Genomic DNA, 121,896 nt, shown 5'->3' on the forward strand with positions numbered 1-121,896 from the left:
ATTAACCAACAGCAGCATGTAAACACATGCTAGCCGGAGTCTTTAACCATTGCACACGCATGTCACGTCCTTTGCGACGTCTCGCGCATGACACGGCATTTGGATTTGGAAAAGAAAGACAAAACTGATGGGAGTCACTCCGGTGGAGAACAGTGACTGCATCTAACACCTTCAGATGACACACATCTCTGTCGCAGTAAGTTACCGAAAGCGAAACCACACACAAAACACCTTAGCAGAGCGGCTCTCTCGCACTGTATGACGTGACAGACAGGTTGTCCAGTGCAGTTCCGTTCACATGGCACAAATATTCAGAGAATGCGGTTGTTGATTTACGGGCGTGAGTTCGGTTATAGAATGCGGTTGTCACTCCCGTAAATAACCGTACTATGTGTGAACGTAACTGTATTAAGGACTCAAATACAAGACTGACAACTGTATTCTGCTGCTGTGTGAACGTGGCCTATGATTATATATTCAGTGGCATAAAGTTTATCACAGTTATTTCTGGAACAATATATTGCACAACAAAAAGTAGTTATCGTGACAGGCCTACTTCCACAGAGATTCTGGAGTGCGCATTTATTGAACTGGTTGAGTTAATGATTTGTTGACTCACTAATAAAGTGTCACCACCTACTGGCTCATCAATGTAACAGAATTACGGGCTGTGTCCGAAATCGCCCCCTGTACCCTCTCATTTACTATTCCCTACATTAGTCCACTAATAGTTCATTTGAGGGAGTGAATGAAAATGAGTGAGTGAGGGGAGCACAGAGCTAAAGGGGCGGCGCGCTGAAAAAAATCACTGTATAGTTAATGATGCCCCAAAATAGGCAGTTAAAAAAATTAATTAAAAAAAATCTATGGGCTATTTTGATCTGAAACTTCACAGACACATTCAGGAGACACCTTAGACTTATATTATATCTTGTGAAAAAGCATTCTTGGGCACCTTTAATTAAACAATTTAATAATCAAGGAATTTATACCTGTATCATATTACGCTATGTAGCTACATTGGACCAGCGGTTTGGAAAATGGATTGATGGATGGATGAATCAGCTGCAGGTGCCATCTTCTGGTCAGACTCTCACAGTGCATTATGGGTATTCTCTAGCAAGCTAGTGAGCGTACATCATGTTCTTGCATCCTCTTCTGTGTTAGTTCCAGTTTCTTCCAAACACTTGCTGTCTAATTCACTGATAATTATTCTTTAATAAATAATGAATAATGAAGTTTCACAGAAGTTCTTAACATATATTGGTGTGACAAAGTTGTAAACTATAGTTCAATGCATAAAAAATATATATATAAATAAATAAATAAACTTGGTCTCAAAATTTGGTTTCATGTAACAACTTGTAGTCAGGAATGAGATTGATAACTTTATTCAGCTGCTGTGTAAATGTAGCCACAGTGGAAGCGAACGCTTCGTACATTTACATGTGTGCTGTGGAAAACTGTCTTCATCTTTTATACGTCTTTTTCTTTCAGATGTCTGTTCTACAAACTTGCCTCATTTCATTGCTTGGAAATATTTTATAAAAGATTTTTTTATTTGGGTTTCCTTATGACTGGTTCAGAACTTCACTCCAGTCTTCAGTAGCATGACTGAAGTTGACAGGATGTTTCTGGGAGCAGTAAAGGCCCAGAGTTTCATTAGCATGTCTTCTTTAAGTTGCGACATGGCAAAGAGGTGACATGTACGTAGAGATGTGAGTCAGCTCCTGTTGAGCTGAAGTAAATATGTCCCACCAGCTGTCACTGACAGATAACTGCATACATCATAACATCAAAACAACACAGTGGACAAACACAAAAATACATCTCTGACAGAGAGAGAGAATAATGAAAACAAAACTTGCAGGGAAGCTGAGTTGAATTCATAAGTGCAGAATAGACATTTAAAGTCACCATGAAATCAAAACGGACAGTTCTTTTTATGGAATACTGCAGTATTTATTGTATCAGTGTCAGTGCACATCATTTTTTTATTTTTATATATTTTTTTTATTAATTTATATACCACATAATCTTTTATCAAACTCATTCATGGCCCCTTACCCTAGCAGTAACATCTCTTCTCTGATGTACACTGGCACTTCGTTTCATGATTGATGAATTTTGCAACATCGACACTGTTATTGGGCTGAATTGAATCAACATTGAATTAAATCGCTGCTTTTTAGCTGAATTGAACTCATTTCATAATTGATGAAATTTACATAGTTATTAAACTGAGCTGAATCAACACTGAACTGACTTGAACTGAATGACACTATTGCCTATTTTAGAGCTGCTTTACAGCAGAATTTAATTATTTTTGTATCACTAATCTTTTTTTTTTTCTGTTTATCACTGTAAATCAGTTTTGAAACAATCTGTATTGCATAAAGTGCTTTATATAAATAAAGATAAGGTCTTGACTGGCACACGGGCTGGGTAATAAACAAATAAGCAAACAACAATAATCCAACGAGCCAATCAATTCCAGATGGAAAAAATTAAGTCCAGCCCTACTTTTTTTCTCATTTGAGAAGCCCTTTCACTTGGATATACGTCACCATGGGAGAAAATTCACAATTTGCAATTTCTAGTTCTTTAACTGTTTGTAGGTAGTAGCATAACTTCTTAATTAAAATATATGTACAAAAAGACAGATTTAGATGCTTAAAATATGATTCCTATGCAAATTGTAGATTAGAAATTGTAGATTAGAAATATCTGACAGCCATGACTTAACTTTCCCCATAGTCACCACATCTGTCTTTAAGACATAGCATCATTAGCAAATGCTTTTTAATGATTTTGTGAGTCATTACCCTAGCAGTTCACATAAATAATGACAAACCATAAGATAATTAAAGACAAAGACTGTTTTTGTGCTTCATAATTCTGTGATTAAAAAGGTCAATGAGGATGAACGTAACCTAACATAATTTTGATGGTGTTGTTTTTCCCCCACATACATGCTGTTAGGTCCAATTTATCCATTAATTACTGTCTTTTTCTCTTCAAAAGCACAAATGACAAACATGTTGTACTTTGCTTTTGAAATTATTTTACTTTTTTTAATTAATTAGGTCTTTGTGGAGTCCTTTTCAAATGTGAGTCATCCTACGGCCTTGGTGCTGCCCATGATGCAATGAAATCTCACGATGTAATTCTGCTGTTTAATGATCCAGTGTTTGAAGGCCTCACGACCACTAGGGCCCTTTATGAATGAAGTTTCTTGATGAATTATACCGTTTTACCACATTGAGATGTACTTAACAGAAATGCGACTAGTATCCACTTCTGTTTGGGATGTGTTTGACCCCAGCAAAACCACATTGCAGAAAAAAGACAATAAAACAAATTGATGTAAACGATGGACAGGAAAGTGCGTATAACGGTCAGAGAATGTTGTTTTGTGAAAGTTCATTGCATTTATTCATGTAATGTAACATTTGTCATGGAGGACTTGTGATAAACGTCATAATCAGTTCTCATATATGATTTTGAATAGTAATTAGGACTCAACCTGAAACTTAAATGTAAAGTATATTATTCAAGCCATTGAAACGGCTTTAGAATTCAAATAGAATTCTGAGGTTGAGCACTTGTACATGTACACTATCGTTCAAAAGTTTGAGGTCATTAGGATTTTTTTTTAATCATGTTTTCATCAACCTTATATCTCCTGACTAACAGGGGAAAAAAGTTTTGTGAATTTAGTCATTTTTATATGCCATTGCATTGTTTAGAGCATAAGAATAAATGGAAAAATACATTTTTTGAAAAATGATATTTTATTCATATGTTATGCTGTCCTCTTTAGTGGACACTAGGACTACATTAAAAATGTTGGTAACACTTTACAATAAAGTTTATTAGTTGAACATTAGTTAATGTATTAACTATCATGAACTACCATGAGCAATACATTTGTTACTGTATTTACAAATTTTTGTTAACGTTAGTTTAATGAAAATACAGTTGTTCATTGTTTGTTCATGTTACTTCACAGTGCATTAACTAATGTTAACAAGATTTTAATAATGTATTAGTAAATGTTGAAATTAACATTAGAAAAGATTAATAAATGCTGTATAAGTGCAGTTCATTATTAGTTCATGTTAACTAATGTAGTTAACTAATGTTAACTAATGAACCTTATTGTAAAGTGTTACCAATAAAATAAGACATGAATAGACATGAAAAGACAAAAGTGATGTTTTTTTTGTTTTTTTAATCACCAATCAATTTTTAGGTTTCAGGATTTTTTTATACCAAACTGAATGATTTTATATACCATTTTGCTTTATGCAATATGTGTGTAAAATGGCCATATATATATATATATATATATATATATATATATATATATATATATATATATATATATATATATATATATATATATATATATATATATATATATATATATATATATTTTTTTTTTTTTTTTTTTTTTTTTTTTTTCCCATTACATACAATGTATTTACACGCTGTATGTCATTTGCATATTAATGTGTCCTTGGAACAACATGTAATGAAAAAAGAAGTGTAATATGGGAGTAATAATTGGCAAGATTTTGATAATAATATCTAATATTTCACAGGAATATTGAAATACTTGTTGTGTCTCCCAAAATGCCTGATAAACATGATTTAAGTCCTGTTGCCCTCTACAGTGAACATCAGCTCTTTAGTTACCCACATTCTTCAAAATATCTTATTTTGTGTTCAGCAGAAGAAAGAAATTAATACAGGTTTGGAACAATATGAGAGTGAGTAAATAATGACAGAATTTTTCATTTTTCCGTGAACTATCCCTTTAAGGACAAGGGCAGCATGTTTACTATTAGGCAGCTGTTACTTTAAAGCGGAACTCAGTAAGATTTGCGAAGCTCCCCCTACAGGTTCCTTCAGTGAATCACACTGTCGTAAATACTCCAAGCGCAGCTCTGGACTACAAGGACTACAACGCTCACCAGCGGAGTAGTTTTGCAAATACAGTACAAGAAATCTCGATGGAGGTGGGTAATTTTCGAAATTGTCTTAAAAAGTCATAATATCAGGGGCGCCGTTGGCACGGGGGACAGGGGGGGTCAGGACCCCCGCAGTTTTGAAAAGATAGAAGTCGACCCCCGCACTTTTGATAAGGGCTGCTTCAATTAGTCACACTATATCATCTTTTAGCTTAGGATATTTTCTTTCAAATGAGACCATTTTCACGTTTCTGTAAGCGATCCGTTCGTAAATAATCAGCTGTTTTGTCGCGATGTGAACAGGAAATGCGCTCTCGAACGGAGAAACACGCGATCTCCAAACCATCGATCAAAGCATGCTAACGTTTTAGGACAGGTCGATGGTATATAAGTCATGCCCGAACGTTAGCGTCTGTCAATCAAGCCAAACCGTCCATTCAGAAACCGAGAAATTTGATACTTTAAAGGATTAGTTCACTTTTAAATAAACTTTTGCTGATAATTTACTCACCCCCATGTCATCCAAGATGTCCATGTCTTTCTTTCTTCAGTCGAAAAGAAATTAAGGTTTTTGATGTAAACATTCTAGGATTTTTCTCCATATCATTCATTTCAATGGGCACCAAACGGTTGAAGGTCCAAATGGCAGCTTCAGTGCAGCTTCAAAGGGCTTTAAACGACACCAGACGATGAATAAGGGTCTTATCTAGCGAAACGATCTGTCTTTTTTTTTTTTTTTTTAAATAAAAAGTTTAAGTTTTATAAGCACAAATGCTGGCTTTGCTCTTTTCTCCGATGCGCGTTCGTGACGTCACGTAATACGCAATTACGTTGAAAAGGTCACGGTTGACGTAGGCGTAGCAACCAGTTTCATTCGCTCAGGATTGTGTATAGGAAATCTCTGAAAAGTCACAAATTTCTGTCCTGACAAAAATTTTCTTTTAGGCTTTCTAATATTAAAACACCCAGGATAGGCACACCTTTCAAGCGTGAGTTTAAAATATTCTAACTGACCGCCAGAGTGAGTTTTTTTAAGGCGACCCTTATTTTAGAACGTTTGCCCTTATTGTTTCCATGGCGACGCGTGCGTGTCACGAGCGCTGAGAGATGGATCACTTATTATTTTGTTTTTCCTTTTTTATTTAAAATATTCGCAAACTGTATAAAATACATGTCTTCAACTATATGATATTCCGATTCTCAAATATGTGTGAGTGAGTGTGTTTTGTCGTTTAAAAACCTTTATAAATGATCTTTATCTTGATCTAAAATGCGAGATGGGCGCCGCCATCTTAGTTTGCACTGCAGTTCACAGAGTTCTGTCAGTCTGATTTACAGCAGGTGAATACTCAGTTTCTCCTGAAATATATGCAAGTAAGTGGCTGGTGAACTGGAAGAATAAGAGAGTAAACTTTATAGTTACTTAGACCCATTATGTGTGTCTGATATGAATAAATGTCGGCAAATTATATTTGAATTCACTGTTTATTGATGCTTCCACTGACGTCTGACATCAGTGTGTATTTTATAAACTCCAAATGTATTGTTTAATGGTGCTTATGCGTATTTAAATGTCTGAAACCTTAAAAGAAACATTATGTGGCTGAAAACACTGCATAGCTGTGATGACAAGAGAGCGCGCGTCCGTCTCGCAGCCAGAGCGCGAAAGCACAGTTTGAATCTAGCAGTTATGTGACGTCGCTGAACATTCTAAATCCCATATGTGGAACCGTACGCCCAGGGGCACAGAAATAAACATGCCATATGTGGGAACGTACCGCTCAAAGGGTTAAACAATAAACGGACACAAAGACATCTGAATATGTGTATATGATCCTCCTTCCACACATTTGTAATGTAAACACTGACTCGATACTTCCGCCTACGTCAACCGTGACCTTTTCAACGTAATTGCGTATTACGTGACGTCACGAATGCGCATCGGATAAAAGAGCAAGGCCAGCATTTGTGCTTATAAAACTTAAACTTTTTTATTTATTTTTTTTAAATGACCAATCGTTTCGCTAGATAAGACCCTTATTCATCGTCTGGTATCGTCTGGTGTCGTTTAAAGCCCTTTGAAGCTGCACTGAAACTGCCATTTGGACCTTCAACCGTTTGGTGCCCATTGACAAGAATGATATGGAGAAAAATCCTAGAATGTTTACATCAAAAACCTTCATTTCTTTTCGACTGAAGAAAGAAAGACATGGACATCTTGGATGACATAGGGGTGAGTAAATTATCAGCAAAAGTTTATTTAAAAGTGGCGTAATCCTTTAAGGCTGATCTCTCTTGGCGAGCTGGCTTGACTGAAGTTTTCGTGAGGATTTATAGTTTATGGACTGTTTTGATTTGGTAATTACATCTTGAAAGGCAAAAGCATTGATGGCATCTATAAAAGAGATATCTGAAATAGAAACTAAAGTGATATTGCCTCATCCAGTGGAGGACGCACGAGAGGAGATCTGTGCGTTTAACTGGTATGTGTATACTGTAATACTTAATTTACAATGCTTATCAGTGGCGTGCACTTTGATCGTGAAAGTGCCTTTTGCGGTCGCATCCCCGTGTTCCTGATGTGAACGTGAGCTCCAGTCCATTATAATTTAGAGCGCCCGTTGTCATAACAACCCCCCCGGAAAGCAGTTTGGTCCCCCTCACTTTGAAAATGTCTCCTGCGCCCCTGCATAATATATACATTGTTTTTGAATTACCGTAAAGCATTTTGTCACTCTCGCGTGAACATGAGGCGAGATTGTGTCGGGTCGGCGCAGCTCAACTTGCAAGTGCTGTTTTCTGGCGTAGACGTGCCAGAGGGGGTTAGTGCACGCCTCAAACACACCACTACAAGTCAATTAACCCTCGTAAGGAATTTTTATGAACTATTTATGAAGGTAAAAAAAGTTACTTAGTTCTGCTTTAAGATCTACACACATCTAAAATACAATGCAGTTACGAGGTTTTGTCACAAGCTCTTTAAAATCCTTTTCTTTCGTCAAATATTTGTATTATTATTATTCAGGCATAAAGGGTGACCAATAGCATTGGGTGTGTCTCAATCAGCTCCCTAGTTCAGTAGGCTAGTCAGGGCACTGATCAGGGAGTCAGCCGTTCATGTGCGCTGGTTCCTTTCGTTTGGTTTTCGTGTTTAGCTGCGAACAGAGCCCGCCCACACGTTATGATTGGCTGTGAATTATGATTGATCTTGTCATCTTGTGGCTTTGTCACGTCTGGTTAGGACCAGAGCAAACCGCCTCTTCACTGCACACGACATTAGGATACGACTGTCGCATTTCACCCCCTAGTGGCAGTCACACAGAATTTTCAAATTGGTCGTGCGTAGCAGTTACCGTCGTTTATTCACCATGGTAGAATAAATAAATATGAATAAATTAATATATGCACATTGGATAATCTACCAACATCTGAAGGAAAAATATTATGGGTTTTCCAGGACTTAATTGATGATTATTAAATAATTATTTCATACTTAAATAATCATTGCCATTTTACAGAAATAGACTAGTGTCAAACAGTCTGCAAAAACTAAATGTGAAGAAATAAAAAGACTGAATGATGAACTTGATGACAAACAGAAAATCCTCTAGAGCAGTGGTTCCCAAACTGGGGGTACGTGAGGTGACAAAAGGGGGTACGCGAACAAAATGCTGAGTAGTTCATTTAATTCTACCTTAAAATAATATTAAAAACGAGCATCTATTTCTAACTGCCAAAATGTCATATATCCAGTACATTTAATAAAATTACCTCATCATTTGCAGTGAAAAATGACTGTATCCTCACAAGCAGCATGCATATGATAGATTGCGTGCAGAATCTGCTGCCTTAAATCGCGCTAAATTACTGTCGTTCTCGACAATGCACATTTGTAAAAGTGGGGATTTAGAACAAAAAACAAATATAGACACAGATAATGGATTAATTTCGATTTAAGACTCAAACTTTCTCCGATACAAAAACATACCTTGTGTGAGTTCTTGTATTTAATGATGATAACGAGCAAGAACGCAATTGTTCCCAAATATCCACATGACTGCAAACGTGACATTATTATAAAACAGGTCAAAAAATAAAATGTACATTTTAAACACAGTACTGTATTTACTCTATTTTGCAATGAAATAATAGTTCTAACGAAAACCATAGCAGAACTACAACACACGTCTGTGTTACTGAATGAATGACTCGATGACTCACTAAAAAAAACAGTGACTTGCTGCCACCTACTGGTGGTTTTAGTTTAATATTTAAAAGTTTTACTTCGTTTTACCATCATTGCATATTTCTCTATTCAACATTTTTTTATTTAAAACATTATTTATTTTATAAAGTTATGCATAAAGGTAAAAAAATGCACTGAAAAATCAATTTATTGTCGCTTAATGGTAAAGTTGTGACTGCAGTCGAAGTGGAAGAGAGGGGGTACGCAGAAGGATGGTAATCCCTTCAGGGGGTACTCCACACTAAAAAACTCTAGAGCAGTGGTTTTCAACCTGTGGGGCACGGCCCACTAGGGGTCCTTTGTGATCCTCCAGGTGGGCCGCGAGATAACTTAAAATTAATTTAAATATATTAATATAATTTATTAATTTAATTATTAATACGTTACATTAAAAAAAGATAAATTCAGTTTATTAAAAAATACATTTAAAACAAGGCACCACCTCTCTCGTACGTATTCTGTGATTGTTTCGGTTCAGCCCAGGCCGTTTCTCATCGTGCTGCTGTGAAATACAGACTGAACGGTGGCTCAAAACGAACAGTGGCTCAAAACGCAAACTCTCTCAGTTGGAAAAAGAAAACCAGTGTCGCTAAAAAGGTTTTGAAAGATGACGATAGTAATGAAGGTAAAGACGATTACAGTGACATACAGGAGTCGTTAAGGCGTGCGCGAGTTCGTTAATACGCGCAAACAAACCGCACACTTGCGCTCTCGACTCACTGGTGGCTATAACATCGTATTTCTGCATGAACACAGTTCAATATATTTGCAGTATTGATTCGGAGAGGAGGGGTGCCTTGGTGTAAAAAAGGTTGGGAACCACTGCGCAATCCCTGAAAGAATAAAAACTATAAATTAAAGGGTTAGTTAAACCAAAAATTTAAATAATGTCATTTATTACTCACCATGCCGTTCCACACCAGTAAGACCTTCGTTAATCTTCGGAAAGCAAATTGAGATATTTTTGTTGAAATCTGATGACTCAGTGAGGCCTCCATAGCCAGCACTGACATTTCCTCTCTCAAGATCCATTAAAGTAAGCGTGAACCGGAAGTTGCAAACGACTTTTCTCCAGTGCTGTGACGTATTTCCAAGTGAAACGGAATATTGAATAGAGGGCAGGGTTTTACTTTAGCGCTCCTCCTCTCCATCTCTCGCTCATAGCAGACTAACGGTTGCAGGGGAGTGGTTTAAGCATTTTCAACCCAAGCCGTCAAACTGATGTCATCAGAGAAGGGGCACCGTTGCAGAGGGGAGGAGCATTTTAAGATTTTAATTAAATATTACGAAGCCAAACAATTTTTTTGTGTGGATTGACTGGCACGGATGAATTGTTCACCACAAAACTAGCAGTTTGAGCTAACAGAATAAATAAGGTCAATTTTGATTTCATGTGTACTTTAATGCAGTGTTTCTCAAACTGGGGTACGTGAGGTGACAAAAGGGGGTACGCGAACAAAATGCGGAGTAGTTAATTTAACTCTACCATACCTTAAAATAATATTTAAACCGAGCATGTATTTCTAACTGGCAAAATGCCGTAAATCAATTACATTTAATCAAATTACCTCATGTTTTGCAGTCTAAAATGACTGCATCCACACAAGCAGCATGCATATGATAGATTGCGTGCCGAATCTGCTGCCTTAAATCGCGCTAAATTACTGCTCGACAATGCACCTTTGTAAAAGTGGGGATTTAGCACTTGCATGAAGAACAAATATAGACACAGATAGTGGATTTATATCAATTTAAGACTCAAACTTTCTTCGATACAAAAACATACCTTGTGTGAGTTCTTGTAGGCCTATTTAATGTTGATAACAAGGAAGAATGCAATTGTACCCAAATATACACATGACTGCAAACGTGCATTATTATACAACAAGTCAAAAAACAAAACGTACATTTTAAACACAGTGCTGTCAGTATTTACTCTATTTTGCAACGAAAAAATATTCTAACGAAAACCAGAGCAGAACTACAACACACGAATGCGGCTTTGAACGTATCGTGAGAGTCAATGATTCAATGATTCATTCACAGCCACTTGCTTCGTTACTGAATGAATGACTCGATGACTCACTCATAAAAATAGTGACTTGCTGCCACCTACTGGCAGTTTTAGTTTAATATTTAAAAGTATCACTTCGTTTTACCATCATTGCATATTTCTCTATTAAACATTTTTTTATTTAAAACATTATATAAAAATTACAAATGTTATTCATAAACGTAAAAATATGCACTGGAAAATCAATTTAGGGGGCAAATATTGTCCCTTAATGGAAAAGGTGTGACTGCAGTCGAAGTGGAAGAGAGGGGGGTACGCAGAAGGATGGGAATCTCTTCAGGGGGTACTCCACGCTAAAAAGTTTGAGAACCACTGCTTTAATGTACTAAAAACAGTGGTTTAATATTAATATTATAAAGTGTCGAGAATATTTTTGGTGCGCCAAAAAAAAATAAAAAATAACGACTTATTTAGTGATGGCCGATTTCAAAACACTGTCAAAGACACGTGATTTCAGCAGGTTGGCGGTTTGACACGCGATCCGAATCATGATTCGATACACTGATTCATAACACTCCGAAGCTTCATGAAGCATTGTTTTGAAATCGGCCATCACTAAACAAGTCGTTATTTTTTATTTTTTTTGATTCTCATCACATTATAATATTAATATTGAACCACTGTACTCACATGAACAGATTTATATGTTTTTAGTACATTAATGGATCTTGAGAGAGGAAGGGTCATTGCTGGCTATGCAGGCCTCACTGAGCCATCGGATTTCAACAAAAACATCTTAATTTTTGTTCAGAAGATTGACGAAGGTCTTACTGGTGTGGAACGGCATGAGGGTGAGTAATAAATTACATTATTTTCATTTTTGGGTGAACTAACCCTTTAATTTATGTAGAAAAAGTACAGAATAATATCAAAGTGCATTTAATGGTTAAAAGCACACAAAAAAGTAGAGTGTTTAACTTAGTTTTGTACTAAAAACGTCTGTGAACAAGTAAATAAAGCTTGCAAATGGATGGATTTAAAATACTATCTGTCGCTGATTTTTGTCTGCTCAACAGCGGCCTGTATTTCCATTAATTATTGGTCATGGAAATTCAGCTTTTTAGTCAGTGAAAGTCAGGGAATTTGACATTTGGCTCAGAGAGGGAACCCTGGATAATGTGTGATGTGAACACAAACAAGGAAAGCCATATCTGCATTTAACATCTAAAATGAATTTACAAATAATACAGCACAGATCAAAGCTGCACCATGTAGAGAGATGGCATAAATTATTTTGGAAAAAAAAAATAGTATGATGTTTGTCAGTTAATCTCAAATCCTCTGCCTTCTCTGTGTGCGTGTGGGAGTTTGTGAACACTTGTGTGCGAGTGTGCCCATGTCTGTGCATCTGCATATGTCTGTGTGATATCCCAGAGCTTGTGCAGGCAATTGTCTCTGAATGTTATCCAAGTTTGGAATGAGCCACTCCACCGCAAGCATACACATCAGTGATAATTACACAGAATAGCTCACTGCCTCTTCAAATATGGCAGCCAATGCCATTTGGAGATGCTCCAACGAGGGCCATGGAAATTAAGCTGACAGAGAAGCCTTGATGAAGACACATAGTCACTTGCAGGCTAATCACTGTCTATATTGAAAAAGTCTTTGATTATTAGTTTACAAGGAAATTATAACGATTACAATTCAGCACTCTCCACCTCTTTCATGTGACAACATGCTCGGATATGGGCTGCAGAATCGCGTTTGTCCACAAGATGGTGATACAGAGCTATAAAAGCTCACGGGAATCTCAGACATTCAGCTTTGTGATTCCTTTAAAGGTCTGTAATACCCGGAGAAAGTTATCAGTCACATTTATCTATAAAGCGCTTTATACAACACAGACCGTTTCAAAGCAGCTTCTCAGTAATATGTAAGACAGCGTTAATGTTCCAAAACATTCAAACTTCAATTACAGCTGTAAAAGAGCTATAGGCTACTGTGGACAATAGTGTAGTTTTTCGCAGTTGCTGGCACAAGATTCTTAGAAGTAGCGATTTGAAACTTGTCAGTCCATCAGAGTAATAATAATGAAAATATTTATTTTATAAAGCAGCTTCTCAAAGAACTGTACACAATATAAGCAATACAACTGATAAACTTAGAGATGATGCAAGTTAAAATGAAAAATAATAATAAACATTAACAAGCAAATGCAAGTTTAAAAAAAAAAATACTTGTCTTTAGTTTAACTTTAAAAATATCATAAGTCTGAACTTCCCTAAGTTCAAGAGGCAGAGAATTCCAAAGGAGTACATGGCTGCTTCGGAATGACTGGCAGTGGATAAAGTTACTTTTTGAAACCAGATGGTGTAGTCACGACATCTACCAGCAGGGGCTAACAAGGCCATGCTAACCAGCCAAATCTTGACCCTTTGATTCTTTGACATGAGTCATCTGTTAGTCATCAGATAAACAAGAAAAAAGAAAAAAACAGATAAACATCCTATTTGGTGTCGAAGAACACTAAAAGTTATAACACTGCGTGTCACAAATATTTAAAAAACTACTGTAGGCTATATTATTATTGGTGTTGTATATTTATTATAGTATAGCCTATAATATAATCCAATCCAAAATTTGGGAATGCTTAAAATGCTTAATTTAGTGTATTGTAGGCCTATTGTACAGTATACCATAACCTATATATGTTTTAATATTATTGTTGTTGTTGCACATTTTGATGCTGATTTCGATTTTTTTCTAAATACATAATATTTAGGGTAGGATGCTGGCCAATGTGAGGGTATGTATAGTTATTTTAAAGAGTCAGTTGTTCACCCAAAAAGGAAATTTCTGTCATTTATTACTCACCCTCATGTCGTTTCAAACCTGCAAGACCTTCATTCATCTTCGGAACACAAATTAAGGTATTTTTGATGAAATCCAAGAGGGTTTATTTATCTCCCATAGAAAGCAAAAACTTAAGTAAATTAAGTAATAAATATCAAATTAGTCTAATGTCAATTCTACTTAATATACTTTAGAATATTTTCTGATCTTACTTGAGATTTAATAGTAAGATTACTGGAGGAATTCCATTTAAAGAGGGGTATAATGCTATTTCTACAGTTGCTATTTGAATACAGTTGTTGTCAGAATTATTGGCACCCTTGGTAAATATGATCAAAGATGACTGTAAAAATAAATCTGCATTGTTTATCCTTTTGATCTTCAATTCATAAAATTAGCAAAAATATAACCTTTCATTGAAATAAAAGAATTGAAAGTGGGGGGAAAATCACATTATGAAATAAATGTTTTTCTCCAAAACACGTTGGCCACAATTATTGGCACCCTTTTATTCAATACTTTTTGCAACCTGCTTTTGCCAAGAAACAGCTCTGACTCTTCTTCTATAATGCCTGATGAGTTTGGAGAACACCTGACAAGAGATCAGAGACCATTCCTTCATGCAGAATCTCTCCAGATCCTTAAGATTCCCAGCTCCATGTTGGTGCTTCTTCTCTTAAGTTCATTCCACTCATTTTCTTTAGGGTTCAGGTCAGGGGACCATGGCAGAAGCTTCATTTTGTGCTCAGTGACACATTTTTGTGTTGGTTTTGATGTTTGTTTTGGATCATTGTCCTGATGGAAGATCCAACCATGGCCAATTATTGGATTTCTAGCAGAAGCGGTCAGTTTTTGATTTTTTTATCTGTTGGTATTTGATAGAATCCATGATACCATGTATCTGAACAAGATGTCCAGGACCTCCAGTAGAAAAAACAGGCCCACAACATTAAAGATCCAGCAGTATATTTAACCGTGGGCATGGGGTACTTTTTATCCATGTGTGCACCAAACCCATCTGGTGGGTTTGCTGCCAAAAAGCTCTCTTTTTTTTTTTTTTTTTTAGTTTCATCTGACCATAGAAGCCTGTCCCTTTTGAAGTTCCAGTCTTGTCTGAATATGCTGGAGATTGTTTCTGCATGAGAGCAGAGGATTTTTCTTGAAACCCTCACAAACAACTTGTGGGGATGTAGGTGCTGTTCGATATTTTTTTTTTTTTTTTTAGGCTTTCTGAGACCCAAGAATTAACTAATATCTGCAATTCTCCAGCTGTGATCCTTGGAGAGTCTTTGGCCACTCAAACTCTCCTCCTCACCGCGCATTAGGATGATTTAGACATGTCCTCTTCCAGGCAGATTTGTACCATCTTAGTTGATTGGAACATCTTAATTATTGCCCCGATGGTGGAAATGGGGATTTTCAATGCTTTAGCTATTTTCTTACAGTCATTTTCTATTTTGTGAAGCTCAACAATCTTTTGCTGCACATCAGAACTATATTCTTTGGTTTTACTCATTGTGATGAATGATTAAGGGAATTTGGCCTTTGTGTTTCCTCATGTTTATACTCATGTGGAACAGGAAGTCATGGCTGGACAATTTCATGTTCATGATCACCCTGGTGTGCTAAATAAAATGTAAATATGAATGGGAATATACTTCAGAGATATTTTACTCATAAAAAATTCTAGGGGTGTCAATAATTGTGGCCAACATGTTTTTGAAAAAAAAAAAAAAATTCATAATGTAAATTCACACCTTGAAAGATGGAGTGGCCACAGCGATAATGATACCGGTCATGAGTCGGAAGCGCAGGTGGTGAGTAAAACTGCTTCAAATGTCTGATTTGTTGGCAATAGGCGCCCAAGTGCATATAATGTAAACAATACGAACGTAGTGAATTCAGAAATTCATTATTCATCATTCATTATACGCTATATTCAGTATAGTGATTCAAAAGTTATCCATGGATAATGCGATGGTGTATTGTGTGTGTTTAAATACATTTGTTTAGCTGACCATTGATAGCTTGCAGACGATCGCTACGCAAAAGCTGCGCCTGCTCGTCACTCCTTAACTCCGCTCGCACGGCACGCCTCCAGGAGCTCGGCTGTTTTCGGAAAGACTCGGTACAGCGTATGTATCTTTTATAAATATGATAAAACTAAAGACTTTTTGGCGATATGAAGGATGCTATACTATTCTATAGGTACTCAAAATTAACATGAGATTATTCTCAACATGGTTTTAATCTGCCATTTTAAGCTATGGAGACTTAAAAAACTGTGCGGTTTTTTTTAAGTAAAGTGAAAGAGGTATAGTATGTTGTACTGACAAAAGCTTTGTTAGTATAGTTCACTTACACAAGAGCTCTAGTAACTAAAAAAAAAGAAAATGTAATTGTTACCATTGTTGTTGTTTGCATACTGAATGTTGAAATTTCTGTGTGATTCAAGTGCTTTCAGCTGCAAAATATTCCAAATACCCAATTAAAGGTTTCACAAGATGTTCATAATATCAGCATGAAAATTTTAAAACATTATTGAATATGAAAATTAAACAGATCACCTTTTAAAAGCGACTTCTTACTTATTATTTCCTTTAAAACCACAAACTATAATTTTTTGATGCACAGCTGCACCAAAAAAAAAAATAGAAATACAAAAACGTAAACAAAATTCCAAGTGCCCAACCAAAGGGAACATGAATCACCATAATGGTAAGTAAAAAAAAAAACTTTTTAGGAAAAGCAACATCAATTTATGAAGTCAGCTTATGCAATGTTCTCTCAAATTATTCAGCTGTATTGACAATTAAAAATTACAGATGACTTACAGATGGAAAAGAGTGAATGCAACTGCAGACCTGAAGGAAATGGGTGAAAAGTCTATTAAGATTTGCCCCGCCCACCTTTTTTCTTTTTTTTTTTTTGGCTTGACAAAATGGCACTCAAACCAATCAATTAATCTTAACTTGGGTTTTCTGAGTAAACAAGCCATTAATAAACAGCAATAATAGGTTTTTACCTTGATTTTACCTAAGTAGATCCACTCTGCAAACATAACGTTGAATCTTCAGTCCATGTGCTTTTGCGCTTTGTGGGGGGAGGGGGAATTGTCATCCAGTACGCATGTGTAACAGCATGTCTTGAACTTTTTTTTTTTTTTTTGTAATTTTACTCCAATTAAGTTAGTTAACTATCTGTTCTAATATTTCAGCAACAATTAAACATTTGTAGTAAAGTGAACATTTTGGTTAAAATCAAGTAAACATACTAGTGTTTTATAGTAAGGAATACTATTTGAATTTACAATGTAAAATAATGGCAAATAAGTGAGAACAAGAGAATTATTTTCTGTTATGATATGGGGGAGGAGGGATAGAACAAAAATAAGGCATGACTGGATTCTCGAAGCAGCAGTTTAATCAGATCCTCTGAATGGGATTAGGGCCTCTCTTAATCTAGACTAAAAGCTGGTTGTAAGGTGTGTACTCTGCCAAGTGAGGGGAAGTGGCTTTGGTGAAGCAATCAAGAGATGAAAAAGATAAAGGGATTAGATTTTTAACCTTGATAATCTCGCACTTTGCATTGCCATGTGAATGCATTTGTTTTTCTGTTCTGATTTGTTTTGACTTCTCCACAATCCCTTTTTCTCCAGCAGTTTGGCTTACCATCATTAAGAAGGGATAGGAACGTCTAACGTCACACCTGGGGCTAGTTGCACCAGCTATGCGTAAGTTACAACTTAACCTACGTAAATAGGCAATAATAAGTTACAACTTGCACGCTCCTAAATATCGTGTTGTACCGTTACACTTAGTATTTCTATATGTAGCTCTACGCATAAACTAAATATCTAAATATCCGATCAGGAGAAATGGTTGGAATAAAATAGCAGACTGACTGAACTGCATCAAAAACAGACTTCAGTTCTTTAGATTTACAGCATAATGCGGAAATATGCACTCGCCTCCATCTTAAGAGGATCGCCCTCTACTACTGACACTGAAATGGATACAGATATCTGCACCTTTTGTTTTGTTTTTGCCTTTAAATGAAATATTCACATTCACCATGGTATCATTTGCAGGGAAGATAAGCTCTTTTAATGCATTGCATGATAATTTGATGTTTTCACTATAGTTTTGCATTCTGTTCTCATTGTATCTGGTTACCATGAAAACAGTGTCACATGCTGGGTGCTCGCTGCTGCTTCAGCCGTCACATGGGAGAAATGTCCAAATAAAAATGTGTGTCAACAAGATGAAAGAAGTTGATCCATTTCTGTGTTGGAAATGTTTAAATGTAACTGCAGTTTTACAACCAACATCAAATCCCTTGAAGCTTGTGAACAGTTTTGTTGTGGCTGCCTGCAAGTTCTGCTAATTCACAAGATGATAAACTGTGAGAGTTATACTCACAAAGGTAATGTTAAACCAGACAAAAAAACTTTCAAAAACTCTGCAATGTGATTATTTTATTGAGTGATAGGCGGTGAGTTTAATCACTCCCTTAACCTGCTTCCCTTAGTGTTTTTACACATAGAAAAGGCGAAAAAATATAGCAATTTTCATTGCAGCATGAATGACTTACAATGGTACATTTTGCAGTCACAACAGAAAATCAAAACTGCCTTAAACTCACTAGCAGAAAGGCAGTGCGATCCTCCTAATATGGCGTCTAGACAAGACAGTTCATGTTGCGGCCCCTTTAAATGCTCACATTCCCCACCCACGAAGCTCGCGCTTGCCTTAAACAGTGCATAAACAAAGTTTACACTGCTAATATAACCCTCAAAATGGATCTTTACAAAGTGTTCGTCATGCATACTGCATGCATGCGTCGGATTATGTGAGTATTGTATTTATTTGAATGTATTACATTTGATTCTGAATGAATTTGAGTCTGTGATCCGTGGCTAACGGCTAATGCTACACTGTTGGAGAGATTTATAAAGAATGAAGTTGTGTTTATGAATTATACAGACTGCAAGTGTTTAATAATGAAAACAACGACGGCTCTTGTCTCCGTGAATACAGTAAGAAACGATGGTAACTTTAACCACATTTAACAGTACATTAGCAACATGCTAACGAAACATTTAGAAAGACAGTTTACAAACATCACTAAAAATATCATGTCAGTTATTATCACTCCATCTGCCATTTTTCGCTATTGTTCTTGCTTGCTTACCTAGTCTGATGATTCAGCTGTGCACAGATCCAGACATTTTGCCCTTGTCTAATGCTTTGAACATGAGCTGGCATATGCAAATATTGGGGGCGTACACCCCGACTGTCACGTAACAGTCGGTGTTATGTTGAGATTCGCCTGTTCTTCAGAGGTCTTTTAAATAAATTAGATTTATATAAGAAGGAGGAAACAATGGAGTTTGAGACTCACTGTATGTCATTTCCATGTACTGAACTCTTGTTATTTAACAATGCCAATATAAATTCAATTCTAGGGCACCTTTAAGCCATCCTAGGTGTAATGTATTTCTTCTTTCAGACAAACACAATTGAAGATATATTTAAAAAATATCCTGGTTTTCCCAAGTTTTATAATGGCAGTGAATAGAGGATGAGATTTTGAAGCACAAAAAAGTGCAACCATTCATAACAAAAGCAATCCACATGGCTCCCGGGGGTTAATAAAGGCCTTCTGAAGCAAAGCGATGCATTTGTGTAAGAAAAATATCCATATATAAAACTTAAATCCATATATAAAACTAAAATAACTAGCTTCTGTCAGACAGCTGTACGCATTGATTTACAGCGAAAGAGTGAACTCTGACCAGACGCATGGTGCATTGTCAAACGCGGAAGCTCAGAAGAAAACAATCAAAACACCAGTCATGAATTAGAAGTCTAAAACGAGAATTTTTAAAGAGAAATGTCAGAGGATTTCGATAAAAGAGAAGAGGAGCTTGAGAATGTTTTGTTTTTTTTGAGGGCCAGACATTAAGGACACAGACATGCTGAAAGTGTTTAATTTTATTTCTATGTTTGGCGTGCATCATTTATGAGTTTTTGTTTTGCATAGCTGTAACTTCATGGTGAATGGATAAACGGACTGGAGTGCTACACCCTTATTTCCCTCACATACAACACACACACATACTCCTTTTGTCTCTCAGTCTTACTTGCAAGACCCACATTCGAAATCAGGATGAAAATTTAAAACAAATACATATATTTATATTATTTACACATAAAATAATATTAATAATACAATATATCATTCAAACATTTTTGAAAATTGTCTCTTATGCTCACCAAGGCTGCATTTATTTGATCAAAAATATAGTAAAACAGTAATATTTGTTGAAATATTATTATTTTTTTAAACATTTCTTTTCTATTTGAATATATTTTATAATGTAATTTATTCCTGTAATAGTAAAGCTGAATTTTCAGCATTGTTTCTCCAGTCTTCAGTGTCACATGATCCTTCAGAAATCATTCTGATATGCTGATTTGATGCTCAAGAAACATTTCCTATTATTATCAATGTTAAAAACAGTTGCGTTTCTTTGATGAATAGAAAGTTCAAAAGCATTTATTGAAAATATATATTTTTGTAATATTATAAATGACTTTTAAAAGTGTGACGCTGAATAAAGGTATCAGTTTTTTACAAAAACAAAATGAAAATCTTAGTGACCTCAAACTTTTGAATAATTCCATAAAAAAATGGGAAACATAATAACTTAATAACTTGCGTGTAATCTATTGATAAGGTCTCCTATTGTTCTCATCAAAGCACGACTGAAATGTTTACACTGTTTTTCAAAAAGACAACTAAACATATGAGCTAATGACAGTCAGTCTCAATGTAATGTACGGAACAAATTAGCAAAATTTATTTAGAGATTATCCATAATATGTGGGAGTGAACTTTATTCATTAATTAAGACTTAGCCTGCAGCGGTATAACGAATCGTACCTCTTATTCTGGGTACAACAGCATAGTTACAGGAATAGCTCTTGTGCCACTGTTTGCCCACTCATGTCATTTGTATGTGTGACTAAAAGACTTAGTCCTTAAAATGGATGATTTAGATAATTAACTCCATTAGAGACAATGTTTAGCTAATTTAAATGACCAAAGTGAAGTCTAATTCCCGAAGAAGACCAAACGCCTGGACCAGCTTACGACAGAAGTCCTGGGAAAATGTAATAATGTGCCTGATAATATCACAAAAGAGAATGCAAATCGCTAAGAAGGTGTGGGAAGGGGGGTGGCTTTCAAATCTCACTAAACTCAAAATCTCCCTGATATCGTTTAATAGATCCCCCTCTCTCCTCTAATAACAGGCTTAGAAAGTCTTTACTAATGGATATCTGGGCTGATCCCGTCCATCTCTTATAAGGCAAGGCGCTTCAACCAAATTACGCTCCCTCAGATATCAACCAGCTGCCAGCAAGTGACTCAGGGTTACAGAGGCTTTCAGAGCAATATTGCTGTCTCTCGCTGGATTGCACTGACTCAGTTCACGGTATAGCGGCAAATGGGGCCCTTCAGCAAAAGCTTCCTCAAAATGTTGCCTGAGAACATTTTCAGGAAATGGTGTCATGTGAAGTGTGTACTCTCAGGTCCCATTTTCAACCGGGTCGTTCACCTTATGAACATCAGAAATCACCAGTGACTTTTTTCTAAACGGGGATTAAAAGAACAACTATGTAGATAAAATATCAGTCTGTAAGGTTTGCTATTTTGAGCCCCAGCTGATATTCTGCTGTCTTTGTTATCCTCCGTATAACAGCAGAAGATCTGAGAATATTATGACAACTTTGTCGTTTTTAACAACAAAATCAGTTGCTTTACACAGAAAGAAAAATACAAAGAGTGCAGATTTGCGTTGGCAAGGGGGTGGAGTGTTGTCCGACAACATGACCCCCGATCACCCTTCGCCCAGATGGAAGTTCCTAAACACTGTGTTTTCAATGACTGAAATTGGTTCTTAAGACTAAAGATTATACCAAAGCTACCAGTGAAAGCATAAGCAGATAAACAGGGCATACAGGAGATAAAAAAAAGAAAGAAGGCAGAAGAGAAAGAAAAGAAGAATCATTTGTCTATAATCTCACATCTATTAAATTGGATAACTATTAAAAGAATATTTTGGGTTCAATGCAAGTTAAACTCAATCACCAACACTTGTGGCATAATGTTGATGACAACAATTTGTTTGAATTTGTTCATTTCAAGTTGAAATGAATTTTTGTTGTCATCAAGTGCTTGATAGCCATGACAACATAACACCATAAAAATGATTAGAAAAATTTTACAGCTCAAATAAAACACAACATTTTACAGAAGAATTAATGGAAGTATTTTTTTTCTTCATAAAACTATAAGCTTTATATTTCTGCTTTTAAGTCCTTCAAAAATGGGCCCCATTCATTTCTATTATAAGTGCTTCACTGTAACCTTGAGGAAAAGGAGGAACAAATCAAAATGATAAAACATTATGACCGTACGTAGTGTTGATTGAGCTTAACTTGTATTGAACCTGGAATATTCTTTTATTACATAAGGGATAATCTATGTTTTGTGTGCAAAAAAAAAAACGAACCACTCAACGTGAAGCGTATTTAAGGTTGATTGATTCTTGGAACTGAGACTAACTGAACACGTAAAAATACAACACCTCTTTTAATCTGATATTTCTGTAAGATTGCTTGTTTAAAAACACTGATTGAAATGAAATCTGCTGACTTTAAGGAATTCTAGGTGCAAAAAAAAAAAAAAAAAAGCCTAGACAGAGCTCAAAGTCCAATTGTGTTTCTCTTCAGGCTAAGGAATGCTTCATTCATCCTCAGGTCAATCCACTTCCTTCTATTGAAACAGTAGCAACATCCCTATTTAAACCTCTAACCTTACTTCCTGTTGACAGAATGGAAATCCCATGGATCAAACACAGCTGGCCAGTTGAGAACGTTTGCTTCTGCTCACACTGAGATGATTGCACTCAGGAGACTTGACAAAATGAGTCTCTGTGTGAGAGATGTGTGCTACAAGTCCAAATAGCATTAGCCTCTTAGCGAAGAAGTGTTTTATGAAATAATAATTAAAAAAACGTTCACAATCCTAATTGTTTTTCATCATTGTCCCCGATTACCAGCCATGAACAACAATGTGACCAAGATGTGCTTTCAATTGCGACATCCCTGCCCTTTAACAGCATGTTTCAGCATGTGTGTGTAATTGGTTAGCAAAGTACAAATCTGTGCAGTGATTTAAAGTTCAGGGGTGCTGGTCCAAGCATCTGCAGCTATGTTTCTGAAGGTTCAAACACAGGACATGAGTCGAAGATTAGTTTGGGTCTGGGAGGAAGCCGGGGCTGACTTTACGGAAATTACTGCAGGGCTGGAGCTGCTTGATTAGGACTGAAGTGATGGGATTAGCAGACCTCTCCGTTTTGGAAAGGTGTAGGAGGGGAGAACAGACTTTGAAGCTGGCATTACTAATCACAGTGGGCGTGATACTTTGTATACCATACATGGGGTTGTGACATCAGAGATAAAAAATGTAACGCGATTCATTCCGCGTGACTAATTCTGGTAGCGTGTCACTGATGTCGTGCTCAACAGCCCTCCCTTTGCGAATCTCGCACCCCTACTCAGTCACAGGGGAACGGAAGTGCTCGATCTTTCACCTCATTTCTTACATTTTGATTCTGATGGTACAAAGTACAATTAACATTTTGTGATATTTTGTTTTATATATATATAATATTTGCGAAATCGCATGTTTTTTTTTTCTTTTCTTTTCTTTTTTTCTGGCTACCCGCTATGAGGCAATCCCGCTGCTGTGATTACCCACCCTTGAATATGCTTCCCCCATTTGTTATTGAAAAAAGGTATGAAGGGCAAGTAGGCCCATGATGAAACTCTCTGGCAATTTTAACTCTCTCAAGTGCTTAAACCTGAAGGGAATATGTTCTGGGAATTAATGAATTCAACATGTGAGTGCAAGGAAAGTGACATGAAAGTATCGCCCGGGTCTGTTTTCTCTTACAACTGCGGCTGCATTCTTATTTTGTAGCTCTCTGCTCCGGGTCGTCTCTTCACACATCTTAACATCAAAAATAATGCACTAACTGGCTGTTGGAAGCTGCATTGCCAGTGCTGGCTCTGTTAGTCTAGCTGCCTCTTTGAATGGGGTGATAAAATTAGAATTAATATGCTTCCTGAAAAGTAAATTAGCAAGCGGCTTTGATATGTCTATGTATTTATTTCTTTGTTATTGCATTAGGCAAAATGTTTCAAATCTCTAAAACCAATACTTATTACTACAATATGGATTGCATCCAAAGAAATCAAAAGCTGTTTTTAAACTTCAGACGCCATCCAAAAGCGAAAACAATTTTAACTTGAATGAGTTTTTATGCTATTGTGTTCTTCATACTGCATAATTTAGCTGAAGTCTCGCAAACAGCAGGATGCATTCGATTCATAATCCTCAGGCACTTCTCATTAGCTTTTGAAGGGCTTCTTTGTGTTTCATTATTTAAACAAATTTTCACTGGTATTACCGTAACACAATTATTCTGAGAAATGTTGCCAAAGCTAAAAATTTCAGACTTTAACGCTTTCATTGCTTCATCCCCATTGTGGCACCAAATCATTTGCACTCAGTATGAAAGTCTGATTTCTTTAAAGGGGTCCATTTTCAGCTGAAGGAGGACGATTCATGCACATGCTATTCCATCCAAACTATGCCCCAGGGTGAATTTAGGATCACGTTAAGTGAACATTAATGTCTCGTTAAGATCAGTCCAAACGCCTCAAACTTGCTGTACATCAGCTTTCTCGGAGGGCCTCCATGCGCTTGGCTGCTCACCCAGGGCAAATGAGAGACGACAAGAACCATGCTATTTTTAAAGCACACACTTCACAAGGCATCCACTCCCTCATGCAGTCTTGTGGGTGATGGTGCAAAGAATGTCTGCTGGACAGCGGCAGGGTTAAACACCACAGCTGTGCCTGTAGAAGGCATAAGGAAAGGTCTCAGATGACAATGAGGAACATAAAGTTAGTAATCTCGATCTGGATGCATGCGTCGTGGTGCAATCTTGAACACGCATTGGAGATTAATATTTTGTATATAAAGTGGTGAATTATCTTTTTCTGCGCAAACAAAGCACTCAAGTCGCTTTAAAAAAATGAGGTTAAATAACTGGAGTCACACAGACTTTTATGATGTCTTTACTACCTTTCTGGGGCTTGAAAGTGGTAGTTGTATAGCTGTCAATGGAGGGACAGAAAGCTCTCAGATTTCCTTAAAAAGATCTTCATTTGTGTTCCGAAGGTAAATGAAAGTCTTACGGGTTTGAAACGACATGAGGGTGAGTAATTAATGACAGAATTTTTTATTTTGGGGTGAACTAACCCTTTAAATGTTCACAGAGGTGCTTTTTTCCTGTGTAGGGTTAAGGAGTGCTGGAGCATCCTGGACATGTGGCCATTCCATCACTAGGGTAATTATTATTGAATAATTATAATTGAATAATTAAATTCAGGAAATAATTGCTCCATTTAATTTGAGGATGTATTACTTGTTGAGAAATACACCTGACACCTGAGCAATTTACTGAATAGCACTATATGTCTACGGTGACAACAATACTGCAAACAAAAAAAAAATAGCTTCAATTTTACAAGCAAGGTATGTGGAGAGAGTTGACCTTGACCATTTCTTTAAGACATTCACTAAGCATAAAATTCTTGCCTCATTCTCTGAACAATCATCTAACCTTTTATAAGTTTTACATTTCAAGGTACCATCTGATTAGACAGGTATCATAGAATGAAGTGTTTCCTAAGTCACATTAGCTAAAGAACACTAGACGTTATCCACTTCATGCCATTTTGAATTTTGAAACCGATTTGTTACAAGACTATGGAATGAAACTCATTATTATAATCAAAATAGTGTTCATGCTTTACTTTGTTACGTTTAAAAAAAACAAAAAAAACAAGGTCAAGATGTTTTCTTCAAAGAAAGAAAGCAAATTTGAAGTCAACCAAATTTGAACAAAAGTTCTGCAGGGCGGCCTGAGCGAGGGCTAAAAAGGATCAAAGGTCAGACAGACTTTTTCACCAGAGGCCTGTCATGGTGGAGTCTGTCAGCCATGTCTTCCAAAGTGAAGGCCAATAGACATATTCGAAGAAATAAGAATATCCTCACAAAAGCCAAGGAGCAGACAAACAAACAAAAGCAAATGTCAAGCAGGGCTGCACTTCAGCAATTGCCTCTCTCTCTAAGTACCCAGGGGTATTTATCTTAGGTCCCCTGTCAAAACGGCTCGGCCATTCCGTGCAACTAATCCTACTAAACTGACTCTCTCCACTTGGATCAATGGGGCACAACGCTAAGCACATCTGACAGACACATACATCCGCAGCAAGTCCCAGTCCCTAAACTCAACCCTCCTCTGAACGCACGAGTAGACCCCCCCCTCAGCCCTCCACCCCTTTCTCACTTACTAGTTTATACAAGATCACAGATTCAGATATGATGATCACGGCCTCTGAAAAATTTAATACCACTCTGAGGAAAATCTCCCAGGATTACTTTAACTCCGTTAACCTGTTTATCATGCTCTTTATTCTATAAGTTTGAATAATAAATCAGTTTTGCTTTCCTCTCATCTTTCAAGGAGCGAGCTGGAACTTAATGATCTCCCACCTCCAGCCCCCTCGGTCTCTTTCTCTGCACTCGCTCCCTGTCTCTTTCGCTCTCGCTCTCTCTCTCTCTCTCGTTCAGTGGCGAAATGCACCGTTTGCCTCACAGAGCTACTGGTGGTCAGGGGGCTGCAAATGTTATCTGATTTTCCAGAGAGGGGTTTGGAGCTTGACTAAAGAGGCAGGGACAATAACAGGAAGCTGCCAGAGGAACGGCTGGGTTGGGCTGATCACTTTTGCCACTGGAGTGGCCTGATTGTCCAGCGAGCAGCCCTGTGGGAGCTCAGACAGGTTCACATGCAGCTGGAAACAGACACCACTGACCTGAAACTGAGGAGGATATAACTCGACTCATTCACTCTAGGGATTTTCGAATCAAGAAAGACAGTTGAAGGGAACAAAACTCTGGTAGGTGATTTTAAATATGTTATATAAATTTATATATTTGTTTTTCTAGTGATACATTTCAAGTCAAAGCCATGAAGGTCAGTCAAAATTGTCACGTATTTTAATAACTGTATAATATATACTGTATGTGGGTGTGATTTATATTAAATTATATTAAGTATTATTTCTAATATTTATCTTTGCTTAAAAAAAAAATTAACTCTGATTTGAATGATGTTTCCTGGACTAACAGGAAGGAAATTCCCAAGGAACACTGATTACCCATGGGAAGACATTGAACTTATCTGGATGTAACATTTTACTTAGGGACAGAGAAACGATAATAAATCCTTAGACCATCTGTCCTGCTTTTTCTTGAAACAGCACAGCAGTTACAAGTTATTCTTAATGTCTCACCCCAGATGCCACTGTAGGAATAATGTTTTAAGAGATGCAGAAATCAGTTCTATCTCATTATACAGACAATGAAAGCTGATGATACTATCATGAAAGGTCATGTAAAACAGCACAGTTCAGTCTGTAAATAATATAAAACATGCCAGATGTAAGCTTAACATTATGCGACATAGACTGTAAATGAAGAAAGGTGTACCAGATGAGTCAGTGGTGAGAACAGGTGTAATGCACACACTTAGACAGTGACGCCTTTAACAGGTTTCTGGAACTTGTGACATGGAAGATAAGTGATCGAGTGAAGGGTAGAGTTGATGCATGTCAGGCTGAATTTCTTAGAGGAGAGAGTAGGCAGACTGCAGATTGCTGGAAGCTGCTCCATGATTAAACATATTTTAATCTAAAGCCCACACATAGACACACACACACACACACACACACACAGAGAGAGAGAGAAAGACATTCAAATGACTGGTTTACACAACAATTGCTGTGGAAATGGTGTGCTCTTCAATAATATCAAATGTTAAGAACAATTTTTGTATTAAACATGCTTCAGTGTCAATGTACTGAGATTATAATGAGTCTCAGCTAAAGCTGTTGATAGCACTGCGTTAAATTAAAAAAAGAAATCTTTGTGCTGAAAGAGGTGGGTGGGAATAAGAAGAAAAAATATGTGATGGTTAATTTTAGACTTGTTTGAATGAAAATTATCTACTCTGTTTCCTTTAAAAAATAGAATAGAAATTAAGGATGAGAGGGTGTTAGAACTAAACTGCAGTTTTTAATATTGCGATATAATACAACCAGAAGTGCTTCTGACTGAATATGGGCCAAAGACACAAGCCTGTCGATAGTTTATACACTCTAAAAAATGCTGGGTTAAAAACAACCAAGTTGGGTTGAAAATGGACAAACCCAGCAATTGAGTTGTTTTAACCCATCGGTAGGGTTAAATGTTTGCCCAACCTGCTGGGTAGTTTTATTTAACTCAACTATTGTTTAAAAATTACTGTATTGCTTAATTAAAATTAACCCAAAGTATGTTGGAAATTAACATTTATTAATGTTCAATGAATAATTATTAAACAATAAACATTTATGAAATTGCTTATTAATAAATTTATATTAATAAACTATTAAACTATTAAATTTATATTAATAAAATATTAAAGCTTATTAATAAACATTCACCTTTTGTCTATTATTGTTGCCTCTAATTGCATCTGGTTTTTAATTTCCCAACTATTTTGGGTTCATTTTAAGCTAGTCATATAGCAAATTTTAAACAATAGTTGGTTTAAATAAAACTACCCAGCAGGTTGGGCAAACATTTAACCCAACCGCTGGGTTAAAACAACCCAATCGCTGGGTTTGTCCATTTTCAACCCAACTTGGGTTGTTTTTAACCCAGCATTTAAACAAGAAGTTACAATCGAGTAACCAACGTTTAGAAAACAATATGGCTGTTTTTGTACCAGTGAAACCAACCGAAAAAAAACCAAAGCAGAATCAGGAGTTGGAATTCAGTAGAGCTAACACAGACAAGTGAGGTGGTGCTGTTCCGTCCAGTGATATTTTATTTCATGGAACACTTGTCCAATAAAAGTGTACTCTTAGAAGAAAAGCTTCTATATAGAACTTTAAAGAGTTCTGTCAGGCACTTCATATAGAACCTTTTATGGATTTATGGATTTAGTTTGAGCTCATATTATTATTATTTTTTTTTTTTTGAATAAACAGCTAAAACATGCTTCATCAGTATAAAAAACTGAAATAACATGAAAGTATTATTTTATTTATACTTATTTAATTTATACATTTCTCTTATATATATATTGGCGTAAAGGGTTCTTCAAAACTGAGTCAAGAGGGCATTTTATACCTTATGTGAAAGTAATAATTTTGAGTGGAAGAGTCTATGAGGCCCTCAAGCAAAGATTTAGCAATTTGGGAACACTTAAGAAGCGTAATCCACCTCATCTTAATATCGTCATCTAAATGAGTCTAACATAAGAATGGTCCATCAAGCTAAAGTGTGTTATCTGGGATGGGAATAGCCTCTGAATTTTCAGGCATATATTAGGCTAGATAATGTATTAGTAGGCTTTTACAATGTCACACAGTTACAGTGTGCTGTTTCCCATGATTCAGAAGCATACAGTCGAAAGATTGTGTGACAGGAGGAACCCTAATGAGACAGACAATTTAATGAAGGGATTTCATAGTCAGAGATAAAGGATTTCTTTCTTTCTTTCTTTCTTTCTTTCTTTCTTTCTTTCTTTCGGTCACTTTATATTAGGTGTTTTTAACATCAAAAAAAAGTTATTCGATGTACTTATTGTGTTCATGTATTGCAAAACACGTTTGCTGCTATTAAGGTGGATTTGCTTAGTTAGGGATAGGTTTGGTGGTATGGGTTTAAGGGTGGGTTAAGGTGTAAGGGAAGAGTCAACAGTTTTATAGATGTATATTACATAAATTAATTATAGCTGTAATTACATGGAGGTATTTTTTATATATAAGTAGCCTACAATGTAAAAACATCTATGTACACAATAATTGTGTTGTATCAAATGATTAATTTAAATGTTAGTACATAGTAAAGATCTTTCTTTCTTTCTTTCTTTCTTTCTTTCTTTCTTTCTTTCTTTCTTTCTTTCTTTCTTTCTTTCTTTCTTTCTTTCTTTCTTAACAAGTAACCATGTTTGAAAGACATGAATTCATGTATATATTTTTGTTCTGATGTTCCATTCACATGGTCTACAGATGATGAAACTGTCTGCCTGGAGGCAGATGACTGAGCCTGGATGCTGGGCAGGTATCCTGGTCGTTTTATGTACCCTCAGCATGGGAGCTGATGTCCAGAAAGCTCTGAAAAAACCATCCATGCCGAGCACAGTACTCCAAAGACATAAGAGGGATTGGAAATGGGATAAACTTTATGCATTTGAGGAAACACCTCCAAAAACCCCACCTGAAAAAATTGGAAAGGTAAAGTGTCCAAACCATGATGAATGAAATGATTTATATAGTGATAGTTTGAATATTACACTAAATCTACTACTTTTTCAAATGTACTTCAAAGATTAATTGAAGAGCCTTCTGAGTTGTTAGTATAGGCCTATATAAATACTATATATAGATATAACGTTAACGCTTTACATTAAGGTTCCCTATGTAAAGGGTTTATAAAGGTGTTTGTTAATGAACAAGCCTAATTATGATAGTCAATATTTGCTGCATCATGAAATAAACCATGAATCTTGTTTTGAGTTAAATAAGTGTGAATAAATACATTTATTAAGCATTTATAACATGAGTTAAAAGCGGCTCACTATTTGGCAGGTATTGCGTTAAAGCCGCCCTTTTTATCCATGCAGTTATAACTGTTTATTAATGATTTATAATGTATTTGTAAATGACTTATTACTCATTAACAAACACCTTTATAAACCCTTTACAAAGGGAGCCTTAATGTAAAGTGTTACCGATATAACATAATCTTTGTCATCTTTGTTTGTCATAATGCTTGCTTTTTTATATCCATCTGTTCCTTTTCTTTCTCTTTTTAGCTAGAGAATACACATTTCTCTAAGTCCTCAAGATATATTCTTAAAGGAGAAGGTGCTAATGACATTTTTACTGTAAACGACAATGGGGATATTTTGGTCAATGCAAAGCTGGATCGGGAGAAGAAAAGTGAATACAGACTCTCAGCTTCAATAATCAGCATTGATAACGGAAGGCAGGAGGACAAAGATGATTCATTTGTAATAGTGGTCTTGGATATTAATGACAATAGCCCTGTTTTTCCACCTAACCTCTCTGGATCTATCAACGAGTCCTCTACAGCAGGTAAACAAAGTAACATAAGTATTTTTTTTTTCAAGGTGGCCATATATGTGGACAAATTCACAAATGGAAATCAAGACAGATGATATAGTACAACTTGAAACCATGGATTTATGAAATGTGGATGTTGCAGTACTCTAAAACAGCCAGCAAAGCATTAAATAAAAATTAGTATATTTCTCACATTTATCTATATCAAAAGTATTATGTTACACTAAGAAAAACTTCCTTGGAACTAATATGATTTTTATGTTTGTTTTTATGTTTATAGGATCGATAGTAATGACAGTAACTGCAACTGATGCTGATGATCCCACTACTCAAAATGGAGAAATTGAGTACAAACTGCTAAATGGGACAGACCTCTTCAACATCAACAATAAAGGTTTATATATTTACATTATATACACATACACAGACCAGCATTCAAAAGATTTGGGTCAGTAGGATTTTGTAAAGTTTTTGAAAGAAGTCTTTTATATGGTGGCCGAGAGAGCTCAACGTGCTTCAAATGTAGAAAACATATGCAAACAGAAAAAACACCAGCAAATAAAGAAAACATCTTCATTAGTTTGACAACACATGCGCTGCAAAAGTCCACAACACATACAAGCTCTCTCGGCAACTGTACTTTTATGCTCATCATGGCTACATTTATTTGATCAAAATATAGCAACAGTAATATTGTGAAATATTTTTACAGTTTAAACTAACTGTTTACAATTTAAAAAATCTGTTTTAAAGGTGCTAAAGAGGATGTTTTGTTTTATACATTTTTGCAATATTACTTGAAACTGTCTTTACTAACTGATAAGAAACTATTTATTAGGTGCACTGAAAGGAATAATATTAATATACGTCATCTGTGCACGAGGCAGGGCCTTAAAAACATCAGCCAATCGTTTATGCGATCATCGCTTAAACGATTGGCCCTCTGGCTTGTCAATCACTGCCGTGACGTTCCTTGTGAGAGACGAGCGCGGCTGCGCGCTCCAGTAACTTTCCACACTCCACAGGCGCCGCATGCAATGTTTTTGTCAGGAGACAGGAGTAACAACTGCGGTGAGTCCGACATAATGAATCCACTAACACGACACAGCGAATGCCGGTGGTAAACAAACACTCGTGTTCCAATACTTGTGCACGAGTTTTGGGAGGCGTTCCCTTGAGCTGTGAAGGAGGGGGGTTGTTCTTACGCATGCGCTCATTTCAAAAATTCAGTAACAGTCTTTGGTTTCTCAGTCGATGAAAAGATCCTCTTTAGCACCTTTAATATATTTAAAATGTAATATTGTAACCTAACCTATATACATGTATGTTCTTTTTCATTGTGTTTCCCTTTGACCTAGTTGCTAGTTTGTTCTTTTGATCATTGTATTCAGTTCACCTGGTGTTTTTTATTTAACTTATTAGCTCCCTTTTTTTGCTCTGTCTATTTAAGCCCTGAGTTATCTCCCATTCTCTGTCCGTCTTCATGAGCTATATGCAAGTGGTTATTTCCTCAGTTTATGTTATTAAAATGTGTGCCTTTGAGGTATTCCTAGTCATGAGAAGTTTATATACAACCATTATGTGACATGAGGGCATTCAGGAAATTTTCAGCATCATTACTCCAGTCTTCAGTGTCACATGATCCTTCTGAAATCATTCTAACATGCTGATTTAGTGCTCAAGAAACATTTCTTGTTATTATCCATGTTTAATACAGTTGTGCTGCTTAATATTTTATTGGAAACTATTATGCATTTTTTCAGTATTTTTATTTTTATTTAAATTTTTTTTTTTTTTTTTTTGATGAACAAAGTTCAAAAGCAACAGCGTTTACTAAGTTTATGAAATATTATGAAATAGTAATCTTTTTGTAACATTATAAATGTCTTTGTTTTTATAGGTGAAATCCGTACATCGAAAAGCGACCTTGACCGTGAGAAACAGAGTCAGTACCTAATTGCTATACAAGCCAAAGATCTGCCAGGAATTTTGTCTGGGAATTCTGCTGCTACTGTTGTGACCATCAACATTAATGATATAAATGACAATATTGCCACCTTCAAGACAGGTAAGTCAACTTAAAAACTGTAACTGAATATTTTGTAAAGACACACTGAGTGCTGGACTAGAGTACCAACAGAACGTCACTTTCTCCTGCAGGAAAATATCAATTTGATGTGAAAGAAGACAGCAAACCCGGATTTGAAATTGGCATTTTAGGGGTGGAGGACAAAGACGAGATACAAAACAAAGATCCAAGTTTCACTGTATTTGACTATGATAAAGTGTTTGGCATCAAACGAAGTAATGAGAAAGATGGAATTCTTAGCCTCAAAGTGGTAAGTACATCAAGCTTTATTATATAAACTAGTTATGAACCAACTTGACTTTTTAGAATGCTGTTTCTTCCTTAATACATCACAAAAAAAAGTCTAGCACAAAGTATTTTTTGCAACAATACAATGTGAAAAAATATACTGCTGTTCTTAATGTAATCTGCATATAAAAATATAGAAATTATTACTGGAAAAAACATCATGCCTTAAATGAGTTCTACTGCATGACTGGTGCATCATATTTCTGAACATGCATGAAGATTAATCTATGATGTACCTTAGTTTCATCAAATAAAATAAAAAGTAAAAAAAAATTATCACAGCATGTTCTATTATACAGTATAAGAATGTAAAGTAACAAAGATGGATACATAGATCTGAACAGGGTTTTCGCAAAAGTAAGGCAGAAACTTAATCCTCTACTTCAAAAAAAGCTTATAAAGGGGGACCGCACTTCCACATAGACTCTATTGCTCTTTCTTGCTATAGTAGCTATGTTTTCCATTGCCATGTGGTCTATAGTAAATTTAACTAATGACTGATGTTTAATAATTGGTTTTTCTTTCCAGTTTTGAAGAATAGCTTTCTTGGCCAGCATTAGAGCAATATAAACTGGTTTTAAGTAATGTGATGCAGAGTTAAGCTCTGAAAGATGTCCTAATAAAAAGAGGAAAGGGGATTTGATTTAAAGGGTTAGTTCACCCTAAAATGAAAATTATGTCATTAATTACTCACCCTCATGTCGTTCCACACCTGTAAGACTTTCGTTCATCTTCGGAAGACAAATTAAGCTATTTTTGATGACAGAATGCTGTCAGATTTCCTTCCATAGACTGCCTCTGCAACTACCACTTTGAGATCGGATAAAGAGATCGGAAAAATAATCCATATGAATCGAGCGGTTTAGTCTAAATTTTCTTAAGGCTTTTATTTGCATGTAAAAATTGATCAGCAAACATAAGCAGAAACTCAACCAAACCTCACAAGAACAAACCTCTTCCGGAAGCTCAAACGTGCTGCAAAACCAATGAGGTTCGTTCTCTTGTGTTACACATTACGTTTGAGCTTCTGGAAGAGGTTAGTTCTTGTGCGTTATTCAGGTTCAGTTGAGCTTCTGCTAATGTTCACTGATCAGTGTTTACATGCGAGTAAAAGCCTAAATTAAATCTGTTCATCATCGATTCAGCGATCGATTCTCTTCAGAAAATTTGGACTTAACCACTCAATTCATATGGAACAAAAGTCTTACAGGTTTGAAACGACATGAGGGTGAGTAATTAATGACAGAATTTTCATTTTGGGGTGAACTAACCATTTAAGACTAAGCAGTGCTGTTCATGAGTTGAATCAAAGTTGAAATGTATAAGCTCTTGTGCCTTTATTGTTATTTTTCTATTTTTTCTTTCTTTCCAATCCCTCACAGCCTCTCGACTATGAAACAAAAAACAAATACATTTTTAGTGTAAATGTGGATGAGCACACAGTGTCTAAATCACCAGATAACCAAGGACCAGCCCTGCTGAAGAGAGCCCAAGTTTCCATCAATGTAATTGATGTTGACGAACCACCTGTTTTCAGCCAAACTGAATACCAGTTTATCATCTACGAGGGCCCCTTCAAGACCCCGGTCATTGGAGCGGTTTCAGCAAAGGATCCAGATAAAACCAGACACAAAATACGGTATAAACTGAAATGTATTTTTATTCAGGTATCAAAAAAGACGAAAGGTTTTCTGTGTTCTGCTGTACTGTCATAAAGGTTATAGTGTAAACAGATGGAAATAAGACAGATTTAATCTAATGATCCCTCTAGGTACTCTATTGAAGACCCAAACTGTCCTGTAGCTGTGGATTCTGTACAAGGACATCTATCCTTGAAGAGGCAACTGGACAGAGAGCAAAAATCCTCATACACATTCAATGTTACAGCACATGAGGATATACAAAATGGTAGGATATAAACACGCTTTCACAACTTACCCATGTGCACTGCCAATCAATAGTCTGCACACACCTTCATTTTTATATATATATATTCCTACCTATTCCACATGTTAGAAAAATAGTGAAAAATAAACAATGTGAAATAACACAAATTCCAGTATGGGAATAATTTTAAGTTGGGCTTTTTATATTAGTAGTAGTAGTAGTAGTAGTAGTAAATGAATTGAGATGTTCAATTCATGCATAAGGAAAATTTATATTTGTAATAATAGTTTAAGAATTTTAGCATAAGCCTTTCAATTAACATATATTTACTAACATTAGTGGAACATTAATTCATATAAGTGTGTCCAAAAATTTAGTATTTGTGTTTCCAAAATATAAACTGTCTTGGGCTATTTCAGTTTTATTTATATACTGTAGAGATCACAAGCTCGCTGAATTAGCTCTGGCTAAATTATCTAATTGTGAATTTGTTTTAAGAAAATCCAACAGAATGGAACTTCTGCACTCAAAAATGTTGGGTCGTTTCAACCCATGTTTGGGTAAAATATGGACAAACCCAGCCGCTTAACAACCCAGCATTTTTTAGAGTGTGGGAACTGTTTTGTTCTGCTGTGATAATTATTGGTGGTGTTTTTTGTTGTTGTTGTTGTTGTTGTTTTTTCAAGAATACTTTGGTTTAATTAAAAATTAATATATTAGCAAAAATTGGTAGTTAATTGTTTTTATAAAAGAATCATCAAATAACCCTAGCCACGCACCAGTAATGTACTGTATAAACTTTTGAAGGAGTTCATAAGACAAATAATAATAATTAAATGGTTAGTTCACCCAAAATAGAAAATTCTGTCATTAAGTACTGACCTTCATGTCGTTCCAAACCCGTACAAATTTCTGAAACCCGTAAGAATCTCCAACTTGCGTTCATGAGAGCACCACAACGTGTGCGTGTTGTGACGACTCCAGAGCAGACGTTGTTGAATGAATGTGTGTCGGAGATCAATATACAAAATTTTTTTCAAATTACATTTGTTACTGTATTTACTAATCTTTGTTAATGTTAGTTACTGAAAATACAGTTGTTCATTGTTTGTTCATGTTAGTTCACAATGCATTAATTAATGTTAACAAGATTTTAATAATGTATTAGTAAATGTTGAAATCTACATTAACAAAGATTAATGAATGCTGTATAAGTGCAGTTCATTATGTTAACTAATGTAGTTAACTAATGAACCTTATTGTAAAGTGTTACCAAAATAATAATAATAATAATAAAATATTGTTTTTGTTTTGTTTTATTTTTTTCTCTGATTTCTCAGGCCTAAAGTCCTATGCCGAGGTTAAACTTAAGGTTCTTGACATTAATGACAATGCACCAGAACTAACTAATGGGAGCAATGTGTATGTTTGTGAAAGTGATAAACGTGACACAGTAAGAAATTATCTAAATATAATTTCACATTAACAAATTTATTATAATTTTACTTCGGATATCTTTTTCCATAATCCTTATTACCCTCTTGCAGATCATTGGGACTATTGGTGCCCACGACAAGGATGAAAATTCAGGCAGGTTCCGTTTCACTCTGGCAAAAAAAAGTGCAAACTTTTCCCTTCATGATAACCAAGGTGAGTAAATTCATGTTCACTAAAATTGAGTAGTACTAATCATCTTTAATAAATCGCTCTACCATTATAAATATAGGATAATGTTTAACATTGAATATAAAAGATGTGAGGTGATGAAAAAGGACAAGGATGAGGGGACATCAAGACTGTTTTATCCTTAGTCCCTAGACTACTCCAAAGCAAACTAACTGCTGATCATTCTTAGTGTAATCAGGCATAAAAAGAATAGAAATAAACCCACCAAAGTACTGTAAAATGCATTAGGTACAAGCTTTCTAAAAGCAGCAGCCCTGCACAATGAATCTATGATCTGACACTCCATGTTCTAAATGTGCCAGACTGAGGAACATTTTCAGAACACTGTGGTTTCTTTCCTCCCATAATGAACTAATATGACAATTACTGTTTTAAACTGGCAGAAACGAGTAGAAGGGAAACCAAAGTAGATTGTTAAGGTGCATTGACTGGAACAAAGAGTTTTCTTTTTAATATAAATTATATATCTGCATATTTAAATGATTTTTAATCAGGAATAATTTAAATGTTAACATATAAAATAGAACAGTTGTTTTAAAATGTAATAATATTTCAAATAAATGCAGCCTTGGTGAGCATAAAGGACTCAGAAATTCAAAAAGATTTAAAAATCTGGTTACACTTGATTTTGATGGTCCACTTCAGACATTCTACTAATTATAAGTAACTCTGCAACTACATGTAAACTAACTCTCATTAGAGTATTAGTAGACTGTAGTAGACTGTTAGGTTGAGGTTAGGTGTTAGGGTTCGGGTTAGAATAATTTGAAATAAAGTTGCAAAGTTACTTATAGTCAGTAGAATGTCTGTTGGAGGAGCATCAAAATAAAGCAGATAGAAAGAGACAGTATACTAATACTCTGACTGGTAGTTGACATGTAGTTGCAAAGTTACGTAGTGGAATGTCAACTCTCTTTATAGCGTCTTTTACCTTACTGACCCCAAACTTTTGAACAGTAGTGTACATGGTTTAAATTATTTTTAAGTGTAATCTTTAAAATCATTTATTTTTTTCCTAGCCATGTACTCAGTGACAACATAATGTTACTTTTTACAACTGCAACTGACTTTCCTCCAAATGTGCTGGATGAGCATTTCAATTCATGCCACATGAATGCCAAAGTGAAGATTTACTCTTCCTACTATTGTGTAAAATGGGATATTCTTAGGCCTGGTTGCATTGAATTGTCACAAGAATCTCAGCAACATTTCCCTCCAAGCATCAACAGAAAACAAAAGCAGAGTTCAGTGGCAACAATAGCGCTGCTGATGAAAATTGTTAGCTTGCACCTGTGGCATACATAGTCAGTCATTTCCCCTGAATAAGAGCAAAATTAATGACTGCATCTCTTCAATTATTACATTCATTGTAGATAACACTGCGAGCATTGTGCTGAAGCAAGGAGGTTTCAGTACAGAGCACACAGTGGAACATGTGCTCGAAATAGAAATCACTGATGGAGGTACACCAGAACAGAAGAGCATTAACCTTCTCCAGATCAAAGTGTGCACATGCCAGTCGGGTCGAAGGATTGAGTACTGTATGGCCTACGCCCGGGCCGGAATGAGCGTCAGCGCCCTCTTAGCCATTCTTCTCTGCATCGTCACCATCCTGGGTACGTTTACACGCGTCTCTTATCTCACTTGCTTTTCTTCTTTCTGTTGCAAAGGTTTCCATGCAAGGCCAATGACACATTTTTCATTCTTCATTGTTTTTTTAAGAGGGAAAAAAAGGGAACACATTTTTAAAAACCAAAAGCATTATTTAATTAAGCCTAGCAAAAAAGGTTATGAAGGATTTATGACATGACAAGAGGGTTGTCATATTAATAATACATGTGAGTCTTTGATGAAAGGCTTTTCTCTGTAATTTCCCAAGTGGAGACGGTGTTTATTTAATTCACAATCTTTGGATTCTTAAAGTGGTGTGATTGTATAAATAACCCAGGGACCAAACAGTCTAAATAAGAGCATGTAAAAGAGGCGCTCCATATTCTCTGTCATTGTTTGTTAGTTCACTGTGATGAGATTTAAAAAACAACAAAGTGTACAAAGGTACACTCTGGGGAAAAAAGGGTACAAAAGCTGTCATTGGTGCGTTACCTTTTCAAAGGGTACACTTATTTAACCCTACAAGGTGCATATTAGTACAGGCACATATTATTCCTCTGTTGTAAGTCGCTTCAAATAAAAGCGTCTGCTACATGCCTAAATGTAAAATGTACACATCAGTACCTAAATGGTACTGGTATGAAAGGGTACCCCAGTTTATTTATTTAATTTATTTTTTGAGAGTGTGAGATGAAGACATTTTGCTTGCATCTGTACACCTTTTATGAAGTAGAAGTTTGCGCTTGCGCTTACATTTCCAGATGTGTTCTTTTCTACTTGTGATATCAATAAAAATTCATAATGAGTTTAGATAAATCAGGAAGAGGCTAAAATGATTATTTGTGAAAGAAAGAAAAAAGGAAAAAAAGCGAAAAAGAGATGTTATAGTGATATTGTGTTTATTTCTCTCATCATATTAGTCATCGTCATCCTCATTGTGTTGCGGAGGCGCTATCAGAAAGATGTTTTGGTCGCCAAGTCGTCTGGCGAGATCCACGAGCAGCTCGTGAGATATGACGAAGAGGGCGGAGGAGAGATGGACACAAATGGTTATGACGTCTCCATCCTGACCTCCGCCTGTCACGACAGCAGTTTTCGGCCCGCCGCGGGGTCTTCGCTTTATGCCATGGTGAAGAAACCCCCTGCTTGTAAGGGTGACATGGCCATGATGATCGAAGTGAAGAAGGATGAGGCGGATCATGACCGTGATGGGATTCCCTACGATACTTTACACATCTACGGCTATGAGGGATCTGAATCCCTGGCCGGTTCTCTTAGCTCTATGGACTCGTCCTCCAGTGGGTCCAATTTGGACTACGACTTCTTAAATGACTGGGGACCTCGTTTCAGGACCCTGGCTCAGCTCTATGGAGTAGATGGCTCTGATACCGATAGCTCCTACTGAAGCCCATTGTCATCTGGTGGTCATTGTCCAGGGACGACACATGGAGACTTCTGTCTTCTCTTTAAGGGACTTTTTGTAAGGGTCCTTTTAAGAAAGTGCCAATACTTGTTTCTTTCAAACATTGTTATGAAATTTTGATGAGCACTACTGTATTTGTAATTTTCATTGAATAAGTGTATGTTAGTAGAAAAACTTGCCTTGGTCTTTTGGACTGTTGTTTTTCCAGGTGGATTTTGTATAAAACCGCATTGGACACTGGTTGGACAAACTCACTTTTAGGCTGTTTTATCCTTACAGCAAATTTGAATTTGTGTTAACGAAATATGTGTTCTTTCTTGCTCACACCATTTTTTTCTTATTGCGTATATTGTATTACTCAACCCAATCTCATGAGAAAACGTGTAACTATTTTACGTTTTGGCAAACTGATAAAGAATTTGTATGAATTACGAAGTACGATAAGATTTGTGTGAAAACATTACCCACCCCTAAACCTAACTGTCAGGGAGTTAAAAATAGACCTCATGAAAACATATAAATGAGATCACATAAATTAATACGAATTTACATCAGATTCACCAAAGCGTGAAAGTTATGAGTAACAATGAGAGTGTGTTGGTCTTTTTCATTTTTTGTATCTTGTATTTCCTGTAAAAACCATCAGTTTGTGTGTTATCTTTTTTTTTCTATGTATACACGTATTTTCTGGACTCAGAGAGTAATTGTGAAGCCATCATTGTTCAGCAGACTCCTCTCATCAGGAAAACTACTGTATTGCCATGGGAGCAACAAAGGAAGTGGTGATAACTGTACTTTGAAAGAATTAAAGGCTACTCCACGTTTATTTGACAGGAATCATCAGCACATAGATTGTTATGAGTAAGGCTCAAATCTCAAAGGTCGACCGTTATAAGGCAATTGCAGACGTCTCAGGAAACGTGCAGTGAGCTGTATGCCTGTTGAAATGCGAGAAGTGGTTTCAATAACTGTACTACCATGTGAATCATAAGCGTGGCTATATATTTAAGGGCATCAAAAAGAGAATAATGCAAAGCTGAAATTGCTAAATGTTATTTTGATGATATGTAAAACCAAAACATGTAGCAGGCCAGCGAGTGTCTTGACTATTGTTCATCCTTCATTCAAGACTAAATAGACACATTTGTCATTGAAAAATGTGTAAACCGTCTTTATACCTTAAATATTTACCTCTGTGCACGAACCTATTTTCCCCCATTAACCATGGGCACAATATGTGGAAGCCACCTTCTCCCTTTCCTGTAGGGAATTACACGCCAAGCACTCTTCTACCGTCTTGTTTAAAATGACCAGCTCCATCACTGAAATGTCAACTTCCTGTCTGTGTGAGCGTAAGGAAACACACTTCCTGTTCCCTTATCTTTCAAGTGTAGGAACAGATTGAAACAGTTTTCCTGTTTTCTTGTCTTGGAGGGATAAAGAAAGAAAACTTGGGAGAGCAGGGAAATGTTAAAGAATAACATAAATCACACTGTCTTGGTCACAAAGCATTGTCCTTCAAGACAAAAGGTGCTGCTCTTGAATGTGTTTTTTTTTTTCACCATTATCTAATTTGACTGTACATCTGTTTTAATCATTTTCTTAAATTATTTTAGGGGAATATGTTATAGTTCTAATGTATCTTTATCATTGGTCGTAGAATTAGATGTTAAATCAATAGACTGTATAACTGCTGGGCAAAGACTTTTACTTAAGAGAAAATCATAAACTGCACATTCTCATAAAGAAAATGATCATATTTCTCAAGTAAAACACTGTACAGAAAGACTGGAACCATTTAACTTCGGAAGACTGTGTATGTGATTGTTCCTTATTTTTATCATATTTCCTCTAAGTTTCCTACCCTGTATGCTTTGAATTAGCACTTCTTGACATAATGGCCAGTTTAAAACGTATAGTGTGTTGTATGATCATTTTTCTAAATGAACAGATGTTTCTGAGATTTGATGAGAAGGTCCAGTAGATGTCAGTGTTGGGCAGTCAGACTAAATATTTCAGTATGTGGTTCTCTTGTGTGTTAGAGGGACAACAATATGTGCCTTTTTTCTATTGTTTCTATTGTTAAAATATTATTTTTGTTTTCTCTTTTAAAACTGCCAATTTTGTATTTGAATAATAAACTTCATATTCCATACAATGCTTTCACTATCCTTCATCTAAAATAAATTGCATAATACAGTTTAATGAGAAAAACCTTATGTTTTGATTAAAATTGAATGACAAAATGTGAAATAAGGGCTCTTTTACCTCTTTTTAAGATTGAGTGTAAAGGCAGGAGAGAGTGTCTCATTAAACCAATGTTGTCTGGGTAGCGGAATGTGCCTTGAGGTGAAGTTCACAATGTCTGTTGTTTATCGAGCAGACAAACAGATCATACAGATAGGCAGCATGTTAGCGGAAATTCCACAGTGATGTCACGCCTAACACATCTGTGAGACTCCCAGCTGGGACTTCCTGAGGCTTCAGACTCAGCCATTATTCACTGAGCAAAGGTTTTTTTTTTTTTCAATGAATACTGAGATGATGCTATATGATGAGGAAAAATCATCAAATACAATTTCACCTGAAATCTAATGATTTATCATCACCATTTCCTTGTGTAACCACATGCTGTCTTCCAAATCAGTATTATCTTCAGTAGCCTTAGTTACACTTCCGTTCAAGTGTTTAGGGTCAGTAAGACTGAAAGAAGTGTTTTTGCTTATCAATGCAGCATTTATTTGGTCAAAAATCATCTCAGGCTGTGTATGCAACCCGCTTCTCTGAGAAGGGAAAAAAGGCGCTGTGTCATGGTGTCGACGCTATGGGGAACAGCATCAGCGTGACCCGTGTCTGAAGCATGTGTAAACAAACAGCAATAATCACTGGCAGACTGCAGTCCATGACGTCACATTCTAATGAGTATAAACAAAGTCCCTTTAAGACAAGTCATTTCACTCGGCGGCCATCTTTGAAACGCCTCTCGGCCATCCTGGGCATCATGCAATCTCTTTGAATGGGGAAACATCAAATTCTCCAAAACTGTTCGTCAACCTTACGATTACATTTCATATTTTAAATCACCAATGAAATCTAACAACAACCGGCTCATAAATTTAGTTTCTAAACGCTCGAAAATTATTTTTCAGGCTGGATCAAGCTAATGCGCATGCGCATACCTAAATGTGCGTCTCTTCGGAGGCGCGCGTCTGACTGTTTCTATAGAAACCGGTGATTCTAACAGCCGCTGAAGTGACGCGATGACTTTACCAGTCGGCGATTGGCTCTTATTTAGAAGGCGGAACTTATTCCGCCATATTGCGCGTTACACTTTCTCCCATTCAAAACAATACGAGTGACACGTCTTGTGTTATTCTGTAGTCTTTGGTATAAAAGGGTGCCTGAGTTACACATCATCAACTTTTTTTGTCCGAACGAGATCTGCAGGCAAGCTCTAGACATGGCAAAAAGACCGCAGGTTCTTGTTCCCCTTCTCAGGGAACTGGGTTGCATACACAACCTGAGACAATCCCTTTTGAAGCCCCAGTTAGTACAACATAGTAGAGGTCTTCACGGGTCCAAAAAGTCATACCCGAACCTGAAGAGACCCATAAATGTGCTACACGAAACCGACCCGGGCCCGACTATTATTTTGAAAGTTGGACCCGAACCCGTGCAGAACCGAGAAATGTCATAAATGTACTACCCGGAACCAACGCAGACCCATCTATTATTTGAAAGCTGCACTGAACCCGACCGAGACCCGACTGGACCCGATCGACACATAGGTCTATTCCACAGCAAATTGCTATTAATAAACAAGTTGCGAAAATAAAACGTTTTGTCTTACCTAATGTTAGTAGGCTAAGTTAGCTTTCTCCCTTGTACCTGACTGTGATGCACTTGCAAAGAAAGTTAATCCGTTATTCCTCTCTTGCCGACTTGAAATGCTTAATCCACTCATTATTCCAGCTTTAAAAGTCTGCTGTCATGATGAAAAAATGCGACATTGAAGTTTTGCATTTTGTTGTATCTCGAGTCAACTCATATAATAAAATAACTTTGACTGTTTGCCCTTTTGAACTATAATAACGATTGCTTGTTCAGTGACATGGCTGCTGATGTTAACATTACTTATTTGCGATCATTTCTGTGCTTTCTGAGCTGAGTCTGACCAAAACTTTAGATATAACAAGACGGTTCATTCATAATATTATTATAAAAATAGGAGAAATAAAGCGCGCTCGCATGAGACTGCACATGCGCGTTAGCTGGAGCAACCTGAAACATAAGCTTTTAAACGCATTTTGAGCGTCATAGAAAACATTCATGTGATAGTTTATCTCAGATTTTGTTGATGATTTGAAATATGTTATTTAAATGCGAGTGTGCAAGGCTGCTAGCAGTTTCTGAGATTTAAAGTTTGTTTGCATTACTGTTGCACACAATAGGAATAGGAAAAACTCAATGATCACCGTTCGCTTGCATTAACTCTGCCCGCCCTGCTTCTGATGACTGGGGTCGCTTGTGTTTTTCACCTTATTTCCCAGCTCATACTTTGCAAGTTTCAAAACACACGCACAGCGCTGACTGACTCTCAACACGGCCGGGTGATCTCCGATTCAGATCGGCTCGGGTATACACACAATTTTAAACAGACCCGGGAATCGAAGTAATAGATTGGGTCCCGGGTCGGGTCCCGGGTCCTCGGGTCTCGGGTCCTCTTTGTAGACCTCTACAACATAGCCTCGGCTATGCTCTGGTATCACTCAGATATTGCCTGAGAAAGCTCTTATGGAGCAGCCTACAAAAAGGAGCATGCAGGGTGCAACAAAAAATCAGTAATTAGAACCTCAGTATAGACAAGGAGTGGTCAACTGCTTGTTTTTCTAAGATGTCGTCCAACTCATAATGTCCAAGCTACAACCTTCAGTATTGCCAATGTCCCTACCATTAGTCAGAAAAGGGAGGCAAACAAGAGAGGAGCTCTTCAAACAAACAGCTCTTCAACTGGGACATCCTCACATTTCGCTGCTCATGCAGCCTCTCCACACACAAATAGTTTGACTAAATGGGAATTACTATACGAGCTGAATACAAATTCCACCATTATCTGGACATCTCAATGCGGAGATCGAAAAGTTATATGCAGGACAGGAGAGGAGGCAGATTATTAATAACACCTGCCTAAACTCTCTCCACATCTAATCCAGTCACAGTCAGTCAGCTCAGGAAGCACACACAGAGTGGCTTTCTGAGCCAACATGAAAGCAACAGAGCTAGCAGGAGTAGCCCAAAAGGGAAAAACTCCCATCAGCCTCCTCCCTATGCTCTGCCTACAATCCCCACAATCGATCCTGCCCTACCACCTTAGCGGCCATGGGACCCAAACCTAGACTATCATCCCTCAAGAGAGAGTTATGCACGGGTGGAGCTTCCCACAGCAAACGTATTACAATGAATGCATTCAGATCCCTCAAGAGCCGAACACGCTCCATACAAATGCTATATTCTTATCATTATAGAGAGAATCAAGCAATAACAGAGCCTCCTACTGCGAATGCATTGCTATGAGTGCCTCAAGAGCCGAACACACTCTTCTTATCGCTCGGGAGAGAATCAAGAAAGAACGGAGCTTCTTATACCGAATGCAACGTAATGAGTGCATCCAGCTTGCTCGACAGTCGAACGCTCCCCAAAAGACTCTTATCTTACATCTACATACAAACAAGCGGCTCCTGAAGACAAAAAAGCTGATGACATGTAACTTAGACCCTGTTTACACACAGTATTAAGATGCGTTTTGGTCGATGGATGACGCTAAATACATGTGTAAACGGGGTGTAAAACTTTTTGAGCTTGTCCACTTCCAGAGGTAGCCGAAAACTTATTAGGTCTTCAACTTGCTGGTTCTCTGTTCTCTAAATGTTCTCTAAGCATTCCTGATTTCTAATAGGCACTCATTTGGAGTGGTCTTGTAGCTATCAGAGTAGAAATGAAAGCTGCTGCTCTATGTGTTTTTCTGTTGGGTCATGTTCATATGTAAATTGTAATTCGTCCATTAGATCGAAAGACCTGAGAAAGCCCATACCCAGCCATAGACCCTACTCTCAAAGAAATCATTTTAATAACAGGTGTAAACAGGGCCTCAGACAGCCTTTTTATACTCACTGGTGCTCCTCGCGTGACATCATGGAGTGCCGTCTGTGAATGATTATTGTCATTTCACGAGTTCACACTTACATATAATCAGATATAGTACTAAAATATGCATATTTGGCTTGCTGTCTGAGGAAAGGTTTCCGAGAGTGAGGAGTTGAGGAGGGAGAGGAGTAGAGGAGGGATGTTGGAAAAACAGAGGTAAGTCGGCGCTCTATATAAGCCTCCTCTCGTGCTGATTGGGTAGATTATCTGAACGTGCTCCTCCCGAACTTTGTGAATAAAACATCATTTGTTGACACGCTGATAGCGTTCCCCATAGCGTCAACACAAAGATGCAGTGTCGAAGTTCAATTTTGTAATATTAAATATTACATTTTAAATAATTATTATATTTTAAAATAAAATTTGTACATTTATTCCTCTGATGGTAACACTGGCATCACAGGAATAAATAAATGGCTGCTGAATTTTCAGCCATTACTCCAGTCTTCAGTCACATGAGTATTCATTTGAAATGGAAATCTTTTGTAACATTATGAATGTTTTTACAGTCACTTATGACCAATTTAATGTGTCCCAAACGTTTTAACTGTAGTATATTAGAAATAGTGCATGCAAAGTAGTATATTCAGAATAAAAAAAAAGAATATTAGTAAACGCTTTCGGATATACGCATATTGAATTTGTTTCAGGCTGCTTAAGCAAAACATTCTAGAAATATACATGTTAAACAAAACTATTCTGTATAGAAGAATGGGCTAAAACAAAATAAAGCTTTTGTTCCAAGTGTAGTTTGACAAAGTGAACACACGAGGACAGCACAGTATCATCCCTGCGGAAGGGACAATGTGACTGGCCTATTTTGAACACCTTGAAAGCACCAACAATCCGTTTTCTTTATGCAGTACGATCAGAAATTATTACAAAAACATAAGGAGCATCAGGACTAAGCATCAAACGTGACAGTAAAGACATCAATTAATGTTAATCTATCTCTCTATTCATCAAAGAACACTGAGAAAATGTATCATTGTTTCCACAAAAATATTAAGCATGCAGCACAATTTTTTTATTTTATTTTATTATTTTTTTTTAAACTGCTAATAATAAGAAATGCGTATTGAGCATCAAATCCTTATATTAGCTCTATTTCTGAAGGATTATGTGACACTGAAGACTAACACCTCAACACTCCCGACCAACAAACAAGATGCATAATGACAGCTAGAATAAGGTTATATTAACACAGAGCTGTTTGTGATGGAGTAAAACATGAACACATTAGAGGTGTGCCAGATTATTCTAATTTCACTCAACATTTCCAATTTCATTTGTGTGATTTTTTTTTTTGTGGTGGTCATTGTCTACACAGTGCTGAAACATTAATAACTGATTTATCTGAGCACATTGTATTTATTTATTTATTTTTTGTTTGTTTGATTGTTTTTTGTTATTTTTAAATAAATATTCGTATCAAAATTTATCAAAAATAACTTCTCCTCTCTCTTGCAACAACATCATTGTCTTCTATTTTACAGCAGGGCAACCTGTCACTCACATGAGATCACAGCAATAGCAAACCACAATGATCCGATCAATTCCCGATGGACAAAATCAAGTCTCACCCCACATTTTTTCTTCTTTGAGAAGCTGTTTCACTCAGATTTCCATCACAATATTAAAGAAAAGACTATGGCTCCGTCCAAAATCGCACACTCCCTGAGTGCTTATTTTGAATAAGTAATTACCTTGTGACCACAAAAAAGCATGTCCTATATAGTATGAATGAGTGTAGTATGAATATAATCCCAATGTACCATGTTGTCTGCCTGCATCAGTTGGGTTCCTTCACTGCCATTCACAAATCCTCTCCCGTGGCCTCATGGAAGTGTCCATCGAATGCGAATCACCAGAAGTAATAAGTCATCTGGGTACTGTTGGCTACTCTTTTATGAGTATTCGGACACACTTCTCTTGTCACATATGTTTTTTTTCACATACTATAAAGTAGGGGGGTATGTGATGTCAGATGTAGCCTATCACAACTTCTATTTCATGCTGACTTTAACATACCTGATTCAGAACATCAGCTTGTTATGAGAGACCTCCATGAATTAAACAGTGTATGTCAGATAAGAGAGACAAAATTAGCTGTTCTGTGGGTTTGTAAACCAGGACTGAAAACCACTGTACTAGATAATGCAGGAGCCATTCTGGAAATTGATGATATAGTAATAACCACAACATTATGATTTATATTTTTGTGCAGGTGTTTTTGTGCAGTTTTCAAGAGTGAATTTGGCTGCAGACTGTGGTTGTCATTTCCGTAAATATCCATCTGTGGACAGAAAATATTTAGTTTGGAGTGTGTGTTTGGCCAGGGTAACACTAACACATATACAGCTCAGAAATACAAACAGACAGGACTTTAAAAAGGCTTATACATTTTAAGTATAATAATAATACATGTCTTTTTCAGTAAATTATGCAAAGCAAGTGATGTATGGTGCAGCGCAGCTCATGCCAAGAATGAGGGGATGTTGAGATTTGAAACAAGCAATGGCAATTCATCTAATGGCTTCTGCACATTCTGTTCCCATTTATATCTGCTGAGCTGTTGCATTCTCAAATCCCAGAGGTGTGATCTTGTACTAGTGTGAGAAAGTGATTCACACTTGCACTTGCTGATCTGCTGTATTTTACCTCCACTGAGATTTAACAGCTGCAGAAATACCATTAAAGTGAAAGGGGCTTTCCTGAGTTGAATGTAAACCATAGTATGTTATAAAAGACATCTGACCCGTGCAGAGCGTCAACGCAGAATTCTACAACATTTATGCCTGTACTGTGGGGCTGAGGGACATCTCATCTCCAACTGTCCTATCAAAACACCACGTCCAGTGGTGAGTACCATACAACTTCCTCCCTTTATTACACTTCTGACTGTAGCTGCTGTTATAGTAAAAAAGCCTCAACGTTCCGTTTCAGTGCAAGCCCTCACAGACTCCAGATCAGCTGGTAACTTCAAGAGCTCAACCTCAAGAAAAGACAATGCACAGAAGTTTTGAATATCCACTCCATACTGGGAAAACCACTGGGCCGTGGTCACATCTGATACTGCACCCCCACAGTAACGCTCTGCATTGGATGTCTTCATCAGGGACAGATCTCGTTCAAGGTGCTGGAAGGTTCTACTTTGAGAGTCCTGAAACTGACAAAAACCAGGAAATCCCCCACAAATAATAGGGCATTCCAGGAGGTTTTCGGCAAACAACTGGCTACCAAACTACCACCACACCAGCCATGGTGCCTGGGGCAATTCTACCCAAGGGTAAGATCTGTCCACTGTCCATCCTGGAACAGAAGGCCATGAAGGTGTACATCAGAAGTGGATAGATGATCGTTCACTCAACGCCCAGACTGTCAAGTACTGCTATTCCCTTCCTCTGGTCCCAGCAGCCCTGGAACAACTATGTAGAGCTTGCATCTTCACAAAGCTGGGCCTGCGGAGCACGTGTAACCTCATTCGATTATATGAGTGTGATGAGTGGAAGACCGCCTTCGTCACACCATCAAGTCACTATAAATCTTGTGATGCCATATGGATTGTCCAACTCAACCTCTGTGATTCAGGGATACATGAATGAGGTGTTCCGGGAGTTCCTCCATCGTTTCGCCATTGTCTACATCGACAATATCCTGATATACTCCCAGAACCTGGCCAAACATCGCCACCACATGACGCAGGTCCTCCAGAAGCTATGTGAACACCATCTCTACCTGAAACTGGAGAAATGCGACTTCCACCAGACTTCCATCCATTTCCTCGGGTATGTCATTGACCAGCAAGGCATCCAGATGGACCAGAGGAAGGTATAAGCCATCCAGCATTGGCCACAACCATCTGAATTTAAGGATCTTCAATGTTTCCTGGGCTTTGCCAACTTCCACCGTCACTTCATCACCAACTACAGCCAGATCTGTTTTATCTCCTAAAGTTTGAAGTAGATGCATCCAACACAAGGGTAGGAGCTGTTCTATCTCAGCGGCAGGGTGAGCCTACCAAACTCCATCCATGTGCCTTACATTCAAACTGTCCCCTGCGGACCAAAACTACGACATCTGCAATCAAGAACTACTGGCCATCAAATTGGCTCTTGAAGAGCGGAGACATTGGCTGGAGAGAGCCCAACATCAGTTTGAAGTCATTACTGATCATCGAAATCTGGAATATCTACATGATGCCTGGTGGGTGCTATTCTTCACCCGGTTCAGACCTGGATGCAAAAACATAAAGGCTGACACTCTCTCACGTATACATAACCCAGAGCCAGATTCCACTCCACCTGAACCTATACTCCCTCCAACCATTATAGTGAGCCCCATCCATTGATCCCTTGATGACCAGATCTCCACAGCCACTTGTTCTGAGCCAGCTCCGCCAGAAGGTCCTGAGGGACTTTTATTCCATTATCCCTACGTCTGTCCCTCATGCAGTTCATACTTCTCCGGGCTCTGGACACCCAGGCAGCCAGCGAACACTCTCGCTCCTCCATAATCGTTACTGGTGGCCCACCATGACCCAGGATGTCTCCTGGTATGTTAAGGGGTGCTCAGTCTGTGCCATATCAAAGACATCCCATCATCTACCAGAAGGAAAGCTGGCACCACTACCCATACCGAATCGTCCATCATCACACATCGGTCACATTTTATGGCTGACTTACCATCCTCAGAGTCCCACACCTGCATCCTCATATTGGTAGACTGATTCTCCAAGACATGCAAGTTAATCCCTCTGAAAGGACTACCCACTGCATTAGAAACAGCTGAACAACTCTTTCAACATGTGTTCCGACACTTGGGTCTACCCAAGCCGCCCAGCTCTTAGAGGAAGAGGTCATCCCCGTCGTCATGCAGTGTGGTCTGCAGGAGAAGTGGTCGGTGGTGGGGGGGTTGGGGGTGTTTCTGTAGTGATCAAGAACATTCCAATATACAAATAACATTTCCTTCGATTCCTCATTTTCTTTCCTTGCGTCTCAGCTTCACCCCCGTAGGATGTGAGGGGAAGATGCGAGGAAAGAAAATGAGGAATCAAAGGAAAAGTTATTTGTATATTGGAATGTTCTTGATCACTCAAACATCTCTTCAAAGCATCATCAGCTGTGCTCGAGGGATCTGCCCTCATGTTGTTAAAGTTTGGTTATTTTAAAAACAATCATAATAAATATTAATAATGCAAGATGGCCCATTGAAATATGAGAGAAAGTTTATTTAAACTGCAAAAGTAAAGCATACATTTACATTTTTGTGACAGATATGAAGGGGGAGGAGAATGTATATGTGCGTCAGGTTTCTTGACAAGAAAGATTTCCGCAAAGGATGTGTATCCTGGGCTGCATTCCAGTTCATTTTTTATGCCCTTTCCTTGCTAATTTCCCTCAGTCTCCTTGACTCGGTTGTACGTCATTGCTTACGTTGCATGAGTGGCCACTACTCATGGAACCTTTGCAGTGGGCTGAATTGGAACGTCACTTGGAATCCGCTATGGAGTTGATTTATTATTTAATTTTTTCCCTTACGAAATTGTTAAATGCAGCATTCTATGTGTATATAGGTGTGTTTGGGTTGTTTTAAATATTCCAAAAAAAAAAAAAAAAGTATATATCATATGTATATATGGGGTAAATTAAACACGATATGCATCATGTTGCTTTGTGGTATATGGAGCTGCCTGAAGTGTACATATGAAGAAGAAATGGACGAGGGAAGTTTTTACGGACAGACAGAGGGTCTGTCAATATAAACTTCCCTTGTCCATTTCACGAAGTGGAACACACTTCAAAATGGTGGCAGGGATTTCCCCGAGGGGAAGTGTTTAGGGAAGTTTGGAGTGCATGTCTAAAAGTGGAGTGGAATGCATCCCTAGACCGGTCCCAAATGGCACCCTAAACCCTCACGCTCTTCCACACTTTCGTGACTTAATGCCGCTTTGACTGCCGGGTAAAGTCCTCTGTGTAGCTCACAGACTTTTGGGCTCAGCTGAAGTGTGCATCTAGTGGGGCACTAATGGGGTGCTCGCGAACACCCTTCTGAAACCTAAAATGATGAATGGGACACCCTACAGTCTCGTGGACCTAACGGACATGCAGCCGAAAGTGCATAGAAGTGTGCCATTTGGGATTCAGCCTTTGAGAATTGAGATGTCCTTCAAGATGGCAGAATTCAATCGGTTTTCTGGTCACAGGCTGGAGGATGTAGGAGCGAGGAAACGAGGAAGCATCAATTTGAGTATTGAGAAGCACCCACAGACTGTTTGATACCGTACAAATGGCGGCGACACCCATAATGCACTTCGGTTCTCATGAGTGTGGCGGCACTTGACAAAGACAGATTGAAGTTTTCGGAGTTACCATTATGGAGAAGAATGGAGTATACTAGGTTGAGGACATTTGATTTATTTACATATGTTTAATTGTAGAAATGTCAGTGGTGTTGTTGTCTTTATTTATGTTTTCTCACAGTTTTGTGTATAGAGAAAACAAATTAGTGAATAGAGCCAAATTTATTAAGTAAAGTCATATATATACTTTTATATACTTACTTAACTTTTTTTTAATGATACAGTATAATGTTGCTTCCTGTGATTATCCCTAAACTATACAGCACACAAATCTACACTCATTACTATAATAACAAATGTGCCGTAATTAAGTTATTTAAAGTGAGCAGAGAGATGAGATTCTTATATCTGTTTAGCTTGAGACGTGTTATTTACTCTACCAGTTTTTGTCTGTCGCGAGAGTAGTGCTCGCTCTCTCTCTCTCTCTCTCTCTCTCTCTCTCTCTCTCTCTCTCTCTCTCTGTATAATGGCACAGCATTACCTGCCCTCATTTCTTTATTCAGTAAGCCTTATGAAGTGCCAGGAGACTCAGCCATGAGGTGGCGAGGATACACATACAGCAATTATATACCGTGATTTTTACAGTCTCTGTAATGAAACTGCCGTGATCAAGCAAGAAATCGTTTTGGAATTTGGATTCATAGTAAAGCGGCGTTTTCGCAGCACTGTCATGATTTGATGTGCGGCACATGCATGCAATGAACAAGACGACCGCGCGAGATATTTAGAAATGTAGAGGAGCTGAATTTGCAGGACCGTGGTAGGCTAAAACACGTCTGAGGAGGTCAGCAGAGTAAATTTCAGCTGCAGCTCTGAGTCCAAATGGGCTTTGCAGAGCAATCCCAGAAACACTGACGTTGAAGTTGCATGGGGCTATTTTCTTCTCTGCGAGCGGGTAAGTAGGTTACTTCACCTGTTCCTTATCTTAAAGTCATACAGACACCACAGTTTTCGTTTTATTCTGTTTCAGAGACTGTGGTCTCTTTTCTCTAAAATTTACTCTGTAAAAATGTTTTATCAGGTAACATAAAAGTGCTTCGTGTGCTAACACATATGAAGGATTTATTAATTAATAGACTACGTTAGTATCTATCTATCTATCTATCTATCTATCTATCTATCTATCTATCTATCTATCTATCTATCTATCTATCTATGTCTACGTTCAACCTTAAAATGAGTTGCCTATTTTCATAACTTGAACATAAATGTCACTATGTAGCACTAGTTTGTTGAATTATTAGCCAGGCTCCATGGTAGCTTGTTGGTCTCTAGTGATTCTGAATGATTGCACCTGCACACACATCTCAGATCCCATGAGAGGTAAAACTGTCAGAGGCAACCCTGCAAGCGGGATGTAGAATTAAAATAAAATAATAGCCTATGATAATTAAATGAAACTTTTCCCCCTTCTTCCTTTCACACTCTCTGTCTCTCTTCCCCCTTTTAATTTCCAGTTCTCCTCCTGCACTGTCCTCTTGTTTTCACTACTTCAGATATAATCAAGACTGGCAAGAATTACACCAAAGCGTGTGAGTACTGTATTTGAGTCTTTTATGCATGCTTTCTCAAATGCACTTGTGAGCCCTGGATAATTAGGCATAGCTGCTTTAGGTTATTTGGAGGTTAGCGTACACTTTATATATGCCATTACATTATCAGCTGTTGTTTCATTTTTATTCTTCACATTATAGTTATGACACTGTTGTTTTTGAAAAGTATTGAGTATGGTCCTATGCAAAATGTAACTAAATCATTAGTAGCCTGACTAATGAGCCCTGGAAAGATAAGCTAAATAGCCCAGAGTATTCATGTAGTCATCAAGTTGTAGATGGTGTAGATGCTGTTCTTTGCACTTGTTGAATGAACCATTTGAAAATCAATCAGCAACCGTTTACAGCTCAATACGTATTTTCTAATTATCTCAATTTTTGTGCAACTGGGTGTATAGAAAATACAAGAATAAGACTTATAATGACATGTAAACACTGCAAATCTGAAATTGTGATTTTGCATTGTATACAAGCTTAAGTGTTTAAAGGTGCAATATGTAAGAATTTTGCAGTAAAATATCCAAAAACCACTAGGCCAGTGTTATATATTTTGTTCACTTGAGTACTTACAATATCCCAAATGTTTCCAACTATATGTAAATCTTGAGAAAATTGCAATTTTAACCAAGGCTCCGGGACGTGTGTGGAGTCGCCTGTCAATTGCGTCATACCCGTGTTACCCTCGGTTTCTGGTTTTATTTTGTAGAAACCATGAAAACACCAAAGACGCTTTAATATATTACATGTTTTATTAGACAAGGGAACAACTGTTTTGATATATTTATAGACAGAAAACTAATTATTGTTATGTAGCTCAACACTTTTAGTCTTATTGTTTAGGCTAAATCAAATTTTCTTGATTTTCTCAATTTTTTTGCGAGTACCATGCTTTACCATGCCTCAGAGAAAAAAAAAACTATTTTGTGAAGTAGCTAACACAGCATAATCAGATGCAGCTTTATTTTTAGTAACAGTAATACCGCATTTTCTCCATCATACAATACGTTTTAAAATTAATTGCATGCCATTTATCAACACAAGCCATCCAGTATTTAATATGATATTCTAAAATCGATCTAGCTTGCTGCAGTGTGTAACAGTGTCTCACAGCAGCTGCCGAGCGAACGCACAGAGTAACGTTATAACATCATTTTCGACACTCTCAAATGTATCTAATATGATACACAGAGCTGTGTTACCTAATGCTCATGACCAGAAAAGCCGAAGCGGCGCCGACAACTGTGGCATAATAAAAGTTGTGAACACCACATGTCCCAAGATTCCGCGCCCAAACTTGGCGTCGTCAAGCTACGCCTTTGTTTTGAATAGGCCTCTAGCGACCTCTAGCGGACAGAAAATATTACATATTGCACCTTTAAGAGAAGGTTAGCTGGTGTATCATTCTGGACAACTGCCCTCTGAACTGACTGTAACATAATATGTAGGGTCTGTATTTTTCATATGATTGAAAAATCCCTGGGAGGGATATAGCCAAAGGTCGTTTAAACTTGTGGGTGACCCTCACAACATACTTATTACATTCTGTCACTCTTTCTCTCCCTTTGATCTCTCTCTTGTTCTTGCAGATGAGAGCATCATCCTTCTTTGCAAAAAGGAGAAGGTCAAAATTGGAACCTGCTTGGTCAGTCGTTTAAGATGTTACTATAAGAAAGACTGTGGCAGGGAGTACATGTTAATGAAACTGATTTGTTCAGGTAAGCAAACCATCCAGTTTTCAGTATTCGGTAGATATAAAATGTATTCAAAGAGTGTGGAGCTGTTTTCTATCCTTTACTGTCTCTTCCAGTCCACGATTTGTATCTCACCTACCTCTGGCGGTTTACGTGTTACAAACACATCTCTGAGAGACAGACCACAATTTTACAAAATTTATAGAACAGAGGCTTCACACATGTGTACTGTTGATGCCAGTTTTATCCTGAGGAATAAACAAACAAACCAAACTGTAGGCAGCTAGTTGGGGGTCGAGACCGAAACCATGGCAACGCGGCTCCAAGTTGTGATTCAACTGGGCTATCTTGACACTGAGTTGATTAAGCAGTGTTGTTTTAAAGGAAGCACTTTTCTCCTCTGTTTGTCTGGCAGCTTGAATGAGCTCAGTTACAGCGCAAACAAAATATAAAGCATGTAAACTACTACTCAAAGTGCCAAAAATGTCATCTAAGAATGATAATTTAAATGTTTTCAGTATTTGACTGAGAGCGAAACAGCTTCTCGCTGAATTACATAAAGGCAGATTGTCAGCTATCAGGGATCATTCTCAACCCTGTACAAACAAATCCAATAAGAAATTAGTTTTGCTAGTCCATTCAATATGAGAAAAATGGTTCCTGAATGTTAATACATGCTCAAGGGACTGCAGTTAATTCTTTTCCTTGCAAATTTTTAATCAGAATCTCATCTTTTGTTATTGCTGTAATTATTATATGAGACCAGTATTGTGAAACCCGAGGCAATGTGTGTGATCACGGTACCGTTCTTTCATATAATCTTGTTCGCTAAGTGGCCACCATCCTCTTTTAAACACCTTCGTAAGGGACAGGCAGTCCCTTCAGCCATAGCACGTTTAGGGCGTCTGATAATGTGGACTGACCTTTGGCTAAACTGTTTACCAACACAGGAAATTGTGGCTTTGAAGGTTTTCAACACGTAGCAAAAGAACATGACGGTTGTATTTTGTTTAACCTTACCTCATTGATTTCACCAATTGCCTTTCTTTGGAAATTGTTGCATCTTGTTGTGTTTGTTAGGAATTATGTATAACAATAGGCAGGGAATGATGCTTTGTGACAAATGTACGGCAGTGGATTAGATAGACTGAGATATTATATTGAAAGCAGTTTCTATTATAATGTATAGAACCCCCTGCATGAATTCATTAACATGAATATTTTGAGGTAGTGGTACTGTATGTGGCACCTGAAGAGAACCTGTGGTACCTTAGAGTTAGATCACTTAAAATATTGAAATGTACCGTATGTGTCTTGCTGCTTTCCTCAGATGTTAAAATCTCATGTACAATGCAGAAACCTGCAGGTCGCAGGACGCTGTGTCCTTAAAAATGCACTCACATAAAGTAGCACTCTCTTGTCCCTCCCCTCAATTCACTCTGATACATGATACATTGCTCATCTATCCAACACTTTAAATGTCACGGTAGCACTGTGGTCCCTGCAGCCAGCTTTTTCCAAGCTCCCAGCCCGTGCAACAGAAGAAAATAACAAGAAATAAATACTGATAAAAAGCTACATTATTTTTGCTGTCAAAGACCAAAGGGCAAAAAGCACTATAAAAGTGGCTCATAGAACTTGAGCTTGAAGTGATACAATAGCTTTGTATGAAGAACAGATGAAATGTAGGGTGTTATTCATTTAAAATATTCATCATCAAATCTTATGGACAACTTTTATGATACCTTTTTATAGTGCTTTTTTTGTAGCATGACATATTATATTACCTGGTACATATTTCATTTTACCTACTGACCAATTAAAGAGAGTATTGATCAGCAGGTTGCCTGCTATGCTGCCATTTCCTCTCTTCCTGATGTGACCTTCAGTCAGGCACTGTCTCAGCTGGTTAGATCTGTGTGTTGCAGCCAGATTGGTGACGCTGCCTCTAGCCCACTGGGGATGCTCCTGCTGTGCGTGTGGAATAGCACACCCATCATACCTCTCCCTACATCACTGGCACAGACAACATCTACCATTATTGCTGCTACAGCCCACTCATAAACACTCGCCCTCCTACTGTCATCCCAGAGGGAGGCTAAAAGAAGCGGCAAAGAAGACAAGAAGAAAGAAAGATTCAAAGTGGTGGAAAATGTTGCCTTTGTCGTTGCATCAGTCCTTTAGATTCATGCGTGGTTGCTTCTATTCCTGTCAGATGGCTTCGCATGGTGTCGTACGCTGGATAAATGCTCTGTTTTCAAACTTGGTGCCCTCTGTTATTGACTTTCATGGCTACTTTCAAGTTCATGCAAATCCCAGATGTAGAAAGGCTTTGTTTTGTTTGTTTCGAGTGCATTAGCATTTTAATTCTAGAGTGAGAACGAAGGCCTCTCCTGCTGCTGCTCACATAAACGCTTCCAATTAGATGAGCAACGGGCGGCTCTGAGTTTTGGGTTATCAAAATGAGCTTTATTACAGCCCTCCCTGAGGAAGAGTACCCACGCTGACATACATCCTTGAGTTGGCCGTGCTTTTGCACAGATGTCAGTGTCAGTGGTCCACATTAAAACAGTCCATCTCGGCTCTCCTCTCTAGTGATAATGATGTGCATTTTATAAAGTTAACTCACTTGTGATCCTTGAGACATCTGATATAGCCAAAGTGCTTTTAACCGACTGAGATTCTTTCTCTGACTGAGATACTATCTTTTCTCTGCAGAGACTGAAAATTTGAAACATTAGACAAATAGCACTTGGCATGGAAAATGAGATAAGCTCTGTTTTAAATGCTCATGTGATCTGCTCATATTTTGGTGCAAAGAATTTTTTTTTTTTTTTTTTATCAAACTATATCCTCCAGCTCCAGCCATCAGGAAAAATCTGACCATTTCTGCATGAATTTTGAAAAATGTATGCATCCTTATGCAAGCATGACTAACAATTTCACTCTTGGAAGAAGCAACCTTGCAAGAGATATGAATCTATATGCATATGAGCCAATACAAGAGTGAGAGGAGAGAAGTGGGAGTTAGCATGAATGTAATGCTTATGAGTTTTTCCACCATTGCTGCTGGATCCCTAGATTGTTATTGCTGTAAAATCCTTTTACTGCTTTAGGACTAAATCACTTCTTTTATAAAGCAGTTTACAAAGTTGGCATAGAAATGAATTTGGAAATGGACCAGTATAAGAAAAAATTGACCAATATCCAATCATTATTTTCATGGTCAGTAAAACTTGATTAGATATAGTAGAAAATAAACTGTATAAAAATCCATTATATTGTTTACTTAATTTTGACCAATATCCAATAATTATTTTCATGGTCAGTAATTGATGTGATAGTCAATAAGATTTGAACAGTAGTATATGTACAGTATGTTGATAAAAATTCACCCTTTGTGTTCCACTAAAGTAAGAAAGATTATTATAATATTTCACAAAATCTCCAGTTTTACATTGATTAAGGTGCAATCAAGCATTAAAACATTATTGTAGTAGAAAAGAAAATGTATAAAAATTCATTATATTGTTTACTTTCAATATTGGATTAATCATTTCATACCAATACAGATAATGTAAAAATCTGTGAACATTGTCTGATATTGATGGTCATAATGTATTGTGCATGCCAAAGTTAAATGTGCATGTTCATAATTGTTAATGTAATTTTAAATTAGAGATTGTCATTTACTGTAGTTTCAGACCATATTAAAAGGGGCAAAAATAAAATAAGAGATCCCTTTTTTATTGGATTTGTGCTCTGAGTATACAGCATCTCAGTAACAGCTGCAGTTGCAGCATTCAGCATTACTCAACAGCAGCACAATGATTCCAGCCTGCAGCGCTTTCCATCTGTGCCTGGCAGTCCAAAGTGAAAATCTTTGTCAATGTTTTTAGGTGATCTATATTTGGGAGATGGGTGGATTCTTGTTGATTGAGTGAGACATACAGAAGTGGTTCATGGGTGCCACTTAAACTAGATTAAGCCACAGGGCCAGTGCCTCATCCCATGGGCTAAGCCTGCCAGCCATATCGGCGAGAGTGGGATCAAAGCTGGAAAATCCTGTGGAAATGGGCCCTGCTATTGCATCCCCTGACCCACTAAAACCCTAGAGGTCTAGATAATACGGATCTCTGGCGTTAATCCCCCCTTAGCTTAACATGCTTGGGATATGTGGTATCCAAAGCACCCAGGTTTATCGCCACTGTGCCCTTTAAACTGGGTTAAATGACATGGGAATGGCGTCTTTAAATGGTTGCCCACCCATGACAGGAAACTATCTTCGAGGTGAGAATAGGAACCACTGTATTTTTGGGGGCTCACTTTTTTGGCAACATTATCTCATTGGAAGAGCCTCTGTGTTTTAAAAAGTTGAAAGAAGCTATTTAAAGTGGCATTTGGAACTCATTAAGCTTATAAAGTTGGGAGGATAAAATACTTAATGTAGGTTATTGAGTGAATGTGAGTAATGTGACACCTTTTAAATCAGTACGGCAAAGTATTTGCAACTAAACAGTACCATATTGTCCTGAATATAAGACTGTTTTTTTCTTAGAAATACATCTGAAAAAAAAACAAAAACAAAAAAAAACGGGTTTGTCTTATATTCCGGGTCTAGATTTTTACGTCAATAATACACCCGCAACAATAGGTGGCACCAAATCCACGTAAAAACAAGAGTGCCAAGAAATACGGTGTGTCAGAGTGTAATGTTAGAAGATCGCGAGCGCTAAAAGACAGTTAAAAAAGCTAACCAGTCAAAGAAATGCTTACCGTCTAAGAGCCACTTGACTGTCATGTTTGCGTGATTTTAAAATATAAGATGGAATCCAGATTTCAAAACTACAATAAGGTTTCACTTCTGCTGTTTATGAAATTTTGGTATGCTACATAGTTTTCACTATGAGATGGATAGCCTAATTGTTATATAATTCAGGGGCTGTATTCACAAAACATTTTGTCTTACCACTAAAAGTTCTCCTAAATAGCAGTAAAAGTTCTTAGCTAAGAATTTTCTCTTAAAACCTATTCTCAAAGCTGCTGAGACAAAAGAGAAAGAGCGGGTTGACCTCGTTTCTATGGATGATGCCAACATGCTTACTAGCGATGCACACAGTGATTGGCTGATGGGGGAGGGGTCTCTGTCAGTGATTTAATCATAGAAATATTGTTCTGTCAGTGATTTAATCATAGAAATATTGTAGAATGAGGTATCATGTTGCCATATTCAAATAAAGATTTTAAAATAAAAATGTTGCCATATTCAAATAAAGATTTTAAAATGTAGGCTAAGTGTCACTAATTAAAGAGGGGGTATCACACACAGTTTCTGCCAATCTCATGTTAATCTTGATTACATATAGAGTAACAATGCATCCTTCATATCTCCGAAAAGTCTTTAGTTTTGTCATATTTATAAAAGATAGATATGCCAAACCTAATCTTTCCGAAAAAAGCCGAGATCCTGGAGGCGTGTCTGCCCTCAGTGCTGTGGGCTGAGCTAAAGAGTCACAAGTGTGTAGAGATCGCATGCTAGTTACGACATCATTATGAATAAAAAGGGAACAAAAAAAATTGTGTTGTTTACATTACATGCACTTGTGCGCTGATTGCCAACAAAACACAGATATCTGATGCAGCTTTACTCACCATCCCTGATCTGCAAATCCAACACTGAACTGGGACTTGTTTACAAAGTATTCATCGCCGAAATCCTGGGAACAAACAAACATATGTGCACTCTGTTGCTGCCCCGGAAAAACAAACTTCATCCTCTGTTCCCTTAATGCTGGGTTCTTTGAGAAGCTGAAAAAGGTCATCTTTCCCTCACAACCAAAAACTATGGAGCCCCTAAAGGGACGTGGTGGTGGAAAAAAAAATTAGGAAGGAAGGAAATTTTAAGATTTCCTTCCTTTCCTTCCTTCCTAATGAGGAGGCACAGTTTTTATTTATTTATGAATCAATGTAAATTCATGCATTACTCTTAATTCTTAATGTTGACACATCTGTTAAATGAACATTACTTTACATCAAAAAAAAAAGAAACCAAATACAATTCTATTTTGTAATTTTTCATTAACAATGTATTGTGATATATGTTCTATTTATCAAAACCAAGTCAATTTCATCAAGTTAGTTTTTTAAGCATTTCTACATGCATTCCAAAATAATAACTAAAGGCAATAATAATTTATAATAATATATTTTATTTGTGTATTGATGTTTTAACTGATTGCGCAAAAAAAAAAAAAAAACCCGCAGTCATCATGTTTTCAGGCCATTTCAAGTTTGATTTTGACGTGACATAAAGCGGTAATATCTAACTGGATGATCTGTTTACTTACTTTTCAATTAGTCTTCCAATTGATGCAATCATTTGTTAATTCAAACTGATGCGCGTGACGTGCACGTCAACAAGAGGTGGGATTTATCGCACACACCAATCATATCCAATCATAACCAATTACATCCAATCATAACGCGATGGAGACATTGCCTCCTCTCAAGTGACTTCCCCCATTCATTCTCAATTACCCCCCACAAAACCCACCGCATGCCGGGGGTCTGATGATTTTCTATGGTTTCCTATGTGAGCAAAGGGAGGCATGTAAATCAAAATATTTTTATTGCATTTATGAAGAAAAGCCTCAGCACCCAAGGCTCTATGCCCCATTGCCTCAATGGTGTACAGTGTCTTTGGCCAGACTGCTGAGGTGGATAGCCGGCAACAACCATTTATGATTGTTTGTGATTTGGTCTTAGTGAGGAGTCCCATTAACTATTCCTAACTTTTCACAGATTTAAAAGCTGGTTTTAGCATTAAAATGCTTTTTGAAATACTTCTTTTAGAGCAAAAATTTATGAATCCTAAATTTAGGACTGACACACCCATTATTTTTAAGAGTTCCCCCTAAATCAGCAAGTTAGGAGCTACTTTTAGCCTTAAGATGTTTTGTGAATACGGGCCCTGATTTATTTTTAAATGTGATAATTGGTACATTTTACCAGTATTTTCCATAACTTTCAATACAAAAGTTAAATATGAAAAATATGCAATAAGAAAATTATTTTCAAATAGAACAAGACTACAAGATTTGGGGCTATATTTGCAAAACATCTTAAGGCTAAAAGTATGATGTTATGTTAAAAGTATTATGTCATGTTAAGTATTAAAGGTTATGGCCAATCTGTGTGTCTTGAATCTTGGCCTTCACAAGCTTCCATTCAAGATACTAACGCCGTAGCGCATTCTCACATGCGTTCGTCCCTGAGATTGGTTTGCAGCAATTGACCTGAAGGACGCTTACTTTCATGTCTCAATTTTACCTCGACGCCATTTCTACACTTTGCTTTTGAGGGCCGGGCATATCAGTACAAGGTCCTCCCCTTTGGCTGTCCCTGTCACCCTGCGTCTTCACAAAGGTCACAGAGGCTGCCCTTGCCCTGCTAAGGAAAGTGGGCATTCGTATCTTCAACTGTTTTGACGACTGGCTCATTCTGGCCCAATCACAAGTTCTGTTGTGTGAACAAAGAGACCTGGTGCTCTGGCACCTCAGCCATCTGGTGCTTCAGGGTCAACTGGAAAAAGAGCAATCTCTCCCCTAAACAGAGTATCTCTTTTCTCGCTATGGAGTTGGACTTGGTCAACATGACAGGCTCCTGGGGCATATGGCATCCGCAGCCACGTTTATGTCACTCGGATTGATGCATATGAGACTGCTTCAGCACTGGCTACACGGCCGAGTCCCGAGATGGGAATGGCGCTGTGGCACACATTCCGGTGACCATCACACCAGTCAGTCACTACACTTTCAGCCCGTGGTCAGACCTTGCCTTTCTATGGGCTGGAGTGCCCCTTCAACAAGTGTCCAGGTACGTTGTTGTCACAACCTATGCCTCCAGAACGGGCTGGGGCGCAGTATGCAACAGGTGTGTAGTTTCAAGCTCCTGAACGGGACCCTGACTGCAGTGGCATATCAATTGCCTTGAGTTGCTAGCAGTACTGCAAGCATGTGCTGGTCCGGTCGGACAACACATTGATGGTGGCGTATATCAGCAGCAGCTCAGATCACTCCGTGCCACTTACATTCCGGGTGAGCTCAATTGTGCAGCTGACAAGTTCTCAGAACAGCTCACAGACCTACTCAAATATGTGTTTCCCCCAGTAAGCTTGCTCACACAGATACCGTGCAAGGTCAGGGAGGACGAGGAGTAGGTATTGATGGTTGCACCCTACTGGCCCACCCGGACCTGGCTCTCAGACATGATGCTTCTCGTGACAGCCCCTTCCTGGCGGAGTCCCCTCAGGAAAGACCTGCTTTCTCAGGAGGGGCACCATATTGCACCCACGTCCAAGTTTCTGGAACCTCCACATGTGGCTTAAGTCTGCCATGTCCAACCTGCCACAACCTTGTACCATTGCTGAATGGACAGGATCCCATCCCCGGATCCCCCATCCCACAAACCTGAATGAGTGAGTTGCACTCCAGCTTATATACTGTATCTGTATGTATGGGAAGTGGCTTGCCATGCAAATCTCACTTGCCAAAGTGCATTGGCTTGTTTTGTTAACACTCAAAGGGGATTGGGCTCCCAAGTGAGATCCCCATAATGTTAATTTGATGTAATGTCTCATTCCTTTAGGGAATGAGGGTTACATTAGTAACCAAGATGTTGTTGTACTGCAACAGTATTTTCTAAAGTTATGTTGGATAGTGGGTGTTGTCAAATTCTTATAATAGGCTGTGCTCTAAGGTTTAGTGCAGTGCTGTGTTTTCTGTTATTTTGAGTGGTTGTGGTTTTACAAACATCTCACAGATTCATTATAAAGTTCAGGAGCAGTAAACATGAAAGCGGATAGTTGCACTCAATTAAAGTCTTCTAGGATTAAACTGTGGAGCGGGAAGATTTTGACAATGACTTGCTATACTCTCTCTTGGTTTACCAAATCCGTCTGACAGCTCCCATGACAGTGTAGCAGACTGAGGCAGCTGTGTTTGACTCATACACACTGGCTAAGCAAAAAACCCTAAATTACATTCATACTGCAGTGCAATAGCTGGAGGAAACTACAGCAGTCTATTGTAAATAAAGTTTCTCCTCTATCAACTGTTGCAAATTATTAATTTATCATGTCCTTCATGTATACACAGTTATTAAAGGTGGAGTATTTTTTTTTAAATATTAAAATAGTTTTTTTCTGTTTTTCTTAACTATCCAACTGTTTTCAAACATTTCTTTCTTTGTTTGTTTGACTGATGGTAGACTGGGATGGGGATGGGGGGGCTTTATGAATCTTTTGTATCGAATCAGTGGTTCGGAGCGCCAAAGTCATGTGATTTCAGTAAACAAGGCTTTGTTACGTCATAAGTGTTTTGAAATTTCAATGGTTCACGTGACTTTGGCAGTTTGATATAGGCTCTGAACCACTGATTCGAAACAAAAGATTCATAAAGCTTCAAAGCTTCATGAAGCAGTGTTTTGAAATGGCCCATCACTAGATATTGTTGAATGAAGTTGTTATTTTGTTTTTTTGGCGCACAAAAAGTATTCTCGTTGCTTCATAACATTAAAGTTGAACCACTGTAGTTACATGAACTGTTTTAAAATAGGTCTTTAGTACCTTTCTGGGGTGCGTTTCCTGAAAGCATCTTTAGCCAGCTATGGTCGTAAGTCCCATTGAACTCTATTGGTAACAACGGAACGTGCGACCATAGTTCACTTTGGGAAATGCCCCCCTGGGCGTTTGAAAGTGTTAATTATCTTGCTGTCAATGCAGGCCTCACTGAGCCATCGGATTTTATCAAAAATATCTTAATTTGTGTTCCGAAGATGAACGAAGGTCTTACAGGTGTAGAACGACATGAGGGTGAGTAATTAATGACAGAAAATTCATTTTTGGGTGAACTAACCCTTTGACATATTTGCAACTGAATATTAATTAACAATCCATTTACACTGCAATTATAATTGCACAAAATGTTAAGAAATTAATGTTCCAAATATAAAATTTAAAATATAGAAATGTTGGGGAAAATAAAATGATAGTGGGTGGTAGCAAGTCTTAATAAGTGAATCAGAGAATCATTTGTTCAACCAATTTGTTCAAACAGGCTAATTCATTCATGAACGAAGCAAGTGACTTGCTGAATTTGGAACCGCATACTAACATACTACTCTTTCTATTTTGCCATAGAGAGATATGGAGAAAATTGTAAGAGTATGTGGTTCCGAATTCAGCAACTGTCTTTATGGATGGGTCATTGAATCATTGACTCACCCGATTCATTCACAAATTGACAATGTTGTGTCTAAAAATAGTAAATTAATATAATAAACTTAGTTTATTGAACTGTTGTATAAGATGAATATCACATTTGCAATCGTGCTAATATTTTATGTTATGAACGCAAAAAACAAGATGATCTAATAGTGGTTTAATTAAACAGAAGTGACAAACAGTGCTACCGGACCAAGAGATGTGGATGCTGCTCTGCAGGGCATGCAATTTGTAAGACTGCGGGGTTGGCTCACGTCGGCAGCGCCTTGGTCCAAAGTTGCCCTGACACAACAAACTGACGCTCGACAGCCGATGGCCAAGTAGCACGTCAGTTCTGCACCTGCGTAAGATTAAATGACTTTCTGTATCAGCAGGTGGCAGTAGCTGAACAGCCAATCAGAATGATCAGATGGCCCGACGGACCGACGAGCTCCGACGCCAATTCAACATGTCGAATCGGCCGAAAAAAGGCAACGAGGACCAACTTCAGCCGACGGTGCGGAACACACTGAGAAAACTTAGTCGGCCGACCGTCAGCTTGGTGTGTTCCTGCCTTAAAAGAGGGAAGGGCAGGGGCTCATGCGGTCTCACAGTATTAGAACTTAAATGCAGTTGTCAGGCAAACGGTTAACTGAGAATTTATACCATGGGCCTCTCGATGGACAAAATCAAGTCCTGCCTATGTTTTTTTCTTTCTTTTTTTTTCTTATTCGAGAAACCGTTTCATTCCAATATACAGTGGTGTGAAAAAGTGCTTACCCTCTTCCTGATTTTTTTATTTTTTTGCATGTTTGTCACACTTTAATGTTTCAGATCATCAAACAAATTTAAATGTGAACCAAAGATTAGACAGTAGAAGCAGAAGTAAACACAGCATGCAGTTCTTAAGTGAAAGTTATTATGAAGGGAAAACAAAATACAAACTCACATGGCCCTGTGTGAAAAAGTGCTTGCCCCCCCGCTGTTAAAACATAACTGTGGTTTATCACACCTGAGTTCAGTTTCTCTAGCCACACCCAGGCCTGATTACTGCCACACCTGTTCGCAATCAAGAAATCACTTTAAATAGGACCTGCCTGACAAAGTGAAGTAGACCAAAAGATCCTCAAAAGCTACACATCATGTTGAGATCCAAAGAAATTCAGGAACAAATGAGAAAGAAAGTATTTTGAGATACATCAGTCTGGAAAAGGTTATAAAGCCATTTCTAAAGCTTTGGGACTCCAGCGAACCACAGTGAGAAGCATTATCCACAAATGGCTAAAACATGGAACAGTGGTGAACCTTCCCAGGAGTGGCCGGCCGACCAAAATTACCCCAAGAGCGCAGTGACGACTCATCCAAGAGGTCACAAAAGACCCCACAACAACATCCAAAGAACTGCAGGCCTCACTTACCTCAGTTAAGGTCAGTGTTCATGACTCCACCATAAGAAAGAGACTGGGCAAAAATGGCCTGCATGGCAGAGTTCCAAGACAAAAACCGCTGCTGAGCAAAAAGAACATAAAGGCTTATCTCAGTTTTGCCAGAAAACATCTTGATTATCCCCAAGACTTTTGGGGAAATACTTTGTGGACAGACGAGACAAAAGTTGAACATTTTGGAAAGCGTGTGTCCCATTACGTCTGCCGTTTCAGAAAAAGAACATTATACCAACAGTAAAATATGGTGGTGGTAGTGTGATGGTCTGGGGCTGTTTTGCTGCTTCAGGACCTGGAATACTTGCTGTGATAAATGGAACCATGAATTCTGCTGTCTACCAAAAAATCCTGAAGGACAATCTCTGGCCACCTGTTTGTGACCTCAAGCTGAAGCGAACTTGGGTTCTGCAGCAGGACAATGATCCAAAACACACCAGCAAATCCACCTGAATGGCTGAAGAAAAACAAAATGAAGACTTTGGAGTGGCCTAGTCAAAGTCCTGACCTCAATCCTATTGAGATGCTGTGGCATGACCTTAAAAAGGCGGTTCATGCTCAAACCCTCCAATTTGGCTGAATTACAACAATTCTGCAAAGACGAGTGGGCCAAAATTCCTCCACAGCGCTGTAACAGACTCATTGCAAGTTATCGCAAACGCTTGATTGCAGTTGTTGCTGGCTATGGGTGGCCCAACCAGTTATTAGGTTTAGGGGCAAGCACTTTTTCACACAGGGCCATGTGGGTTTGGTTTTTGTTTTCCCTTCATAATAAAAACCTTCATTTAAAACTGCATGTTGTGTTTACTTGTGTTATGTTTGATTATTTAAATTTGTTTGATGATCTGAAACATTAAAGTGTGACAAAACATGCAAAAAAATTAAAAATCAGGAAGGGGTCAGGACTTTTTTTACACCACTGTACGTAACAATGGGAAATAAAAAACTATTGCAACTTCTGTTTCATGCTGACATGCTACAGTAAATCTGATTTGGGAGACTGTTTATGGCATTATTTTTTACCCACATTTAAAATACATCTCTCCAAAGGATATGTTACAACCTCATTCTGTCCTGCTTATCAGAGTTCCCCATTAACCAAGGGAACTTTTATACCAACAGTTGCAACAATATACTGTTTCCCCCAATGACTAGGTGACAATTACTATTTTGTCGCAATGAGGGAGACCCGAGTTGGCTGGCACCCTCATATTGTTCCAAACCTGTATGACTTTTTTTTTTGTCCATACAATAGAAGTCAATGGTCACCAAAACTGTTACCAACATTTTTCAAAATATCTACTTTCATTTTGCAGAAGAAAGAAGATCGTGCAGGTTTGGAACAACATGATGGTTATTAAATGATGACAGAATTTTTATTTTTGGGTTAATTATCACTTTGAATTCCAGAGCATTTTTTCAGCACTCATCCAGCAACAGATTGGAAAAAAAAACTTAGGGAGTAGCCAGTATATAAAAGCTATTCCCAATGATTTACCTCCTTACTGCACAGTTTGTTGTCTGGCTAAATAATGAGATTGTGGTTTGTGAATATGGAGCGTCACAGACAGAATTGTAATTTGTGTCTCCCCTATGGGCTTTATTAATAGGTGAGCCAGAATGAGAGAAGGCTTAAGCCTCTGTACAATTCAGTATGACCTAGATATGCTGCATTTCTCTGACCCACATCCAATTCACTACAGGCTCCACCATGTACTGTACAGCAGACTCTTTCTCCTCCATTATACCACAAATTAATGTCTCTGAATATCCATTAGAAAAACTCACTGTGGCATGTTGCATTCTATCTCCCCCTTTGATCTAGAAGTGCAAACCAAAAGCAATACTTTAGACTACTCTTTTGTATTGAGAAATTGGCATGATTTTGATGAGATAATTGACAACATATTCACTATCATACATCTGCTTTCGCATGTCTTGCAATAGTTTTCCTATTAGGCTGATAAATGGGATGACTGTAATATTAGCTAGGTGTAATGATACTTATTCAACACTGTAACAAAGTTCTAGTTCAGGGAAGAACGAACCATCAACTGGCGTTCACCGCTCCTCCTCGCTGCCCGATCTCCTCAGCACCACGTTCCCTTTTAGCAGCGAGGGCTCTCAGACAGTGTGCCCCTCCTTCCTCCTGGGTTTTGGTACCAATGTAACAATTTTCTAATTTAGGGAAGGAGGCAGGAACCAGCGAGCAATAAATGTAACTTTAATGACAAAATAAACATAAACAACTAAATGAAAGTAAAGTGGCAGCCCGTCACAGACGACTGCCACATAAACTAAAACAAAAACACCAACATAAATGTCCCAAAGGCTTGTCCTATCTTCTCTTGCATGGGACTCAAGACTTGCTTCGTTCCCAAGACTCTCAGCCCTGCCCTGCTTGACACAAATGCAAAAAATGGATCATTAAAATTCTTGTCATTAGTATACATACTCACTGAGCTCCTATCAAATGTTGTTTCATGCATTTTTTTAATGTAATGCTATAGGTTTTAGAGCCAAAAAGGCTCTAGTAATTTTTTACTAGAGCCTAGTAATTTTTTACTTAGTAAAAAATTACTTTTTACTAAGTAATTTTTTAACTAAGTTCAATTTTTCATTAGCAATATATTTTTTTCATATTTTTTTTATGAAAAAAAGGGATAGTTTTGGTTCTTGATTATGATCAGATGAGTTCGAAACCGTTGTAAAATACTCTATAAACACACACCTGCGACCTAATATTACTGTGCCACTGCATTTTACATAAGAGACAAAAACATTAAAAAACCCTTACCGACACCAAACTTGACAACGGTGGTGTAAATACAAATACCAACATGCACAGACAGTCATGTTATTCTTATGTTTGTTGTTCAACCCTATTAAAATGAGAACTATATGATTAATTATTTTTTATCAATTAAATTTTTTGTTACATGTTACATCAACTACCTTGGTATTGGTACTTTGTGTGTTTAATGTCATTTTCTGAAGTCTGCTTTTAAAGTTTGTGAGATTTAGGACCAAATCTCCCAGAGATATTCACAGCTAGACAAAAATGTTGCAGCTATCCCTGATCACCTCCTACTTATTTTTACCCTAATGTGTGCATGCATCGTGTAAGAGTGATTTAATGTTTTGCGGTATCGTGTGTGTTTTCTTGCTGCCCCAATTCTTTATAGTTTCTTGCTCTCCGGTCAGCAGCTGTTGTCCAGTCCGAGTCAGATGGCACATGGTACAGACTGACCTTGAGCTGCTGAGGCCCACAGTTCTGTTCGGTCGATTTGGGGTGGTTAGAGTGAGCCCAGCGTGCTGACAGACAGACTGCCCAGTAACAAACCTCATCAAACAAGACCCGACAGTGACACAGTGTTCCCAGAGACTGCCTTCAGCACAGGCAGCGGACGGGAGCAAACATCATTGCCACAATCAGATCCATTATCCCCCATCCGTCACAGAGCAAATAGCCAGCATCCGTTACAGGCCCGCAGGATCACCGCTGACTCTTCTGCTTATCCACGCACACTCACATTAAAGGCCCTGCAGGGGAAATATTATGAATGCATTATGCCAGCTGTGCTAGAACAGCTCATCCAAACTGTTGTGTGGGTGTGTATCGGTGTGTGTGCACACAGTTTAGAGGAAATACACCAGTGTAATGAACATAGATCAGAGGATTATGAAATTTTAATGTAGGTTCTATGAGGTTTTGCCAGGTTTTGTTGGGGAATGAACAATACGGATTTTAATGTGCCAATACAGAGTACAAATACTATAAAGCGTGAATGTTTTGTGTAGATTCAAAACATCTTGTTGTTTTTAAAATAACGTAATTCATAAAAGAAGGAACAACACTGATAGTCTCAGGGTTAAAGCTATGATTCATTGATAGGAAAGTTTTTCATAGGAACAACAAAAAATGATTTTGTAAATCACAAATTTATTCAATTTTCATTTTAGGTGAATTACCCATTTAATAATCACAAAAAAATTGTAAGTAGCCATGGCCCATATGACTCATGCACTAGATATTTACTAAGCCGTCTGAAGCCATATGATCACTTTATGAGAGGAGCATTTCCCTTCACTAGATCTCACAAATCAGCCCCACTCTTGGCGCCAGGTTTACCATCATTAATGCCAGCTCTCACTGGTTTATGTATTGATGTTTCTAGGCATATGGTGCCATGGATAGTCATCAATTTGCTTATTGGGCGAATAGATCCACAGATGATACGGTCTCAATTGCACACAGCTTTGACACATCTAGAGCACTTGGATAGTTATGTTAGGATGCTGTTTAATACTGTTATCCCTTATAAGTTGGTAGGTAAATTAAGAAATTTGGGAATAGATGCAGCACTTTGTTCATGGATTATGGACTTTCTTACAAATAAGCCCCAGAATGATTACACCTCTTAAACACTTATCTTGAACACGTGTGACACAGGGGTGCGTGCTTAGTCCAGTTTTATTCACTCTTTTTACTTATGACTGCACTCCAATCAATTCTTCTAATTCCATATTAAAATTTGCTGATGACACTACCATTGTGGGCCTTATTTCAGAAAATGAGGAGATGGCATATAGGGAGGAGGTCCAACATCTGATCCAGTGGTGCATGGACCATAACTTAATTCTGAATACCAGGAAAACCAAAGAGATCATTGTGTACTTCAGGAGGTCAAAAAAGACCACCTATCCACCCTTGTGTGTCAATGGCAAGGAAGTAGAGAGGGTAATCAAGTTCCTTGGAGTCTACATAACGAAAGACTCTCGTGGTCCATCAATACTTCTTATCTGGTAAAAAAAGCACAACAAAGACTATTCTTCCTCCGAAAAATGAAGCAGGCCAGGTTACCCACACAGTTTTTAGTGAATTTCTATCATTGTACCATAGAGAGCATACTTGCCTATGGGATAACTGTGTGGTATTGTAGCTGCACTCGTGAAAACCGAAAAGAACTTTTTTGCCAAAGCTGTAGCTGCCCTCAGACCTCTGGCTCCTTCACAGCCCATAAAAATCTTTTTTCTTTTTTTTTTAATCCCCCTCAAGAATTGTGGACTGTTTGTTTTTAATGTTGAAGGATATTGTTATATTCCACTCTTTATATAATGTGCAATATATTTTTAGTGATTCTGGTTATGTATTATTAGCGATTCTTTTTAATGTGCATGTCTGTATTTAATGAGTAAATGTTTAAATTTGTCTGAGAGTTGCCATCCTAAATTTCGTTGTACTTGTACTGGTACAATGACAATAAAGTGTCTTACTCTTATTTTGAAAAACAATAGCATTTAGAAGTACAATAGGAAAATATCCCACGGTTTCCCCCCTTTTAATAATGAAAATCTATTGAATGACTCCAGAAGACTTATAATATAATCTACTCTGAATGGCATGGCATGATGATAAAAAAAATAAAAATAAATAATAGTTACATTTTAATTTTGTGATGAACTCTTCCTTACTTCATAAGTCTCTGTTATAGGAAGGTGTATGCCCAGACTTGCCCTTGGCATGAGGGAACAAGAGGTTTTTTCTGTTGATGGCTTTCCATGCCTCCCCTCGCTTAGTGGCTCATTTGACATGACTGCCTAATGCTTTCCACAGTGCTGATCTTGGATCAGAGCTGACGTTTGCTCAATACTCGGAAGCTGCACTGCTGCTGCTAAATCAACACACTGATGTCCTGAAGTGAACAGAGTGACAGTTTAGGACCCCTGCTTCTGCAGGCACGTGCCTATAATGGCTCTGAACATTTGGGGTTAGAGGTTAGGCTCCTTTTTAGGGAAATAAATTGTTGTTAGTGAGTTTATTCAGGTGTATAGAGAGCATGAAAAAGACATTAATATGCACAAGAGACTATAGCAATAATAACTCAGCCGTTGCACTAATTTGCCTCACTTTATTTGTTTCTAATTTTAGCTTCTTATTTCATTATGACATAATTGGGTGCATTTTTGCAATTTTATTAGATTTTTATTACTGTTATTCCTCTGTTGGTTATTTCAGTGTATTTTATAAGCCCCATGTTAATCTTAATTCCAAATATTAATTATAGTAGTTTTATTATTTTAATTCTTCATTATTTTAAGTGCAAGCGCCTGTCTAATTTTAAATGGGATGTTGGAAAGAAGATAGCACTGAGGCTTCAAAGCATGAAAATCCTCTCTTGATTTAAAAGGAAACAAAACGGCAAAGCCTGGATCAATAGCTGTTCGTTGAAGCGGTCCACTTCAGCTTTATGAGAATGGATTGTGTGTTCTTGACAACACGTCTGTCCATCCTGTGACCTTGTCACTAAGGGCTCTTCCCTCTGTCTTATCTCATCATTCTTTTGTCTGCTGTGCATCACAGATTTGAAAACATAAGATATGTGATGTTGGACATTTTTACACTCTCAAGCCATTTCTTTTGCTTAAAAAACTCATTATAAACCAATTCTATGCCAAACTTCCCCTAAATGTGACTGTGACAATATTAAATAGGCTTTTTTGATCATTTTAGGAGTCTTGTAGACTTTTTCAATCATGGTTTGTGTTATCTGGGTCAGCTGGAGAGATTGGAGGATGTGCCAAGGCTTGCACTATCTGTCATGTCCTTCTCAGCTGGATCTCCTAGGACCCAGAAGTGGAAATGAGTAAAAGGTTATGTCAACTTTTAACGACTCTGGCAGATGGCATTTCTCATGAGGCTCAGGAGAAGCTTGTATGAGGCAAGTTTTGCCTCATAGGTGTGAAGCACATTTACAAGTGTACTTATGAGGTACTTGTCCATATATACGACATTTCATGGGGTTAGGTGCCATTGAATTGGCGTGCTGTCAGAGTAAAATTAAAACGTATACAACTTCCATTTAAAAGTTTGGGGTCTGCACGATTTTTAAAATAAAATTAAAATGCTCACCAAGGCTGTGTTTATTTGATCAAAAACAGTAATATTGTGAAATATTATTATTACAATGTAAATCTTGCTGACCCCAAACATTTGAATGTTTTTCAGCTGTTTCAGATTAAAAACCAAGAGCATCATAAATATTACTAGGTCTTTGTTACTCTGCTCTGTTTTAGATGGGTCATGCTCGAAAACTTGTTGAAAAAAACAAAACAAAACAAAAAACACTCAGACACCTCATAATATGATGAGATTCTGTATTTCTTTCCACTTAAAAGTGCACCACTCAACATTTTCCCCTCAGGTCACTTCATATTTTTCTCTCTTCTTGTTTTTTTCAGTCTCTAAAACCCCTGCCACCTCACATCATTACAGAGAATGGCAACCCAACAAGCCATATTATGACAGTTACACATACTCTTAGAGGGCCAAATCATCACAATGATATTCACAGATGTTTTGACCAAGAAATCCTGACAGTTTCTCCTGCTGCGTTTACATGCTGCCTATGTGTCTCTTTAGTCAAGAACAATAGTTTCATACACAGGTCTGCAGTGCATTCTAAACTTGGTTTTGCACTCAACTCTGTGAAGTAGTAAGACACATTAGTATTCTTCCTGCAAGTGTAACAGAGGCCAGCTAGTGCGGGCTATGCAGGTAAACCTCACTCACCTGATCTCAAGAGGCACACTAGTGACTGATTCTAGAGACTGTGGATTTGGCTTAGTGCAAATTTGAAGTAAAGGTTGTGATTTCTGTTGTTTTCTGTGATTGGCTGTTATGAACTTACTTCATAACATCAGTTGAGTGTTTGAAATAACTTCCTCTTGTGAGCTGATGTGGCTTCTTATAGAAAAAGGCTGCCAATATATTATTTTATAGTATTCTGTACTGTAATTAATGCTATGTCGATTAGTATAAATATACTTTATTATGAAAATACCCGAAAAGGCTTGAAGAACTCAAATACACCATATATTGTGGCAGTAGTGTGTTTATTGTCTTCATGTTTAATCAGTCAAAGCATTTCTATCTTTTTTTTAATTCACCTACAGTGATAGCTCATAGCTGGAAGCCTTCATCGTATTAGAGATTTCCTGGAACGTCAAAAGTTATATTACTTCTGTGAGGCATATTTGGAGTTTCTGTGCGAGGGCGCCCTCCGGCTTTCAGTATGAATGATCAGGCATATGTCTATAGTGCTCGGTAATGCAAATCCTATTTGAGTAAATAATTGGCAAAATAATACTTCTCTCTAAAGAAATGTATATGATAATCCTTTTTTTTTTCTTTCTGTGGTGTACAGGACTTTATTTTTCATGCATACGAGGCTCATATTTCACATTAAAGACATGACTCTGTTTTTGATTTTGCATACCTCGTGATGAAAAATTAAAAAAAAATTGTCTCAGATTTTTATCAGAATAATGTAATATTTTATAATAAATCCTTAGACCTTTCTAATGATTAGTCATAGGTTGCCTGCATGTTAACTGATAACCCTGGATAAAAGCCTCTGCTAAATAATTAAATGTAAATGTAATGTAACCCTGCAGTTTTACATAAAATAGGTTTTCTGTAAAATAAAATTATTATTATTATTTTCTTATTATTATATTGTTGTATTTATTCTTAAATACTCTATTTTTTTATTTTTAATAATGAGAGTGTTATTGTAATAGTAATATTTCTTTTCTTTCTTTTTTTTAAAGATTTATTTTTGGCGTTTTTGCCTTTATTATGATAGGACAATGATTAGACAGGAAGCGAAGTGGGAGAGAGAGAGGGGGACGGGATCGGGAAAGGACCACGAGCCGGGACTCGAACTCGGGCGCTACATGTCGGCGCACTGCCCATGAGGCCATCGGTGTCAACATGTTTAATATTTATAATAATTATTATTCATAATTATTATTAGTCATATTTATATATAAGCACAAAATGTTGGGCCACATTGTGCAGCCCTACAAACAAGCACAACAGACATTGTATATATTTTAAATTTCAAATCGCCAGAAAAATCATAATTTGATTTTTTTTTTTCGTTTGATTCGTTGTTGTTGTTGTTTTTCCCCAAATTTCCCCCAAACCCTTCTGTGGTCTTTAGTGTCCTTGTTAGCGTGCCTTGTTAGAGATGCCAGTTCGAGTCCTGCTCGGAGCAGGGCGAGTAGGATCAGAGGGTTTACACGAGGATTTATGCTTTATTTAGGTGTGTATGTTATAAGTTACAGCATCAAGTCTAAATATTCGTATTAGTTGTACAAACAGTACAGTCCAAATGAAGTCTGAAAATTATTTCATACAATATTTTAATTACAAAGTATATTACTAGAATTTCAAGTTGAATTTAAAAAAAAAAATACATGTTTTATTTGGTTTGTCTTCCTTTACTTTAACCAGGGGAAAAAAGAAATAAATAAAATGTAGATCAGACTTTTGGACCCCATTGTATGTACTGCATATTTTCTTACTCTAATATTGAGCTATGGTTGGATGAATTATTTATTTAGATTCATCACATTTGATTCGTAGAACTGTTTTTGCTCTTCTTGTTAGTCATATAATATTCAGTGAGACAAACCAGGGCTTGTGTTTATTAGAATCGGCTTCCTAGAAGCTTCTGTGTATTTGTTCCTGTGTGTGCTGCTGGATGTGTGGGTAGGAAACGAGTGACCTTCTCTTCACACACTTTTCATCCTTGTTGCTTAGAGATCTAAATGTCCTTATGTTTCTGTAAATGCTGCTGCAAGTTTATGTGTACAGTAATCACACTGAGAAGAAGTGTTCATACTGTATAAATGTTGCTTGTGGTTTGATATTTCACTCTGTGGTTTTACACTCCTTAATATAAAGGCCCTAACAAAACTTGGACATTGTTTGCTGCTGACCATCATGAAATGAGACTTTAAACTTATCATGGTGTTTCAGTTCCTGAAATAATTGTAATTAATTGAACAATATTTTGTGAATCCACTGCAAATCAAGGTAATCACCAGACAATATAATGAGTAAATGACAGGAAAATCTTGAACTGAGGGCTACCAAAGTAAATCTATATGAATAAAGTAAGCGCTTTCCCATCAGTGTTAACATGCTCCTCAATCATAAACAGAAACAAAGGAAACCACAAAAAACATCCTATTTTATATGTATATGTATATGTATGTGTATACACACTCTAAAAAAATGTTTGGTTAAAAACAACCCAAGTTGGGTTGAAAATGGACAAACCCAGCAATTGGGTGGTTGGGTTAAATGTTTGCCCAACCTGCTGGGTAGTTTTATTTAACCCAACTACTGATTAAAAATGACTATATGGCTGGCTTAAAATGAATCCAAAATAGGTGAGAAATTAAAAATCAGACACATAATTACTAGAGGCAACAATAATAATCAAAAGGTGTACATTTATTAATAAGCAATTTAATAAATGTTTATTGTTTATTATTCATTATCTTATTAATAAATGCTCATTTATTAAACATATTAATAAATGTTAATTTCCAGCATATTTTGGGTTCATTTTAAGCAAGCAATACAGTCATTTTTATACAACAGTTGAGTTAAATAAAACTACCCAGCACGTTGGGCAAACATTTAACCCAACCGCTGGGTTAAAACAACCCAATTGCTGGGTTTGTCCATTTTCAACCCAACTTGGGTTGTTTTTAACCCAGCAACTATGCTTACATCATAATACTGTTTTATATAAACATTTTCCACCCTCTCTCTGACCCTTCAACATTTTTCACACTGCACCGCAAAACTGCACATAAGCAGTCCATATGAACAGGTTATTCACACTGCCCACATGAGCGGAGTGGTGCCGTGCAGCAGGGGCGTATAGGTCCAAGTAGAGTTTCGGCACTGTGCCTGTTGTTGCCTTTCATAGTATGCTGAAAACTTCAGCAACATGGAAAAACCTTTTGTCCTTTGCAATGTACACTTTAATGAAGAATCATATATAATACTGGATTATTTAAACAGTTTATAGCTACAGTTTGGGGTTTGAGTTCTGTTACATATAGAGCAATACACAGAAGATTTGCCATCTGGGTGTAAATATGGCTTTCTGACATCAGAAATTGAAGAATTTTAGAGCAAGGCTTTTTTGAAGCTCAGTTTCAGTAGAAACATTATGGTATTTTTCATAGTACAGGGAACTCGTTTTTTTTTTCTCAAACAGATCAAGGAAATTTTTATATGACCCTTGTAAGACTTGTTTGAAGAATTTATCTTGAATATTGTTGTCTTGTTTAATGATATTTTTTTCACTTGTTCTAAACAAAGTAAATTTGCGAAATATATCTTGTTTTTGGAATGCTTAGATTTATTCATTTTTTTTTTTTTTACTACAAAAAGATAATAAAAAATATGCAGTTTGAGTAGTAATTTGTTAGTGCATAATTGAAAATAGGAATGTGAGAAAGTGCCTAATGTTGAACACAAAATGTGGGCTGCAGTTTTGGAAATATGTGGCACAGAATTGGATTGTTCCCAGCAGGAAGAATGACAAGAGAAGGAAGAGAAGAAGCAGCTTGTGAAAAGTGTGTATGTCACTGTGTGTGTGCGTGTGAAGGAGAGGCTAAAGAAGGGCAGAAAAAGAATAAATTGTGATTATGCAATAGAGTTGCATGTAGGTTTGCTGCGACCTTCAGCATAAAGCCATGTGTTTTTATCTTAGACAGGACAGGGATGCAAGGGCTAGAGGGAAGGACAGCAGAAGGACATGACAACTTACATAAGCCATACGCTTTGACTGAATTCAGTCTGAACAGAGTGAACTGATCTCCTAAATGCAATCCCAGTCAGATTCACCACATAATACCACACATCTTAAGTATGAGGACACACAGCACACATGTTAGCATACACCAGCTGGATGCCTGGAGGTTTCAATGCTGCTGTAGTCCTGGAGACGCAACCATGTGGTCTTTAGAGACCTCACTAGCCACTTTTCCACTGTCGAGCCAGTGCGAGGCAGGGCTAACAACATGCTGAGCAGGGCCAATAGCCTCAAACCTCAAGCACCAAGGTCAAAACCAAGTTGCTTTTCCACTGTCGGTCCAGTAGCCCCACAGCGCTACCCTAAAACATGCCCTTAACACACCTCCATAGAATGACGTCACACAATCCCACCTTTCCATTTCACCAACTTAAACTGAAACTAGCTAGATCACAAAACGAGCATGACAGAAGCAAACGTTTCGTCTTTACTTAAAGACAGTGGAAACGTGACTGGCCCTGGCACGCACTAGCATGCTTGCTTTTGGCCTGATAGTGGAAACACGGCTACTGTTAACCAGCACTGACCACCCACGTATTAGTACACAGTAATGCTAATAAATCAGATCTGAACACATAGAAGAATGAATAAGTAGAATGCAAAGTTGTACCCAGTTAAGTTTTACCAATGATAATTATCCAGGAGGGGGGAAAAGGAAAGTGTTTACAAACAAAATTAGTTATACAATATATTCACTAAAAAAATAATTTTAGGCTTAGGTTGAGGGTACATTTCACATTTTTCGTGTACAGATGACAATGTTGTCAAAATGATCCCCATTCCCAATTATCCATGAAAACAATTTAAAACGCATACCAGGCCAGTAGTTGGCGATGTCACTTTGTAAAGAAAAACTACACACCTTATGACTGAACATGTAATACTGTACATATGTGCATGTCACTGTTTTCACAAATTCACGTTTTTGTAGTTTACATGGAGCCAATAATGGTATCATTTTCAAAAATGTGCAATTTGAAACCCGTTTTCAAAAGGCCTCCAAAATACTGTTCTCATGTAAATGAACGGCCAAAACGCATAAAATGTTTTCTGTTTTTAGTTGAAATAAGTGTTTTTTGACAGTGTCGTCTAAACGGCCCCTTAGTCTGTAGCAAATACACACTACCATTCAAAAGTTGGTGTGGTTGGTAACATTTTTTTAATGCTTTTGATCAAAGTTTATTATGCTCACCATTCACCAAGGCTGCATTTATTTGATGAACAATGCAGTAAAAATAATATTGTGAATATTTACGATTTCAGATAACTGTGTTATATTTTAATTTGTACAACAGCTTGTTCTGGTTCTCAAATCTGATTGGCTGAGAGGTCTTTCCAGCCATGTGATATTCTACCAGTATTACCACGGGAATCGTTTCACCATTTAAATCACTCCGTTTTCAACATTCTCACAGAGAGTGTCATGACGGACAAGCAAGTCCACCATATTTTCACAGATACTACTGTTGTGTCACAGAATGAAGTTTCAAGAGGTTTGTTTTAGGCAAGAATGTAGTTATTTAGACCTCTTATATGTGACTTAAACATAGCTCCTACGTGAAAATTTGTTTAGACGTTTTCGGAGATGTGAGCTCCAGGCCGTCAGCGGGCATTCAGTGCTCATGTACCCACCAAGAACAGCTTTATCTCAGCCAGTCCTTAACTTAATTTAAATTTTATTAAAAATTGTAAACCAACAGTTGGGTTTGTCCATATTTGACCCAAACATGGGTTGAAACAACCCAGCATTTTTAGAGTTTGGTTAAACATGAGATATAATTTGTTTTGGGTATATCAAACGGGCAATCTTTGGTCTTATCAATCTATTACTTGTTCCAGAGCATATTGATTTTGGCTTAAGGGCTATATTAAGTTTCATAACTTAAGAGTTTGTTTTGTGTTGTCGACATGTTAAGAAACTGCTGTTTTTCAGCGCTTGCACTGAAAGGACTTGAGGACATGTACTGGAAGTGCTGAGGAAGCCTCCGGATCTGAAATTAAGATATGGTAATAGGCATTTAGTTTTTTCCGACACTCACTGTAAGCGGTAGACCAATCACAACAGACTGGGCTGTCTAAACAAATGAGAGCAGAGTAGGCTCGCGGAAGGTGGTTTAGAGAGACTGAATCTTCAAACTAACCGTTTTCAGACTTTTTGAGAAATTAGATGCTGTGCAAATTATATTATGTGAAAAATAAAGTGTTTTTTGACTTTGCATGAATGTAAACCTATTGCAAAACAAAATTAGGAACCTTTAAAACAATATAATAATGGCACTTTAATTACAGAAATATAATAAACATATTACATGCTTTTACGCAGGGATTTCACATTAAGCATTTGACATGGTTGAGTGGCACGGATTTTTGATTAGCATGTGGGATATATATATATATATATATATATATATATATATATATATATATATATATATATATATTATTTATTTATTTATTTTATTTTTTTACACTAAACACTTAAAGATGTTTCCTTTGTCTTCAGAATAAATATGGTTACCATTCTCATTCTCGAGCACTGCTGGCCCCACAGATACATTGATTCGATTTCTGTCAGGAAGGGCTGGAGGCCTCAAGCCCACAGAGTGTTAATATCATCATCTTTCCCAATAGGCTTTATTGAATCTGTCTGTATCTCTGTAGCCTATAAGTGTATGTGTGAGTGTGTATATGTGGCTTATTTTGGTTTCTCTCTGGTTTGAATGGAACGGGTGAAGGAAGTCAGAGGGGAGGTAATGGCTGGAGTTGGGCTTCTTGTGAGCTGAAATGAAAGTCTTCCATCCACATATTTAAAAATTCAAACGGGTCAGGATTAAAAATTAAATGCTGCAGACTTGAGAATCTAATCCACTGAGGGATGAAAGTCTGGGGAGCGTTCCTGATCTGTGGTACACAGAGAGGTAGGTGTGTGAGTGTGTTTGTGTGTCTCAGAGAAGGGTTATTATATGGAAACTGACATAATACCACACCATTAAAATCTGTGTGGGAAAGAAGAATATGTCTCTTCTGTGCTTTATGTAACACTTGCTACTGTAAATTATTGAAACTGCTTTAAAAACTGACCATCCGGCTCATCTTTCTCTCTTGTTTCCCTTATTTCTTTCTTTCTTTTTCTCATGTCATCTTCCCATCTTCCTCATTCTCTCAAACCTCCACACATCCCATCTCTGGTTCTACCATGTCCTCCATCCAGTGAGCTCAAACCAGAGCAGTCATGCTCATGAGTACCCAGACTGCCAAGAAGGGGGTAATGAAGCCAGCCTGCTGGTGTCCCCTTTGGTGGTGGCTGGCATCGTCATCGGCCTGGTGCTCTTCCTCTCCTGCGTCACCATCATTGTGGGCAGTCTGCGCAAAGACAGCCGACTGCGCAACCCCCACCTGCGTGCCAGCTACGGTCAGTGGCATAACTTCATGGGGTCCATAACATATCAAAAACACATAAGGTTTTGTGTGTAGTTTTTGTGTATAGTACTGTGTTGTGGCATAAGTAGCTATGTGACATGCATGACAAGTTTGTTTGTCATACTAATTTGTTAAAGTTATTGTGAAAAATCAGCATCCCTTCAATGCATTTTGCTCTTTTTTTATATGGGTGGAGTTCAGGGAATGATGCCAGTGGAAAGCATGTCCTTGTATAGCTCTACTGAGTCTATCATTTAGCCTTGTCCAGTATCCAGTATTATTTGGCATTGACTGTATTATAAACTGCGGCATTTTGAAGGTTTAGGTTTACTTTGGATTTTTTCTGTCCTTGCAGAGGTATCACTAGTGAGTTTTATCATGAACCATGGGCATGTTCTAATGTATGATCATTTTGTTTTGTTTTTTTGGTTTTTTTTTTTAACCGAAATCTAACAAACTTATGTTATTTTTTTTGGTGCTATATCTTTATTAAAAAAAACCTTCACTTGGTTTGATTTCTTTTTTATCTGATGTAGTGACATTTAAATATTTTAATAAGATCATGATCAAGATATCATGAAAATATTCTTAATTGAGTTCATTTTACTATGAAAACTGTAACTTTTTTTAAATCTCTGATCACTTTAGTCTGATCTTTACAGTTTATGTGGCACATTACTGCAGATTATTTTGTGATCATGTCACAATGTAATGCAGATGCTGTTATTGACACTTAGGGCGCCTAATATATATTGGGCGTACCGCAAACCCATTCATTCTCATTGCTGTTCAACCATTACAAAAACTGGTTGTGTCTTTCCCTAATGCTATTATCAATAAAATTTAGCTGTATGTTTCATGCAGATTTTTTTAGTTGAAATCTCTTAGATTGGACATCTGTATATTCCTTTACCACAATGTCTTAATGTGTAGTAGACCTTAAGGAAATATAAGGGTATTATGTCACAGCCACAGTTCTATACACATTATATTGGCAATGGAAGTGCGTTAAAGGGATACTTCACCCAAAAATAAAAATTCTGTCATCATTTACTCAACTTCATGTTGTTTCAAACCCATAAGTTCATATTTGGAACACAAATGAAGATATTATTAATTAAATCTGAGAGATTTCTGTCCCTTCATTGAAGGTCTACACAACCAAGATTTTGACTGTTCAAAAAGTTCATAAAGAGATTGCAGTTTAATCCTAGTATTCTAAAGATACAAGATCGCATTATATGATAAACATATTTAATTAAGGAATTAAAAACAGAAGCTTGAACGTGCTTGTGTGATGTGAGAACAAACCTCCTTTGTTCTTGAGCATCAATCATCTACGTTTGTTTGTTTGTTTATTTATATTTATCAGCTCTATTGTTTGTTCATATTTATACTATTTTTTTCTTATTTATGTTTATCATTTCAAACTTTCTCTCTCACTATTAAACTTTCTTACTATTTCTAAGCACCAGTACACCAAATTCCTTGTACATGTAAACCCACTTGGCAATAAAGCTGATTCTGATTCTGATTGAGCTTCCACTATTTGATGTGCTGAATGTATGTGATGATCAATGTATACATGTGAATAAAAGCTTAAATTAAATCTGTTCATCATTTAAAGCAATCATGTTTCTTTAGAAGTCCTGGGTTTAACCACAAAGCAATAAAGTTATGGTAGAATAGTTTTTCAATGAGGTACCAAAATATCTCAGGTTTCATTAAAAATATATTTTCATTTTTATCATATCATTCGTGTTGTAAAGATGAACAAAAGTCTTTTGGGTTTAAAATGACACAAGTAAATGGAAGAAAGAAAATGATGACAGAATTCAAATTTTTGGGTGAACTATCCCTTTAAGAACATGACAATATTGATTTTGGAAATAAATAATGTACAAAACAATGTGCAATATATAAAAGTCTCACTCTCTAGACTTAACATTCTCAAACTTATAATATAAAAAACAGAAATTCATATGTTTTGTTGTTGTTTCTACAGCTCCAGATGGCCTCTCATATGGTGGCTCCATTGGAGAGCTGAGGTCCACTTGCGTTGAGGACTTTCCCCCTGCTTTTGACTTTGACTCCTATGTGGAGACACTGTCTCAAGTCAACGTCATGTACCCAGATTCCCCACCTCAGTGAGTAACATTTTGTCTCTGGATTAAGAATATATATAAATATAATCGGTAATGAGATCACTTTTATCGGCCATGACAGAGAAAGCACGCCGCCTCTTTAGTGGATTCCATTCTGCCGTCCTTTTAACAGTCTTTACAGGCCTTAGCATAGCATGAGCTGATAACTATGCTAAAAGACATTTTTTTGACTAAAAGTCAAAAAAGAAAAAAGAGTTTGCAGTAACCAGATGGGTAGTTGTATTCACTATTCTCAGCTCTCTGTCCGTTTCCTTTCTCTGTTCAGAAGGTTTCACCTTTTGCAGTCCTCTCTCATCCTGTTAGGAAGGTTGGACACCTTCAACTTTCAGCCTTCAGCCTGTTTTCCTAACAAGCAGGGATTGCTGATAAATGCCATGGCTTTGCACTGAAAAAAGATCGGTGTGTTTGATCTAAATGGCAGCTTGTCTAATTGGCATCTTCAAAGAATCTGTCAGTTCCCTTCCTTGCCATTTAGCCTGTCTGCCTTCACACAGCGACCCAGAAAATACTTCTCAGATTGGGGAGCCCATCACAGAGGGATGTCTCAGAGAAAGAATGGTTTTATTGTTTATCAGATATCATTTCCATACAGTGACTTTAGGTTTGGATGCGAAAACCAAATTCTAACATTTTTTGTGTAGCTCCAATGAGCAGTGGCCTTTGCTGTTCTTAGCATTTGCTACTCATAAGAGCTCCACAAAAGCAATTTGATTGTGTAAAGGAACCTCACTAATACATTACAAAAATCAATGCTAAAACATCATCTGAGGCAATACATTTCAAAATTATTATGACCTCAGTGGTATCTATACATCCTAAAATCATTATAACTATAAGCTTTTTCATGTTACTATAAACTATGCATTTGTGGTCTATAAATTCTATTATTTTATTTTAAGAAACTTCAGACTCCAAAACAATTATAACTTTTTTGGGGATAGGATATACTGTACATTCTGATATCTTTGGGACTTCTTAACAGAATTCAAAATCATTATGAACATATTGGGAAAATTCTAAAATTATGAGGTCATAATGATTTTGAAATGTATTGCTAGGTACTGAAGGATTACAATGTATTCCTTAAAGTCCCCCTGTGGTGAAAATCAAGTTTTTAATGTTGTTCATATCTGGTGTTTTTAACATGCTTTAAGACAAACCGTGTGCAAATTCATAATTCAACACTATTGCTGGTTATTTTCTCTTTAAAACTGCAGTTAACCAAACACAGCCTCAAACCCACGGTTTGAATTTGCTGGTGTTTCTAACGTCACAAACTACTTTGTAACCAATCACGTCAACATGCCAGCATACTTTAGCATATCATTAACTGACCGCAGCGCGCAAGGGAGTCTCAAAAGAACATTAGAATTATATGAAAAATTGAGTAGATTTAGCAATATGGTTGGTGTATGATGCATATTACCATGTTATGTTGAACTATATGTAATATATAACATATTTAACTGTATGAACTATATTTCTCCACTGACGTTCTGAGTTGTTCAAAGTGTTTCTAAAAGGATACTGATTGTTAAAAGGCAGCTAGCTGTCTGACTTGTGAATGTGAACATGGTTTGTGTAACATTAGCAACACATTATTATATGTTTGATAATGTAGTCAAGCAAAACGCTAATCATATTAATTATCGTTATGTGTCCGACGTTGTAAAAAGCGATACCATTGTGCAGTGTTTACTTCAGTAAGATGAGATCCACCAAGTGGATCTCATCTGAGCTCGTGCGAGTGAGTGGAGGTGGGGCTAATTATCATATTCATAGATCCGTGTATATTAAATGAGGCTTGGGTGTAGAGCTACATTCAAGCTATTTTAAGGCATTAAGAATTTTTTTTTCCACAGGAAATTTTGTTTAAATATTTAATTTTGGTGATCAAAGATGAATTTTTAAGTGATCAAATTATTGACTACAGGGGCACTTTCATGAAGTCAGTGATGTTAGAACTCAAATACCACCTATAAGGTCATTGAGATTGTGGAATGCACAAACCCTCACCTTTAGCCTATTCAACCAAATGCTTGTAATCTTTTAATCTGAGAGTTATGATAGTGGAGAGAGAAAGTAAGAGAAAATTCAGCAACCTAAATATGACTCTCAGAACAGAACAATACATTATAATTTGTTGTAGTTTTAGTACCTGGTGTTTCAGTTTTTTGTTCTTTTTTTAATGTGGGGGCAAAAAAGGCACCTTTATCTTTATGCCACATTAAAAAAAAGAAATACAGGTGTCTGATCCATGCTTATGTCCACTGACCTATAAAATGATTGGAGCAAGATGCTCCCAGATATGAAATGAATGAGAGTGTGTGCTCTTGACTGCACACAGGCAGTGTTTAGTAGATCAGGAAATCAAAAAAAAAAAAAAAAAATGTGCAGTGCTACGCCCACATGCATCTAACATGCCAAAACAAACCTTTCATTTGAGGGTTTTTGTTTGTTTGTTTGTTTGTTTGTTTGTTTGTTTGTTTGTTTTCATGGAAAGTGCAATATGTTTGTCATATTCATTTAGTGAAAAGAATGATTGCTTACTCAGATGTAAGGTGACTGGACTTCAAGTCTATGTTTCAGTTTTTATGGGTCTCATATATAATGTATATATATATATATATATATATATATATATATATATATATATATATATATATATACACACACACACACTCAGTGCTCAGCGTAAATGAGTACACCCCCTTTGAAAAGTAACATTTTAAAAAATATCTCAATGAACACAAACACAATTTCCAAAATGTTGACAAGACTAAGTTTTAAATAACATCTGTTTAACTTATAAGTAAGGTTAATAATATAACTTTTATATTAAAGTTTTACTCAAATTAGGGTGATGCAAAAATGAGTACACCCCACTGAAAGTCTCTGGAGTGTTAAAACCCCTTCCCATTTCATGCTGTCAGCAATGGCACCACATGGAAGAGAAATAGTACTTAATATAGAGTTACACTTAGGGTCAGGGTTTGGTTTAGGGTTAGTTACTTGTAATTATGCATAATTTACTGTTATTACTATAGAAAGTACATGTAGTAACATGTAACTACGGCACAAATAAAATGCTACCAGAAAATAATTTCTTTACACATATTTATGAAGTCTACCTAGGTGAAGACTTAGCTCATGAATATAAAGTTACATGGCTGGACAGTCTAGGAAAATTACCTAGCTAATTATTATTCATGAACTTGATGATGTCACAACCAACCCCTCTTGCCCTCTTCTCCCCATGTAAATAAATAAATACACTGAAAATAATGCACTATAAAACATGTTTGTCAACAGAATCTTAAAACTCAAACTGCTTTTATTAAGCAAATCAAGGAGTGAATTACTCACCCACTGCTTTAAAACATATATCTGTTGAATATGATTAAAGGTAAACACACAATAGCAAGCACATAAACATTTAAATGTAATAAATCTTACTGAAAATGGCCAATTAAACAGTTTATATTCAAAAATCTATGTTTAAGTTGTGTTCTATTTGAATGTAAAGGTACCAATCTCACCTTTATGAGATTGTCCAGGTCCAGAGAGTCATCAAGCACGGCACTGGCATCTTCATCTGACTTTATTTTGGTTAGGTCCAGATTTCTCTGTAGTTGTTGTGCATTGTATAAAAAACAAACAAACAAACAAACAAACAAAAAACGCTGAATATCCATTTACGCTACACTACAGGCAAGACGTTTATACCATAGGCTATTTTTCGCCCAAATGCAGATTCGTCACGCGACAACTTCTTACGCAAATGAGATTGGGGGAGGCATTAGGAAGTTTGATTTGACTTGTTAATTTGTTTACAAAATAACTACATTATATGCATATTTACTTTGAAAATATTATTCCCCCAATGAGCGAACCTTATCAGATGGACTGTGTGTAAATGTTTCTCTACTTTTAAAGGTCCCGTTTTTCGTGTTTTTTTTGAAGCTTTGATTGTGTTTATAGTGTGCAATATAACGTGTTCATGTTTCGCGTGTAAAAAAACACAGTATTTTTCACATAATTTACTTATCTGTATACCGCTGTTTCCACTGTCATAAAAACGGGCTGATGACTTCCTTGTTCTATGAAGTCCCTCCTTCAGAAATACGTAACGAGTTCTGATTGTGCCAGCGGTTCCTGTGTTGTGATTCGACAGCAGTTTAGCGCTCCTTGCCCGGAAAGGTCACGCCTCTTACCATAACGTGGAGATGCACGCGCTCAGTGTTATTGTAAACATGTCTTTAATTTTACCCTATCAATTTGAGCCGGAATCAGACCCGGTGATTGGACTGCGGGATGAAAATAACAGCGTTTCGACGACATGGCGACAAACACACTCTACAAACGCATCTCTTGTGTATTCCTGTGGGCGGAGGTTAGTCAAAAAACTGTTTTAGTGACGTCATTAAAGAAGGAAGTAGAGGGATGTAGTCCAAACTGGCCGTTCGATGTAGGCGACTTCTGTTAAATAAAATATCTCGCTTGGCATTGAACTTTGAGCTTTAAAATTTTACAGATTTTATTTATACTCTAACAACAACATTACACACTAACTAAAGTTTGAAACATGGGATCACGAAGAACGGGACCTTTAAATATAAACCGTGGTGTGCTGCTGTCAAAGATGTTGACTCAAAACCTGACTAAAGTCAAGGTTGACTTGTGACTTCATGCAGAACAATCACTTCTAATTGACCTGACTGTTCAGTCGGTTAATCTTCTCTTAAAGTGACTAGTTAGGTTATTTATCACTCCTGTAGTTATTCTTCTTCAGTGCTGAAGTGCTTCCTCTGTTGCATAACAGATGCCTAAATTGTTAAGCATGTGGCTGTCTGTGCTTGTGTGTGCATATCAGAGAGGAAAGGTTTAGTTAGGGTCATACTTGTGCTCAACTTGCCTGCCCTTCATGGCTTGTTTCACAAAATGCCAATGTTATTTACATCTCTATGACAGTTCCATTAGGCTGGCAGAGCCCTCTGGTGAAGCTCTGTGAAGGGGCTTTTGAACAGGGTGAAATTACCTCTCCACAAGAGCATGAGCTACCTAAAAGAGCAGGGCCTCCTCCTATTAAAAAGCAAATTATGACTGATATAGAATATTAGTGCTGGCCTGGAGGCCTATTAAGAATTACTGAATGGTGTGTAATTCTATTTGCGAGAGATACCCGACCCTCGGTCCAGATACTCAATTTAATTAGAGACAGGCGGTCCATACCGGCACATCTCAGTGAGAGGATGTGGTAAGATGATGGAAGATTACCACTACACACTCTTGACCACATTTTGTTCTACAGCGAAAAGTCTGCAATCCAGTGCAGCAATTTTTATGGAAAGAAACTTAATTTACCACAGTTAGTTCCGGTCCTCCAATCTGATTGGCTGAGCTGTGTTTCAAGATATTTTGTCTGTGTTTAACACAGCCTGACAGTATATCTGGAATGTGTAGTGATGATTTTTCACTAGCCACGTTTCCATTACAGATTTGCGCAAAACGTTTGCGATATTTTCTAAATGTCAATAAAAAACTATTGCGTCATGACGGCGATTCCATTAACCGATGTTATGCGACTAAAACTCTCGCGATGAGTCATTTTCCTCTCGCGATAAGATTTCCAAAAGATACTTCTATCTGAGAGCTTTATTTTGAGTGAATATTTGCCACGGCTTCCGGAAGCCCTTCTCCCTCATATATGCTTCCGTGGGTGCTTTTCAATACTCCAGTGGATGCTTCCTCATTTTTTCGCTCCTCCAGCCTGTGACCTTGAAAAGGATCAAGGAAAATCTCGAAGGCCATATAAATTTCTATAAGTGCCATTTCAATTCTATAAATGCACCGCAAGGAAGTGAGGAACGAAGAAGCTTCCTGGGGAGCTATGAGGGAGGATGCAGGTGCATAGACATCTAATACTGTTAGTTTCTATTATTTTAATTATTAATTGTTAATAGATTAATACTATTAGTATTAGATGTCAAACTTTAATAATAAGGATCCCCAGATCCCTCAAGACTCGAGCGCAGCTGAACCGACGCTCGAGGGATAAAGAATATTCCAATATACAAATAAGATTTCCTCAGATTACCCCGTCCTCATTTCTTTTCTTGCATCCTCCTGTTGCAACTATGGGGGTGAAGCTGAGGTGCAAGGAAAGAGATTCATAAATAAGAAAAGAAAAACACCACTGTTTCATCTTCTGTACAAACATACCGTGCTATCTTTAAAGAATGATGATGTGACTGTACGTCAGGTGACCTGTAAATGCGAAAAAACTGTTTCCATTGCAGTTTTGCAAAATATTCCTTTTTCGAATTGCCTGAAAAACCACCTCATGTGAGCGTAAAAAAGTTTTTGCGAAATTCAAGTTTCCATTGAGCGTAATTTCAATTTGCAATTACAATTTGCGCAAATTGAAGGGTAATGGAAACGCAGCTACTGACTCTTTCTGCAGGTTACATTGATGGGCCAGTAGGTGGCAATGTGTGACTTTATGAAAGAATCACTGAATCATTTATTCAGCCAATCCGTTCAACAACACTGAGGGTGCTTCTCAAATGGAAGGCTGCGTCCTAGTAAGGCTGCATATCTCGGCTGCCATGTCATCAAGTGCCTTTGAAGGCCGTCTCAATTTGAAGGATCCTTGGAAGGCAGCCTTTGTTTTGCATCCTTCATTCAACTTATTCTGAATGATCCTTCAACCCTTCATGTCCTTCAATCACCCACAAGCACTGAGCTTATCTGAGTTCATTATGAAATTAAGACAAAAATAATGTTTTCAGAGATTAAACCATACATATTTTCTTTTGTTTTGGTGTAAATTAATCACTAAAATTAAACACTAAACTGCAAATAATGTAAGCCACTGGGAGACCACAGACATTTGTCATTCACTGTATTGCATTGATAAAAAGCCAGTTATATTTAAGATATAAGATTTTTAATATAAAGTATTTTTTCCAAAATTATGTTTTAATAGTATTTTCATGCTGTGACCGATTTTCATGTGTGACGTAGCCATGCACACTTACTAGACCATCTCATTCTAGTGTTCAATGCTGAGTCTAACCTAGCCTCAGAAGGACTAGTATAGGAAGGACACACAGCCTCACTGGGATGCAGCCTTCTGTTTAAGAAGCACCCTGAATCATTCAGGAACAAAACAAGTCATCTTTTATGAGTGAGTCATTGAATCATTCATTCAACCCATTAGTTCAGTTCAGTTCAGTTCAGTTCATCTTTATTGATTTCCCGAAGGCAATTTGGTTGCAGCACACAAGCATTTCACATAAACAACAAAAACGCAATACAAACATTAAATGTTCATTTCCTTCCCAAAAAAAAAAAAAAAAATTCCTCACCTTAAATTTAAAAACTTTACCACTGAGGGGGATAAATGAATGTCTAAACCAATTTGTTTGACTAATCGGAGTTCTATACCGAATGCCAGAAGGGAGAAGGTTAATCTCATGGTACATTGGATGGGAATCATCTAGTAAAATACTTTGGGCTTTACCCAGAACCTGTCCATGATATAACTGGGCCATAGACATCTGCTTACTCCCAGTTATTTTACTACACTGATTTACAATCCTTTCAAGACAATTCTTGTTTTTCACATTTAGAGAATTAAACCAGCACAACAATGAAAAGGATAACAGTGACTCAATATAGGATCTATAGAATATGCACATCAATGTTTTGTCCACCTGAAATGACCTTAATTTCCGCAAACAATACAATCTTTGCTGCCCCCTCTTACAAATAGCCTCAGTATTGGGAGAAAAAGGACAATTTATTATCCAAAACAGTCCCCAAATACTTGTACTGCTCAACACTCTCGATGCCTACTCCATTAATGCTTAATTGCATACCATGAAAAGATTTCCTTCTAGAGTTAAAATCAATAGTCATCTCCTTAGTTTTAGAAGCATTTAGTTTTAAGAAAGTATTTTGACACCACATAATAAAATCATCAACCACAGGACCATGCGTAGGGTCCTCCTCACTCATTAAGCTAACAATTACGGAATCATCAGCAAATTTTATGATGTCTATTTCTATAACTGCTTTTACAGACATTTGTATACAGGATAAATAATAAAGGAGAAAGGACACATCCTTGAGGTGACCCAGTGGATGACACCAGCCATTTGGAAAAACAGTCATTTACTTTAACTCTATGAGTTCTCTGCACGAGGAAATCTAAAACCCATCCTACAAGACTAAAATCCAACCCAAATTCATTTAAGAGCTTCTCAACTAAAATATGTGGCTGAATGGTATTAAAGGCGGATGAAAAATCAATAAAAAGTAATTTAACAAAAGTTTTTGGCTTATCCAAATGCTGGAGTACTAAATGTAAGAGAGTCGCGACTGCATCCTCTACCCCTCGTTTAGACCTATAAGCAAATTGAAGGTAGTCTAGAGAACTCTGTGTCCTTTCCATAATTACTTTTTTAACTAAACCTTCAAAACATTTCATAACTAGTGAAGTAAGCGCCACAGGTCTAAAATCATCCAGTACCTTTACATATTGCTTTTTTGGTACTGGAATCACTGTAGACTGCTTCCACAGTGCAGGCACTTTTTGTTGTTGGAGAGACAGAGCAAAAATTTCATAAAATATTGGACCTAACTGCTCGGCACATTCCTTCAATAACCTACCCCCTATATTGTCAGGCCCAGGTGCCTTCCTGACTTTACACTGTTTAAAATTTTTTATCACATCACTCTCATTAAAAAAGATACAATCATCCTCCCCATTTACTTTACAATCATTTTTCAACCTATCAATTTCCTCTTTAAAATCATGAACATCAAATCTTAGATAGAAATTATTAAAATCCTGCGACAAAACTTCATCTGAACTGAATCCGTTTAAAATAATACTCTTTTTACTTTTCCTACTATCCTGACCTGTTATCAAATGCATCCCCTCCCAAGCAGAACCTAGATTTCCCGTTCTCAATTTAACCTCAAGATCTTCCTTATAAACTGATTTAGCCCTCTTGATTTCACTCTTGATTTCTTTTTTTATCCTAAAATACTCAACTCTGTCTCCCTCTTTAAAGGCCCTATTTCTTTTTGACAGAAGAATCTTGAGTGATTTTGTGACCCATGGTTTGCTATTAGGAAATTTCTTAAAAGATTTCACAGGTATTAACATATCCTCGCAAAACGTCACATTTTACTTCTGTTAATTCATCAATGTCCAAACCAGAGTCCATAAAAACTGTCTGATCTGTACATTCCATACACCCTTTTAAACGTAGCGTCGCATCTTCAGACCAGTTTTATATGTCGGAACAAGTAATACTGTATTGTGATCAGAAGTTCCTATAGGTGGCTTTCCAACTGATTTGTAAGCTCCTTTGATCGATCCATAACACAAGTCCAAAATTGTATCCTTACGTCTAGGGCAAGTTACGTACTGGTTGAAGTGACCCAATGATTTGTCCAATGTACAATTATTAAAATCTCCCAGGATCAAACTGGGTGCATCAGGAGATACAGATTGCAGTTCATGCACCACACGTTCAACAACATTAATTCAGGATCGGAAAAAGTCCTCATTTGGATTTTAGTTGACAAAGTAACCATCAATATTGTGTCTAAAATGTAATCTAGATAATATTACATTTTTGTTTAACTGTTATACAATTCATCATACTCATAGTCATAATCATGCTGTTGGTCTGAATAGCAGCATGGATGAGATTACCTGTTGTCAAATTAAAGCCGCACTGATATTCGGAACAACAGCACTCTTGCTTGAATGATATTGCTTTACTTAAAAAAATTATTTTTATTTATTTTTTTATTTTTTATTTCTTTATTTATTGCTTTTTTCATTGTGAGACGGTTCTGTAGTGTTCTGTATGGTGTCTGTGAATTTAGAGTGTTTGAGAGAGGAGGTCTTACAGATGCTAAGGCACTGAAGCTGAACGGAGCTCTCCATCACTGCCTGCCTCTCTGCTAGCCTTCATTCATCTGTGCCAGAAATGAGTGGGAGCAGAATCACTCTTCAGATCAGAGGAGATGAGCCTCCAGTCACATCATAATGTGCATTTATCACCACTGGCACATTGCAGCCTGCCCTTTCAGCCACTATTACAAACTCATGCCTCTCTGTCTTCACAGTTAAAGCAACATGAGTTAAAGCTACAAAAAAATATGTGCTTAGAGGAAGCGAAATGTTTATTTTTGTGTGTGAATGTGGACTGGCATAGGACCATTATGCTGGGCTACCCAGGCATTTCCGCATGCCACGTTTGGGAACACGCCAGTTTATTCTACATGCACATATGTGGACTCTAACATGCAGTCCACCGCTATGCTGTTCTTTGATGTCTTCAGGACTTTGGAAAGAGGAGCTATTAGCACAGTAGGTGTAAGTGCAAGACCATTGCAACAGAATGGCAGTATGTTTGTGTGGCTGTCCTTGTGTCTCTGTGGGGCTGGCAGGGAGGGGCTGTGGCATGTGACTCACGCCAGGGCTGCCATGGCCACAGATGGCACCTGGGAACTTAGTGCTCAGGGCATGTATATGAGCTGCTCACCTGTGGAGCCCGTGAAGTGCCACTTCCGCAGAGCAGGAAAAAAAAAAAAAGATCCCAGAAACACACACACATACTCTGCAGTGTTCATGATTCTATACACACAATTCATGAACTATCCATTGCTCAAAAATATCCACCAGAAATGTGTATATATATATTTTTGCATATTTTTGGGCAATGGATAGTTCATAAAGTGTGTGTTTAGAATAATACGACATAAATAAGTACCAAACATATATTAAATCAATTTTAATATCACTACAATGTTTAATTATATATAAAAACATTTTATTTATATTAAAAAACACATTTTTATTATATGTAGAATTCAGATACCCTTGTTATTAGCGGCACTGGTGGCCTTTAAGCCCGGAACACACCAAACCGATGCTCGACACCCGACGACCAAGTAGAAATGCCTTTCCGTATAAGCAGGTGGCAGTAGCTGAACAGCCAATCAGAATGATCAAATGGCCCGACTGACGAGCTTCGACGCCAGTTCAACATGTTGAATCCGGCCAAAAAAAAGCAGACGAGGACCAACTTCAGCTGGCGGTGCGGAACATACTGAGAAAACCTGTCGGCTTGGTGTGTTCCGGGCTTTACGTGAACTGCAGCGAGCAACTTACTGCTCATGCTTACACTCGTGTACACATAACGTTCAAGAGACCAGTGGTGTAAAGAATTTGAGTAAATGTAATTAGTTACTGTGACGTTACTTAAGTATCTTTTCGGCTACTTTGTAGTTTTACTGAGTATCAAAGATATTAGCAACTTTTACTCTCTGCTTGACTACATTTTGAATAAGTAAATGTACTTTTTACTCCAATACATTTGGGATGAGTAATGCAATTACAAATTACATTTTGCATGGCACCTAACTTTTTCTGCAGCTGTTTGTTTCTGCTATAAGGAAGCGATACTGCCATCTAAGGTCTTTGAAGGTACTATATCTTGTGCATTTTACCTTTACTCAGCCAAACTTGTCAAAAAAGGCTACTTTACATGAATCGTGAGTGCATTAGCAGGTAGTTGCTGAATCGCAGGTGTTTTGATCTTTGAGATGAGATCATGACTGCAGCTGCTGATGAGCCTAAAACCAGCCCATCAAGTGCGAGTAGACTTTGACTTTTAATTTTACTTAACATTGTTTTATTTATCCGCTATATTGACAAGACATTGTGTAAGGATATTGATTTACTTATGGCTTTTTTGTGGACTTGAGCTTAACTGAGAGTTTGTAGACGTTTAAGAGGCTTTTCTGTCGACTTTGATTTAGTGCAATTTTGAGGTGTTCAGTTTTATCTTGATTTTAGAAAATAAATGTGATTGCTCTTCTCACAAATCTACTGTCTGTAATTCTCACTGGCATGTCTCTTAGGTGTTGAGGACTAGTGCATGTTTGAGCCTACATTATATGACTAAAATACTTAAAGGTGCTAAAGAGGATGTTTTGTTTTATACATTTTTGCAATATTACTTGAAACTGTCTTTACTAACTGATAAAAGACTATTTATTAGGTGCATTGAAAGTAATAATATTAATATACATAATCTGTGTACGAGGTAGGGCCTTAAAAACCCTCTGGCTTGTCAATCACTGCCGTGACGTTCCTTGTGAGAGACGAGCGCGGATTGGCCCTCTGGCTTGTCAATCACTGCCGTGACGTTCCTTGTGAGAGACGAGCGTGGCTGCGCGCTCCAGTAACTTTCCACACTCCACAGGCGCTGCATGCAATGTTTTTGTCAGGAGACAGGAATAACAACTGCAGATTATGAGTTACCTGCGGTGAGTCTGACATAATGAATCCACTAACACGACACAGCGAATGCCGGTGGTAAACACTCGTGTTCCAATACTCGTGCATGAGTTTTGGGAGGCGTTCCTTTGAAATGAGCTGTGAAGGAGGGGAGCTGTTCTTACGCATGCGCTCATTTAAAAAACTCAGTAACAGTCTTTGGATTCTCAGTCGACGAAAAAATCCTCTCTATCACCTTTAAGTACTGTTAAATAGATACTCTAAGACTCTAAGTCGTATTGGTGACTTGCAATGGAGTAATATTCACTGCAAGGTGTATCTGTACTTTTACTCAAGTATGGTTTTCAGGTACTCTTAACACCTCTGCGAGAGACTGAATGTGATTCAGTGCCCCAATATGCTCGTGGCAATGTTCTTTTTTTTTTTTTTTTTTTTTTTTTTTTTTGCTTAGAAGTAAAAAGAAGTTACAAGTTATGTTGTATTTTAATATTTTATATTGTTTTTATATACAAATGTATGGAAGTGGATTAGGGCCAAGCAATAATAAAAAAAATAAAAAAAACATCTCGAGATTAAAGTTGTTAAATTTCGAGAAAAAAGCCAAGATAAAATGTTGAGAATAAAGTCACTAAATTACGAGAAAAAAGACGTTAAATTACGAGAACAAATTCGTTAAATTATGAGAAAAATGTCATTAAATTTCGAGAAAAAAAAGTCGAGATAAAATGTTGAGAATAAAGTCATTAAATTACGAGAAAAAAGCTGTTAAATTATGAGAACAAATTCGTAATTGTAACTTTTTACGACTTTTTTTCTCAAAATTTAACGAGTTTATTCTCAACATTTATCTCGACTTTTTCTTGAAATTTAACGAGTTTTTTCTCGTAATTTAACGAGTTTATTCTCAACATTTTATTTCGACTTTTTTCTCGAAATTTAACGAGTTTTTTCTCGAAATTGTAACAACTTTAATCTCGAGATGGTTTTATTTTTTTATTATTGCTTGGCCTTAATCCTCTTCCGTACAAATGTACATTTGTATTTATATTTATATTCAAATCTATTTTAAACATTAAGTGTGGAATGATTGTATACTTCTGATACAGACCTCTGCAGGTGTTTTCCATCATGTTCTCTGGGGAAGTGTCTGCATTAGACCAAGGTGGAAAAACAACTGATGCTCGTATGTGTTCCTGAGAAGAACAATAGTGTGTTTAAAAAAAAAAAAAGACATTAAGGAAAGCACAGGCTGTTTATTATTTTAGGATATGGATAGATGAGATGAGAGACACAGTCATGGCTGGGCTGTGACATTTGCATAACCTGATTAATGAATTATTGTCAGTTGAGGTAGCACTTCAGTATGTGTGTGCGGAGGAGTCCCTGAGGAGACAGGTTCCTTAACAGAGGAAGTAGTGCAAAACATTTCTCACCCTGTTGGCCTTTTCTGAAGAGAGCGAACAGCTTTATGTAACACAGATGGATATAGATAGCCTAGAACGACCTCTGCGCTATACCTTCTTATCATTCAGAAAACACCAAATTAGTTTTCATACCATTTCCTGTGATTAATCGCAGTGCAGGCTTCGACATTTGGAATGTGCTTTTATCTTGATAGCACCTCACACACACACACCTGCACATGAAGGATTCTCAATCAGAGTTATTATTTATGTATGAGGAGTAGGGAACACACCGCTGAGGGTAACCAGGGTAACAACAGATGTCTTATTCATATTGATTATAGGTTACACAGCAGGTGTTGTGAACCTTTAAATGAGCACAACTGTATGAGGCTAGAGGTCTACATGGAAATTAAAGTTGAAGCCTGAATCCGGTCCATAAATGAACCTTGTGACCTGACTCGACATGACCTGTCCAAATCGATCAGTCTTTCTACACCCTATCTGTTTTTCTAAATGCTTGTTTCTAAATGCTTGTTTTTGATCTTATTCAATGCATAAGTTCATAACTTAAGTGCATAAGTTTCAACTTTTGTACCTAGTAATTTTTAATTAAAATATCACAGCTCAATCTTCCGTAGAGGGTCCATCCAGTCAACAGCTGATGCATCGAACCATGTCCCTGCCCTACCTGCCCTGACTATTTTTCAATAATCTTTTTATTGATGTACATGTCACAATACGGAAGAAAACACCCGTCGCTATTTCTGTTACATTGCAACTTTGAGAGCAAACACAGGTGCATGGATCCTTGCAGATGTAGTTTTACAGTGCTGTAATTTGACTCAAAGATGAAAGAGAAGACAAAAACAAAGTAAAACTAAAATGTTTTTTTATTTAATGCTTATAATAATTCATTAAATAATAAAAAAAAACTATATTTAATAAAAAATAAATTATTAACTAATTACAAACCTCAATCTGAGCTAAGTAACAAACATACCCTATTTGGCATAAGGAAATAAACAACAAAAAATTATAAAACCTGATTAACAGATTATCCAATGCTGACTCTGCTTGGTGCTGGAATTGCATGATAAACGTGTAACAATCATGCTCTGTTTAGTTTTGTTTTCCCTGTTTTCTGTTTGCCTGAGTCTTATTTCTTGTTTGTTGCCATGGTCCCTACAGTAATTTAGTTACACACCTGTTCTGTTTCTTTGTTAGGTGTCATCAGCATTTAATGTGTAGTTGTTTTGTTGATTCTCTCTGTTCATTAAAGTCTCTAGTATCTTGTCCTTCCTGCGTCTCACTTTTCATGGGATTAAGCTACACAGCACTGTGACAAAAGGCTTTAGTTTTTTGTGTTATACACTGCGTATAGTTCTGTGGTAGGCTACACTGCGTGCATAATTATTATTTTCTGATCATATTTATTTTCCAGGCACATTTTACCAATTCCAAACCACATCAATCTTAATAACTACTATTAATTTTGTATTTAATCATTTGTAAGTGATATACAATTGTTCTTGAAGGCTGGCAATGAAAAACGCCTTATATTGAGGTGTGCATAATTATCAGGCAGGTTTTCTTTTACAGACAAAATGAACCAAAAAAGAGATTTAACTCAAGACTGAAAAGTCAAAAATTATTAAATGCCCATGAAAAGGATGCAATACTAATGCAATACTGGAAATTGCAAAGTTAAAGCATGACCAATGGACAGCAAAATACTCATGGGTCAGCAGGATCAGACAAAAACAGGTGGAGAAGAAAAGACACATGTTAACTGCAAAAGAGTTAAGAATTAAGGTGAAGAATTAAGTGTGAAACCATCAGGAACCCTTTAGTCTCCAGCGCCACCATTTTCCAGAACTGCAACCTACCTAGAGTGAAGTACAGTGTCAGGATCTCAGAGACTTTCGGTTAGGTAAAGAATCCAAAAAAAAAAAGACCCCTACTTAACCCTTTGACACGTACGATCACACCGGTGTGATCAGTCTTGGCTGGCCCCAGGAGCGTACGATCACACCGGTGTGATTAGAACGTTCAGTGCATTACGTGATCAACTGCCAAATTCAAATGTGCGTGCGCGCTTTAACTGGCGCTAAACCAGAGACGGACGCGCGCAGCGCTTTTCATATCACATATATGCAGTGTTTTCAACCAAATAATGTTCATTTCAGGTTTCAGACATTTAAATGCACATGGGTACTAACAAAACAATATATTTAGAGTTTGTAAAATACACAATGATGTCTATAGAAGCGGAAATAACAACCCTTTCCATTATAACTTGACAACACGTTTAATTCATATCAGATATACATTGTGAAAGTAACTTAAAAGCTTACTCTATTCTTCCCCAGTTCACCGGCACACTTAACCTACTTTCATGTATTTCGGGAGAAGTGGATAAATTCACGGCTTGTAAATCCAACAGATCCGATTCTCTGCGCGGTGCAAACTAACATGGCGGCACCCATCGCTCATATGGCTCAACTAACACGATCGTTATAAAGGTGTTTAAACAGCAAAACACATCCACTTGCACATATTTGGCAATCGGAATATTAGATATTTCATGCTATAGTTAACAAATTTGTGAATATTTTGAATAAAAAAGGAAAAATTAAATGAAAGCAGATCATCATTCAAACAGTGCTGCGGTGTGTAACATAACAAGCAATGACGTGTCACCATGGAAACCGTACTCGGTTACTAACGTAACCTCGGTTCCCTGAGATACGGAACGAGTACTGCGTATGGGGAAAGGTCTCCCTTTTTCCCCGCTGCTGAAGCCTTTTTCAATAACGCAGTGTAACTGCATCGTCATTGGTTCACTCATAGACAAGTTGTTGAACCAATGACGGCGCGGCATAGCTGCGCGACCTATGGCGACAAAGCGCGTGAATATTCCCGCCGAAATGGGCGGGGTTAGGGGCTATATAAGCAGGCGTTTCGCCATAGGATTTCAGTGTAATCGACTGAAGCGACGACCCTGAAGCCGCAGCCTCGTGGCACGGCAAGTGACGCAGTACTCGTTCCGTATCTCAGGGAACCGAGGTTACGTTAGTAACCGAGTACGTTCCCTTTCGATACTTCACTCGTACTGCGTATGGGAACGAATTCAACCACGCCGTGCCACGGCTGGGAACGATACAGCCTGATATTGGACACATGGGAGTGGGTCCAAAAGACAAGCGAGAAGGCAAAGCCTTAATCGAACCCTAGTTACACTTAAGGAAATAATTCCTGGGGTTGTGTGAGGCGGAACTCGCCAGAGGCCGCTTAATCACACTGAAAGAACCCGAGCTTGCAAGGTCGGGACATCGAGATGATAGAATCTGACAAAAGTGGACGGCGAAGACCAGCCGGCCGCCTCACAGATGTCTTGAATGGAAACTCCGTTGGACCAAGCCCACGAGGAAGCCATTCCTCTAGTGGAGTGGGCCCTGACTCCTATGGGGCAGTCTGCACCCAGTGAGGAGTAGCACAGGTTAATAGCGTCCACTATCCAACGGGAAAGGCGCTGTTTTGAGACCGGAGACCCTTTGGTGCGGCCACCAAAACAAACAAAGAGCTGATCCGACTGCCTGAAAGGCTGCGATCGCTCCACATAGGTCCTCAATGCCCTGACTGGGTAGAGTAGCTCTAGCTCTCGTTCATCCGCCGAGGGAGGAAGAGCAGAAAGCGAGATGACCTGAGCTCTAAACGGGGTTGAGAGCACCTTAGGAACGTAGCCATGCCTAGGTTTCAGAACGACCTTCGAGTCTCCAGGCCCAAATTCAAGGCATGCAGGGCTCACAGAGAGGGCCTGCAAATCGGCAACGCGCTTAACCGATGCCAGTGCTAACAGCAGAGCGGTTTTTAGCGTTAGGGGCCTGAGATCTTCTGAACCCATTGGCTCAAAGGGGGCTCCCTTTAAGGCCCTGAGGACCAACGAGAGGTCCCAAGTGGGAACGGTGAGGGGGCGAGGAGGATTCAATCGCCTAGCACCCCTCAGGAAACGGATTATAAGGCCGTTACGTCCCACTGATTGGCCAGCAATGGGAGCATGGAACGCCGCAATGGCTGCTACGTAAACCTTAAGAGTAGAAGGGGTGCGCCCCATTTCCAAGCGTTCTTGGAGGAAAGACAGTATGAAGGATACGTCACTCTCCACAGGGTCTATGTTGCGTGAGGAACACCAATCAACAAAGACCGGCCATTTCTGGTCATAGAGGCGTCTCGTGGACGGGGCTCTAGCCTGAGAAATGGTATTTAGGACGTCCCCGGGGAGGCTGGTCGGCTCCCATCGAGGGACCAGAGGTGCAGAGCCCAAAGCTCCGGCTGTGGGTGCCAGATCGTTCTGTTTGCCTGAGAGAGGAGGTCCCGTCTCAGGGGAATCGGCCACGGGGCTCTCAGGGAGAGCTTGAACAGCTCCGAGGACCAAACTTGGTTCCTCCAGAGCGGGGCCACCAGAAGGACTCTGTGTTGGTCTTCTCTGATGCGCCTGATGACCTGAGGGATCAGTGCGATCGGAGGGAAGGCGTAAAGGAGCGTGCTGGGCCATGTATGGGCCAGAGCATCGACTTCCTTCGAGAAAAATGTTGGGCAATGAGAGTTGTCTTCTGAGGCGAAGATGTCTATCTCTGCCCTCCCGAAGAACTCCCAAATCTTGAGGACCACTTGGGGGTGGAGCATCCACTCGTCGGAGGGGATGTTGCTCTGTGACAACATGTCTGCGCCCAGATTGTTCCTGCCAGGAACATGAGTCGCTCTGAGCGACTGAAGCCTCGGAAGAGCCCATTCCAGAAGACGTTTCGCCAGAGCGCATAAGCGGCTGGACGAGAGACCGCCCTGGTGGTTTAAATATGACACCACTGTCATACTGTCCGATCGGACTAGAACATGACGTCCTGTCAAGTGAGCCTGAAAAGACTGAAGGGCCTTCATCACTGCTAGCATCTCTAGACAGTTGATGTGTAGACGGCTTTCCTCGTGACTCCACGAGCCGAAGGCCGGTCTGCCCTCGCACACAGCGCCCCAACCCGAGTTGGAAGCGTCCGTTGAGAGCACCGTCCTTCGTGAGACCGCCTGTAAGGGTACTCGCGCTTGAACCACATAGGGTCCATCCAAGGTTTCAGGGCTAGAAGACAGGCCTGATTGACTTTGAGACATAAGCGGCCGTGCCGCCAGGCGCTGGGAGGAACCCGGAACTTCAACCAGTACTGAAGAGGCCACATCCGAAGAAGGCCGAGCTGCTGCACCGGGGAGGCGGAAGCCATCAGCCCTAGTAGCCTCTGGAAAAACTTCAGAGGGAGACAGGCTTTGTTCTTGATCGAGGCCGTGAGCTGCTGAATCGTTAGAGCACGCTCCGGCGAGACTACTGCCGTCATGCGGACTGAGTCGAAAACTGCCCCTAGAAACGAGATTCGCTGGGTGGGGCACAGCGAGCTCTTGGCTAAGTTGACCCTGAGACCCAGACATTGTAAATGGCTGAGGAGCACGGATCTGTGGTGTTCCAGCTCGGCTTGCGAACGGGCTAGAATGAGCCAGTCGTCGAGATAATTCAGGACCCGGATTCCCATTTGCCTCAGAGGGGAAAGCGCCGCGTCCATGCACTTGGTGAAAGTGCGAGGAGCCAGAGACAGCCCGAAGGGCAGGACCGTATATTGGTACGCCACTCCCTCGTATGCGAATCTCAAGAATCGTCTGTGACGGGGGGCTATCTGGATGTGAAAATACGCATCCTTCAGGTCCAGCGAGCAGAACCAGTCCTCGGGGCAAATGTGCGCGAGGATCTGTTTCAGCGTCAGCATTTTGAACTTCCGTCTCATGAGGGAGTGATTCAAAAGTCTGAGGTCTAGAATGGGTCTGAGACCACCATCCTTCTTGGGGACCAGAAAGTAGCGGCTGTAAAAGCCTGACTCGCTCTCTGTCGGGGAAACTATTTCCACAGCTCCCTTTCTTAGCAACGTCATAACTTCGGCTCGGAGGACATGAGCGTCGTCCGGATTGACCGAGGTTTGAAGCACCCTGCCGAAGCGAGGGGGCCGTCGTGCAAACTGGAGCGAGTAGCCCTGGGTATCCCCATAACCCATTCTGACACATCGGGGATGGCCTGCCAGGCCTCGGCCCGAGTGGCAAGGGGTTGAATGATATCGGGTGACAGACCGCCGTTGAGGGGGTCGTACACCGAGAGGGGTGGAAGAGGAAATTTGCTCTTTTTTAGATGAGGTGAAATATTGTTCGCCGTGAAAACAGCGTTTGGAGTGGGCGCAACAGGTGTGGGCCCAGCTATCACTTGGAGCATGTTTCCCACGCCCGGAATTAAACGAGGCGGAGGGGAAATTACTCGTGGGAGCTTTGGGGCTGTCCGGTCGCAACGGGACGATCCCCCATCCTCTTCCTTCCTGACGAATCAGGACGACTTCGGAGGCACCGGGTCCAGCACAATCTTGGGCCGGGGTCCCTGGCGTCTCGGGAAGGGAGGGCGCTTCGCAGGGCGCGAGCGCTGGCGATGCTCCTTGGGTGGCGCTGCCTGTGTTGCGGGTGGAGCTGGCTTGTTCTGCTGAGCCGGCGCAGTCCTGGGGCGGCTGGACGCAGAAGCAGAGCTGGAGCGCTTCGGCAAGAAATGCCTCATAGCCTGAGACGATTTCTGCGCAGCAGTAAAGCGCTCGTGAAGCCGTCCACTGCAGGCCCGAAGAGACCAGAGGGAGAGACCGGGGCGTCTAAGAAGGCCGTCTTATCCAGGTCCTTGATCTCCGTTAGGTTGAGCCACAGGTGGCGCTCCAACACTACCAGGCTGGCCATGGAACGCCCGATGGCCTGGGCTGTAGCCTTCGTGGCTCGCAGGGCAAGGTCGGTGGCGCTGCGAAGGTCCTTGAAAGCCGGCGCGTCAATTCCAGACTCGTCCAGCGAGCGGAGGAGTTTGGCCTGGAAGACCTGAAATATGGCCATTGTATGGAGCGCGGAGGCAGCCTGGCCCGCCGAGGTGTAAGCCCGTCCAGCCAAAGTAGAGGTGGTCCGACAGGGCTTGGAAGGAAGGGCCCTCTTGGTCTTCCATCCCACAGCCGCGGGAGGGCAGAGGTGAGCAGCCACCGCTTCATCTAGGGGTGGCAGGTGCTCGTATCCCTTCTCTTCGGCGCCATCGACGGCGGTGAGGGCGGAGCGGTGCGTTGTGTGAAGGCGGGCGGAATACGGAGCGCGCCATGACTTCGTGAGCTCCTCGTGGACCTCAGGAAAAAAGGGCGCTGAACGCTGGCGAGGTGCTTGGCGGCGGCCTGGCAGGAACCACTCGTCCAGGCGGCCGCGAGATGGCTCCTCTGGAGGGGCCCACTCGAGGTCCAGCTCTTCCACGGCTCTGGACAGGATGCGGAAAAGCTCGGCATCCATGCCCTGGCCGTGCTCAGTGGGCTCCAAGGGAGGCGGGGGAGCGGGGTCATCCGGCTCGCCAGCCCATCCTTCCGCTTCGGAAGCCGCAAGTGACATAGAGTCATCCTGCTCGTCGTCTGTTCCTCCGAATGAGACGAGGTCACTTGCTTCGGCAGAGGGACGCTGCTCAGGGCGAGAGAACAGGACGGGAGAGAGTTCCCTCGGAGGAGAAGGCGAGGCACGCGGGGGCTGGGCCGGCGTGAGCTCGCCTAACTCCGGGCGATGAGTCGCTCTACCCCACTGTCTCTTCCTGGCCGGTTCGCGGGAGGAAGGAGACGGGAGGGCGCGAGCGGCGAGATCGCCCTCCGTGAAGAAGGCGACCCGCGAGCGCAGGGAACTGAGACTCATGCACTCGCAGTGCGGGCATGAGTCTCCAGCAAGCGCGCCGTCCGCATGGGGCTTGCCCAGGGGGGCCCTGCACGTAGCACATGAGTGACGGGGCATCGTGAGACGCCGGTGCCGTGAAAACGGCAGTTGGGTGGCTCTTTGTAGAGCGGCGAGGGCTGCGGAAGCTCTTAGAAGCGGTGAAAACCGCTGAAATCGCTCTTTTAGAGCGACGTTAAGCCGCGGGTGAAGCTCTCAGGCGGCGCGCCGGATGGCGGCAGGGGACGCACAGGAAGCGGCCGGGAGCGGGAAGCGGGAGGCGGCGGCTCGACGACGGCGCAGAAGCTGCAGTCAGTGAGGGCGCCGGCGCTGTCCTCAACCGGCGAGTCCAGGCGAGTCCGCTGTGGGAGCCTCTTCAGACGGCGGCGAGAGCTGTCAGGAAGGCGGCGAGCTTCTTCGGCTTCAGGCGGAGATCAGCGAAGAGAAGTAGAGGTCGTCGCTGAAGGAGAAAACACTGAAATCCTATGGCGAAACGCCTGCTTATATAGCCCCTAACCCCGCCCATTTCTTTGTCGCCATAGGTCGCGCAGCTATGCCGCGCCGTCATTGGTTCAACAACTTGTCTATGAGTGAACCAATGACGATGCAGTTACACTGCGTTATTGAAAAAGGCTTCAGCAGCGGGGAAAAAGGGAGACCTTTCCCCATACGCAGTACGAGTGAAGTATCGAAAGGGAACATAAAGTGATACGTTCTAAATAACGGTCGCCTTAAAAAACTCACGCTGGGGGGTCAGACAGAATATTTGAAACTTACGTGCGATAGGGTTAATAAGAATCACAATCTGAAGTGTTGTAAAATACACTAATATTGTTTTTTAATAGGTTTTATAGACCTACAGATTGAGAGTGACTCTTAAAGGACCAGCACCACATCCTCTTGTACCACTGTTTGAAGAATTTATCTTCCAGAATCTGGCAGTAAGTTTGGGAGTTCATTTTTAGACCATTTTGCAGAGATGGACTAAAAATGAACTCCCAAAATGTGGTGTGATGCTGGTCCTTCAAGAGTCACTCTCAATCTCTCTATAAAGCCTATAAAAACAGTCTTCATGTATTTTACTGCACTTCAGCTTGTGATTCTTATTAAGTGTGGGTCATTTTTTAGATTCTTTACCTAACCTAAGTATCTGAGATCCTGACATCTTGCACTTCTGGAGACTCCAGGTAGGTTGCAGTTCTGGAAAATGGTGGCACTGGAGACTAAACGGTTCCTGATGGTTTCACACTTAATTCTTAATTCTAATTCCTTCTCCACCTGTTTTTGTCTGACCCTGCTGACCCAATGAGCATTTTGCTGTCCATTGCTCATGAGAAGGATGCAATACTAATGCAATACTAGAAATTGCAAAGTTAAAGCATGACCATTTAATAATTTTTTTACTTTTCAGTCTGAGTTAAATCTCTTTTTTGGTTCATTTTGTCTGTAAAAGTAAACCTGCCTAATGATTATGCACACCTGAATATAAAGCAATTTTTAATTTCCAGCCTTCATGAACAATTATATATCACTTACAAATGATTAAACACAAAATCAATAGTAGTTATTAAGATTGATGTGGTTTGAAATTTGTTAAATGTGCCTGGAAAAAAAATGATCAGAATATCAACTTGCATAGTAATTATGCACACAATGTATAATTTCCTTGTAGTGATTAAACATGCTGTACTTCAGCAAGTACAAGTGTCAGTATGAAGATCTATGGATTTATTCATAGGCTACTTATAACAGTCTTTATTACTTATTCAGAAATGATCATAATACAAAATACTGAATCCAAAAAGTACGCATGATCAAGAATGCAGAATTGAGTGACTACCACATTACACACAGTGGCCTCATTTATCTTACTGAACTGGACTCAGAATGCTGCACTGCAGAGGAAGTTGCTGTTTGACTTTGAGCATGTCTGTGAATTAATAACATAATGTAAAGCAAAGTAAGGTACAACCTAATGAAAAGACTGCATAATGTATTTGTGTATAATCCAAGAAATGCAGTCATTGGCCATCGTTGCCAAGTTTAGTAGCGGTGCCTGCTGAAGTGTGTAATTCTTAGACACGGTGGCGCCACAGTATATCTGAGTGCAGTGTTCTCAAAGACGTGTGCCAGAGCATTGTGGGGTTATGAGCATTCAGTCAAGCTGTCAATATTGTTTGACCTGCTTATGGTGGCAGTGTAAAGTGTAAAGTGTCCAGGCATGGAGTCTTGTTTGCTGTGGTCTCCACCTGTAGCAAAATGTGCTGATACCTAGATTGGTATACTGAGCTGATGTGCATGTGTTTATGTGCGAGTCATCTTGCATTGTCACAGGGTTTTCAGGGGCTTGTGGGAAAATAATTCTTCAGAAACATAGTTAATACCAATTTAAATGTCAACAGTTGTTTTAAAGTTAATTTATTTCATCCTCAAATGAGACACTTTTGGTATAGAAATATAAAAGCACTAAAGTACCACTCAAAATTTATGGAAGCCCATTTCCACAAAAAAACTAACTAACTAAATATATTAAAAAAAAACATGCATTGGTAAATAATAGTCATGACAGTATCTCATAATTTTAACTTTTAATGTCAAAATTCATATATATATATATATATATATATGAAAGAATGACAAAAACAATTATGTAAAAAGTTATGACAAGTCAAAATTTACTCAAATCCATGTCATAAAGACACAAGTCATAACTATGACTAAAATGTTATCTTGCATACACAATTATAATTCTATCATAACTGATCATAAATTATTTATCTCATAATTTCACATTTATCTCATAATTTAATCTCATATGTGACTTGTTATCATACATTTGATTCATATTTATGACTCTTAATGTCTTAATAATGTTTATTATTGATCTCACAATTATTTATCTCACAATTTGATTTAATCTCATAATTTTGACTTTGTATCATAATTTTGATTTACATTTATGTCTTCTATACAAAACACTAGGCAGATGTGAATACAATTTTTGGATACGATTCACTAAAACATTTTCACCTAAAAATAAACACATTTATAACATTATACATTTATTTATTTTTTTTACTAGTATGTGCCAACAAATTTGTCTGTTAAAGGGTTAGTTCACCCCAAAATGAAAATTGATTATAGTCTAAAAAATTATAAATATGGATTTTTTTTTTTCTTACAAAAACGCATCACTTCGCTTCAGAAGGCCTTTATTAACCCCCTGGAGCCGTATGGATTACTTTTATTATGGATGGATGTGCTTTTTTGGGCTTCAAAATCTCGGTTACTATTCACTAAAGATTGGAAGAGCAAGAATATTTTTTTAATATAACTGATTGTGTTTGACTGAAAGAATAAAGTCTTATAGACCTAGGATGACTTAAGGGGAAAGTAAATTATGGGATAATTTTCTTTTTTGTGTGAACTCACCTTTAAAATCTGTTTTTGGTTGATTAACAACTGTTTGATGTATCTCTGGGTAGTAGTAGTAGTAGTAGTAATAGTAGTATTTAGAAATGAAGATACTACAAAATACTAGTGAATCCAAACAGAAGGCAGGATCAAGAATTCAGAATTGGGTGAATAACACATTACACAGTTGCCTCATTTGTTATAGTTGTTTTTATATTTTATTATTTGTTAAATTTGTTTTTGGTTGATAACTTCAGCCGTTTGATGTATCTCTATAGGTTTTAATCTCAGCCAACTGGAGATGCAGTGGCAAAACTAAAGAATGACCTTCAAGCACGACAGATGTTATTTAGAGAGTTTTTTGTGTTCATGATGGGGTTTGATTACCGTCATGACACGAGAAGAGAAACCGGAAAGAAACTCTGAGAGATGGAGACTGAGACTAGCTTGATTTAGACTGAACCATTTAAAAACTTTTTTGGTGTTTACTCGCTCATTTAATGGGTCCCAGTCATGCTTAGCCATTTTCCCTGGTATCATCACCTCTTCCAGTTGAGCAGGTGGTGTGTTAATTAGCTCTCATCACCTCACTGAAGCCTGATGGAGGAGGAGAGGGAGTAGATCTCCGAGTAAATGGGAGACCCCTCAATACAGCTGCTGCTGCTGATATTAGATATGTTTATTATTATACGATCAACAATTGTAAAAGCATCAGAAATAATTCATTTCCAATGGCTAAATTTAGCCAGTGGTTCCATGAGAGTTTTCCACAAGATGTCTGTTAATAAAACCCATTTTATTTTTGAAAATGAGCAGCCATAAAATATCTTTATACACATAATATAATACAATTGAAAATGGTTCAGCACCATAATTCATATTGGTTAACTTTTTAAACTTGAAGTCTAAAAAGATTTCTTGGCCATAACAGTGAATGTGTAATTTTGAGTGTGTGTGTGTTTTTTGTTGTTGTTGTTGTTGTTTTAAATCTTTAAGTAGCACATTTTCTTACAAAACCATGCAGTAACCATGACTGTCAAGCTGAAAAACACATAATTGAACTACTACTCATGCACTCACCCGAGTCTCCTCTTCCTCCTCTTCTTCTACCCACTCCAGCCCTTTCAGTCCTACACTTTTTTTTCTTTCTCTAACATCCTTTTCTTCATGCTCAATCTGAAAGTAAAGTTTTACTTTAGTTGACTGTTTTAGAACCATTTTCAGGGTATCCGCGGGTCCTTAAAAAGTCTTAAAATGTCTTAAATTCAGATTGGATAGGTCTTAAATATTTTTCGTTGCATTACCGCAAAAATGTTTTATGTATGTTTTATGTTTTCTAATACGTCCCCGACGGAATGGGCCAGAGCTGGAGAGCGCAGCTCATGGTTGCTTAGTAACGGAAGACGCCACCGCAGCGCCCGAGCGCTTTGGAAAGGAGAAAGCGGCGCCGACGCGTTTTCCATGCGTTTTTAGACGCGACATATGAACGGTTCCTAAAAGAGTTCAAATGGGTCAACGTGCCAAATGCGAGTAGAATCAGCGCTGAAATGTGTTCGGTAACTTTTTATGAATGGTGGTGGGAATTTAATATAGGCCTATAATTTGCAACGGCTGTGATGTAGGCTAATTATATAAATAATAGTCTGAAGGTGCTGCATGTTTGCTGTAGCAGTGGTGTTTTCATTTTCGATTCACTGTAAATGCTACTTTGTTTGTGACGTTTAAATTTGCATTTGGGAATGCAATATTAGTCATTAGAATCGTTTATAATTCTGTTGTTGTTTAAGAGAAGTTTCAGTGTCACATGATTCTTCAGAAATGCTGATTTGCTGCTCAAGAAACATTCACTATTTATATTATTAAGGTTAAAATGCAGTTTTTGCTGCTTAAAATTGTTGTGGAAATCCAATTTAAACATTTGTGGTAAGATTTACAAAACAGAAAAATTTATACTTTAATTCATCATATTTTAAAGTGATAAAGTGAGTGAAGAGTGAAGACATTTAAAATGTTACAGAATATTTCTATTTAATAAATACTTTAATAAATAATATATTTGATAAATACATGCAATATAATTTCAAATAAATGCTGTTCATTGAACTTCCTATTTTTCAAACAAATATCACCATTTCCACAAAAATATGAAGCAGCACAACTGTTTTCAACATTGATAATCAGAAATATTTCTTGAGCATCAAATCAAATTGTAATAATTTCTGAAGGATCATGTGACACTGAAGACTGGAGTAATGATGTTGAAAATGATCACAGGAATAAATTACATTTTATAAAATATTTTTTTATAAAATATAGAAAACGTTTTTTATTTGTAAGGATATTTCACAATGTTGCTGTTTTTACTGTATTTTTGATCAAATAAATGCAGCCCTGATGAGCAGAAGGGACTTATTTTAACATCAATAATTGTTTCCAAACATTCCGCAGGTACTTTAATAATAACAATTCTATTAATACATTTAATATATATGTATTAATGTACAATAATTATTTAATATACATGTGTGTATATATATATATATATATATATATATATATATATGTATATATATATATATATGTGTGTGTGTGTGTGTGTGTGTGTGTGTGTGTGTGTGTGTGTGTGTGCGTGCGTTTCCATCGCAGGTTTGGTCTTAAATTTCATGTAAGGTGGTATTAAAAAGGTCTTAAAAAGTCTTAAATTTAACTTGTTCATATCTGCAGATACCCTGATTTTGGAAGCATGTACTTTGAATTGTGTACATTTGTGTATGTTGTGTTAGAAAATTAGGTGCTGCAGGTATTTTGCATCCAGTCAGTTTTAGGAGAAAATATGAAGTGTCTAGATGAATATCAAATCAAAATCAACTGATAAAGGAAAAAGTGCATAAACACTTGTTTCATTCATACCATTATCTTTTTATGACTCATCATAGCATTTACACAGAGCTTGATCAAGACTACAAAAGTTTGGGGTCAGTAAGATTTTTTCAGATATTTTTGAAATATGTCTCTTTAAATATTATAAAAATTTTAAATTATTGTTTTCTACTTTAATATACTTAAAAATGTAATTTATTCCTATGATGGCAAAGCTGAATTTTCAGCATCATTACTTCAGTGTCACAAGATGCTTTAGAAATCTTTAAACATTTCTTATAATTATCAGTGTTGAAAAAAGTAATTGTGCTGCTTAGTAAAGTTATTAAACGTAATTTCGGGTGGAGTACACCCATCTAATCTTCTAATTAATACAAGGGTATAAAAACAGCCTCTTAACACTTCCTGTTGTCAGTTCTTTCAGCATCCCTCCTTCTTCCCTTTATGTATTTTCGAGTAGAATATCCTCTCCGAGCCTCTCTATAGCAGACAGCAAGCCAAATCTGTTTTTCTCGTACCATGTACGCTAAGATTATATGGGCACACAAACTCGTGAAATATTTTTGTGGAAACATGATACATTTTTGTTGTTGTTGTCATGATTCTTTGATGAACAGAAAGTTCATAAGAACACAGCATTTATTTGAAACAGAAATCTTTTGTAACATTATAATTGTGTTTACTGTCAATTTTTGATAAATTGAATGACTCCTTGATGAATAACAGTATTAATTTCTTTTAAAAAAATCTTACTGACACATCTGCACATCTTTTGTATGTAGACAAAAATGCATCTATCACAGAGATCTTTGTGCCCACCACAAAGCGCCCTCTCATGTGTAAGCCTGGGGTGGCGGCCTAAACCAATTCTAGCATCCCGTTTCCGCTCTCACTGACAGTCTGATATGGTTAACCATGCCGAGATCCAATTACCCTGCTGCTATTCGCTCTTACTCTTTCTAACACTCTGTGCCCTGCTCAAGCTGAGGTCAGAGGCATGACTGCTTTACTTATACTGGAAGCGCCCAAGACCCTGGTTAATGTAGCTTACCACACACACACACACACACACACAAAAAAAAAAAACTCAAGCAAGCAAGTAGGCCATTTCACTCCCTTTCTCTATCTTTTTGTTTGCTTTTCTCCTGGATGGACACATCAGGCTTTAAATCTGATGTGCTTCACTGGAGCTTTGTTTGCTGTGTAGAAGGATATCGCAAAGAGAAAGTAAAATTGGCAATTTGGTGTAGTGGGAAGGAGCAAAAAGAGAATAGAATGTCAGTAATACTTAGCATAGGCCAAGAGGGTCTTGCATTCAGACATTATAACAGCTTAAGTAAAATATTCTCACTATGTAACTATCTGTCATAAATCTGACACTTAAAATGTTGCTTACATGTTATGAAGTGTAAAACGCCTTGAAATTATTATGTCTTAGCTACACATTTAATGTTTTCTCATTTTATGCTTATTTTTTTATTAATTTATTATTATATAATATTTTTACTATATTAATTTGTATTGCATTAATTTTATTAGACTTATTATATTTAAGTTTTTTTAAGTTATGTTATTTCTTAAACAGGCCTGGATTCCCATGAGGCTGCAAGGGAGTGTTTGTGGGTCCACAGAAAACCTAAAGAAATGAGGGGAAAATATTTTACTAGAGCTTTTACAGATAATGTGTTAAATATGAAATATACCCAACATAATGATTCTTAATACATATATTGTTTAAATCATCATTTTAGATGCATATGTCATTGTTTGAATATGTTATTTGTGTATCCTTGCCACTGCTGAGTCCAATAAGAATTTCCCAAAAGAATGATAAAGTAACCTGTATCATGAACAATCATGAGATTAATCACAATATTTTGATCCATTGGCAGCCCTAATTAACAATATGTTTTAAAGATTTCTTACATTTAGGTGTATTTGAAATTTATATTTATTCTTTTTCATATTTTAATCATTTTTGTGGATGTATTATTATGACAGTAAAAAAGCCAATTATTTAATTCTGGAGACAACACATTTTCTTTATTATATCACTATATGTTTCTCCCATACAAATTATAGATATTTATATATTAGCGAGAGGATTATCATATTTAGGGGTTCCTGACATAAAAAAGTTTGCAAATCCCAGCGTTAATACATTTCCTGCCCTCTAGTGGTTGGAATATGTAACCTATCTTTGCAGTTCCCTAAAGAAGGTGCAACAGGATACTCCTATACTATATTTAATTAAAAAAAAACCTTTTGATATATTATATTGATAGGAAATACAGCAATTACATAATATTGTTATTCATATTGTCAAAATGTTTTTGAAATCAGCTATGTATATTAATCAAAATGGTATTTTCTTTCAGTTACGATGAATGTGTGGGACAAGGGACGCAAATATATGTTCCAACGGACGATCCACCCCCCTACTCCCTCACAGACCCATGCCGTGAGCAGCCAGCCTCACACTATCACAGAGAGACGGAGGATCTGCCCGCTGGTGCTTCCTGGGTGTCAGCAAGCAGCTCTTCCCTATACCCAACCAGACTACGGGACTTCAGACACCAGCCAATCGCCTCCATCTCTTTGTCAGCCTTACCTTTAGAAGAAGCGCCCCCATACGAGGCAGTAGTGAGTGAACAAAACCAGCCCCTTCCTCTGATGCCCCTGGATCTGCTCAAACACACTACAGTGGACAGCAGTCCTCAGGACAGCGTTTCCCACAGGATCCTGTAATCCTGACCTCTCCAGCACACTCATGCGTCACCGGTACCAAACCAGCTTTGAGAGGGACTTCTTTGTGTGGCTGAGGTCTCCCGAGTCAAGAGCTGAAACCGACACCTGCTAAAGCCCACAATTACCTCACTTCAGCTGACACGGACACTGCGCCTCCTGTTTTATCTGACACAGTGGGAGCCACCATGAGAGCACAGGGCTATCGACCACTTTTTGTGCGTCACCTCACCTTGTCTTTTGCTTATGGTGTAATTATGTCAACGTGCGTCTTCTCTTACTGGTAGACTTATAGATGATTTCAACTTCACAAGTACCACAGCTAATTTCAGTGCCCTTTTGGATGCCCTGACATTAAAAAGAGCAGAAAGCCTCTCAATAAACATCACCTGGAGAAATTATGTAGGAATAGAAGTTTACCTTTCTTTTTAGTGTGAAAATTTGAGTGTTCCTGCATGAGTGACTATTTACACTTGACTGTCTATTACAACCTTTTTTCTCTCTCTCTTTTTTTTTTTTTTTTTTAAATTTAGGGTTGGTTTTAACTATTTATGTTTTGTAATCTGAAAAGTTTTTTTAAAAATAATGTTTTGTAAATTTCATAGAATAACTAGCAAAGATGAGAAATTACCTTTAAAGCAATTTGAATGTCATCAGAAAATCGATATGCTTTTAATCCATACTTTTTTACTCACAATTTCTTTGCTCCTTACATCAGTGGTTCTCAACCAAAGGGTAATTTCCAGCCCCAAAAGTCTTAAAATTATTTATATAATATTAATTAAAATACTGAAAAAACAAACAAAAAAAACGATATACAACATTAAACTGGCATCATATTTTTAAAGTCATCATGAAATTAAAATTGACAATATGCAGTAATAATTAAAAATGATTTATCCATGCACCTCATTAGTTTTTTTTACTTTGTGTATCCTAGTAATCTTTAATCAAAATAACTTCCCCTCCCTCTTGCTGCAGCAGCATCTCTCTATTCTCTAAGGATGCGTTTACTGGCACGAAACAAGCTGTCGCTCACATGAGCAATACCAAACCACAACCATCCAATCCATTCCCAATGGACAAAATCATGTCCTGTCCTTTTGTCTTGTTCGAGAAGCCGTTTCACTCAGATATACATCACAGTTGAGAAGAAAAGATGTCTCAACTTTTATTTCATGCTGACTTTAATTTAGATTATTGTCTTGGACAAAAGAGGGCCTTGGAGTCAAAAAGGTTGAGAACCACTGTTTTACATCTAGTTCATAGATCACTGTGATTTCTTTATATTTCCTTCTTTTTGCAGAGACTACTGTTTTCCTAAAGACTCCTGGCAATGCTAATTTTCAAATGCATCTGAAGATCTTATTAGGAAAACAGCAGATGTGCGATAAATATAATATCAATGCGTATGACAAATACAAACTATAGTTAGAAAGGGCTGTAGGGGACACTTTGCAAAAGGGTGTAAACAATTTTACATTGTTCTCCTAAACTGCATTGATGCTGTGTGCATTATAACATAAGAGCTAAGACTGGACCTAAGTAGCTCAATAGCAAAGCCGTTGTAGCATTGATGTCAAAATGAAATGAAACATAAGGTAGTTCTTGCTGGACACAATCTGTGCTTCCAAAACATTCATCTATCAGATTTGTTCCTGTTTTTGTTCTAACATTTCCCACTTCATTCATTGTAACACAGTGGTTTCCCTGCACATGCATGTATCTGATATACAATGTGCCTATTAATTAACATGACTGTTAGATTGCTAAAGAAACTTTATTTCCACCCATTTGTTTTTGGTTTGTCTTACCTTTTAATGTCACTTATGAAACCAATATAAATAGTCAACTCCAGAATTATTGGCACCCTTGGTAAATATGAGCAAAGGGGGCTTTGGAAATTAATCTACATGTTTATCCTTTTGATCTTTCATTAAAAAAATCACAAAATTCTAACCTATCATTGAAGTAAAACAGTGGAAAGGGAGGGATGTTTCACGTTGGCCACAATTATTGGCACTCAATTATTGCAATGTTCTTTTCCAAGATAACAGCTCTGAGTCTAATGCTTGATAAGTTTGGAGGACACCTGACAAGATATCAGAGACCATTCCTTCATACAGAATCTCTCCAGATCCTTTTTTAGTATTTGGTAGAATCCATGTATCTGACCCAGATGTCCAGGACCTCCAGCAAAAAAAAAAAAAGAAAAAGAAAAAAAAAAAAAGCCCACAACATTAAAGATCAAGCAGTATATTTAACAATGGGGTACTTTTCATCCCTGTTTGCACCAAACCCATCTGGTGGATTTGCTGCCAAAAAAGCTCTTTTTTTAGTTTCATCTGACCATAGAACCAGGTCCCTTTTGAAGTTTCAGTCGTGACTGACAACTGAATATGCTGGAGTTTGTTTTTGGATGAGCTTTTCCTTGAAACCCTCCCAAACAACTTATGGTGATGTAGGTGCTGTTTGATAAAAAAATGTTTAGGCTTTCTGACCCCAAGACTAAGCTAATCTCTGCAATTCTCCAGCTGTGATCTTTGGACAGTCTGGCCACTCAAACTCTCCTCCTCACTGTGCATTAGACAAACATCCTCTTCCAGGAAGATTTGTAACATCTTTAGTTGATTGAAAAATCTTAATTAATGCCTTGATGGTGGAAATGGAGATTTTCAATGCGTTAGCTATTTCCTTACAGCCACTTTTTATTTTGTGAAGCTCAACAATCTTTTGCTGCACATCAGTACTATATTCTTTGGCTTTACTCATTGTGATGAATGATTAAGTCACCCTTAATCCTAGTCACCCTGGTGTGCTAAAAGAAAATGTAAGTATGAATGGGAATGTACTTCAGAGATATTTTATTCATAAGAATTTCTAGGGGTGCCAATGGCCAACATGCACTGGAGACATTTATTTCATAATGTGAGTTTTTCCCCACTTTCAATTGTTTTACTTCAATGAAAGGTTAGAATTTTGTGAATTTTTTGAATGAAAGATCAAAAGGATAAACAATGAGATTTATTTTCAAGTTGCCCAGAAAATGACACTGCATGATACCTCACCTCTATTCTCGCCACTTTCCCCTCACCGCACGAAAGTATATACTTATAGAAAAGAGGGTCTGTAAGGGATTTTTAAATTGAATTTGATGCATGAATGCGTTTCTTGTGTAGTGAAAAGCAGCTCAAAACAGAAATGAATATTAAATGGCCCACTATTATTTATTTATTGTAGTTTGAACTTTGAACTCTCATATTAAAGTACTTTTGACTTCCACCGATGTTTAGTTAAAAAGTTATACTCGTTACATATAAAGAACAGCTACTTTTTCTATAACACATCAGAAGTAGCATTATGAGGTAATTTTGTACATGCCGAGCTTGTCTCGTTCTGGTCATATAGCTCTGTATAGGCATGAGCTGTATTGGTCAACACTTTAGATGAAGAATCTGTCCAGATGTTATATGATGTAACGAGCAGAGGTGTATTAGCTGTTGCCACCACACTGTAATACTAATACTGTGTCTGTACACTCTCGAGTTTGTCACATTTGTTAGCACAAGACTGTAGCAATTCTGTGTGCATAAAGATAAAATTAACACATACAAGTCAGATTCTAAAGAATATTGCCAAATTATTGCCTAATTAATTAAGATCTACTTCCAATTGGTTGCATAGTATTTCTTATCTGTCTGCTTTTAAGGATTTGTGCATTTTAGTTGCATCTATGGAGCTGATGTTCAGGAAAATTACTTTAAAATGGCTTACATTTGTGTGCTAAACTATTTCACTAGTTTCATTAGACCACGTCGATATTGATTCTTACACCAGAAATAGCACCTTAGCATCAAAGCCCATTGTAAATGTTGACTTTTAATGAATCTACATCTCAAATGTGTCATTTCTTTCACAATGTTGTGGTCGGTTGTCCAAAGTGATAATGCTGTTTCATAGAGCTGCAGATGTTGATGTATGTTTTGTATTAGAGTCTTTATTCCTTTATCACTGTATCCTCTGAATAAATAAAAACAAGACTTCTATTGAGATGTTAATCTCTAAAAGCTTTCTGGGAGAATTTTGAAATTGTTCATTTTGTAAGTACAGAGTAGTGTTACACTAAAACTTAAAGGTACACTATGTAACTTTTGGCGTGCATTTTACAGAAGAACATTGTTTTGGTTGTGCTTCGGCTCTGTGTGACTGTGCAGATGAAGATTATCCTATACTGCTCATAAAACATTTACTACTAGGCTTAAGAGATATAACCAGTTTAGATGGAAAGGATCTCATGCTGACTAGCTGTAGACATTGCTGTAGCTATACCTATTAATAGACAATTCATTACAAATGAATTCCAGCACAGTGCTACAACAACACATGACCTTTCACATTAGATAATGTTTTACAATGAACTCTGTTAGAGAGCTACATATGGCAATTTATCTGTTCAATAAAATACCTTACTCACCTGTTGAGTGATAAAACGTCATCTCCGCATGGCTTTTACAACATTGCAAATCCCTCAGTTCTTGCAATCTCCAAAAAAGCCTAAGCAATGTTTCTCATTTTATTATAAGCTCTGTCACATTTTCTTTTTGCCTGCAGACTTGTCTCTGTTCAGCATTAAAAAAAAAAAAAAAAAAAAGGTGATTCCCTGGAGTTTCGAGATTTATCATGCTCCATGTCAACCTTGATTGTTGTGTTGCAAGTTACATGGTATAGTGTACTCAATTTTTTTGGTGAAACATTACACTTAAAAATATTGATTAAATTTTAAAGTTGTGAAATCAATTAAATATGCCTTATGAATTAAGTAAATGTCAGTAGATCTGAATAACTAAATTCGGTACAAAAAAAAAAAAAACTGAGTAGACCCAAGAAGTTAAGGTAACTCAAATATTTGAGTAAGCCAATTTAAAAGCTAATATTTTTAAAAAATCAGATGTCCCTCTTTTCAGGTCTGATTGTTGTCCAACTTCAGAGTGGCTAAGAGAAACTACTTAGAAAAGCTGAGAAACCAGTTTTCAGCCAACAACCCTACATCAGTGTGGAAAGGACTGAAAGGCATCACCAACTACAAGACACCATTCCCCAGTACTGTGTCAAATCAACAACTGACGATTTGAATGAGTTTTATTGCAAGTTTTAAAAATTAAAAAAACTCTCACACCTTGTTTTGTTCTTTTATGAGATTTTAATTACAGTTGTTCCCTTTTGATACTACACTCGTACTGCGTCGTATGCCGTTAGGCCTATCGACGCCAGGGCTTCTACAGACACGGAGCTCGTCCGTGTGCTATCAAAGGCCGTCGAGCAGTTCAGCTTAGAGTGGTCTGTGCTTGAGGAACCCACTCGCAACCGCTTGGATGAGTGGTTCCTGCCGGGATGCCACCAGGCCCTTCCCCAGCGGGCAGCGCCCTTCTTTCCTGAGGTCCACAAAGAACCCATGAAGTCGTGACATGCCCCGTATTCTGCCCGCCTGCACTCTTCTGCCTCTCACGCTCTCACTTCCGTTGACAGCGCGGAGCAGAAAGGATATGAGAAGCTGCTTCCTTTGGACAAAGCTGTGGCCGCACACCTGTTACCCGCCCACCGCCCATCACCCATCGTTTGAAGCCCTGTCATACGACGTCGACCCTCGCTGGATGAGCATACACCTCAGCTGGCCAGGCAGCATCCACCCTGTACTCAATGGCGGTACTACAAGTGTACCAAGCCAAGCTCCTGGGGGCCCTGTACGAGGCAGGGCACGACTCAGCCACATTTAAAGAGCTGCGCAGCGCCACAGATCTGCTGGAGCGCACCATTGGTGAAACTTGACGGAAATTAAGGATGTGGACAAGACCGTCTTCCTAGGTTCTCCTGTCTCCCCTACTGGTCTTTTTGGCCCTGCCATTGACGGGTTCGCCGAATGCTTCACCGCCGAGCAGAAGTCATCCCAGGCCATGCGACGCTTTCTGCCGAAGTGCTCCAGCTCCTCTGCCTCGAGTCGCCCCAAGCCTGCGTCGACTCAGCAGCCACTCAGAGCTACGCCACCAGCCACTCAGCCCACACCATGGCCTGAGCACCAGCAGTGCTCAGGCTTCGCTAAGCACCACCTCCCTCCAAAGCGACAGGGACCCCGGCCCAAGAT

The 121,896-nt window shown here is 38.1% G+C and overlaps 2 protein-coding genes and 1 long non-coding RNA gene across 3 annotated transcripts; 2 read left to right on the forward strand and 1 right to left on the reverse strand.

Annotated features, from left to right (window-relative positions):
• Positions 1-13,401: 13,401 nt before the first annotated feature.
• LOC125264130 lies at positions 13,402-16,995 on the reverse strand. Its single transcript, XR_007183990.1, has 3 exons — positions 16,660-16,995; positions 16,499-16,556; positions 13,402-13,696 (listed from the first exon to the last, which is right to left on the reverse strand). It is a non-coding gene; the product is annotated as an uncharacterized LOC125264130 (long non-coding RNA).
• A 9,819-nt stretch (positions 16,996-26,814) lies between these two features.
• Positions 26,815-42,573, forward strand: cdh5 (cadherin 5). Its single transcript, XM_048184656.1, has 12 exons — positions 26,815-27,195; positions 30,358-30,582; positions 31,164-31,446; positions 31,715-31,828; positions 33,335-33,502; positions 33,595-33,773; positions 35,194-35,450; positions 35,583-35,719; positions 37,039-37,151; positions 37,246-37,348; positions 38,758-39,000; positions 39,916-42,573. Exons 2-12 carry the CDS (start codon positions 30,358-30,360, stop codon positions 40,398-40,400), a joined length of 2,307 nt encoding a protein of 768 aa, XP_048040613.1. The 5' UTR covers positions 26,815-27,195; the 3' UTR covers positions 40,401-42,573.
• A 10,854-nt stretch (positions 42,574-53,427) lies between these two features.
• On the forward strand, positions 53,428-118,590 carry bean1 (brain expressed, associated with NEDD4, 1). Its single transcript, XM_048184657.1, has 6 exons — positions 53,428-53,878; positions 54,441-54,515; positions 56,123-56,251; positions 82,826-83,026; positions 85,040-85,181; positions 115,391-118,590. Exons 1-6 carry the CDS (start codon positions 53,851-53,853, stop codon positions 115,758-115,760), a joined length of 945 nt encoding a protein of 314 aa, XP_048040614.1. The 5' UTR covers positions 53,428-53,850; the 3' UTR covers positions 115,761-118,590.
• Positions 118,591-121,896: the final 3,306 nt, after the last annotated feature.

This window comes from Megalobrama amblycephala, linkage group LG3, assembly GCF_018812025.1.
Source record: "Megalobrama amblycephala isolate DHTTF-2021 linkage group LG3, ASM1881202v1, whole genome shotgun sequence".
In the NCBI taxonomy this organism is placed as follows: Eukaryota; Metazoa; Chordata; class Actinopteri; order Cypriniformes; family Xenocyprididae; genus Megalobrama; species Megalobrama amblycephala.

Excerpts from the sequence above, each read along its gene's own strand:
- bean1 (XM_048184657.1), top strand. The coding sequence starts at position 53,851 with ATGGGGCTATTTTCTTCTCTGCGAGCGG. Across the intron at positions 56,252-82,825 it reads AATGAAACTGATTTGTTCAG|TGAGCTCAAACCAGAGCAGT; the intron begins GTAAGCAAACCA and ends TCCTCCATCCAG. Across the intron at positions 83,027-85,039 it reads CCACCTGCGTGCCAGCTACG|CTCCAGATGGCCTCTCATAT; the intron begins GTCAGTGGCATA and ends TTGTTTCTACAG.
- cdh5 (XM_048184656.1), top strand. The coding sequence starts at position 30,358 with ATGATGAAACTGTCTGCCTGGAGGCAGATGACTGAGCCTGGATGCTGG. Across the intron at positions 31,829-33,334 it reads CTTCAACATCAACAATAAAG|GTGAAATCCGTACATCGAAA; the intron begins GTTTATATATTT and ends TTGTTTTTATAG. Across the intron at positions 33,774-35,193 it reads GAATTCTTAGCCTCAAAGTG|CCTCTCGACTATGAAACAAA; the intron begins GTAAGTACATCA and ends AATCCCTCACAG.